Raw genomic sequence first — 144,179 nt, 5'->3', positions numbered from 1 at the left:
AGACAGTAACCTGACTTTTTTAGAGGCACATCATCTGCTTTTACACTGGCCTACTTAGATGGCAATGCATTCCCCTGAGATACTCCTTCAGAAGCAATCAGGGCTGTGGAAAGAGTCTGTCAGTATTAGCTGCTTTGGGACACATTATGAGTTTTATGGTACAGTAAAGGCCTTGTAGCAGAGCCTGCACCCTGATTGTCCATGGTCAGATTGTAGACTATATTTGTACTCTTAAGTGCCTGTCCAGTTTTTGTTCCATATTGTAAGTCAGGAGGGAGAATATGTCTGTTAGAAAACCTCAAAATAGGCAGAAGAAAGTATTTGGAACAAATTAATGTCAAAGGACATCTCTGACTAGTGCAATACAGCCACAGTGAGTATTCCACATAGCCCACTTCAGCCCAGAATAGCTACCTTGCTTCTGTGGGAGTTATGGAATTCAATTCTTTTCAGTGTGTTTCCTTCAACTATAATATTGATCCTAAACTAATTACCTATTACTAAAGGTGACTGTAAATCCAAAGTTATACATTTGGGAAGGGACTTAAATATGGTCAGGGAGTCATGCTTCATAATTGAGACTTAATTAGAAACAGAATAAGGATGTCACAGGTCCAAAAATTTAAATGCTCTGTCACTGTCAAAAGCCTTTAATAATGTAAATAAGAAAAATGAAGTTGTTTTAAATTAGAACAAAAAACAAACAAACAAACAATAAACCAAAACCAAAACATTAGAGTGAGATTTTATCAAAAGAAATTACAGTCTAAAGGGGAGACAGTAAAATTATCTTATTAGTTTTGGTTACTCTCAGTGACATGTGGGTTCCAGACTAGGTATTTCAAATTGATAGGTAATATAGACTGATGAGAAAGGAAGAGTAATGTCTGGTTGTACATACAGCTTTCTCACAGGTCCTATGTAGTTTTTGTTGTGTTTTATTACAAAATAAGTATAAAGTACATGATGCTGTCCACTATGCCAGGAGCAAAATACCCAGGAAAAGATAGCAGGACACAGTTAAAGACCCAAAAAATCTACAGTCACAGCTCAGCATAGAACTGTGCCCAGCTCTCCTCACAGAACAAACTAAAGTCAACTAAAATAAAAAAAATTGTCTAGTTGTACTAGACTTTGTTTTATAAAACTATGTCTGCCCTCTTAGAGGCATTCTAAAGAAGTGACAGACTGACTAGTTCAGTAGTGCTTCTCTAGTAAAAAAGTGGTGAGGGGCAAATTTATTGCATACAGGGAATTAAGAAGCCGTGTTGATGAGCTCTCTATGTATGTACCGGCTTCATGGGGAAGGATGAAGTGGTAATAGAAATGCTGGTGTGTGATATTCAGTGCTCAATTAAAGGAGCACTCCTTTGCTTTTACCTTGGCAAGACACCTCTTGCCTACCAGACCCATATACCTGTGATGTGAGGTTTTGAGTTCTAACTGCAACGTTATGGTTCACCAGAGGTTCTTGTGCAGCAGTGCAGAAGAGATTTTTGGTAGAGCTGGACCAATGAGGCCCTTTAACAGGACCTCTCAGAGGAGCACTTCTCTCCAGGTGGTCAGGCTGAAGGTGTGCACTGAGAGCAGCTGAAAGAGGCACAATGCACACTAAGCAGAAATTACCGTGAAACCATTGAAGCCACTATGTTTGACCAAGCCTTTTCAGTTAGATTAATTTATAGCAATTCCCTGCAATAACTGAAAACTAATTTGAAGATGAATAGGTGTAATGATTAATAGCACTATTGCAGGCACTTTGAACTAAAATAAAACAAAATTAAAAGGAGGCAATGATGATTCATAAGGTGTGTTAGATGCTACATGAGACTCAGGAAAGACATGGGTAAATGATATGGAAGCTCACTCTGGACAGTTCCAGCTGGGAGAGGTCTGAAGTCATGTTGCTGCCTGGCTCTGAGGCTGAGGATCATTCTTGGAGCAGGTATCTTTAACACTGTTGGGATGATTGCAAGCTCCACAACGCTGGTTGTGTGAGACTTAAATCTACGGTGACTCACAGTGCATCTGACCAGTGTACGGGAGGAAACGGGGTGCCTAGGATTGTCTTTTCTCTAGCACCCTGCCCTGAGCAGCTGGATTTCTGTTCTCAGGCTTTTTGTGGGTTAAAAAAAAAAAAGGCTAATCCGTATTAATGAAGCCAGTAAAACCTTTCTGTATTTTTGCTAGCAGCAAGTTGTTTTGGAGCTTTCTGGCTTCTGTGTCATCAATCATCAAAGCAACTCTGTTTAGTCTGCTTCCGGACCTTTTCTTGAACTATCCATCAGGGAGGCTTTGGAAGTAGAAAGGCAGTGATTCTTTACAGAAGAACTGAAAATGGAGCAATAGGAAAAGCCAAGCCAACTTCTTTGTTTGATTTCTTTTGTGAAATGCGACAAAAGAAAGAGAGAGAAAGATATTGAGCAATTTAGACTAAGAGAGCAAATAGTCTGACACACTGCACATTTTCAATACTTTTCAGTGGAAAAGAGGCTCTTTGCTGCTACCCTTTTTTATATCCCTCTATTCTTTGATATCAGTTTGGAATGCTTGTGTTTATCCCTATTGACCATAATGCACAGTGTGAAATCAGCTAAGGAATATAAAATAAACTGCACTTTATGAACTGAATTTTTTCTGTCTTGTCTCTTGTTCCTGGCAGGTCTGTTGATTATGTTTCTTGTTTCCCTTCATCTCCAGATTTCTAGAATCTCCCAGGTTTCTTCTCTCTGTGCCGGATCTTAGAGAAGTTGGAGATATATGTAGCATAGAAGAACAATGTTGCATAGATAAACTTCCCAGTTAGAAAATGAGAAAAAGAGGGGTCCAGAAAAGAGGTGAATTTATAGAGACTTGTGTTCCAGTCTCTGCTTTGTTGGCCACTTCTTGGATCACACACATTTAGCTTACCTGCATCTGACTGTTATGAAAATAAAGATGAAAAATTCATCTTTACTTTTCATAGATCTTCTGAGGTTAAACAAGAGCTTGTGGCATTTAGTACTTTGAGAACAGGAGTTAAATAAGTACTTTGGATAGGTGTATTAATCAGGTACCTCTGATTGCATCTCCTGGACAATCTGTCTCACCAGATCTCATCACTACTCTGATATCAAGCAGCTTTTAGCAACCATCACAATAAATACAAGCACTACACAACTGTTTTCTTTGAGACGTTTTTGAGAAACAGACAATATAACCTGGCTTTGAGGTCAAAATGTAGTACCTTATTGTCCACAAAAATTAGATGGGCCTGACACAGGTCTTCATATTGCAACAATAAATATCAACGTTCTGCAACTCACAGATCCAAATGGAAGAAAATGACACCACCTTATATTTTAATCAGGTGGGTGGATGGAAAATGTATTAGTGAGCTCCGTGGACTATTACAGGCATAAGGTACCACTGATTGCACCTATTTATTGTGGTGTGCTCGCCATGGCCATGGGTGTCTACACAACTAGTTCCAAGCAAAGTAGACTGGAGAACAATTCCCTGTAATTATTACAGAAAGGTCAATTGCCTTCAAAAATCACTCGTCTTACTTTCATCCAGCAGGGTTTCTATTTAACCACAACCACCAGTATTTTCCCAAACTTCGTGTTATCAGGTGGGTTTAGTGCTATATTCAATTTGGTGAGCTCTGCATGTTTTGTTTACCTTTTAAAAATAGTCTTGTAATTTCTTTTCATTTGCATCGTGTTGTACATAAGTACAGATGCAGCATACACAATGCACTGTAATTAACAGAGAAAGTTTGAGGAAGGCTGAATACATTTTTATTACCTGAATCCAGCCTGACTGGCTCTGGAGGAAAATTTGGGTAGAGCTGTGCCCTTTGGGAAAAACTTTTCTTTCATTAGCTTGATTGGTCACTGAAGGTCATTTTTTATTCCAACGAAATACAGCTGCAGGTGCCTTTTATCTGTGTATAAGTAAGAAGCTTGTTAATGCTGAAAATTCCTGAGTGACTGCTTTGTGTGTTCAGTGTTTCTCTTTGATACCTAAAGCAATGGTAAATAGTTGTTTATGTCCAATGCTTATGAACAGGACAGGATGTCTGCTCTCATTGAATATATCCAACATAAATTTCCATGCTGAAAATGTCTCTTTTGCATCTCTTTCCATGAAAGAAAGAGCCACCTAACCAAACTCATGAGCTAAACCTTGCCTTTTCAGAAGCCTTGTTATGTAACAGTAGTCCCTGTCCTATATTTTCCAGGCTTCTCATAAAAATCAAGGCACTCCATTTTGAACTGCTGGCTAAATATTATAGTGGAATTTTTGAGAAATATGCTGAAGTCTTCAGATTCAACTACTGGAAATAGTAACTTCACCTGTAGCTACTTTAATGCCCCTTTATCTTTAACACTGAAAAATTTATAGCACTAACATTTTCCAAAGAGTTTCGCAAAGAGTGTGCAAGATATTCACAGATATAAAAAATTTCACTTCTTTCTCTTTTGAAAGATCTACCTAGCGCTATTCTGGCTAGTAATTCCACAGGGAACTCCTGCTTTGCAGAATTGTCCATTACAGGTCTTGAGCAGATAGAGAAACATAATAGAATTGTGATTGTTATGCAGCAATGCAGGAACACCTATACTATATCGAAACATAAAGATCACATAATCTTAAATGCATTCTTCAGTGTATAGACTGGTTAAAATATTTTCCAGTCTATCAGATACACCCTATAACTAGAAATAAGTTTGCTGCACCCACTATTGTGAAGATAGATCAGTCACGCCATGTTCTGAATATCTTTAGGAGATATTTGCAAAAATGAAAATGCAGTGAATTCATATGACATTTCAAAACTGTAATAACTAGATAACTGGCACTGCTGTGTGTGCAGCTTTAGATTATTCAAATGAATAGGAAAATGTTATTTTATGTGGACTAAGACTTATTATTTCTATAAACAAACACTGGTAATTTTTATTTCCTGCACTTTATAGATTCATAAACTGGGATTATATTCTGTAGTCAGTAAAGATATCACTTCATAAATTTTGTTGTAGAAGTTAAGGAAAAAGATGTTAGTAGTATTTGAAGGAAATGTTTTCGTAACAAAATTTGAAATTTTTTTCACTGAAAACCCCTATAATTTAGGTTGTGTAAAAGCCTCAAAACTTTAACTTTTTATAGGAAAACCTAATTTTTGATAAAAATGAGAAGACACAAAGACTCTGTATTACACAGAGGACATCAGCCTGGATGTGGAAGACATTCTTAATGACTATGAGATTAATCATGAGGGAATTAAACTATATTTTTCAAGACATTCAGTTAAGCACAATGTCTGACAGGCTTTTGCTACTCTGATCATTATTCTTTGTAATTTAAATGAATAACTCTGAAAGAGATGGTTTTTTTCATCTTGAAAAGGAATAGACACATAGCAAATATGGAAGTGTTACAAAACAAAAATATGAGCAACTACTATTTTGCTTCAGTGACTTGAAGGGAATTTGCAAAATATTTTCAAATACTGGTTCATTACTCAATGTGATTGATTCTATATCTTTCTTAGGGATAAAAGGAAAATTCTAGTTGAGAGGATTCTGTATCAGTACATGAAATCAGTTAATAATGGGTTTTTTGATTTAAACACACTATAACTTTCCTAACTGTACATGAATAAATGAGCAAAGGAAGGAGGGAACACTGTTTCACAGCCTTCCAAATTAACCTGATCAGATCACATGAGCTACTGTACCATGTACTCCAGCCCTTCTTGCCCACTCGACTGACTCTAGATGAAGCAGCAGCTCTTATGTGTTTAGTTTTGACTATGCTTTGAGTTCTGCCATTGCTTCAATGGCAATCCAGTGTGCTCCTGGCATTCCGCTTGTCCATAACCAGATTCCTGAACTATGGCCTAAGCTTATGTCATAAGAAACAGCATGTGGGCAAACACACAAAACCCAAAATTGTTCTCTCTGAGCTGTGTGAGACCCATTTGGCCTCTTTGGTTCTAACTAAAACCAATAAAGACATCACCTCAGCACCAGCTATATCTTTATGCCTAGGAAGGTAATTGAAAATGTCTTGACAAGTTGAACTTCATCAGCTGAAAACACTGCCTCCTCAAATATGAGTCTACTTGAAGAAATGGCTGTTTAAATGTCACTTTCAAATGAAAGACACTTTCCCTGTGTACTTTCAAGTCATAAGGGACAGCAATATGTCAACTGCTGTTTATTTCATTTAGTGTTGCAGTGACAATGCAGCCAGGAAAGGAGAGTGCTGATTCATTTTTCTTCCTGTGCATTGTGAAAAGAGTTTTGTATTTTGCTGCAGTTGGATGCAACAGCATGAACCCTTCCAAGAGCCAGACTGTCTAAGGACTTAATTCAAGCTACAGAATATTTCTTAGGTGCAGAGGAATTACCTTACAGCTTTGAAAGTGTAGGGGTAATCCTCCATACTGAAAAACGTTGAAAGGCAACTACAGATAGTAATGCAATAGAGGAATGGAACCTTTAAAGTATTAGTTAAAAATCCTGTGTTTTTCAAATAAAATACAGACACATGATATAAACGTGTCTTGTAACAATAACTCAAATGCCTTCTACCGCCACAAATAACAAAAGAACTTTCCACAATCAAATGGAGCAGGATTAATTTGCTATTCGCTGGAATTCATGCAAAAATATAAAAAACAGTGTAAAAATTTGCAACACTACGCCCCAGTTTGAAAGAAGAACCTAAAGTAAGTGATTAATCTGTACTTCATGTCAATTTGTGGAATGGCCCACAGTTTTTTTATAAGTTTCCATAAAATTTCTGAATTCTTATTTTGGGTTTATGGCTAAATGTGTCAGGCTTAATTCTATTCAAAATCTAACTAGCTACAGATCTGTAATTAAATAAAAATAAGAATAATTTCTAATTATTATTTTTACTATTAAATGCAAAACAAAGATATCGGTGGCATTCAGGCTATAAAGGTTTCAAACTTTGAATACAACTCTGCCAAAGAACAGCCACGATTGCAGCAGGGTTAATGTTTTAGTCATATTTTGTTTAACTGATCATCTTACACTCTGATTACAAGAGATAATGGGAAATGTTGCTTCTTTTTGTGGAGGCTCCTTTGTAATTTAAAAAGACATAAAGGATTTTTCATCTATTTTATTGTAAGGACTTCTGGTAATTTCTTCAAGGAGAAATCAAATTAAATCTGCCCATAACAGGAATTCACAAAATTGTGATTCCAAAAGTATTGGGAGAGTGGACAGATCACTCCATGGTAGCTATATCAGATGCGCAGCATCAAAATCGTCTCAGAGTATAGAAGACTACCCTGTGACTGAAATGGTACCTGGAATAGAGACCCTCTGTGCGCTGACATTTTCAACATGTTCCAGCAGTTACCACCCATCCTAACTAAATGCTTTCCTTCGAGTATCTTTAACCCCACTGAACACTGTTAAGGTACAACAGGGCTGAGGGAAATCTCACATTTATCCTTTTTAGCCCATCAAAAAATTCTGAACGGGCCAGGACTGCACAGTGATATACTATGTCCTAAGGTATGTACAGGCTCTAAATTATATTTGGAGTGCAGATACCTTCAGGCAGCGAGGATGTCCCTCCTCTTGAACTGCATGGCCTGAAATCTCTGGGATCTTGATAATTGTTGCTAATTTTGTTTTATGTTACTGAATTTCTGGCTCTTAACTTAATTAGGATAAAGATTCATCCAAGAACCGTTTTTTACATATCTCTGCTATCTTACAGTACATTGCAAGGCATTCTTTTTCAATTCAAGTATTTCAATTTTTGTTTAAAATCCTTTATGATACTGTATTAAGCAAGGCTGAAATTCAAGAGAATTTTTGTTTGACTTTAAGTACATGACTACACCTCACTGATCTCAAGAGCTGAAATGGAGGTTCCTGATACACAGGGAACACAAATGCAGAAGACATACAGTGTAAATGAAGTCCAAACTTCAGAAGAAAATGAAACCATGAAACTAAAGAAAATAATTGAATAAGAGCGGAATTGAGTCACCAATATTTACACATGTGATCTAACCACATTTTGCATAGCATCAGTGTGGCAAAGTGCTGCATAAGCCAAATTTTACTTATACAAAGGGCAGAGCATAACATTGAAAATTTCAATATTCACCTTTCACATGTAAAAGGTGATTCTAACACTAATCTAAGAAAAAACCTTTTGTGAAATAACTTCTTTTTATATAGTTGATAGATTTTGGTTGGATGTTAAAATTTCATAGAAGAAATTTTACCTATTATCTAATGTTACCTATTATCTAACACCTATTTCATCTTTCTACTCCAAGGCAGCATCAGCTATACCTGCTTTTCTCTTGATGCCTTCTGAGCCCAGTCTTAGTGGCCTACAATGACAGAGCTACCACACTTCACCCAGTCAGTGTTTCAGGGATTCACTTCCCTTTACCATTTAGAAAGTCTTTCATAATGACTAACTTGGACTTTCCTCAGTGCAATTTAAATCCATTACTTCTTGTTTATCCATGAAGAACAGATTATTACCAGCTTCTTGCAAGAGCTTTTAAAGCATTTGAAGTCTGCTCATCAAGTCTTCCCTTTTCAGAACCAAACACTCTGTGTTTAGGAGACTGAAATGGATTAGTACTAAAATCAACCATCAAAATTAATAATCCACTGAAAGCCTAGAAAGTTGTTTATAAAGCTACCTCATATCATAAAAAGGACGGATTACAAGCTATTTAAAATAAAGTCTTTTGATGTTTTCCTGGCATGAGAGTCTGTCAGGCATGTTCAGAAGAAATGTCTTTATCATGGAGAATTTTTTTACTCTTTAAGCTTAATTTTCTTTTAAAACACATCTAGTCTGAACAGAAAAGAGAAACTATATGCAGCCTTGCCTTAAGAGTGAACTTTATAATATTATTAGCTCAGGCAGTATCACATTGAGGTCAAGACCCTTGTTGTGCATGATTTGGGATATGAGGTTTAGCATCTTGTACTGCAGGTGAATATCCTAAGCTTTTGGTGATGCTGATGAGGAGGGCCTTAATGCAGGTCCCAAGTGAAGAGGGATCCTGAAAAGATGCAATCAGACCATCACAGAGAAAAATTGCAAAAATCTGAGGTTTGGCTTTTTTACGGGTTTAAGGAGTGAGTAGCTGCACATAACAAGAATTTCTTGCTTTCTTTACTGAAAAGCTTGATTTGTTACAAGAGAGATTTCATTTAATCTGAGATTTCAACAAAAAAATACACCCAAATTGTAAAAACAACGAAATAACCATAATATTGACTTGTTTTTCTGAAGACTAGACTCATGGCTCCATTCTGTGATAAGAAATTTCATTAAATGGTCAGAATTTGCTGAAACACTAAATTAAAGCATTTCTGCCAGATTATGAATCACTCATAGCAATGGAATCAAGAGGCATTAAAGGAGATGCAGGTAGTGAGCTTTTTGTGCTTGCTAAATCTCTTCTCCTGCTGCTGCTATGATGCTGCCCTAAAACAATCATATTTCCTTCTTTTCCTTGTTTTCTTCTTAGTCGTCTTTTACAACTCTATTTTCAGACAGATCTTTTTAACTAACACTGATGCTAAAGAATAGAATCCACATCCTCCAGAAGAGAAACTTGGCAGAGGTTTTTTTTGACAGAGGAGCTCAAAAATAAACACTTTTGTGTGAATGACTCATGGATTTACAGTAGTCCCAACTTTTGATTTTATTTTAGTTTCTGCTGCATTCAGGACAAGGTTATGGTGCTCCGAGATCTTGTGTGCAGCAGCCTTGATCCATGTGTAGGCAAACGAGAATTGATGGCTTGTGCATCTCCTGGGCAGACGTAGACTTTGCAAGACATTTAATTGCTGACTGATTCAGCCCATGGAAAAATCTCTGAATCCACTGTATCTTTTGCTGATTCTCATTGGATATTTTGTCAAAACAAGAGGGATAAAATCTGTAAGACAGAAATAATGACTTCATGTTGAATAAGCTTCCAAACTCAGAGAATAGATGTGTAAAAAGGCAGGCAGCTTCTGTTTTGCTGAATCTGCGGCAATATAGGAATTACACTACACCATGCATGGCATTAAAAAGGTTACAAAAATTAGCAGTGGAACACAATATTCTGGGCCGCTCAATATCTTAATTTTCATAGTGTAGCCAGAAAAAGGACAGCTTTATGTGTTAACTGAAAGTATTTCAGAATTTGCTGAGAAGCCCAGGAGTCTACTTGCAGGAGGAAATTCTGAGTTTGAGTGCTTAATTAGTTTACCTCAGGACTGAATTAGATACTATAGTAGGTGTTTGTAACAATTTCTTTTTCAAGAATTACCAAGATTGTGATAAATTAGAAAAAAAGTTCCTGAATAAGTTTTTCATACAATCACAACTTGTTGTTTTCAATCATCCTGTGCATTTTTGCTTGCATAGTGGTAACTTGTAGATGTATGTTAGGTCAGTGGATGATAGTACTCTTATTTGCATGTCACTCAAGGACAGCTGAGATATCATAATTCAAGAATTAACTATATCAAGCACACAGTTATTTTTTTGTTAAAAGCTAATGAGGAATTTTGAAAAATAATAGAGGTGATTTAGATCTTCTCACTGCTTGCATTACGAGAAAGTGAGGTGTTTAAGTACAGCAATTCCTGCTTCAGTGCTTGAAGGTGAATAAACATTTCACAGCCAGCCATATTCACAGGCATTTTTTAAGAATTAAATTTCTGCTTCTCTGCTGAAATCATCCTTCTTGGAAGGACAAGATTTTTGAGTCATCCTTTAGTTGTGACAATAATTTAGTTGCTTTGCCTGTGATTGTTTTCTTTCCTATCTTACATTATATAACGAAACTCTGCTGCAAACCAAACAGTATTTTCCAGACTAAAACAAACCACTACAAGAAGTGGAGTCATTTATTGATACATTTTTTACTCTACTCTGGATCCCAATGAGAATTAATCTCTGTATCAGAATGACTTTATGATTTAGATTCCACAATTCAAGGTGGAAAAATCTTCTTTGCATTTTGAAAGATATAACATATCCTTAATTTTTCTAATTCATTTGTGATGTCAATTACAGTGTGCATATAGACATAAATAGAAAGACACATATGAAAAAATCTTGGCACTAAATCAATGTGCCATCTGCATTGTAAACGGAAGCGTATGTTAAAAACAGCGCCACAACACCACAACAGTCTTTTATCAGAGTCACAGGGAATATGAACAAGAGACAAGACATAAAGGAGAAGTTTCACCTGTCATTTGCCATGACAGAAAAATGGAGCCATGATTTTTCATGAGGTGCTTTTACAAGGTAGACTGTCTGCTCTAAAATCTGACTCTTCAGCAAGAGCAAAATCTTTGTCATTACAAATCACTACTTTAAAACAGCTGGTCTGGTATTATACTCAGCCTCCAGCAATGACCTGTGCTGGACTGGAAAACTAAACAAACAACCTTGTAGCCTTGTCAATTCTGCAGCATGCTACACAAAAGTCCATGAAGACTTTTTTCCCTGCAAGGACCTTGCAGGTGATGCACTGCTGCTGGTTTCTGCTGTTACCCTACTGCATCAAATCTGAGCACCTTTTTATCAATTCCTTTGCCCAAATTCTTATGAGAACCTAACCAACCTATTTTATGGGTGGTTTTCACATATAATTGCTTTTTCTTCCTCTGAAGACAGATTTGTTTGCAGGTTGAAACACTTGTTTTGCATGGGTTTTTTGACTAATAAGACATCTGACTTGCCTCAGGTTCTGGATATTTTTGTCTTCATTTTATTATAAGAAAGTCAGATATTGAATGAATGGATACTGCACACTTGAAATCATCTTTTTAATCTTTGTTGTGTTGTTTCATGGGAATGAGAGACAAAGAGAGGAAATACTGGAGTTCAAAACTGACTAAAGAGCCTGATGCAAAAGCAATCAAAATAAAACAGAGCAGTTCACATTGACTGTGATGGAATTTGGCTCTGCAATATTTTAGGCTACTTTCTATACATGTTTACACACATTTTTAAGAGCTGTGTGTTTGTCCCTGAGTGTTTGTCTTTGAATGCTGAATGAATTGTACTACACAAAGTCATTGCAATTTGATTTGATGAGAAAAAACAACACAGCATCTAAGATTCCATTTAGGAGTCTTTTTTTTAACTGCATATCTTGCTATTAGCCATAAGTGGAAGGCTTCAAAAGTATCATAGACAGGGGGTTTCTATTCTTCCTCAAAGTGCCCTTCTTTTCTTAGCTGGTGGGAAAAGTAAGTTGAGTGCTTGTGTCCTCCATTCAAAGTATAGTCTGAGTGAATAAAATGGAATCTTGCAATAACAGAGTGAAGTTTTCTTTTTTCCTTTTCTCCATTGGTTAAAAAAAGCTAGTGCAAAGCTCAAGCCTCTGTAGATGTCTCTGCAATTGAAGTAAGAGTTGTTGAGTGCAGCTCTGCACTTGACATTGGAACAGTAATAATAACACCCAGTGGAAGAGCAGACTGTAGCCATCGGCTGTCATCCTTTCTCAGAGATTTTGTCACAAATGGCATGACTTGCTTTTAAAGAGTTCTTTTCTTCCAATGAAACTCCATTTCTCTGAAGTACACAAGATGCATTGTGTAAGTGCATTGATCAACCTTCCAACTATAGAACAGATGTATCACTTCTAAATGAGGACCAGAGATCAAAAAGAATAAAGGTTATACATTCCTTTTCAGACTCAATTTATAGTAAGGTCCCCACTGAAAATGCTGTGCCATGTTGTGCTTTCTTTTTCCCAAAATAAAACACTAATATAATGAGTGAAGGCTTTCCAAAGTAATTTTTTTTGTTGTACAACCTCTTTGTCTTATGGAAAATAAGAGGCTTTATATGGATAGACTTACGTGCATTAAGATAAATTATTTGTTGGGTGTTACCCTCTATATTCTGACTCTTATTGAATAGAAGAAACTACTAAGGCCTAGAAAAAGAAATTGTCTTATTTAAACAAAATTCTTCAGTGATTTATGGGCCTTGGCTCTGACTGGGAGCTGTCATCACTAAAAGTACTTGTGTTAAAAAGAGGCAAAGTAAACTGCTGGGTCTGATCAAAGACTTTTAAGGTAATAAAAAGGTTCCTGGGTAGATTGCCAAATTCCCAGAAATGAATTTTGGTTAGATCTTCCAAGGGTGAGAAAATGGAAAAGAGGTAAGAAAATGATAGTGACTTCTGTGTTTGCAGATATAGAGTAGAAATTAAGCACAAAGAGAAAAGGACTTACCGTGTTTTTATGTTTTGTTTTCTCTAAAGATCTTTGAGTACCAATCACAGAGAACACCAGCCGTTCTCTACAGTTGTGACTTGAGACTTCACCCAACAGGATATGTGTGTATCATTGTGTTATACAGACCTCCTATTAAAAATAGAACATCTGCTGAGAAAAACTGCAGAGAAACCTGGAATAAGTTCTTGAAGTGGTCATGGTTTATTTTATGTGGGATTTTTACATCACACACTGAGAAAAATATAAAATTTTTGAGGGACTTCTACATAGTTTCTTTTCCCTCTGCATGTACATGTCTTTGAATACTTAATGAAAGCAACAGAAGCACACTCCTCTGCATCTAAGATCTTGTTCTTTGTATTTAAGCAACGAATTAAATGGATTAACTGCCCTGTCCTTTGGCCCCCACAAAACGATGGATGTTGAAAAACTTTGGTAAACGAACAGAATATCAAAGCTAGATCTCATAAAATCAGAATTAAGAGTGAAAGAGGATTAGAATGTAGAGTTGTTTCTCAATTGTGCTCTTTACTCCCACCTCTACCCCAGCTACACGATTTCTATTTTTTGCCTTGTCCAATGTTCCAGAAAATGATCATGTTTCAAAGTCATAAATGGATATCTCCATTTGCTCTTTCTCAAGCTTGCCTGAACCTTTTTGGCATCCTCCCTCCATTTTCTTTCTGTGGGGAGCATGTGCAAAGTTTGTTCAAAATTGTATTGCAACATAACTAGATGTAAATGTAGATGTAGATGTTTCATGTAAAATAAGCTGAATAAATAGTATTCTTTTACAACATCTCAGGGAAGATTGCTTTTTGCAGACCTTGTTTTCAGAAGTCTTGGTTTTAACTTCTGTTAAATGGAAGAAAATGCACTCTTACAAGATGCAACAACTGTGTAGAAACCTGTCAAAAGTTGCTGAAAACATATGGCAGTGTCTGCAGAAACTTTGAAATGAGAAGTCTGGGTGCAAAATACTGCAACGGTTCCAAGTTACCAGTGATAATGCTTTAAATATTTAAAGTATTGTGACAAATTCAAAGCTGCATGTAAATATTTTATGAATGCTGTGGCTTAACAGGATTGTTGTGGTGTTTACTTCATGCATCTACAGAGCACGTTTGTCAGGAAATTGGCTCTGTAAACAGTGTATATTACAATCCTTATACTCATTTCTTAGAAACACTTCAGGATATTGCAGCTCCATTAATCTATACATGAACTTGTGACATTCTTGCAGGCTGACTCACTTGGTTTAGCCAGGATCAGGAAACAAAACAGAGAACAGAAAACTTGCATTAAAATAAGAGGAGAAGACTTCAGGAAAAGAAAAGGCTGAAGTGCGAGTTTGTGGATGTAGAGTGGAACCCAGACTCAGAGACAGGCAAGAACTGAAACTTGGGAATTATTTAATGTAATGTAGACATTTACAGTGTCAGTATTTGTAGGTAAAATGGTTGCCCTTGGCTGCATTTCTTTCCACATAATCAATGGAGAGTTACAGGCAGAAAAATCACTAATCCTAGATTTCTCCTTTTATTTGAAATTATGTCCTAATAACAGAAAGTTCCTCGATAAAATATCTCAGACATAAACAATTTGGATATTCACATCTCAATAACTGAATATCATCACAGTTATAGTTTTATAGAGATGTCTTTTGCTCTATCTTCTTCCTATCATTAAGCTTAAACCCTATTTTGTTTCAAAGACATTTTTTAGATTGCTGAATCTGCCATTTCTCACAATTCTCAAAGGAAAGATCCTCAGATACTAATTATGGTCAGGCCTGCTGAGTGATTAAGGCTTGTAATCAGGCACTTGGAATAAGATTAAGCAAATTGCAGATTTCTTGCTGGGAGAGGTGAATACGTCAGAAGCAACACATCATGATTCAGAGTAACAAATAAGAAAGACACCAAATGAACAACTTGCTCTGCAGCTATGACAAGTATTTAACTATTTCATTTCCAACTGACCCCATGCATATATCTGCACTAATTCATTAAGTAAATTAATAATTTAAATCGGAAGCTATTGCTGGGTATCATCTGGTCCAGCCCCCTCTCAAAGACATGCCAACTTGGAGTAGGCTGTTTAGGGCCTTGATCAGTTTTATTTTTAATATTTCTAGGGAAGAAGATTCCACATCCTCTCAGGGAACCTGTTGTAATATTTTAACACCCTTATGGGGAAAAAAAAATGTCCTTATGTCTAATCAGAGTTTTCCTTTTAGCAGCTTTGTTGTTGTCTTCCATCAAGCCACTATTGATGTCACCTGTGTCAGCCTGTCCTCTAATCCTTGTCCATAACCTAGGATCTTGTGTCTCCTAAGTTCCCAGACAAATCTCCTTGAATTCAACCAGCTGCATTGCCCAAAATGCATCTTCTCCTCTTTTCTGATGAGCTCCTACTTATTCAATGCAGCACTCCTGATGTACAGGTTACCCCACCACATCTGTTCCTTCCAAATGAGCCCATGGATCTACAGCTGTACATGGACTTCTCATTCTTGCCGTTCTTTTCCTTTCCTGTGTGGCTACAGGTACTTGAGGGAGTTCCCAGGGCAGCTGCTTTCATGGTGGAAGCATGAGAATCTGCTCCCTCCTGCCATTCCTCAGGCCTTTCCCTGACCTCAGCCCATGCATCCCTTCTCATGAGGCTTTGGTCAGCGCTCTGCACTGAACATGGTTCATGAGAACCTCTCTGCTAGATTAGTGAGCTTGTTAGCAGGGATGGCTCTTGTGTCACTTCAACAGACAGATCCACTCTCTCCAGCTGGACTTACCTTAGTTAAAAAGATATAATTTATGAAGCCTCACACAAGATTTTTTGAAGTGACATGAAAAATGGAAGGTGGAGAGTGAGGGAAAGGAAGGACTAGCAATGTGAGACATGAACATCTGTTAACACATGGATGGATCTTATTTTCTTGAAATGGTTATTTGAGTCATTTGAGGAGATGTTTATGTAAGGAAACATCACTTAGTACAAGGATGTAGTGGTGTCCAATACCTTGATGAGATACATTTCGTGTTACTCTGTTTTACATCTATCTTTTCATGGTTCAATTTTTTCCATCATTTCTTCACATAGAGTTGTAGACAAACTAAATATAAACCTAATGGGATTTGAAAACTCTCAGGTATGTCTTCTGATTCAAAATGAGATCCCTGCAAGAGCTGACAGTGTTTTGTGACTGCTATGTTGAAATAGATCAATATACAAGCTTCCTCCTTTTGTCAAGTACCCAAACATCTGATGACAAAGATTACTCCTGTGGAAACAAGTTGTTTTATCCTCCAGGTTGTCAGTATACAGAACAACTGATCAGAACTACATTTATTTTTATTTCTGCTTCATGATCCTTATGTTTTTTATGAAACTAACAAATGTCATCACCAAATTAGGCAAAATAAGTCTAGCTGTGCCTGCATCTCCTTTCTTCTACATGGAGATCCATCTCATTGAAATTGTGATGTGTCTGTGACAGTTAGGGAGAAAACAACAGCCTACTGAAAATGTGTTCCTCCTCCTAGGGAGAGTAGACCTCTCCTCCACAGGAACTGCAATTTCTTCTCTCTCTGTTAACTTTGGGAATGAATCGTCAGCAAATGCTGGTACTGGAATTTGGACAGACTGACTGCAATGTTTTATAAAGTCTGACAGATATTTGATATTACAGAAATGTAGTGTGATTATTATATGACTTCAGGCAACCAAGGGTTTGTATCTCTATATCTCATGAGACAGTTGTTTTCCTGTTCACTTCTTAAAAGCAGCATGACAAAAATGCCAGCACAGGAATGTGAAGACCACTCCATGAAGTAGCAAACCAATCCCATTTAGCTTTGCTTTACTCCAAAGCAAGGCAATATCTTTCTGGTTTTGCTGCCTTTGAGCAGGTGTCTAGTAATTCTAGCTCAAAACCAGAAGGTACAAAAAAGTCCCCTTTCACTTGGCAGACATATATGACTCTTAATGCTTTCCACAAAAAGTCACAACCCAAAATGATATGTCTTATTATATAGTAAGACTTTTAACTGGAACATGGTCCCTAGACATTTGCTTGAATGCCATGAAATAAATGAGATGATAGGAAAAGATACATCAATATTTCTCTCTCTTGGAAAATGAAACCAACCCTCAAGATCCCAGACTGGTAATACCTGCAGAAAGTGGTAGCATTTAAGCAGTCTTAAACTCTAGAAATGTTTTGAGATTTTTTTTTTCTGTCTTCACCAACAACTTTTTGCCAACTTTTTTTTCTTCTCTCCTTTTATTTTTCTCTGACTGAATTTTTCTTCTGCTTTTTCATTTTGTTCAGAATAGATAGATCTAGATACACAAAAGCCAGAAGAAATCAATAGGAGTTGAAGAGAGATGTAAGTGCTGAGACCAGAGTAAATAAAACTTAAGGCTGATATCCAAAAATCTTTCAGAACAGGTAGTCTAATGGAAATACTATCTCATAATTTCTATCCATCTCATCTTTTATTCTGAATCTGTTGCACACTGTGAAAACCTTAAGGTAGGGATCATGAAACTTAGACTTTCTCTCCAGCATAATAGACCTGGAATTTGAGTGTGTCCTTTAAATGTTACTAGAGGACAAGAAATTTTGTTATCCACTTCCATTATGGTTCTTTCAGTTTAGAAAATAATAACATGAGGAATTGGGGAAAAAAAATTCAAATTTTCTACCAAAAATACATTTAACTGCAGAGGGAGGTTGATGTATTCTGTTTTTTGATATGACTTATTCTAGGCTTTTACTTGTGTAAATTAAGAACAAAATGGCTACAAAAATGCATTGGGGTTTTTTGGTGTTTGTTTTTTGGGTGGTTTTTATTTTTTTCCTGCTGTTTTTTCAAATGTCTGCCTAATTGAGCACAGCTGTGCAGTGGCACAAAACTAACCAGGAAATGAGCATTTTGATAATTTCACATTTCTAAAGCACCTCTTAAACATCTCGTGTGAGAATAGCAGCTACAGTACCTTTAGAGATCAGAAATATTGAACCAGATTTATCATACTGAGCTGTCTCCTGAAGGCACTTAAAAAACCCATACACTTTCAAGACAAATTCATAAAGGTTTCCTCAGCTGTAACTGTCTTGTAACATAAACAAAATGTGTGCAGAATAGAAACAAACTTTTTCAGGCTGCTCCAAGAATGAATTATTGTCTTTTCACTAGTCTACTGCCAATAAAGGTTTCATATTCTTTGCTTCATAACAATCTTCTCTGTGTCAGTTTGCCATTTTGGGCTGTGGCCAGTGGAAAAGTATATAGGTCTATGAAATACTCTGAAGTAATTAATTACATGTTACTTTTTATGAACTTCCTGTTTGTGACTTCAGGCGTGATCTTTGCATGTCAAAGGGCTGATTTCTCCCTGAACCATATCCTCAGATATAATATAGTCTGACTAAGTGCACAAGTTCATTGAGTCATTCCTTTCTATTAAAAAAAAAATGATTTAGAAATTGTTTTTCTTTCTAATTCAGATTCAAATCCAGAAAGAAGGACATCAGTTCTGGAGTGTGAGTTTTTTAAAGAGTGTCAGAAATCTCACCCAAAGAGGTTGTATGGCCCAATCAAGCTTTATTCAAGCTTTATTTTTTGATTCTTGACTGAACCCTAGCCCTAACCTGACCCTTACCTGACTGATGAAAAAAAAATATAATCTTGCCTTTAAATTCAATCTTGATTTGAACAGACTCCTCCAAACATCTTGATCCACTCCATCCTAAATTTGTAGGTCAGTAGGGATTCTCTCATGCCACTAATGTTCCAGAACACTGGCAAAGAATACAAGCCATCAAATACAAAGACCCCTCTTCATATTTTCACTGGGGATGAACTGCACCCTTTATGGTTCTCTTTCCTCGAGCATAGTCAGAGGTTACTTGTAGTGAATTTTGAATGTATTCAGGCTTCCTTACACTGACTTCTGTGGAGATTTAAATCACAGTATGCCTTTCACTAACCTATTATACTTACATCTATCTTATTTACTTCAATTGAAGTTGTACCAATAAAAATTGGCTCTCTGGACTGATTTTGAGAGTTATAGAGAGAAATCAGAGTTCCTTTAGCTACTCACTGACACAAGCATTGCTCTGGGTAGCAATGCAGTAAATGTACTGCTGCCTTATTAGTCTGTGTATTCCAAAACAAATAGAGCTCCAGAATCTGAATATGTTTTTCAGTGCATATCATCTAAGAAGCAAGAAAAATGTCACTGGTGTGGAAAACAATGTTCTTTCAGTACAGCGTGTTTTAGCTTACATTGTGGTATGCCAAACGACACTTGATTTTTAAATAGGTTTTGTGCTTTGTTTTATTTCTGGTTCAGTGGCCTGAATAAGATATTTTTTTTCTTTTATTTTGATTACAAAGAGTACATTGCCATTATATAAAGGCTTGGATTTTGAAGTCTTTCAGTTATTTGAACATGATTGTCATGACTCTATCTGTAACACTAATTTAAAGTAGTATTGAGAGTCTGGAGAGGACTATAATTATCACCTTCCTGGGGTGGCTTGGAAACAGTCATTTATGATTTCACTCGAAAGTAAAAATCCTGAGCTAAAAGTAACCTGTTAATGTAAAGTAGACTCTTACAATAATTTTTCCCATGTAAGACACAGAGTGTTAGGAGTGCTGTGACAGTGATTTAAAAATGTTTTCTTTTTCTATTATCATTATCCCTCCTTTTTATTCCTTTAATTTTTCCTCAGTCTTATTTCTGAGACTCAAAATGAACAAGTTAAGAAATAAAACAATGGAGGAATTTAAATTTTTAAAAAATTCTTTGCTAATGTGGATATTTCTCAAGGAAAACAAGTTTTCTTTTTTCTAATGAAATTTATTTTCCTATGAAAAAATTGCTCTTCCATATTGTGTTAGCTAAGGATAAAAATATTTTAAACTTTCATTACTTTTACAACTTCAAAATTAGGATTCTATTTTTTAGTTAATAAAACAAAATTCTAAACCAATGCATCTATATTTGGCCCAATGACCCTTCAAACTCCCTGAGACTTTTAGGGTATTCATGATGACCATATTTAGACTCATTTTAGATTGAACTCGGCAATACTTTTCCCTGTTGCCTAACCTTGTCAGCAGCATTTATTGCCTGAGTAGCAACTCACAGAACCTTTCTCTGGATATTTCAATTTTAATTAACAAATTTAATTAATCTACACTGATCAAATCTTGTGTGTGGGATACCTTAAAAATGTGTTGCCTGGACCTGAGAGAGGTCCCCTTCAGAGAGATTATGGGGCCAGGCAAACAACTGCAGCTATGGAAGGGTCTCAGTATGTCTCAAGGCCAAAATCAAATTAATTATTAACTTTTTAATACAGTTTGCTTTTCTGCTATGAATAGCTTATAATGCAGACTCTCAGTCATATCCCATGATGCTCATACAGTTTAGGGAATAGGAAACATAGCTGTCCAAGATTTTGATTTGGATTTTTTGGGGGGGGGTTATGCACTTTTTTTAAAAAATTTTAAACAGCATTTTCCCCTCAAATATGCCCCTTCTTCATCTACTGCACATTGATCTGAGTGCTACAATAAAGGTTTCTCACACTTTAAACTTTCTAGCTTGTTGTACACTGCAGTGGCTGCCAGAATGAAAAAAAGGAGTGGGTTATAAAATGAAATTTAAAAGTGTTTTTTTTTAATTTTGGAAAATGAAATAGGAAGTTGGGGGTTGCAAGATATTTCTCAGAGCAGAAAATTCAGAGTAAGAAATTATTTTTAATTATTAGAGGGTTTATTCTTATGGTTGTGAAATAATGAAGTCAAAGGAAGGGTAGCAGTCAAATTAATACAGCTTAACATTAGTATAGCACTTCAAAGCTCTTAGAAAAATAAATTACTTGAGTTCAGAGTATAACTCTCAAGAAATTATTTCCTCAGCATGTACAGCATTTTCTTTCTACTCTGCCTGTTCATAGACAACTTTTAGTGATCCTAATGCATTTATTTCTCCTGTTCTTGTAAAAATTTTTGTAATAATAGTACAAAAAATATATCTTTATATCAGGTTATCAGGTACCCTGTATCAGAAATCAGTGATGTTGATCGTGGAGTGGTGCCTCTTCCTTATGACTGATAGCCATAGGCAGACTTTGAAAAAATCATTAGTTTCAAATCCATGATGAAAAGAATTCCAAATAAGGCCGGATGGGGGGAGGTAGTTTTTTTGTTGGTTTGGTTTTTGGTTTTGGGTTTTTTTTTTTGTGGTTTGTTTGTTTGTTGGTGTTCTCTTGTGGTTGTTGTTGTTGTTTGGTTTTGGTTTTTGGGGGGTTTTTGTTGGGTTTTTGGGTTGGGTTTTTTTTGAGAAGGTTTTAGTTCTGCTTTATGTGTTTTCCATCTCATTCTCTTTCCCTTGTTTGTGAGTTGTGATTCTGATTTGTGTACCACTAAATGACCTGGAGACATGGGCTTTTTTGTCAATTCACGCTGAGTTATTTGATGGCATTTTGGATAGACGGTGCCAGATTAGTGCACAGAGAAATTAATTTGCTCTTATGGCAGTAGGCATTCTGCCTGGACTCCCAGACAACCACATTTCCACACCCACACTCTCTTCTTTCTGGTTCAGTCTGAGATATCATCCATATTATTTTACTGACATGACTAGAGCACTTCTCTGATTTTCTTTTCTAATGTCAGCTAGAAAATCTGCTAACAGCCTGATAAAAACTGCAGCTTTGTGGCTCTCCCAGGCCAGCCTGCCATCAGGACTGAAGGAGCAGCACACAATCACAGTCTCTCCAGAGCAGTTGTGGTGATGCAGCAGAATGGATGCCTGAGCAGTGAAATGCCTTCATTAGGACTCCTTGAGCTTGGAGGGAATTTGCAGGCTCAGCACAAACTCCATAAAATCAGAAGTGGAACAGGGAAGGGGTAAGAGAGGTAAAAAAAAGCTAGCTGCAGAACTTGCAAATCTAAGTGATGAATGAGTCCTTGCAATAATTCTTATAGATCTGAGTGAATGGCCTCTCTGGTGCTGCAAATGTGACAGGATAGCTGACAAACAGAGAAATTAATCACAGGGAAGACAATGTTTATGGAGATCTGTACTAAGAAGCAAAGTCAATAATTATTTAGGTGATTCTTTTGGGCTCACCTGCCTTTAAGTCGTGCTAGTTTCAGTTTGCCCTCCTAATGTAAAAAAGAAGGGAAATGCCAGGATTGGTATTACTGATTAAATGATTGGCCAAGGTCATACAAAGACTGAAAAGCAAATACATCACTGGAAACATCAGATGTCTGGATTTTGCCACACAAGTTAAACCATCGAGCTAGTCAGTAAAGAGTATGGCTGCTAAACTAAACCCAACACTGTTCTTCTTTAAATAGTTTTAATGTTTGGAGGGCATCAGAGTCAGCAATTTATGACACAGAGGTTTTAATAACACTATTGAGTTTGTCTGGCCAGGCAGCAGGGGGATTACATGGGTGGCTTCTGAAAAGCTGCCAGAAGCAAACCAAATGTCCAGAAGAGTCAATGCCAGCCAGGTCCGGGATGGATCTGCCACTGTGCAGAGTGCAGAGATCCACCTGCAGCCCATGGAGGAGACCCACAATGGAGCAGGTGGGTGCCTGAAACGAGGCTGTGATCATGTGGGAGGCCCACACTGGAGCAGGGTCCTGGCAGGGACTTGAGGCCCAAGGACAGAGGAGCCCACATTGGAGCAAGTTTCCTGGTAGGACTTGTGACCCCATGGGAGACCCACGCTGGAGCAGCCTGTGCCTGAAGAACTGCACCTTGTGGAAGAGTGATCCATATTGGAGCAGTTTGTGGAGAACTATAGCTAGTGGGATTGACTCACATTGAAGAAGTTTGTGGATAACTGTCTCCCATGGGAGGGACCCCATGTCAGAAATGAGGAAAGACTCCTCTCCCTGAGCAGCAGCAGGAAGAACGTGCAATGAACTGACCAAAACCCTGCTTCCCTGTCTTCCTGCCCTGTGGCAGGGGGGGAGATAGAGCTGGGAAGGAGGGAGGGGTGATGGGAAGGTGTTTTTAATATTTATTTTACTTCTCATTATCTTCCTCTGATTTTGCTAGATATATATTAAATTAATATCCCCGAGTCTGATCTGTTTTGCTGGTGATGGTATTTGGTGGGTGATCTCTCTTGGTCCTTATCTCAACCCATGAACCTTTCTCTATATTTTCTCTTCCCTGCTCAGCTGCAGAGGGAAATGAGCGTTTGTGGGTACCTGGCATCCAGCCAGGGTCATCTCATTTCTCGCTCCTTATAGAAGAGACTGTGAAAACCCCAAGATGGAGCAAAGCAAACCTGAGCATTGGTCAGAGTTACATGAAGGAGCAGCAGGAGGTATCATGGTGTTAATTCCATTAAGTAAATGGAATGTGGGTATAACAGGGAAATGTGAAGAAGATATTATAGACTAGGTTTGCTTAAGGATAGATGATAGGTGATAGATGATGATAGATGAATCAGTAATTTAAGGCACTGCTGTGTAAAGTTTAACCCTTAGATATGGTTTATAAATAAGGCTAAGGCTGAGAATTCACAGAATGTCTTCCAATGAAAGACATTCTTCTCTTTTTTTTGAAGACTAGGGTAATAAAAGTTAGTCTCTTAAAAATGCACTTGATTTTGTCTTTGATTTCTGACAAAATGCAAAAAATCCAGTCAGAACAGTAGTAACATTTACAGTCAAAACTACCTAATTTTTATAGAGTAGTAATAGTTAAGAGCACAGTTAAAATTTTTAGACACACGAAATTCCTGATTCCTTTGAGCATGCAACCCCTATCCCTTTTACTCATATTACATTCACCCGACCACTGCTCTCCTGGGCTCTGAGACTAATGCAGCCAGTGTCATCTACCCTCAGAAGCAGGAGGAGGACAAAGGGGAGAGGATTTCTGGGGAGTTGTCAATATCCTGTGTTGTCTGGGAAGAGCATGATATAGACAGTGAGGATTGCTTCCTCCCCACTCCAGCTCTGATATTTTTGTACAGTGGCACACACTGTGCTCTTCTCTGCACTGGTCCTCAGATGGTGTTACAGACGAATTTACTGGTATGAGTTAGACACTTGTTCTTTATTCTCCTTGTTACGCTTAAAACCCATTTAACATTAACAATATTCAGAGGTTTCAATCTTTTAATGATTAATAATTGATAACTGCTTAATTATTTACCATGCCAGGGCCTCTGAATTCTTACTGTTCCCATACTTGCAAGGACTATGCTCTCATCCTATGCCTACACTCCTCTACAAGAAGTCATTATTCTAAGGCCACAGTTGCTTCTTTGTGCACTGAATAACTGCTGCTAGTTACCACTGATTAGTTACAAAAATATATCAGAACAGTTATAGCAGTGGACAACCATTGCAGCACACAATCATAAAAAGCTAAACTAAAGTTAAAAAAAATAGGTATCAGTTGCCTAGTAGTTAGAAAATTGCTGTTAGCTAAACAAGCTGAAAAAAAGATCCAGCCAGGCCAAGACAAATCAAGCCTGGCAAGTCCTACTTCTGAGACATTGCAGCATTAATATAAAGCCTTTGGCCTGTCACAAGCCATGGTCATGGTGTTATTTGGATCACAAGGCTACACCTGATCATGTAGGTAAACACACAGACACAAACATATCCACATACCTTAACTTCATGTATTTTCTGCGTTTGCACTTCAAATCCAGGTAGTACATGAAGCTTTCTCTTATTCCATATTGCCAAACTGCACCCAGCAAATAAAATCCAAGGATGTTCATCAACTCAGGATTTTCAGAGAAAATTATAGAAACTTGGGGTGGTCACACACATTCAGATTGCTATGGCAAAAAAAAAAAAAAAAAAAAAAAAAAAAAAAAAAAAAAAAAAAAAAAAAAGAAAGGATAAACCCATGTTTGGATTTGTGGGTCTCTAGGAGGAACTGTGTTAACTGACCTGCAAACCTTAAATCAGCTGCAAATCTTAACTTATTTGAGATGTTTTTATCAAATGATCTTCTATCATTTTTCCCCCACAAAAATAAAGTGGTTATTTTCTGGTACATCTAAAATAAAACTGTGAGTCTGATAGTAATGAGGTGGAATAGATATGTAATTATATTTTTAAGAGGAAAAGATTAAACCTCATCCTGAATTTTTAATGTCTATGGATTACACTGTATATAGCAAAAAATGATCATAATTGGGGCCTATCATAAACCTATTTTTATGGTATATGAAAAAGGAATATTTCTTTCTGGAAAGAAACATTTCCAATTAGTTAAACTGGAGATGAAAGGTCCCATTAGATAGAAGAGGATGGGGAGGATTTGCAGTCTTCAACCAATGGCAAGAAAAAAAATAATTATCTGCCAAAATCATCTTAAAAAACTCCAAGAGGTAATGTATTTTCTGGACTGAAAAGACAGTTTATTGTCCATTTTTATTGTCCATTTTTTATTGTCAATTGTCTAGTTTTTATTCTCCATTTAAGATGCGATTTTTTCCACCCATCTTAATTTTTATCTGAAGAAATACAAATATAAACCTGATCGTCCTCAGTTTTTCTGGCAAGGTTTAAGGAATGAATACCAAATATTTGAGCATCTCAACTGAAGTTACAAGTTGGGCTGATAAATGTAATATCAATTATGCAATATAGTTGGAGTCTTGCATTATCTTTCCAATACAAGATAATGTTTTCATTTAAGAAGTAGAAGGGCCTATAATCAGCATATAAATGGATTCAAAACTTGCTGTCAGTTTCTAAAATATAGTTAGTTGCAGGAGAGGAACCTCAATGAGATGAGTGTGTTTCTTTTGGGGTATATTAGATTTAGATTTAATTTCAAAATCAGCAACCTTGAAGAAGTAGTATAGGTATAAACTAAGTGTATAAATTACAGAGATATTTATGGACATAGTAAATAATCATGAATAATAGTCTGTTTGGTTGTCTGAACTCAAATGTTATGTGACAACAAAATACAAAGTCATGCAGAGAAGCATAATCTTTAACTATGGGAAAGAATCATAAAGTTTGAAAAAAAAAAAAAAAAGGTGTAAAGCATTTGAAGTGAGGGGGTTGATAGTCCACCAGCTAATCAAAAAGCTTAATGATGAATTGCAGTCAGTGAACTGAATGCTCTAAGGAACATCACATAAAGAGGAAATTATATCACCATCCCACGGTGTGTGTAGTTCTGACGTATAGGGCAAAAGTAGGGCTGGTAAATTAGAGAAAGAAGAAGGAAAAAAGCTGAAGGATTATAGTGGAGGAAACATGTATCTTAGAGACACTCTTCAGGTACTTCATGGACTTAACATATCAAAGGAAAGGGAAAGGGATGACTTCCTCCAAACATTTTAGTGCCTTGAAGTCTAGGAAGTGGAAATCCAATAACAGAGACGCCTTCCACCTGACTGGCAGAGAATGTGGTAAGATTTAATGGCAGGAACCAGGGAGGCACAGCAAAAATAAAAAGCACATTTCTAACAGTAAAGATAATGAATCCTCAAACCTGCACACTGGACGTGCATTATCCTACCCAAAGACTCAGACCAGCTCATAAGTAATATTCTGTAAATCTTCAGAAGTAACAGAAATATTAATCCATTTAACAAAAGTTTTCTTTTCAAAGTGTTTATAAATCACCAAAGGTAAATTGCTGCAAAGAAAAGATTAGAAATGCAAATAACTGTTTTGAAACAACCTTAGATTTTTTTGTTCATAGAAACTACATAAACCTAAGTGTCCTGTATTCTTTTTTGACAAAGAATCTTTACATATTTGAATGTTATTCCTGAAAGCTGGCCATGGACTTGAACAAAATATTGTTTCCATTATTTTACTTTCAATATCTTGTAACAATCTGCCTTGTGGTTAATAGCAGCTGCCTTCTATTTTGTGATTAGCAATTAGTCCCACCCAGTGAGACAAATAAATGATTATTTAGTACCATTAACAAAAGCAGTTCCACCAAGTGACAGTATTTGGTGGCAGGAAGAATGAAGCAGCTAAAATCATAACTGTGATGGAGGTAAATTAATTAAAAATATGTCACACATCTGCATTGAGATGACTGAAATCAGTGGGAAAGTCTCTGTTTTAGAGTGGATGTAGGACTAATCTAGCAAAGGTATTCAAAACTGGACTCTTACAGTGGGAGGCTGAACATTATGAACAAAACAAAACCCAAACCTTTGTTGAGAAAGCTATAAATGCTAAATGTACTTGTATAAATATGTAAGTATGAACTGTGGAGTCATGGATTTTATCCATGCATAAGTCTTCAAAATTGTATCCAAGGGTACTGCATATTTAAATAGAAGTAGATTGGAATAAGTTTTGAACCCATCATTTTTCCTAAAATAAATAACCCACTTCTCAAGTCTTAAGCATGGTAACAGCTCTGATCTGTGAGTCTTTCCTTGAACAAATGGGAAAAATTTTCATGTTACATCTCTGAATTCTTTTTTTTTTTCCAGCTGACAATGATTTAACTTAGAGGAAGTGTATGAATTCCAAAAGCTGGCTTTGGGAAGAAGATAATTTCTTCTCTTAGAATAAATTATGTTTTATTCTTTATCCCTTTCCAAATTCCAGTAACAGACACATTTCAGATGTTTCTCAGTTTTGGCCAGAAGCATGCAAAATCTCTTTATAGAGAGGTGACAGGCCAGTCCTTCACATTTGGGCAGTAACTCTGCCTTCTTTTTTTATGACACACAATCTGATTTTCAAATAAGGACATGACTTGCCTACAGACATCTCCTACTAGACCTAGTGATTCACTGATCATTCAATATCTTTACTATTCACTGAATTAAAGAACGAAGAATAGACTTAGGACTAAAAGCTACAAAGTTTATGAATTCTCTTGTCTGATGACATCCTGTTTAGTTGGGGCTTTGTCTTTTGTTGTTGTTGTTGTTGTTTTGTTTTGTTTTTTTAAATTTTGGAGACTGTGTATGCATGTACATATGCGTATGGTGGTGGAGTATTTTTCTATTTATATCTATAAATAACATTTTAGAAATGTTTTTTAAATGTAGTATTGCAGGAAGTTTATAATTTAAACAATAAGATTTGCTCAGTATCTGGTAGAAGCATCCTATACCTTGTCTTGCCTACAATCTTGTAACAGCATGATTAATATATTTCTACACTTTTCAAAGCCATGGGAAACACCCTTCATATTTAAGAAATAGACCTTTAAAAGATGGAATTATGAAGCTAACAATAAACTCAAATTATGATGATGAGTAGAAGAATTAGACATTAAGTCCTATGCCTAGAATAAGGAAAGCCAATATGCCAGAGAAAGAATTCTGTTTACATATGAAACATGAAGCATTGTAGTTAAAAAAATAATCAGTAGCACATAAAATTGTTTGAAATGTTGGATAATCAATTTAACTTCATGATACATTGCATGACCTTAAAGAGAAATTTGTTTGAACAAGAAAAGTAACATAGGACTTTTCTATGATTACACAGAAATTTTGTATCTATGATCATTTAAATACAATCAGGTAAGGTTGCAATATTGCTTTTTTTCTATTTATATATTGCAGTGACCTTTGCTGAAGTAATATTGATCCATTGGAAATAAATATAAAAAGAAATTGGAGGTGATTCGGATGCCAACTAGACAGATATAAGTATTATGAAAACCATTAAATGTAGATTAAGCAATAAAAAGGTTGAACCCAGCCAGTACGATTAAAATAAATTAGTTTTAAATAGATAAGGATATGAGAAAAAAAGTTTTTATTTGCTGCTTTAACTAAAGGCAGAGAGAATTGAACCACAATTGAATAGGAGAGGCCCTTGCACTTCTTGCAATAATGAACTGTAAAATTTTTCCGGTGTCAGACTGTTTCCTGTTCTTAGTTTGTCTACATCAATTCAAGATGCTTACAAACAAACAAATAAACAGAAACAACCAAAAAACCCATGTAATAAAACAGCAAAGCATGTAATAGTGAATATGGTCTAGACTGAACCTCAAAGGCTCCAGATCTTCTGACTGAAATCAACAAAAAATTCTAACTGGACTCAATGCAGTGGATCTTGTAAGTAAAATGGAGAATGGCAGCCCTCTTGGCCACAGCAACCATGGAAGAAACTGAGTTTAAAATCTATTAACAGAAGGAAAAGTGCCAGCAAAACCTCAAATCTGGACATGAGGAGAGATGACTTCAGATTGCTCAGGGAATTTTTAAGTAAGGTCCCCTGGGAAAAGGTTTTTGCAGGTGGTGGAGTTCATCAGTGCTAATCACTTTTTAAACATCACCTCCTAAAGACACAGGAGTAAGGAATTCCCAAATGTCAGAAGACAAGCAGGCAATGCAGGAGGTCGACTTGGCTGAACAGGGGTCTTTTCTTGGAAATGAGGCAAAAAAGGCAGGTGTATGCCCAGCGGAAGAAAGATCAGGAGACAGAAGAATACAGACATGCTGTTTACCTCTGTAGGGAGAAAATACATAGGTCCAAAAATCTATTAGAGTTGAAGCTGGCCACAACTGTGGGGAACAATAAAAATAGTATTTTCAAATATGTTCATAGCAGTAGGCAGTGTAAAAATAACATGAGCCTGTTACAGGACTTGAGGAAGGTCACCTCACACGCAGGGACAGACACAAGGCAGAGGAGTTCAATGCATTCTTTGCCTCCATCTTCATCATGGATGATGGACCACAGGACTCCCAGTGCCCTGAGCTAGAGGACCATGACTGCAAGAATGATTTACTTCAGTTGATTATGAAACTGTGCAGGAACTGCTGCTCCAGCTGTATCCCTACAAATTTATGGGGCCTGATGGCATTCATCCAAGAACCCTTCAAGTGCTGGCTGACGTCATCACAAAGCCTGACTTGATGATTTTTGAGTCATCTTGGGAATCCAGAGAAGTCCTAGCTGACTGGAAGCTGGCAAATACTGTCCTAATTTTCAAGAAGGGCAAGAAGGAGGACCCCAGAAACTACAGGCCTGTCAATCTCACTTCAGTGCCTGGTAAAATTATGGAAATTTTTCTGAGAGGTGTTGAAAAACACCTGAAAGGGAATGCAGTCATTGGTCACAGCCAGCACAGCTTCAAGTCCTGCTTGTTGAAACTGATTTCCTATTATGGCAGTGTAACCCACCTAGTGGATCAAGGGAAGCCAGCTGATGTAATCTTTTTGGATGCCAGCAAAGCTTCCTGCACTGTCTCTCACAGTGTCCTTCTGGACAAGATGTCCAGCACACAGCTCAATAACCATGTTACATGATCAGGGAGCAACTGGCTCATGGGTTGAGCACAAAGTGTTACAAATGGAAAGACATCAGACCAGTGACCTGTCACTAGTGGGATTCCACAGGGCTCTGTCTGATGCCATGAGCTCTTCAGCATCTTCATAAATGACTTGAATGCAGGACTGGGAGGGATACTAAGCAAGTTTGCAGATGATTCAAAACTGTTGACTCTCCCAAAGACAGAGAGGTCCTGCAGAGTGACCTTAACAAATCAGAAGGCTGGGCAATCACCAATTGTAAAAAGTTCAACAAAGCAAAATGCTGAATTCTGCACCTGTGATGGGAAAACCCTGGATGCAAGTACAGACTGGGGAATGAGATGCTGGAAAGCAGTGACACAGAAAGGGACCTGATGGTCCTGGTTGATGGCAAGTTGAACATGAGTCAACAGGTAGTCAGCGGGACCAGCCCTGTCCTGGGGGCATCAGGCCCAGCATCATCAGCTGGGCAAGGGAGGGGATTGTCCTCTGCTCTGCACCAGGGCAGCCTCACCTCCAGTGCTGAGGGCAGGTTTGGGTGCCACAATATAAGAAAGAAATTAAACTACTAGAGAACATCCAAAGGAGGCCAATGAAGATGGTGAAGGACCTAGAGGGGATGCCATATGAGGGGGAGCTGAGATCCCTTGGTCTGTTCAGCTTGGGGAAGGGCAAGGGGAGATCTCATGGCTGTCTACAGGTTCCCCATAAGGGGAAGAAGAGAAGCAAACACTCATCTCTTTCCTATGGTGACCAGTAATGACAGGACCAGAGGGAATGGCCTGAAATTGTGTCAGAGGAGGTTTAGGTTGGATATTTGAAAACATTTTTTCACCCAGAGGGTGGTGAGGCCCTGGAACAGGCTCCCCAGGGCAGTGGTCCCAGCACCAAGCTTGACAGAGTTCAAAAAGCATTTGGACAATGCTCTCAAGGTACGTGGTGTGACTCTTGTCCTATGCAGGGCCAAGAGTCGGGCTATTGATGATTCACGTGGGTCTCTTCAAAATCACCTTATTCTGAGATTCTCTGAAATGCTTGTCCCTACCAGCTCAGGAACTTAATGCACTTGCTGTACTCGTCCAGACACATTTTCCACCAAGGAGGTATATACACATGTTAAAAAGAAGACTTGGTTCAAACAGTAAATGTTTGGATATTTCTGCATGTTTTTAATATACTACCCTGACACATTCTTCACTAAGATATCTTAAAATAGAAAAGATAGCTTCCTTCAACTACAGATACTAGCATTTATACTCTATTGCTTGGGTTCCACTAGCACTGATGTAATTCCTTAAATGTCTGTAACTTAGCATTAATTTCAGGCTAAATTTCTGGAAGTTTTCAATAGGCATATGCCAGTCAAGACAAATTGGGGTGATGGTGCTCCCTTAGTGAGCAGCTTTCTGAGTAAATTTATTCATAGTAAGAGATAATGTCTGGACCAAGGTCAGGAAATCTACATCTCCACAGGAATAGCTGTGTGCAGACAGTTGAGGAAATAATTATATCTGAAATTTAAAAAAAAATCAAATGGACTGAGGGCAATAATTATTTCAATTCTTTAACCCAAGAGAATTATTGCAGGCCCAGATAATGCTGGAAACTCATTAAAGGCCTAAAGGATTTCAATCCCATCTGAATTTCTGTTGGAAAATAACAACAGTGATGTTTTGGCAAATATGCCCCAGAGTTCACGAGTCTGTACGTACTAAATCCAAGATTATGACAACTATGTGAGCATAAAGGTAAAAACTGCCAATAAACCAAACAGAAGTGTGGGTTCCAACCAGCAGGGCCTGCCTAAGCAGTCAAAGGAGAGCATGGAGTTGAAACATGGATTCAGTGGGCACGGATCATATCATGACTTCATTACACTTATGTGCACACACAAAGCATTTAATGCATAAGGATTCCTGAATGCTTATGAAAGGCAGAGATTTCCTTGTCAGTTTGCACAGGGGCCAGGAGTTGCGGTCACCAGGATTCAAAATGAGACCACAAGGGCTTTGCAGGGCTCCCTGCACTTCTGAGGAAGAGCCTTCTTGTGCTGCTTGTGCTCTCTTGCAAGCCAACAAAGAAAACCTCAAAACAAAGCCTAGGAGGATTTGGTTTTGAAACATTTTTAGAGCAGTAATTATAAAGAAACTGACATGCAGCCAGTAAAAGTACAGCTCTAATTTGTAAGGGAAGTAATCAGTACAAATTAAGAGCAGATAAAAAGAAATTACCATCATAAGAGAGAAGGCAGAAATGAAGAAATGAAAATTCCTGGAATGTCTCCAGCAGAGTTTGGTTCTCATGTTACTTTACTTATTAGAGACAATTAGAAGAGATTTGTCTACTGCTAAGAGTCCCTTAGATTAGATTAGAAGACTAAAAAGTTTTAATGTGTTGGCCTTTTTCTGCCCTTGGGGAAAAAATCCAAACCCATTGGAATGTTAATGAGGAGTAGAATCTCCAAATGGTTTAAAATTAGTTTTTTGTTTTCTGTCCACTCCGCCCTACTTTTCCCTCTTAATTTCTCCAGTATGTTTCCATCTCTACCTGTACAATTTTACCTGGGAGACTGGCAGAAAGTCTGTGAGAAATTATGAATTCTTGTGAGAAGTTATGATCTGCTTGAGTTCTGATAATATTTATACCTCTGTTTGCAACAGAAGATGGATGTAGGTAGTTTGCAAAGGAAGTAGAAATAAGGCCCTTTTAACAGCAACTAAATCATGCTGAATGCCATGTTACGCCATTATCATTAAATATTCTCAAAAGCTGTAATCTGCAATGACAAAGAGGGAAAATGGACCATTCACTTGAAGAATGAAGAATTAAAGCAGACTTGACTTTTTTTGACAATGATTTCTTGACAGTCTGTTAAATTAGCTACAGCAGATCAGTATCAAAGATATAGACAGCTGTCTTGCATTTGCTTCACCTAATAAAATTTCCCTCAGGAACTGAAGAGACCAAGGGTTTGTGAGCACCCAGGCATGAGCCATGGCAGAAAATGTTGCTAAAGGGCAAGTTACCAGACTTCAGTTATCCTTTATCTTGAGAGTTGAAGCCAGGAGTCTGCAACTGGGGGAATGTAGAGTTTATGGAAAAACTGAGTCCAAGAATCGTCAGAATTAAATGAAAGGTCTTCCTAATGTAGCAAGAACACCTTGAAACTAATATGAGCTCAGATTAACAACCAGCAGTATAACAGAGCCAGGTCTGGAGTTATGAGCTGTAGATATTCAATGCCAGCAGAGACCAAGAAAGGGAATTCTTCATCAGCTGTTAATTGTGCATGCAGAGGCATTAGTGGGGAACGAATCACTGCAGTAGCTTAGCCAGGACAAAAAGAAGGCATGGCAAGGGCTTCCTTCTGCATCAGCACAATTATGACGTCCCCTTGCAATGTTACTAAATTTAAGCATGGACAATAAGGAGAGACAATAGATCTCTGGTGTTGTATTAAAAGCAACAATGAAGTCTTGTCTTGTCTCACTCCAAGGCATTTTGCGTTTCTTTTGCAATATCTTAGAGGGTGTTTTCTTTTAATATCAGGCTAATCTGGAAAATATGTTCACATTTTAACAGTGATCTGTTATCTTAATATAGTGAAAAATTGTCAGACACCAAGACTCCTGGTCTTGCTGCAGGGATAGCTTCACCAGTAGAGTTTAGTGTTCCAGCAGGGAGCTGTCTGTCTGACCCCAGCCCAGTCCTCAGAGCTGCCCAGCACTGCTCATCCTGCCCTGACTGAGGCTTCCTGTACTCTGCAGGCTCCAGAGTTCAGCCAGACATCAGGCTTTACTGAATCACACAACATCCAGAGGGAAAGACCTTTCTCTGTGCATCCAGGATATTTTTCAACAAAACCTGGGTTATATAGGCAAAACATAACCATTTTGTATTTAACTACAGATAATCCAGGCTCAGACTTGGCCGTCTTCCTCAAAGCATAAATTCCATCCAACTAATTTACTAAAGCTTTTTGAAATAACATGGACTGACATCACCATGTCTGTCCTTAAGGAGTTTGGCGAGATCAGGATTTCAGCAGAAGAATAAGAAATAGCTTTACATTCTTTCTCTTCATCCCACAAGCTGCAGGGATTATTTTTCTCTTCTGAAAGCATGCAGTAGCTTTGCTCAGTTTGCCTATAACAAAAGGTGGTTTTTTTTTCCTCTTCTATCTGTTTTTTGTTGGTTGGTGGGTTTGGTTCTTTATAGACACAACAAAGCAACACTGAGAGACTTGTATAGAGCACAAAAACAAAAGGAAGCTATATATTTTTTGGAATTTATTACATCTTCTGGTTTACCATGTCTGCCTTAATCCGTTCCTTCAGAGAGCATTTTGAGAGCTGTCTGTGCTACTGATGAGACTCATGCATCTCTTCTGGCTTACAATCTGAAATACTAGCAAAATTCTTATAAAATGACTTTGTCGACGTATGCTATCAACATACTCATAGAAGGGACAGATAAAATATGAGGTAGGAAAAACCAAAATTGGTATTTTCAGATGAAGGGCTGAGTCCTGGTTCCTATCTTGTCTGTTGTCTCCTTGTTAGTTGGGGCAAAGGAACAGAGGAACTATCCTAAAATCTAGTTGCCAGAGCTATCCCAAATTGCAGCCTCCAGATGCATTATGCAGCAATACATCATACACATTTTCTAAGTCCTCCTCTAGGTCCAGTTTGGCAGCTGGGATATAATACCTTCATTTGCTTCTTCTCTTAGGAAAACTCTTTACAGCTACCATCACCTTTACCTGTCATTTAAAACTGAACAAGGTTTTATCTATGGCACAATTTACAACTTAGTTGCCAACATGTAAGGAAAGTTCAAAGATGGTGACAATCTTAAAGGATCAGGACTCTGATGATATTTGGAGTTTTAAATCCCTCTGTTGTTACTGCATATTCCTGAATCTTTGTGAATTTGAGAAGGAGATAATACCAACGTACTTTTCTCCCCTCTTTCACTGTTGTTTTTTAACAGCACAAAACCAGTAAAGAAATACTGAATATAACTACAAATAGATGAAGATACTGTTTTAGCTTCTACAGAGTTTACAGTGCATGTTGGATAACTATGCATATTTCTGTACGTAACTGATTATAATCTAATACAGCAAATATGTCTAGTTGCAGAACAAATCCTGCTGTCCTAATAACATACAGAGATATTAATAGAGTTTCCACTTGTGAAATTGCTTTTTCAAAAAGCATATGGTTCAATTTGGCTCAACAGCTTTTATTCCTCCAAGTGTTAGCAATTTGCTAAAAACATTATTATTAGTTATAATTTATTTATTATCTCCCTTAAAAATTCCTAACAATATTTTTTGAACTCTGCTATTACATCTGAAACACCACTGAGCCTAGCAATTGACAAAACTGTGTCATAATAAGGTGGATGTATGCTGCCTGTGGTTTTTAATATACCAGCAATGTCATTATTTTGTCTTATAACTTAAAGGGCAAATTAGCCTCTTTGCTAAATCACAAAGCACGTGTCCTTATGCAGACAATATATTTCATGCAAAAGTACATACAGAAATTATAATAAAAGAGTGTTCGAATTGCGCTATCTAATTGGAAAATGTTAGGAGCTGCCAGAATAAGCTGTCCAAGCTGAAAAATTATTTGGCAGGGAACATTCCTGTAGCCTGGTCTAATCTGATGCTTACACACCGGAAAGCAAATTATCATTTCTTTTCTTGAAGTTTTCTGCTCTTATTGTTCTGTACCCTGGACACTTTTCATGACCAAATACTTGAAGGCTGAATAATAATTTGGTTGGTTTTTTTTTTTTTTAATGGATGTATCTTGCATTTTGCTTGTGCTACTTGCCCAGGCTGATTCTTTTCCTTAGTGTTTGTTTTGTTTTGTTTCTTTTTTTCCTGGAGGGGGTTTGTTTGTTTGGGTTTTTTTCATTTGTTTCATTTTGGCTTTTGGGGTTTTTTATCAAAAACTTCCCACCTTAAAATGACAAAACCCACTAGAGATTTAATAATTGCTCAGACTAAAGAATAATTAACAGTACTAAGAACTGACTACTTTCTATGAGCTCTTTTCTATGTCTCTATGGACACGTAGTGTCCTGAGAAATTTTGCAGAGCCTGAATGCTGACTGAAACCAGCTTGCTTTCCCTCTAGAAACCCAACATCTGTGTGGGAATACTGCTAAGCTTTCTTTTGCTCAGCCATCCAGACTAGTTCAGAAGATCCCTGCACACAGACGTACAGTATGTGCCTCGTGGGGACCTCCTGACCTCTGGGAACCCAGAAGAAGGAGATGATCTACATGTCCAGGCAGTGGGATGCACAGCTGTGACAGAGCCAGATGTTAAATGTGGGGAATCAGGAATTCTGTGTTGAACTTTAGGCTTTCAGGGAAGCAGTTTGAGTATTACAGGCAGCAAATCATGTGCATATACCTGCTGTGAGTCTAACTATGATATAGGGCCATTATCAGAAACTTGGTAAAATCGTTAATAACGAAGCAGAAAAGCCACTAGCCTCTTGCGTCTCTGTTTTGTACCTCGTGTGTATTCAAAACAGTCAGGTTGTATTTGCATTATTGCAAAACTTGGAACTAGGATTCCTGATCCCTCCTAGCAGCCAGATCCCAAAGCACCTTCAGAAGACTGCAGCAAAAGGAGAAACTAACCTTGTCAGCCAAGAAGACTGAGGAGGCAGAAGGGAGCTGATCCTCACTGGAACAGCACCAAAACCTCTTCCTCAATGCCTCACAACCTTAAAGCTCTTGTTATAAAAAGGTAACATTTTACACATTTTGCAAATCAATCATAATTGCAGTCTGTGAAGAAAACAGAGCTGCTATGTGCTGAAACTGATCTCAGTGTGACTCCAAGCTGGGAAAGAACCTGCTGCAGCTGTTCCACTGCATTAGAGCCATCAGCTTCACTTCATTAGGAGAAGCATTCACCTTCCTATGAGATTCCTGCTGCATAACCTCCTGCCCTGCCACGGTAGGTTAAGTGTCACTTAACCCCTTGTGTTCCCAGCTGCACTCAAATGTAAGGAACAGAAAGCTGCAGGAGTAGCTAAAACACCTTCCTGGCAGTACTGGGTTTGGGGACAAGAAAACTACATTTTTATGTACAAATATTCATGCTGCCAATGTGTGCATCACTTTCTGTCAGAACGGCATCCTGTGGAGCACCGTGTGGTGCACCAGCAAACACGGGGCAGTCACTGTGGCAGAGACAATGTATTAAGAAAAGAAAGTGACAGTGTAAAAGAAAGAATAAATGTAATGTTTTTAGTCACCTCATAGCAGGATGACATAGCCGAATGCTCCTCTCAGGATAAAATGTTTTGTATTTTGTGAGGGGAACAGGAGAGTACGCAATAGCTCTTTATATTTAATTAGATAATTTAACTAGATATGATTTTCATCAGTCACATTTGATTTTCTTTATTGTAGAGAGGTTTAATAGCAATTTTCCTTTCCAACACAAATCTGAAAACATAGTCTGAGTATAGTATCATCATAAGGTATATGAATTGCTCTTAACTTTAAAACATTCTACTTGGGAATCTTCAAGAATTGCACTCAGAATATGTGTCCATAATTTTTCACAGAGCTGAGTTCTGATGTACTCCTCAGGACTGTTAAAAACCACAAATTGTGCCCTTAAGTGTCTGGAGACTGCATGAAAGTATGGCTGAATCACAACAAAGGTGAAATCCTATTATATGGAATTCAGTGGTGGGATGGGAGTTTTGTGGCTGTTTTTGGGGTGGTTTTTTGGTTTGGTTTGGTTTGGTTTGGTTTTTTTTAGCATTATCTGGTATCTTTCCTAAACTTTAATAGGTTAGAGTTTACAGACTGGTAGGACTGCCTTTACTCTCAATTACTTTATTGGTTTTAGGACCTTTGTGGGAAAAGACTAATATAATCAGGACCTGACTCTTATTTCACATTATGTAAGCTTTGCTAAGGCACAGTCTCCCGGACTCCCAAGTTACTCTGTTGAGGAAATGAGAGCTTTCAAAAGACACTTGAGTTTCCCTGGCATTTGGTTCATTCACTACTTTTGAACATGGACATGTTTCAACACAAAAACATATGGTTTTGTATCCCTTCCTTACAAAAGGACAGAGAAGGAAAGCTGTGGAGGAAATCAGATGATGGATTTCTTCAGGGTCTTTGATTTCTGAATATGTACCAAACACGTTAAATCTGAGACTAACAAAGGTAGATCCATGTCCTCCTTCTCCACAGGGCATTACTGGAGCTTTGCTCCCTTGCCCATAATCCCTTGTCTGGGATTGGGAGCCACACCTCACTACAACTCTTTGCTACTGTAAACACAGCAGGAAATCTTGCTCCTGTTGCCAAGATTTCCCTCTTGAGGAAAAGGGTGCCATTGGAAAAGGGAGTACTGTAAGCTGCAACAATGTGTGACACAATTACTGGGAGACAATGGGCCCAAGTGCAGACAGAACATGGAATTGATTTTCTCCAGGTGCATAATTTCTACAAAGCATATTCTTAACTACGTAGAAGGGTGAGGTAGTGGTCTGCCTACAGATCTCTTGTGGGGTGGTGAAAACAAATGTGTATCTTGGTTCATGATTTGGTAGGAAAAGCTAAAGGAAATGCTGACACTGGGAGAAAGAGAAGCACTTGCAAAGAATCTTATCTAATGGAAAATATTATTTATTTATTTATTTATTTATTTATTTATTTATTTAAGCTCTTGTTATTTTAGGTATTTTCCCAATGATCAAAAACTGCACACATTCTTAGGTCTGTGCTATCAGAAAGGAATATGCTTCCTTCTCACTCCTCACTGTCCACAAGAATGGACAGTGAGTGAAGGGGAAATCTGGTGGCTGTTGGCTCTGATTTCAGAGGAGAAAATGTAGGACAAATTCGTTACAGATTCTCTGAGCTCTGAGTCTGCTTCTGTTGCCAGTAAGCAGTCCAAGATCAGAAGCACAACCTAACCCAAACATGGGACATTTTTGTAGGATTTTCTAAGCGCTTTCTGTTCTTTTCATTTAATGATGTTATAAAAATCAAAACCACTTTCCATAATAAAGCAGTGTCTGGTAAGATGGAGCAAATCAGAAACCAGTAGATGTAGTCAAGCATGAACCTGGGAACGAAGACTACATTTTCATGCATGCTTTGATCTGGACCAGCAGGATAGAGATGCGCCATGTTAAATCCATATGCAAACCTGTTGTGGTATGCAGTAGATGGATTCCTTCTAAATCAATGCAAATTGCATATTCCTTTCCTTACGTAATGTCTTTTCACGCTTAACAGATGGTTTATTTAGTATCCAAGCTAGGGCATTCAGACAGCTGTGGTAATGCAGGTAGAGCGATTTTTTTTTCTAGACTCCAGAACATACAGAGCTCCAGAACAGTACTGACCAAAAATTCAGCAGCCTAAACACCAAATGATTTATTCTTTTGGGGCCAAACTGCACACTTATGTGGACACTGTGACTTAGACATCAGCAGCCTTTTCTCATGCAGATCCTAACAGCAGAATTTGTTATTAATGCTATTAATGTTTATATTCCCCTTCTTACACAATTTTTTTCCATGATCATGGCTAACGAAATAGACCACTCTTGACAGCAAAAATGCATGTGAACATGTTGGAAAACAGTGTATGCACTTTATACTACATGAGAGGATACAAAACAAGGTGACATTTTTGGAAACTGTATTTCAAAGGATGTGGGAATAACACAGACCATCTGTGTAGTCACTTCATTTGCTCTTAAAAACATGGAATTTACAAACAGGAAAAAGTTATCTGGCCCAGCATGTCTGCTTTTTTTGGTGTACCTTAATCCCGCTTTCCTGTCTTTTCACTCTATGACTTGACCCCTTTTGTGCTGAAGAAGGATATATGAGACTCTCTTGAACTCATTTTCACTTCTCAGCTGCAGTCTTCTCTTCTATTATTTATTTCATATATTCAGAGCTCTTTCAGTAAAACTCCTCCTTCTGAGTTTACTTGGTTTAGTTTATGTTTCCACCAGTTTTTGTCTTTTCAAAATGAGGAATATTGAAAGTTTAAAAGTTTAAAAGTTTATGTTTAAACCCCTGGAATATACCGAAGTTTACAGACATAAACTTTTCATACCAAGCAGTGCCATGATAGTTTTTTTTTTTGTTTTTTGTTTTTTTTTTTTTTTTTTTTTAATTAAAGCTAGTTACAGTGATAATGTGAAATCTTAACAAGATTTCAATTATTCCTTTTTCTAAAAGAGGGAAATAAAAAACTAGGAATAGAAAACTATGACATTTTTACAAATTCCAAGAATTTCCTGAATTACTGTGTATCAAATTCCTCTTGAGGAAATTTAGATTTCTAAAAATCATATGTGTAAGTCTGGGCTCCTGTGATGAGTTCCCTTGGCTAATGAACAGAACTGTTTATAGGACCCATTGCAGATATATTTCACTAAGGAAATTAACTGCCCTGTAGGTGCTTATGTGCCTCCATTGCTTGCTAAAGAAACCTGTGGATTCTTATGGAGAGTGTGACACCAAATTCTAGATGATTCAATTACAGCTAATGAATTCCACACCATGTGTCCACTGCTCCACAAAAAATATGAGGTAATTTGAAATAATAGGAATTCAGAGGCATAGGTTTTCATTGTGACTCCCAATTCATTACCTTATCCACTGGACCACTAAGCCAGAAAATGTCTGTGCTGTAAAAGCAACAGCAACTGAAGAAGCTTAATTTCAGTTTCATTAAGTATTGCTGAAAAAAATCAGGCATATTCTTTCTCTCTCCTGGGTAGCATGGGGGATTTAAAGCTGAAATCTGTAGCCACTGACTGAGAAATGTGGCTGACAAGACCAAACAGATCTTAAGTCGTAAATATTTTGAGGCCACCACAAAAAGAAGTCGTGTCAGAAAAGTATACTGCTGATTGACATGCTAAGATGCTGAGGTCTGTGTGGGATGAAGGGTTTTGCTAGGAATGTAAAACTCAGGGCAACGCATGACTTTCAGCAGAGGATGTGGAAGGCAGGAAAAGCAAGAAGACAGACCTTTCTCTACATGCTGATGTAGCTAGTGACCCAGGAACCAAAATTACATGGAAGGTAGTGAAAAGATAAGTGGTAATGGCATTAAACTGGAAAGAGGTAGGTTTAGATTAGACATTATGAAAAAAAAATTTACTGTGAGGGTGGTGGGGCACTAGGAAAGCTTGCCCAGAGAAGCTGTGGATGCCCCATTCCTGGAAGAGTACAAGGCCAGGTTAGATGGGACTTTGAGCAACCTAGTCTAGTACAATGTGTCACTGCCCATGGCAGGGCTTGGGACTAGATAATCTTTAAGATTACTTGTGACCCAAACCTTTCCGTGATTCCATGATTTTGTGATTTCCACTAGAAATCCAGTAGCTTTGTTTTTGCAAAGAATTTATAAATGTTCTTACTATGCTTCCACAGAGTTATGGATGCATGGAATATCTTGTATCTCCACCATCCAAGGAGAATGTTTGGTTCATTTATATTGAGAGGTGGGAGGCTGGAGGTAGCTCGGTTGGTCAGATTGCTGCTGGGTTGCCTCAGTCAAACTGGCAAAACACCTCAGTAGGTCAGGATCCAGCTTTGTCTCAGTCTAATTCTTCTTTTTCAGTAGATTTCCCAGAGTTGCCTTTTTAGAAGAGATTTGTCCTCTCCCCCTGCTTGGCATTGTAGCCTAGAAAGGTCCTAGCATATCATTCTCAGGTGTGTGATCCAACTCTGCTCTGCAACATAGGTCCTGAATAGGCAGAAATTTAACAGTGCTGGAGAAATATTTCCAGAACTTTCTCAATATATATGTAAGTAATGTACTATAAAATATGCATTTTAATATTTGGTCTATTTACCACTTAGGCCAAGACACATTTAAATTAAAAAAAAAAATCAATTTAAACCCTTGTAGTTTGCCAAAATATCAGATTTATTTCATGTCCGAAGGTACAGATACCCTTGGGGAACTAGGTAAATGTACATAAATCAGTATGAGAGGCCATTATTGCAGAGAAAACAGTGGTGAGAAACACTCGGCATACAACTGGGACAGTACTTGGCAGATATATTTAATAACAATGCTCTCAGTAGAGAAACATAAGTCTTAGGCTATTGGCCCTGCACACTATATCTCACATAAGTGAAATGTTTTTAAACCAGATTTCTGTTTTATCGGACTGTAAAGTTTATTCAAACTGAGCACGCTTCTTTTCCATCCTTGTGACTAGCTGTAGGTACATATGCCAGCACAGTCTCGGAGGCCAATATTTAATGTGCCATTTTGATACTTTTATAGAGAGGAGAAACTATATGTAATTTACATGAATTCATAGTTTCTACTGCAAGCTGTAAAATAAAAATATTCTGGGTTTGATTTTTTTATGGGTATGTTTGCCAGATTGTAGCAAGGCATATGTGCTGTGGAGGAAAAGAAAATCACAGCTTGGAAAAAGTCAGCATCTGAGTGGGTTTTATTCCCCCCTCAAAAGTAAACAGTTTTCACAATTAACCCCATTGCTCTGTTTATACATCAACTAAAATGTGGAGAGTACACACAGTTGTTCTCATTAATTTGTGATAAGCAATAGTGACTTGAAAAAATTACACTATGGTTTATGCATTACCAGGTCTTGAATTCAATGGGAAACATATGCAGAAACAGATTTTCAGTCTTTCTCTCTGACAAAAGAGGTGGGAAGCCATGGAATAAACACATTCAGAATTATCTGTTATATTGGACTTCCCTCCTCTCTTTCTTGGTGTCCCTTGACAATACAGACCCATAAAAGAGATCACACTTCTAAGTTGTCTCTTCCACTTGATAGTAATGAGCAAATATGCTGCAAGGTGGAAAAAATGTACACAAGATATTTCACTACTACCTCACGGATATAGAAACAAATGAGCCCTCACAGCATATCTTGACAGTCAATGTGCTGTAATAGCCAAGGATTTGCAAACATTAATGACTTTTGTAGGAAATGCCCTGCCTGCAACCTTTCATCAAATATGTATGGCTTTAGGTTTCATGTAATGCAATGAGCATAAGCATATGCTTATTCTTTAACAGGGCATACTGGTTTTTTTGGTGGTTTTTTTTTTTTTTTTTTTTTTTTTTTTTTTATTTTTTTTATTTCAGAAAAAGGAAGAAATATATCACTTGTCTGCTCCAATTAGGTGATTTTAAAGTATTGTAATTGACAGCTATTGTCTCTTAACGAAGTGACCCTGATGCAATAAAAACATGTGACTAATAAGGTAACCTACAGGTAATAAGCTGCATTCTGGATATGTATTGTTGCGTATCTAAAGCTAGATGCTCTTTCAGCCTTTATTTTATTGCTCGATATGAGATAATTTTCAAAAATAAGACTCTGATGTATTCAGTGGTCATGAAAATCAGACCAGTAATTTGTTAGCTGAGGTGCTCTGAAGCTTAGACCAGGCTGCATGTTTCTAAACAATGAGATTGATGGAAAAATTATAAAAGCCACCTGGAAAATCTAAAGTAGGAAGACAGAATTTTTATCTAGATATGTGTTGTTACTGCCACAAACCTGAATCTAGTCATCTCCAGAACTTCATCACTTGATTTTTATTAACTCCACAGAGGTGAGGCTTATTTATCAATAAATAACTATTTGCTGGCTAATTCCCCTGTACCATTCTTCAATATATATACCTTACAGAGTGTTACCCTCTGCAAAGCTGTAATTTGCCACATACAGTATCTGAGAAACCATCCAGCTTTTCCTTTTAGGTTAGTTGAGTCTGAATAGAAATAGTCATGGAGTGAAAACTGTGGATAAAGTGTGTTTTTGCCCAAGTGTACGCTGGCCTGTCAAGCACTGTCCTTGACTGTGCTCTTCAACTCATGCCTGCTAATAAAACCTGTCCTTGGTGCAGGTAAAGTGTGTGTACAATCCTCCAGGGAATTGCTTTCCAAGGTTTGTACCCTTGGATCTGCTCAGCGTCTGCTGGTGTGAGTGACAAAACTGGCTTTGACTGTAATAAGATGGTATCAGAACTGAAGTTGGAGCATTAAATGATGAAAAGAGAGAGGTGTATATGGACAACAATAGTTGAGCGACAAGTAGGAGAGTCTTTTCCTTTCTGCCTTCTCTCACCTCAAGCAATTCGGCCAAAATTCTGAGCCAGCATGAGGCTCTAGCATGAGCCAGACTGCTCACCCTGCACAGATCTCACACCTAAGTAAGCTCGAGTGAAGTAGAAATGAAGATCAGGTCAATAATATTTTTAGTTAAACACTAACAGTTAAGAGATCCATTGTGAATTAAATTCTCCAGAAACACAGAGGTAAAGACAGCATTGGCTGCAATGATGAAGAGAGTTTTCCATCAAAAAAAATTTCATTCTGAAATATATTTCTCATAAGAGCAATTTCTGAAGGAATAGAGGATTTTCATTGTTTCCAGTTAAGCTTAGGCAAAAGGCACAATGAAGCTACTCCGGTCCCTGGAAAAGTACCAAAGACCACACAAAAGCAAAAAAAATGAATGGCATGTTTTTAAAACAGGCTCCAAGAAGATGTAAATGTATAGAAGAGTTACTGGAAAAAGGAAAAGCAACTAAGAGTTTCAGGCACCATCTCTGACAAGACCTCTAAGGGGAATCTAAAACCAAAGCTTGGGTAAGGACTCTTTCAGGATTAAAAGATAGACTTTGATAAAACAGTTAGAAGTTGTTGATGTATTTGTCAGCACAGACCCTTAAAGTAGGTTAATAGTGCTCTGGCGCACTGCACAAAATTGCAAATGCAAAAGACCTCAAGAGGGCGGAGGCTGAAGGATCTGGGCAGTTCCGAGATGGCATCCAGAAAATCCTATCCACAGAGCTTCATGCACAAACCCAACATCTGGAAAACAATGCAAAATTACATTTCTTAGCTGGAGAGAGAGAATGGTAAAGTCAAGACAAAGACATTAGCTCTGGCATTGTTACCTTTGGAATAACCCACAGCAGAAGCAGGCAGTGTTGCAGGGAGTGGTGATTGATGTCTCGGCATTAAACAACTCACGCACTTTAAATTGCAGGTCCTACAAGGTAGAACAGTTCACAAACTGGGGCCCTAACATTATATGAAAAACAATGGGTAACAAAAAGGGAAACCAATTCACCCTAAAAAAATGAACAAACACATAATGTATCTGATTTTTTTTCTTTTTTGTTTTCTATACCCCAGACAAAAATGTAACATTTGAACAGAGATTTTTGGAAGAGATTATTATTATTATTATTATTATTATTATTATTATTATTATTATTATTATTTTAAGATATGCATTTCAGTGTTTGGGCAGGGTATAAAAACTGAAAGATAGAACATCAATACCAATACAGTAAAAACCTCATTTGAGTCCAGATGAAATCTGGATAATGATTTCTAGATATAAAGTTGAATGTCAGACACAACAGAAAACACCTGAAGTGACTAGTCAGAGATCTCAGGGACAGTGCATTCTGAAACCTTAATATCATTGTAAGGGGTTTTTCTTGGAACTAGTTAACATCTAGTGGAGAAAAACAGGTTTTAATGGAAAATAGTGGAAAATACCACATGAAACTTAGGTGGAGGTAAAAGAAACGTAAGAGAAAGTCCAGAGGTATTTTAAGTTGTCCTTAGAGAAACATTAGGAAAACTTTTATTTCATATGCAAAATTGTAGGCCAAGTTAAGAGGAAAAGCACATTTAGGTAGTGAATTTGGAGTAGATTAATTTATTTTGCCTGTGACAAATTTTTCTGGGCAATGATTCTAGGTTTTTACATGACGTTACTTAAAAATAAAACAACTTCAAAACCTAATGTATGCTTATTTACAGCATATTAACTTTTTCCAAAATTACAGTCTTTACATAATAGTGAAAATTTTTCAGTGGATTCAAGCAGTTTGCAATGAAGTACTGATTCTTAATATTGCAGCTTCATAAAATGGTTTTTGAATCAGATTCTAATAAAATTCAGTTAAAATATGTGCCCAGATGGCAGATACCTCTGGTACTGAACTGCAGTCCAAAGAAGTGCTGCACTGCTAGACACTGATAGCAGAATTATCAGGAGCTTCTGACAGGAAAGGAAAAAGCAAAATATGAAGCAAGTAAATGCAATGTGATGTCTCAAGTGCTGCTTAGTTCCAGAAAATAATGCAATGCTTATCAAGCATAGCAAATACAGCTTACAAACAGCAGAGATGTTGCAAGACATGACTCAGGCACATTTTAGGTTGACTCTCCTAGCAGAAACAAGTAATGGATCGACTTGCAAATCTCAGACAGTAAGAATATAAATGCCATTACATATGTCATTTGCCCAGGAGTGTCTGAGACGGCAAAAATGGGTAGAGATGGTCAACCATCCGAAGTAGGATAACACATTCACTGCTTTCTGATGACAGAGGTGCCTGTATTTCAGGGTAGATGCACTTGGCAACTCTTTCCTCAGGGTCTAACCAAACACCTTTAGGCAATGTTATCATATTAATCACAAATATTTAAAATACTGTGTGGGACTAACAGTATTAATCCTTAAAAGTGGCCCATGTCACAGAATGAGATGCAATAAGGAAAAAGACTTTCCATAAAAAGTTTCTACTAGCAGCTTTGCTAGTAGAGGTACATTGTAGGCCCTTGCTTCAGCCATTTGAATTTCACTCTTTCTGACTTTTAATTTAAATAAACCCAGTCATCTGCTGCCCTCTTGTTTACAGCAAGACCTCACTAAGTGTTCAGATAATGCCTCAGTAAGGTTCCTTCTGTTAAATGTACTCTATATATGCATGGGTAGCTCTCCTTCAAGTTCCCCAATTTAATTTGCTCCACACTACAGTGATTCAATCTGATCACCATTTAGATACAGTGCTTGTCAGTGTAACATTGACAGTATTTCCACATTTGTCAGAATTCCTACAAATCTACTCACATAATGCCTCACACATTTACTGAGGCTGCCTTTTCAGTATGACTTGATTTACACTACCTTTGGGAATGCTTGAAAAAATTATAAACTCTACACATTTTTTCTGTAATTTAGACTGGATTTGTGGAGTGTTGCTCTTAGCTGATTTATCTTAATTCCTAGAGTGTTTGGAAATTTGAGGATCCCACATCTTTGTTACAGTGAAACTGTTATTCTTACTTTATGAAAGCTGTGAAGAATCATTTGCACAACAGCTAGAATCGTTCATGTGTTTACATTTGATCTGCTACTTTATTGGTAAAAAATTAGTTGTATATTAGTATTCATAACTCATAGGACTGCCCATCATTTCTGATAAAAATATAGAATAGATTCTGGTGGAACCATTAATTTGACCTTCACACTTGGTTTCTTCAAGGATTTGCTGTATCTCAGCCTGTCACTAAAGCAGCATGTGTGGATTTTGGAAGTGGATTTGCTTCACCTGTTCTGTAATCTTCATTGGTCCTGTAGCATATCCAGTCCACAAAACACTGCTGCAATATTTATACAGCTCTCCAAGTCCCTTGAATGTATTTTCTGCAACTGTGCATGCAATTATGAAGTTCAAAGAGTGTGCTAGTCTCACTAAAGAAATTAGTTATTTTAAGCTGTGACAAGTGATGTCCTTTTGGTAATTTTGTGTTCTCAATAAATTACATGTGACATAGGAAATATATGGCTATACTCTCATTCCTCCTGCAGGATATGATCACAGAGACAAAACACTGTTAAGCAACATGTTTTATGTATGCTTTTTGGAGAAGCTACAATGATCTTATATTTGAATCCCAGGTATGATGCATGAGTGGGAGGGGAACCAAATCAAGGTAAAACTCAACAGCTGTGCCTCTGTCAACTCAGAACAACTGAATCAGGAAAAATGGAAATGTTATGATCTGGGAAAGATGGCACATATGGTAACCACATGGTTAAAGACCATGAGGTGACATGTTTTATCAGTGTTTCCTAGGCAGCTTTTAGAAAGAGTTTTTTTCTCCTTTTGAACACCTCATGGTTCTTTCACCCTCATTGGGGTTGAGAAGTACAATTCAGTGACTGAATGGAGACCTTGTCAAATTAAGAGTTGTCCATTCAGGAAGAATTTCCAAGATCTAAAATTTTTTCAGGAAGTCAAAACCTGAAATTTCAAGCTGGGACAATTTAAATGTATTTTTACAGATAAGCATTACAAAATATTGAGAGGTTTGTTTTTTTTAGGTTGGGGAGGGGGTAGTTGGTATTCTTTTGATTATTATTATTTTTTGTGGGTTTCTTTGGTTTTGTTTTTGTTTGGGGATTTTTACATTTTAAAATAATATATATTCTGGGACAGCTACCCAAGTTACTTATATCAAACTTCAAGAGTTTAAAAATCTATAAGTATCAAAACTGGAGCAAATTTAACAATTTTTGGTTTAATTTTTTAAATTTTTTTTAATATATCTTCTCAGTACAGTCTCAGATGATAAACAGAAAACCATGAATAAATAAATCATAAAGAAATAGGTCATCCAAAGCATTGCAAAATTAACATAACCCCCTACCTTGAACAAATTAGCAAAGCAATTGAAATCCTGAGGAATCCTAAGGCTCCTGGATCCAGTAGACACATTTAGTTTTGCATAGATGAATCATACTTAAATATGGAGTTAATTACACAAATTCTTCAGCGACATATGGAAAGCCAAATGGTAATTATAGTTCATTACTATCTACATCAGTAAAGGCAAAAATTCAGATTTGGCAGTTACCTCTCACATCAGCATGCGTGATGTCTGGCAGCCTGAGCAAACATAAGATCTCACCATTGGCTGCACAACTCCGTCAGATGTAAACTAACTAAGTGTTGTGCGAGGCACAAATAAAGTACAGCTGGTGGCCTATTTGTAGTTAGCAGTCGCAGGGCAAACAGCACTGGACTCTTAAAACTGTCCTCAGTATATGAGGGGAACCCTTGAATGATGTCAGAAGTATTGGAGTCTGGCTATTTTTACCTAATCCATAATTCCAGTCCAGTCCCCAATCTAAATCATAAATGACATTCATGTGACCAAATGCAGAACTCTGTGGTGTATAATCAGTCAACACAGAACTGTCAGAGCAGTTCCAGAGGAGGGTCACAAAATTGAAAAGAGGACCAAAGCAGCTCCCTTACAAAAGCTGAGAAATGTGGAGATGTTCATTCTGAAGAAGAAAGGAGGTTGAGTGGAGACTTCACAGCAACTTTCCAGTATCTGAAGGAGGCCTACCAGGGAGCTGTAGTGATAGGACAAGGAGGAATGGGTACAACTGAAAGACGTTAAATTTAGGCTGGATATTAGGAAAAGATTCTTTACTGTGAGGGTGGTTGGGCACTGGAACAGGTTGTCCAGGGATACTGTGAATACCTCAACCCTAGTGATGCTCAAGGCCAGGTTGGATCAACCTTTGAGCATCTAAAGCAGGTTTAGTAGGAGGTGTCCCTGCCTATGGCAGAGGGCTATTAGGTATAGATGGCCTTTAAGGTTCCCCTCAACCCTTAATATTCTATGATTCCATAAATATATTTATTGGGGGATAGAGCGATGTCTACCTAAAGTGCTCTGATATAATTTTGTCAATAATCTTTCAGCTTCACTAACTGACTGCACTTAGTAGACAAAATGTTACTATTAAAGGAACATAAAATGTGCTTTTGTGATATGTATCTTTGGTCATCATACATGTGTTTTTGTGTGCTTCTCTTGTTACCTGTGACATGAAACAGAGTTGTGTGACAGTTCAACAGCTGTGCCCTGTTAATGGGATCTGAACGTGAGACCTCAGTTCTGGAACACAGATGTATTTGTAGTTGTTTGGAAACCTGATGAACTTAAATGTTGCAACAGAAAAGCATTGGGTATGATCAGCTACGTGCCGAGGAGTACTTTGAAAAGATCATACAAGGAGAATCATGCTATTAGCAAAAGTAGTGAATTTGGGGAACAAAAGCACACAAAACCATGGCGACAGAAGTGCAAATCAAGGCTGCACATACTAAACTGCAAGAGGAATCAACAAGTAAATTTGGCAGCATACTAATGCAAGCTATCAACTCATTTTGTCTATTGACAATAAACTATCGAAAGATGCTTATTCATCCAGTAGCTAACAGATGACATGAACAGTGCTTGCACATCTTTTGGATAGATTTAGAAACAAATCAGAATCAGACTTTAGGCTGGATTAAACATTTTAAAAACATCTTGCTGTTGAGGTGCATACAGCACATTTGCTATCAATAATGTATATGCATCCCAGGCAAATTGCACCTGTAGTTTCTTGTATTTCCTGTTGCATATTAGATGATATAATAATTTAGAGATTATGGTTGTTCAGGAAAACCCACTCTACCAATGCCATGATGTGACAGTCATACACCTAGAGCACCAAAATGCCAAAGTCATTGCTGCATGATCCACTAAGAAACAGAAGCCAGAAGTAAAGGGAACATGCGAAGACTTCTGCTTTAGAACACTGCCATAGGAAAAAATAATAAAAAATGGGAATAAGTACCTGGGAAATGTCAGCAGGTAGACCTCATCAGCAAAAATAAGACAAATTTGAAGTAACTGTTACTGAAAATCCAAATCAATAAAGAGTGGTGAAACTTCTTTTTCAGCTGGTAAGGAGCTCAAAGGAAACCAACCTCAGTAGCTTTTTGTGTGCTTTTCCTGTGTTTGCATGCTAACTTCTCAGAAAGCTGAAGGACTAATACAGTACAAATGATGCCTTGAGAGGCTACTTGGAACAGAGGCTAGACAGTGTTAAAGGAAGGAATAAAGTAGGCATTTATCAAAAAGGCTTCTCAAGAATACATCTTAGGCAGTACAAGAGCCTGGCCAAGGCTACACCCAAGATGGACAAAGGGTTACATGTTTTCAAATTTTTATAAGTTTTGGTTCATTTACATTTTGGGATTAATTGTCCAATTACAGCTTCAGGTTATGAAGTCCCATCCTCCCAGCTTGCTCTCCTCAATTTGCTGTTTTTTATACTTCTTGGGCCTGAAGCTGCAATGATGTCCTTGGTTCTCAGGCTGGAAAAGGTTTGTTTTGTCTAACTGAACTGTGAAGAGAACTTGCTAATGCTTTAGATGAAGTTCAGAGTTGCATACTAATGCAGTACAGAATCTGGAAACAATGATAGCTAAAATTTAAGGCATCAAAACAACACTGTGCACAGATTAATCACCATTAGGACAATACAAGGTGAAGGGATTCAGTGATTGTATGTCAGATTACAGACAAAATGATCATTATCTTATAAAGGTTTTAACTTTCCCCAACTCACCCCTTTTGTGCACAGACTGAGTCACTTTATGCCCTTCTTTGAAAGCTTTGGGATCACCAGTGAAATTCCCACTGCAGGCTGCATAAAGTCATATGTGCCCTTAACTGCATTTAAGTTTCAGTCCAAATAAATAATCTTCCAAAACACATTAGATGCTATAACACATTTTGACCTGTTTCAATGAGCTTATATGAGATTTCCTGTTGCATATATCATGCAACCTTTGATGACTGCATATTTTTTCATTAACACAAAATCACAAAAATGATATGTCAGTTGGTTTACAAGGTTTTTAGAGGGATGGACTGCACAAAGTATCAGCTGTCCCTTTCAAGAGAAAATAAGGACAATGTTAAAAACAGGCAAAGATTTAATCAATTTCAGAGGTCCCAGTGTCCTCTGATTACATATGTAGCCAAAGAGGAAGAGATTCTTTTTTATTAATTGGAAATTTTTAGTCATATATTAAAGTCAGAGTTGCCCCACTGCCACTAATTGCATCTTATAATATAAATGACAAGTTTGAGTTTCAATAAATTCTATTTTTCCAGGGAGGTGGGCATATATTTGGAAAAGTTCTGACATATTCTGTTTGGCTTTTGGGTTCACATCACATCTTAGAAAAATATATTTTTCTACATGTGGAAGTTCTGTGTTACAGATGGTTATTAATAACATATCACTAATCTCTGGAGTTCAAGAAATATTTCAACCCAGAATATCCACTTTGCCCTTCAAAAGCCACATTTTCTCTCAATAGTAAACATCAAAATAGCAGCATAATTGAATGAAATGCAAAGGAATTATTTATGTAATGGAGACATCTTGTTCTCATAAATTATTGAATAAGAAATAGCTGACAACCTGTTGAATTTTCCTAGGGCTGTGCTGATCAACTCGATATTTGATTTCTGAAAGCAGAAGCATCAGGGTAAAAATGATAAGAGAACCTGGCTTGCATACTAATAAAGAAACTTCAGTGAAACCAATATTTAAAAGTTATAAATTAGGTCAAACTAGACTCAGTTTTGTTGTTGACATTCATTTTTCTCAGTGTTTTAGACATAAAACTGCAGGATGTTTTTTTCCCAAAGTGGTAGTAAAAAACCTAACCCCCCAAAAATGAGAACTGCTGAAAGCCAGCCTTTTTCTCTACTTTTGGTGGTTAAAGATGCCAAACGATTACGCTGGCCTCCATGTGATGGTTTCCCTTTCACTTCTATTTCTCCTGAATTTCATCAACAGAAATGCTGTCTGTAGGTTATCACAGTACTGCCTTTGAGGCCAAAACAATGATCTGATAAAAAGTTCCAGCCTAAGCAAAACCAAATGCAGCTCTCAAAATACATGAACATTGGGACATCACCATTTGGAACTGTTCAAAAAAATTTAAACCACTACATAAAACTTCAAATTTTATGACTAGAACATTGTGACTTCAGGCCAGTTAATTTCTGTTGGCAAAAATAAATTGGGACTGTGTGATACTGACCGCTCTTTTCAACAGTTATTTGTTCTTTCTGGACATCTATCTGCTACTCCGTGTTTCTATGTATTACTGTAAGAGGAAATGTACTTATCTTTTCAAGAGAAGTAATATACAAAGGTGAATGCTATCTGTGCTTTAAGGGTTGCAGAGGTGAGAAAACAGGAGAATAAATGTCTTATCCTATCGTTCCCCTTAAAGTTGGAGCTGGGTGGCAATGTTTTGGCTGAAGATTTGTTACAGTGGACACAATCCCAGCACAGTGATGGTGGACTGGAGGGAACAAAGGCTGATGAAGATGATGGATTTCCCAGGGGCTTCTATTTGAGAAAATCCCTATGATTAATAACAAAAGCTTACAGCCTAGCTTCCACTATGAACAATCACTTGCTATTAGATGATAGTGAAAAGGCAGAATACTTTTTTCCCATCCAGGCATTTTCAATAGGTAGCATTTGTTTCTTACAGCTCTGAACTTTGCTACTCACTGTGATACACTCTATCAGCAGATTTTGAAAACCACATGGTGCCCAAAGAAGATGTAGAGGCTCAGGAGGATGCAGCTTATTGTCTTGTATCTCTCAAACAGAATGCCTGGGAGAATGGGAAAAGTATTGATGCAGAATGGCACCAGAAAGCTCATTTTTGCTTGTCAAGAAAGGCAATAATCCCTTGGTCATGAACCTGTATAAAAGGGGGCTTTTATTACAGGTACTTTAGCATTTCTTAGAGGTGTTTGATCTGGACTCCTGTCATGTACAAAACCAAAGTTCTGTGAGCAAGTTACTCTCAGCAGACGTTTTTTGACTCTTCAATTTTCTCTCTTTACAGACCTGATGACCTTTTAATAGCCATAAGTGGTCTGAGGCACCTTAAGGGGAAAACTAGAAGATATATTTCTAGTTGTTGGTAAAATGTCCTCCTTTTTTTTTTTTTTTGGCTACATGTAGTATCTTGCTGAACTTTTAATGTTTCTGGATGGTCTGTCTGCAAGAAATAAAATGAATGGCCAAGGCATGACTCACTATCATTTTTCTGAACAAAATTTTGGTATACCATTTCTGCACAGAGAAACACAAATGAATAAAACATTTGCACATGCTACTTACAACCTTACATTGGATTTACCACTGAATAATTTTGCAAAGGGGTGATAGAGTAAACACTGGGGCATTTCAAACTGAATAACTAATTGCCCATGCTGCACAAGCTTTCCTGTACTGTGCATAAAAATATATAGCTTATATATATATAGGACAAAAGGACTCAAAGACACTCAGGGGTTTTTTTTCATTACTTTATTACATTATAACTGTATTACTACATTATAACTGTATTACTTTCTCATCAGCAAATGAAAAAAGTAAATATTAAAAGCTTTAAATATACACATTTTTATAAAGCAAGATAAACAATTAATTGAATGAATCACAGTCCTGCATGTAATGCAGCCGCAGTGGGGTAAAGAGAAATAAAATTCTTCTGCATCAACAAAGGGGAATCCTCACTTTCCTGTGCCCTGGCTCTTCTCTGCATTGCTGTCTGTGTGAGAGTGTGTAACACTGGCAGGTATCTAGAATATATAATGAACATTAGAAATGTGGGCAACAGACGCCTTTACTGAGTGGTAAGCACAGCATTGCTGAGGAAATAGCTTCATTCATTGGGAGCTTTTCACTTGGATCAAAGACAACAAAGAGAGGGACTGTAAAGCCTGACAGATAGCAAGCACAGAAGCATTAAAAAAATTACGTATATGAGAAATTTATTGAGAAACGATAATGTCAGTAGCTGCCTTTTGTGTTTAACAAAAAATCCCATTGTTGTGCAAGCTAGAAAATATTTGAAAATTGATGAAGTTGTATTTTGTTTCTGTCCTTCTGCCTATTAATGGAAACTAAACTAAGGAAAGGCATGAGATAATTGGAACTCCTAGTGCTAAACTGAGTGAAATCTGGGCCAGATCTCAAACACAAAATGAAACAAGTCAGTTTCTGTGCCTGAATGCTGAACAGGAGCAAAATGGGACCCTGAAGGGAAAAATGGAGCAGCTCAATAACTTACTATTACAATCTGAGTCTTACAGAAAGTAAATAGCATCCTGACATTGAGGTCATAGCAGGGGACAAAAATGCTACAAGGATCAAGCCAGGCATGCTAAATCAGAGTTCACAAATTAGCAAGGACCTGTGTGGACTGTGGTTTGCAAGACAAGTCAAGGCAATGCCAACATTTGAAAAACAGGCTGCACTATCTCACCTTGGATTTTGCAGAAAATCTTGTCAAGAAGGAAACTCTGTTGAGGAAGTCTCAGGTAAAAGCAATTGTAAAAAGGTTTGGCATCTTCTCAAGAGGTGAGTTGGTCCTTACGGAACCCAGGACAGCAAGACAAGCATTGTTGTCTTAGATTCACACACCCTCTTTGCTGACCTGGAAAATAATTGAGCATCTGTGTAGGCCAGATTCTTTGGAGTTCTGAGTAACAAGCAGAATTACCTAGAGTCTTTGATAATGTTGATAAAAACGACACTCAGTCCTCTGCTCCTCTCCAGGTTCATGCTGTTCTCCAGAACAAGGATCCTACTTGACCTAGACCAAATGATTTTTAGTTTCATGGATCAAAATGGACATCTTGAAGGATGTAGCTGAGCTACTGTAGTTTTCCTAAAGAATTTGTATGCTCTTTACTTTAGTGATAATTTCCTTACTTTCTTGAGTCTTTACCACCTAAGAATGCAATAAAATAGTAAGTATAGCATTTAGCCATTCAAAAAACGCTTTGCTACAGTGATGAATGGAAAAACTTGCACAACATTTACTGCTGCTGAACTAAGCCCAGCATCAGGAGTGATTTAATCACATTGATTAAAAAGATAGATTAATTGATAGACTAAAAGAATGTTTTATTTGGTGATTTGTGCCATGGACCTAAAGGAAAAATACCTATAAGTTCATTATTTCATGATTTTCTATAACTCTTGCTTTTGATAATTTAATTCTCTCCTATGAATGAAAAGAGAGCAATAAAATTGCCCTAATATATATATTTGCATTATCAACTCCATATTTAAGTTTGCATAGAAAATTCGTATGTTACATTGACTCCTAAAGAAACATGAACTGTCGTATGTATATAAAAGATAAACAATTTGTAGAATATTTTTTTACTATATTAGCAATAAATGGTTACTGGCACTTTTCCAATCCTTTATAGTTGCTTTGTTTAATTGTAAGTCAGGGCTGGTATAAAATATAGCAAGATAGTGCAGTGAAGATATAGCATGTCAGTTTTCAATTAATATTCTTATGAAATATGAATTAGCATGGTTAGAAACTTACTTGAAATCTAATTAACTTGCCATAGCTATCTTGTTAGGTGCCTGCAATACTAAAATATTTTTACAAGGTTAACATATTAATAGTATTATGATTATGCATTTCTGTTCATTTAATTATATTGCTAAACTTATTTTGTCCTTAGATGAGCATTAAGCTTCAATTCAAAGAGCTGTCTTTTAGCAAATCATTGAATTGCTGACATAAAAAAATCCAATTTAATTACAAGCTCATTATTAAACACTTTTATACTTAATTTTGTATTTTACTCTCATGGTACTTAGAGATACTTAAATATTTTTTAGACTTTTTTAAAGGAGGCAAATGGTTGTGTGAGGAAAGACATTTGGTAAGCATTTTGTCTTTGAGGGAAGACTCAGAAATTTGCTGATCTAGTTCCACATTTTGTGGCAATCAAGTCTGAAGCTACAGGTGGGGTGAATTTCTCATTATTAAAGAGAGGCTCCTACTCCAGTAAAGCACAGGCATAGCATGTCTTGTTCCTGGAAATCTTTTCCTGTAGACTTTGTAGGAATCAAAAGAGCATATTTGCACTGTGCTTGTCAGACAGCTGAAATTCTTTTTAAGACGTGAAACATGTTCTTATGTGAACATCTGGGGCCTTCATATGAGACATGTGACTCTAAAATAGTCAAGTTCATATGTACCATCATAACGAAATTATCTTCAGGAGTTAAGTTAAATGAGCAAGAGCTGTGTAATAAGGTGATTGTTGCTTCCTCTTCCTCCCACTGTGAGACTGATTACAAGGAGTACTTTGCTGTCTTACTGAAATTCAACAGAGTTTGTGTAGCCCCAAGGTTAGAAATGTTAGACCTCATGAACCAAAAATTGACCGTTTGACCTTTTCTTGGACTTCCAGTGATAGAACTATCCTTACATTCAAAGAGGTGCCTCACAGTAGAGGTGATCCTAATATTTTTGTGATTAGTTGTTTTAGGGACATCCTGCAAATGTTACTGCAAATAAAAGTGTGGTCTAGAACCCATATTCCATAGTTATTAACTGTATTCAATCAACAAGAAAAAAGCCTAGAAGACTTTATCTTTTGTGTGTTGACAAAGCTGTGTTTGTTTTTCCTCAAGAGAAGATGTTCTATTACTTTGTAATAGATAAACATGGTCCTCTGACTTACGTACCTGCTTGGATTTCAGTGCACCTATACCAATTTGAATTATGGATCATTTATTACTAATTTTTCAGATATCTGCTCTCTATCACATTTCTGCCCCAAATTGCACCTCCAAAATTTACACTTCCAAATGTATTCCCAGGAAGTGTTAACTTGTGACTATGTAGATAAAAAAGAAATTAATGAACAGGAATATTTTTCTGTAATTTTATTTGTTGCATGCTCACTTTTAGGTTTTCAGTAAGAAAACATAAGGGTTTTCTAGTTTAATGAGACATTATTATTTAAACTGTCCCAAAGTAACTGTTAAATAAAAATAACCATCTACAGCTGAATGACTTTTCCATTAGAAAAGGATATATTTTCTGAAATTTCTCTTGATGGTTACTTTCTGCTTTTAATAGTAATCTCAAGCATTTCTGTATCTTCCAGGAAAAATTATAAACACATAAACAATAGCATTCTTCTCAAATTTTATTTTAAGGGCCTGCACAGAAAATTGTTGCAGCTATGTGCTTCTGTATAAGTAACTGTGAGTTGGGAGAAACAAGATAAAAGTAAGCTCATAAACTGTAAATCTTCAGTATTACTGCACAGTAAAATTGCTATACATAATTCTTGTGCAGTTTATCTGGTAAACCTGATTAAGATATACTGCAAAATGAAATGGCTGCTGCCTAAAAAGTTATGGGATTATATGGGCACACATGACCTAAATTCCTCTGTAGCACTGATTTACACATGGAAATAAATGGGTGCTGGTTAACTCTGCCATAGTTCTGTGCAGACACATCATATGAGTGAATGTTTCAGTTAATATTCTTGCTCACAGTCATGCCTGACATATGAGTACAGATGCTAATTTCACTAGGAGAAAGGCTTGACCTTTTGCAAAGTAGGCTTGGCCCTAAACCAACTAAATTTTAATGTAGGCCATGGATGAAGGTCTGTACAACAGTTATAACTGATCACTGGATCCTCCCTGTCTTCCAAACACCATGGTTTGTCATTTCGATACAGTAGTGACATGCTGATCATATTGATGACTCTAGGAATATTATTTTAGCAGACATAGATAGATCTTTTCTCCTACACAAAGACTGTCAGCTCTAAGGATTTCTCATTCTGCTTTTCAGAATGGGGGAACAGAAAGTAGACATACCCCAGTAACTAGAATACACACATGAGATTTCATGCTTTCCTTCCACAGTGGTAAACAAAAGTCATAAAGAAGATGACTGAGTACATGAACAGGGGAGATAGAATAGAAACATCCTCAAGTATAAAAAAATCTTAGTCCAAGATGATCGATTCAGTCCCAAAAGTGGAGTTTACTTCACACAATCCAGTATTACGTACCAAGATTTCACTATTTCAACAGGTTCTTCACCTGAAAAGGGAGGCACGGGGTGGAGGCATCTCAGAATATGAGAGAACATATGGAGGCTACAATAGAGAATCAAGTCAGGATATTTAAATTACCCTGTGTACTCAGTGAGCCATGAGGTAGCTTAGATTTCTGCTCAGATCAGCAAAATCCAATTTCCTCTAACTCTGTTCAATCTACCAATGTGTTAAGAGTTGATCTTTGAGCTTCTACCTCAGATGAGCAGAGCTAACTAGATGTGTTGCAATCTGTGTGTGCTCTGAGCTGGATCTACATGTTTCATTGCAATTCCTGTAAGATGTTAACAATTAAATAAGTAAGACTTCTGGATGCACAGATACGTTCCCAGTCCATAGGTGAGCTAGGATTCCATTAAGTATAAGCAGTCTGTAAAGATATTTTTCAAATGTGCTCATATCTGTTCCTATTTAGAACCAAACATGCTTCTAACAAAAGAATTTTAAAAATGCATTTAGTCTTTCTTAGACAGGCCTAAGAAATTTGATACTCATTATATGCAAAGAATGAATATGTGTATCCTAAAGAGTAAATGGTGACCATGCCTCTTCTGAGCATAAATTTTCTAGTGACAATACTAAAGACATTTCATTGTCTCTTCCTTAATTAAGAGGACCTAACATTCGTAAGTGATATGATATTTACTTTCCCACATTTCTTTAGTCAGTTTTATGTTTGACTCATAGTACATGTCAAGTTTCTCAGTCTTTTATTTCTTCTTTTTTAAATCCACAAGCCAAACTAGACATCTTTATTTTACTATTTCTCTGAAGACTATCAGGTGACCAAAGACCTTCAGACTCCAGTAAGTGCTTACGTTTATGATAAATAGATTTTCAGCTTTTTTTTTTTTTCCAAAAGAGAAAGAAAGTATTACTTTTTCATAAATATTATGTATTTAAGAAAGCAAAATGTAGTCACTTTGTGAGCAGTTTTTATATGTTCTCCTTTTGTTCCAAACTGGATTTATGCTGTTTTTTGAAATATGATCTTAAAATGAAATTCGTAAATTAAAGAAAAAACAATAGAAATTTTTCCATATCTCAGGTCCCTTTACTCTAAGAATAAGAAAAGAAAATTATTAATTAGTGAGTAAATTGTCCTCCGCTCGCTCAAGAAAGTAATTCTTTAAAGCAGCCTAACCTAAGGATAGAAGCATACATGCTGCTTGGTTGGAATGAAGTGGTAAAATCCTTACCTTAAAGACGTTCTGAGCTTACATCTATTTTCAGTGTAAGGTAGAATCTATCCTTCCTGTGCTGATGGGTAGCATTTACTCATGAAATCCATTTAATTTCATTAAGGCTGATGCTGAAAGTAACTGGTCCCAGTTAGGCACATGAGGGTGTGTGTGATCCAAATGCACATGACAGTGATGATCCATAAGGCAGCCTGCCTGTCTCTCTGGAATTTGTCTCCTACTTTCAATTTTTGAATATTCTCAAAATATGTTCCCTTAGCAATCATAACTGCCAAAATTTACGAGTAAAAAATGAAGAGTATGCATAGGTACTAGTCCTTTTGGGTAAGCAATAATCTTTGTAATTATTTATTACGTAATTGCTGTGCAGAGAGCTATTAATCTAAAAAGCAATTGGAAAAGGAAAAAAATTATTAAAGAAGGCTGGTGCTTAAAAAGACATGTTAATCACATAAACACAACATGTCACAGCACAGGAAAAGATTGAGAAACACAATAGGTGTTCATCCTTTTTCAGCTGCAAATTCTTTACTGACCTCTGCACAAGATGGGAGCAAACAGAAATCCAATCACATTGCTGAGAGGACTGTAAAGGAATATTTCAAGCTGGTAAAGGCAAAATCAAAAAGGCCAAATGCATAAATAGAGGCATTTAGCAAGCCACGCCAGGAATAACAAGCACTGCTCTAGAAGTGTATTTACAGTGTAAGGTAAGAATTCTGAAGCAAGTGTTGGCCTATTCCCTCTTGTGAAATGAAGAAGCTAATTGCAGTTGATACTGAAAACAACAAAATGGCAGACTTTTTTTAGAAAATCTTCCCTAAAAATGTCAGTTTATGGTTAGAGGATTAGTGCAGCTGGTATTAGAGGAAAATGAGCAAGACTTTCAATAGAGCGGGGAAGACAAATTTAGAGATTATTTGGATAGTTAGAGGTTTGTCAAATCTCTGAGTACAACCCCTTCCCACTGGGAAAAAAACCCAACTTGGTGCTGCTCCTGGAACCCCCCAGCCAGCCCTGCTCTCCACTGTAGAATCACTGGAATATGAGAACTGCTGGAGGAAGAGCCAACTTCAAACTAACAAACAAACCTAATCAAACAAACAAATGCAAAATCCAAATGCAGTTGCAAACAAAGGAAATGTTTTCCTTTGGCATGGAAAGCAGAGTAGCATGAGAATTTCAGGTTAGTCACATTTCAATTCTTTTCACAGCAAAAACCTGAAGCAGAGTGATGACCTGTAAACTTGGAAAATAACAAATAGGTAAATAAGAACTAGGATCGATTTTTCATGAATAATCATATCAAATAATAGACTTTTCCTCTTCATCAGATCTTGCTGATGAGAAATAAGTAGATTTCCTGGGGCTTCTTGCCATCAGTAGGGCTTTGATGCCACCTTGACACACCAGGACAACAGCAGCCAGGATAGCAAAGCCTCTGAAATTTGTGCAACACAGGTTAGACAATCATATGCAAGAAAGCAATCTATCAATTCTCTATGAAAATAAAGACTTTTTTCAGATAGGACTCTGCAGAATCAAACTGCATCCACTTCTATTCAATATTTCCATTAATGAAGTGCACGATGTAACAGAAAATTATCTTGTTAAATTTTTAAATTTCAAACAAACATCAGACCAGGCAATAAGCCTATTGGAGGACAGATTAGACTGCCAAAGAATAATTCTTGATATACTCAAGAAATAGTCTGAAAATCAATCAAAAAGTGTGACATTAACATCAGTTTCACAATAAAGGACATGGGAACAACCAGTTAAAGACAATTTCTAAAAATCATCTAGATTTAGAAGAGAGCACAGTCTGACTAAAGAAGGTAATGATCTTATAAAAAAGAAGTTTATCTACAAAACCTCACAAATCTTAGGTTTTAATTTTACTTTGGGAAGTCTTCAGTTAGAGAGGCATGAAGTTTTGGGGAAATCATTCCCAAAAAAGATGTTCACTAGTTAGGACAAGATCCCAAGGGGCCAATAAGAATGCTCTGATATAAAAAAAAGATGATACCTACAGAAAGTACTCTTATTTATTTGAAAGATGTCAAGAATGAAGAATAGAATGAAGATTTTTTTTTTAAGTGTATAAAGAACTAATACTAAGAAGAAGGCAACATCTCTTTTCAACAACACTTGTAAACAGAACAAAAAACAGTGGATTTAAAGTGTAACATAAAGCAGAAATCCAGACAGTAGAAAGCACCACTGCAATGGGATAGTGAGGAACTGGTATGGATCGATGGAGGACTAGAGGAGTTTTGTTGTTGAAATTCTTTTGAGAACTAGTTAGACAGTAAGGAATGACCCAGATATCGGCTGTCCTATGAGCAGATAAAATGGTGGTTGCCTTGAGCTTGATTTGTATTTCTCTGTGATTTCACCCCAAGAACATTCCATATTTCACATTCACCCCAGCTGGTCCAAGGTACAAGGAAAACTAAAAATTCAAAAACTTTTTGTTTGGACTCAAAGCAGCACCAGGTATAAACCAAAGACTTATTCCTAGATGTTGTCCTAAAAATGTCCCCTGTAATCACAGTTTGTCTTAGTGAGAACAGCAAAATAACCTGGGACTCATTAGGTTAACTAGGACTCAGATGACCAAGTAATTAAATCTCCCCACTACATACAGGTGTGAATTACCCAAGCCCATATGTGTGCATATTCATACATTAGAAACATATTGATACCTACATACTTATATGCATGTGTATAGACATCCTATACATACAATAATATATTTTGTGTGTGTATAGTAATATCTTAAATGTGTTTATATATACCAAGGCAGACATACATAAAATTGCAGTCAGTTTTGTCCAATGTAAAACTGAGAGCACTTAAACTGTCTTTAGTGCTTATAAAGGTTACATAAAGAGCACTGTTTTTGACTTAAGAAACTGTATTTTCTGTATAAAAAATCCCACTCCCCTTCCCCCATTCAGCAGTAAAATTATCTCAAGCAGGGCAAACATGAACAGTTTATAATCCAACTTGTCATTTGAACATTTTTTATTAATAGTATAATAAACCTTTTTGGCATTTTTTAATGGTTTTAAGACAGATGTCGTTGGTATTTCCCTTTTAATAAGAAAATTTGATGGAAAATCACAGGTTCCTGTTCCACATGTAAATTAACCTTACAAAAACTCAAAGATAAATTCACTCTGTGGCCTGTCAAAACTGCAAATGACAGTAGTTCTTTTGCTTCTTCAAAAGATGAAACCCAATTTCCTAAAAAAATTATTTTTTTATCACTAAGCAAGCACTTTAGTATATTCATTATTGTTCTAGCAAGTATAAAGTCTTTCTTTTTTCATGTTCAGTACACAATACCCACGTTTAGTGAGACTAGTGCATCTGTCTTTGCAATCTATACAAAGCATCTATATATCTGTCAAGCTCAACTTTCTAATAATTTAAAATTTTCTGAGCTTCATTTTCTCATCATGCACCTTCATGATAGTTGACTTACTGATCTACTTGTCATTGAAGAATTCAGACTTAATGCACATACAGAAAACTTAATTTTTTTTTTTTTTTTGCTATAAAACTGCATTGTCCAAAAAAAATTGTCACTTCTTTCAGTCAAATGTACAAGAAAAGGACACTCATATGTTATATAGGCATTTTAAACCAAGAAGGAAATAATGGAAACAAGGAGGAATGCACATTCCTTTTGTGTAGCTTAGGAGAATTATTCATTGATTCTGTGTGATTTATGTGGAAATGCACCCAAAATCAAACAGAAAGTGTCAATTTACAATTTTTGCCAAGAGAAATAGTAAGTGATAGAACATTTATTTTCCACATTATTGAATGTTTTCTCAGACACAAATATCAGGAACAGAAGTATTTGGAAAAATGTTGGGACGTTTCATTTTAAGTCAGCTAAAGATCATTTATGACGCTGTGTGTCCTATGTAATTTAGTGATACAGATTCAGCCATACCCTCTAAGCACCATAAACAAACTCTTAAACCAGAAGAGAAACCACATTTTTGTATGGAAGACATATTCAAGGAAAAGCTCATTGTAGAAGGGAAAGAGGGATCAATGCAACACAGAAGTGAACGTTTATGTTGATAAACACTAAATTCAGACTAAATCAAAATTAAATTTTGTTTTTCAAATAAAAATGTAAAGTATTGAAGTGTCATTGAAGTTTATATAATTTTAGAAAACTTCTGTACATAAATTTACTAGCAAGATTCCCATGGAAAATTTGAATTTCACAGTAATTGAATTATATTTAGGAAGAAAAATATTCCAATCAATTGTTCAATAATTTTGAAGGGAAAAAACCCGACAGCAGGATCTGCTTAATTTAAACATAAAATTGTCTTAACAATAAAAATAAGACAATAAATGAAGAGAACTCTGAAATCCAAAATCTACAGTTAAAAAGAAATGAAATTCAAACCTGAGAGCTGCCCAAAGTGAAGGCTATTTAAAATTATCAGAGAATTGGATCTGAAGTGGAAGTTTCCATTTCTAACAAAGGGAAATAGTAAACCAGCTGTACTGAGCATCAGAGTCACTGATTGCAACAGATTCAATCCTGACTCACTCTGCTGCAAATGAGAGGGAGAGGAAATGCTTAATTCCATACAAACCTGGTTGCTGTAGAGGAATTGTGAAGAGAATTACTCCTGTATTTTCACTAAATGCATCTGTGAACGATCTCCTGAGGTTTAGTTGGAAATTGCCCAGTTATGGCAGTTACAACATCGTCTGTCTCCAGCTTGGCAGATATCAACATCTGCATGCCCAGATAAATGATCAGTGAGGAGGTAAAGCTGACCCAGGAATTTTACAAATACAAGGACAATCTGAGGCATGCTGACATTCTGCAGTTTCGGTGACCTGTGATGTGATATGAAAAGCAGTCATATCCCTCTGTAAACTAGGCCACTGTTTTGAGTCAGCATTTTTCAGGCAACTTTCATATCTGCTTCTAGCTAGAAATCAAGTTTCAAATGACAATTTTACAAGTGAAGTTTTGCAAGTGGACTGATAAGACCTATAGATTTTCAGTGAAATAATCAGAATAGTTAATAATTTAATAAAAATGACACAGAAAATCTCATCTGAAGGAAATTAGTTGTGAGAGGAACATACAATAAAAATTATTAAATTTGGTTTATTATAAGTAAAAGAGAGCCCTGTTGACTTAATTCTCATTTTCTGCTTTGAAATATTAATAGACTATCTTCACTGAATCAGCCTTAAACCTACATCTTGACCATTTCTTAGACAATAAATTGTTATTTCCCTCCACAAACTATAAACAGGAAATAAAATGGAACTTTTGTCTTTATTTTTTGCAGTGAGTCATCAGACAAATTCAATTTTGAAAATATAAAGTGTACAAAAACGGGAAGGGAAAATAGGGAGGTTTCAGGCAACCTTTAAGGGAGAAACAGTATTTGTATATGTGTACGCGTGCGGGTGTGGGTGTGTGGATGTGTGTGTGCACACTTTTCTCTCTGTGTTCAGGTAAATGTAAAAGGGAAACTTCAAAAGTTTAAGGACAGACAAACTGTCTGAAAATGTATGTCTGCCGTTTGTGCAGGGTGACCTGTGCAACCCCTAGTGGAAAACCAATTGAAACTCACAAATGTGGAGTATGCTTTGGCCCCAGAGCAATTCTAAGCTGATACATTTACTGCACAGAATGGCTATTAATTTCCGTGCCTGAAGCTGAATCCTTCTGTGTGGAAACCAAACAACTGTGATAAGATTATGTAGTAATGTCATTACCTCATGATGAAGACTGTAAAGCGGAAAATAAATTTACCAGAAGAACTGAGACCGTTAGAGGCAGAAATTAATTATCTAAGTTGGAATTTGACTAGGACGTGAGAACCTAATTGGTATTAATTCATTAACGACAATAAACAGTTAAAATGTACTTCTCATTTAAAGGCTTCCATTTCTAGAAAAGCCAAGGTTTCAAAAGCTTGGTAGAGAATTTATTTCTTATTTTACCAGAGAGATAAGAGCCATATGCTGAATCAGCAAAGTAATCTTGAAAGTAAACTCTGTAAGGTAGCTGTGTCACCAGGCTGAACCTGCCTCAAGACAGTTTGCCTCTTGAATTTAGTGGAAGGGCTTAATTCCACAGCAGGACTTATTCCTCTCATTTTATTTTTGGATCCTTTATTTTGTCACTACATACGGGGCCATTCAGTTCCTCGTGTAAATAAGCAAGATGTGGATCAGAAGTTGGTATTCTTAACTTTTATTATGAAGGAAAACAGCTCCAGCTTTTTGAAAATGGACCTTTCCAGCTTTTGAAAACTTCGGTACAGTGGGAGATGACAAACAGAGATTATTAAATTGATCCTCTCTACTGTGAAACTCCTTTTTAAACAAGAGTTATGTTGTGTTGACCATATTACCCTTAAATTTTTTTAAGATCTAGTAAGGCAGATCTAGTCTTCACATCTTGTGATAACTGTCAGGCAAGCTGAAAGAACTATGCTAAAATGGTGTGAGACACGGCAAGATGAGATCCAGCAAAATAAATCAATATATACTGACAAGCCTTCAACAATCAGACATTTTTAAGTTCAACATCATTTTTATTTCAGCTCTTCTCTAGACCCTGGAGACTGAAATTTTCTCACCTTTTACAGAACCACAGAACCACAAGACAGTTGAGGTTGACAGGGAGTGCTGGGTATTGCCTAGTCCAAGATATCCTCTGTGGAGGGTGTCTTCCTAGCTCCAGACTTCCCCTGGTGCCAGGGGCCTGGGATTCCTGAGGACCAGTCTTAGTGGCAAAGTTTCAGGCAAAGAAAACATTAAGTATCTCAGCCTTTCCCCTGCACCATGTGACCAGGGCCCCAAACCCATTCAGCAGCAGGCACACCTTTCCCTTTGTTTTCCATCTTCTGTTGATGTAAAAGCCCCTCTGGTAGCCCTACATGTTCCTCACGACACTCAGCTGGACTTTAGGTTTGCTGAACCCACCACTGAGAGCACTAATAATCTGAACATGCTCCTGTTGTCTGCATCAATGGCCAATTTCACACGGAGCAAAGGACCGTGAAAGGGAGAAGGCAAAAAACCTTGGGATTCACATTACCTTTCAAGGGAGTGAACCTTTTGCCCACATGGATGAGGAAGGTCTCCTTCCATCTGAGGGGAACACTGTTGCTCTTGCATATGGCACAAGTTCATAGTCCCAGCCTTTCCTGTAAAGAAAAATCAATAAGTATGCACTTAATTGTGTTCTGATCTACTTCATGCATGTACTGGCATACAGGTACAATATATAATACATACATAACCTGTGGGACAGGTTGCCATAAGACTTTGAGCCTGAATTTATTTTGAAGGTTTTCACATTACAAACAAAACTGAAAGATATTAAGACTCCTTTTCATTTATCTGAAACAGTAAAGTGCCTGCTTTCAGGGGAAAAAAAGTTCAATCACATCTCAAATGAGCTAATTTAATTTCAGGCTTTATTTCCCAAGCTGGTAGTATTTTTGCAGAAATTCAGTTCTTGATTAATATGCATCATTAATCATTTAAATAAAAGTGGACCCCATAAATTCAAAGAACAAATAATGCCACTTGACTGCTAATCCAGCAAGGTAATTAGAAGACTTCAGACATGCCAGTTGACAGACTATGATGAATAAAAATGAATAAACCTTGTTGTAGGATTTTTCAATAATAAATTCCACTACATTCTGCCTGCTTTGGTCTTGTGTATGTGTATGTATGTATATATATATATACACGTATATATACTTAAATTCAGATGAAGGTAATCTTAGTATAAGACAAGACTTGGGTCTTACAATTATGGTTTGAAGAAGGTGAGACATTTAAAAAACAACAAGACAACATCAGTGCACCTCTGGCTCTTCTACTCATCAGTGAACACTTCTGCACTGGATCTTTCACTCTGAGGTGCCTTTTCCAGAAAGTGTGCCTGTAAGTTCTATTCAAACCTTATGATGATATGCTACTGGGTAGAGTCACCAAATCAGTACAATGCAAAATGAAAAGTACAGAAATATTAAGATTTTGAGACAGCTGAACAGGTTTATTGCATGTCACATGTCCCAATCTGAATAGATACATTTGCTTTAGGAGCATATCTCTCCATGTTCAAGTCACTCATATTTAATTTCATCTTTTGATCATAATTGTGATAGATATTGTGCATCACAAGAGCTCAGTTATGATGTAAGTCCTAAATTTGGAGGGCTGGATCAATGAACTGATTGTACATCCCTTAGTATGTACAGATGACTCAAAGGTGAATATCAACAGCAAAAAACATTAAGGAAAGTTAGGACAGAACTTCCAGACTTAATGAAGGTTATTACTTTCAGTTTGTTTCTTGAATGAGATGTCTCTAAATTAAATAGGTTGCTCATTAAGCTCAATCCATTTTAATTAGAAAGTACCAAAAGTCCCTGACCTCATACAAAAACAATACCTATTTGTGGAACAGCTTTTAATAAAATATTAAGAACCAAAGTTAATGCAGAGGTCACTAGTAGCTATGTCTGTACCTTCATACACTTGTGTTTATCACTCCCTCAACTGGTTCTATGTTCTCATTTTCAGCTTTGATAATTGGGATATAAATCTGGAGAGTAGTAAGAGTAGAGTAAAATGTAACAAAGTGGTGTGTTCACTTGTTGGACTATATCTCAACATTGTATTTTCCTGTTGTCTACTGACAGATGTGTTGTGTTCTCAGACAAAATCAAAATAGCTAGCAAATCAAAATAGCTAGGATCAAAAATAGCTAGCACAATAAAGTCTGTTTTTTAAAAGCTTTTTTGTACTAGATTTGTGATATTTAAGTAATTTAATTTTCTTTTTCAAAAATGTGGTTTGAATACAATGATATCTTTCACTAAGATTCTTTTCGTCAGTAGGGAAAACTTGCAGTGCCAAAATAGATACTCTAAGAGACAGAATGAGGGTTTTTTTTATGGATTATACATAAACTTAATCTTTTAGTCTCTAATTAGAATTTACTAGAAGTGTTAGACTGGAAGGGGAAGGGGAGCTCATTAACCAACTTTACCTGTTTCCTTGTGAGGAAAATGGAACTGACAATATTTTGCCTGGGATCAATTAAACATATGCCTAAGAAAACAGGTGGAGCGCTTTATTCTCTAGCTAATAGACCTTAGTATGAAATGTAGCATCAAGACTACTGGTCCTGGAGATGTGTGAGGTTTGCTGTTGCCAAAAAGCAACTTGCTAGTCCGTCCCTTCTGCAGAAGTACTGATGAGTGGTTCTGAACAAGACTGTCAGCTTCCAAAACCTTGGAATCTGTTCACTTGCTATGAACCAGGAAACTATGACAAATCTACAATCCAAATTAAGATTCATGTACTGTGAGGCAGGGAGGGAACTTGGTCTCAGTTTACTTAATATCACATAATTATAGCTATTATTGTTCTATTCACGGAATGTAAAACTGCTCAAGTTTGGCTCCAGTGCTGTGGAGAGATCTGAGCACAATATTAACACAGGAAAAAAGTAATTGATTTCTTGTAACTCCAAAGATTGGACTTAAGACAATTGTACACTTTGCCTGTGGGCATAAACTGCTGAAAATTCAACTTCTCTAGTTCTGCCAGGAAAAGATGCACTTTGTTTTTCTCTTCTGCAAAGTGCTATATGCCCCAGGCTATCAACCACTGTAACAACGTTTTTTTTAAACTTTTCCAAAAATGGTATTGTTTGGAAGATTGGAACAATAAACTAGTGGGCAAAGTAAGTTTGGATTGAAGAGAGTTGGGCCAGGAAAGGAACAAAAATAATATGCCTAAAACTAAAGAAAGTGAGCGAAATGAACGTAGAAAATAGTGGCCATTCCTGAAATCCTTACTCCTTTTTTTCCTCTGAAAATAAAAATTCCTTCAAGGATGAATATTGAAAAGTATTTCAGGATTGGCCTTGACATGAGAAAGTGAAGTTACATGTGTATGTGACTGAATGCTTTCTTTTAGAGAAAAAAAGGCCAGAAGTGAGTCTCTTGAATAAAAACCATCATTTTGAAAAGGACTAAGCAGCTAAGAGTTCCCTTTGAAACGTGTATTTCAATGTTCCTGAACAGCTGTAGTGAAACTCATGTTTGTGTTGTCTAATAATTTCATCATCAAAGACTCATGAAACTGACAAAAATGAAATCAAATAAATTCAAATAGCTCCATCACTTAAATGAAATTTTTGAAATTGAGCAGAGAAAAAAATTGAGCAAATTTATTAATCCTGTGAAATTTCATCCAATTTTTCCAAGACTTTGTGGGCTGAAGATTGCTGAGTCCATCCCTTACTACTGCCAGAAACACAAGGAAGTCACATGTGCATGGCCTTTCTTATGGAATTTCTCAAAGTTGGAACATGTACTTTGAAATTTCAATAAAACTTTTGTTTTTTCAGTCTTGGTAAGATTCACAGTTTTGATTCAAGTGTGGGTGGAAAAATGAACAAGAATCTATACAATGAATGTGCATTTCACTGAATCTGGCCTCTTAGGGAAAACAAGTAACGTCCTTTTGCCAACAAAGTTCTACTGAAACACAGATGTGCAGATATATCAGGAAAGGTAAACTGTGGGAACACTTTCCATTTTCTTGGAAAAGGCAATAAAGAGAGACCACATGCAATATCTCTTACTTCAGACTCAAAAAACTGGTAAACCCAATCTGGTTGTGGGATTCTTTTTCCTCTTTTCCCTGGTATATGATCTGCTTTTATGAAGCTTATTACCTTTCCCTACAATATAAGCTTTGCAGTGTTTTCCTTATTCTTTTTTTTTTTTTTTTTGCCTTTTTTTTTTTTTTTTTTTGCATTTTTAAGAATATGACTTCCAGTAACCATCACTAATACTGGGATTTTCCCCAGTACTTGTCAGTCTTTTGAATACTCCATTACTTGCTAATCTAGATAAATTGGACTCAGCTTTACAGTAGGTCAGGCCTCAACATCTGTTTACATACTGTTTAAGACAATTGTTTACTTATTGAAACTCTGACAGGATGAAGACCAACAGAAGTTCAAACTTCTTTTCAAAAAGATGTTTGAGGGTAATTCAAACAAAATAGTCTCCCAGAGCATTTTTCTTAGATAATCAATGTTTGGGTTTAGTTGTTTGGTTTTTTGGGTAGGGTGTGTTTTATTTTGTGTAGTCTGTTAGTCTTTTTTATTGTTGAATACCATTTTCAGGTGTATTTGATCTGAAGTAATAAGGACTTTTCTTCCAGATCTTAATTAAATTAGAAGTTAGTACATGCAGGAGTAGTGTCTAATTGACTGCAACAGAATCTTCAGCCAGAATTGTCACATCATCCTGGCTCAGTCACCTCACCTGAAAAGTCCATGGCTTGTAATTAAGTTATAGGTTTTCTTTTCTTATAAGGACATCTCTAGTAGGGAGAAGACAGATTTTATTGCTCTGTTAACCAATTCTGTATCACTCTTTCAAAAAAAAAAAAAAAAAAGGGAATTTGAGGTGAATGGTCCTTTGCAACTATCTACCAAATCAGCCTTTCCCAACAATTTTCTTTTATTTGATCATTAGGTTTGAATATCCGATTATCTGATTCAACATATTTTGTAAAAAAAAAAAAAAAAAAAAAAAAAAAAAAAAAACCAAAAAAAAAACACTCCTCAGAAAGCATTTTTTCTCTTCAACTGCTTTTCCTCACACTAGCCTTCCTGACAAAGATTTGATGTCTCTCACTCTCTAGGTCCTTCATCTCTCTGAAGGCTGCTTTTTAATTAAAGACTTAGTTTGGTTTGGATCATTTATTATTATTTGTTTAAATGTTATTGTTTGCACTTTGAATTGATTGCCCCTGTACAATCTGATCATTTTCTGTGGCACTGAGTGAATTTTTTCTGCTATTGCCTCAGGACATTGCTGCAAATATAGTGGTGCATTTGATAAAGATTCTCATGATAAAAAAAAAATATTACAACAAAGGATTAATTAATTTTTCCTAAAGCTCAATGGCATCAAGATAAGAAAATGCCTCCCTTTTTCCCATTTCCAATTTTCATTTGGTTAGAAAATATGTTTCTATTTATTTGGACTAATATGAAAGGCACATTGTCATACAGACAACTGCAGCACTCAACAGAACAAATGTGTCTTTGTCACAAGCATTTCTTTGTAGCTACCCTTCTAGCCATTAACAACAGACTTAAACCAAATGGTACTATTTTAGTCCCAGTGCAATTTTCTTGTTCCTGCAAGAAATACCTTTTACTGTTCAGTTTAAAGTAAATTGACATTTCAAGCCATTCTCTGTTGTAAATTTCTTTCCTTTCATAGGTTTTTTATGAAGATTTTTCATTGAGTTTTCAAAGCAAGAAAGTTCTTTGTTTCTTTTGTATTGCATCCAGTTTTGCTGATGCTATTGTTTCAATTCTATAGAAAAAAGAGAAGTATATATAGTAAAAAGAAGATATAAATATTCCATTCTTAGCCAAAAGAAGATGAGCAGTAAGGTCCAGGAACAGACATATTTGAGGATCTGTAGAGAACTTTGCTGTACTCAGACCAAAATAGTCAGTGACTTCTTATACCTCTAATGATTGTGCCTGACTCTTATTTGTGCGGTGTTCTTTTGAACTTTGGTGCTCATTTAAGCCCCCACTTTGTGAGCTTTTAGCACATTGTGATGGGATGTGGTTTATTCAGAACTTCCTCAGCTCATGAAACGATTTTGGATGAAAACCTGCTCCCTTCTGCCAAAAGCCTTCCATTCTGATATCAAATAGGACAAAACTTCCCCATCCATTTTCTACATAGTCATTGCTGTTCCATTACCTAATGGATATTATCAAAAGAGTTACAGAGCTGCTGTTGTTACCACAATATCACAGAAATATAGATTTTCAGCAAGAAAAGAAGCAGTGAGTCACTTCTTGGCCACATTATATTATGGTGTCGTGCACAACACTATATTTCCTATTGCTTTATCTAGTCTGGTTTTAGGCATCTTGCACTGCTATTTCCTTGGGGAGATAATTCCAAAGTCTATTACATTTCATTGTTAGCAAGCTTTTGCCTTGTATGCAGTTCGAATGTTCTTACACTGGATCATCCTGGACTACTCCCTGCACCAAGTAAGTTTTAAAGTCAATGAATTCCAGATCTCTTAGGGGATTTTTAATAACCTGTGGGGTTTGAGGCTTGGGAGTTTTTGTTTGTTTGTTTGTTTTGGGGAGGGCATCTTTTTAAGACAATGGAAGAAAGCAAAAAAATTACAATAATTTTTAAACTTACATATGTAAATTGTTTTGAATAGTCACTGAAGTACTAGGTCAAAATTTGGATATGGAAGAAGTGAATTTTACAAATTTTAGTTAATTCTTTACTTCTAGCTAGTGGCTGACTTAGAGAATGTTTTCTTTTCTGAAAGAAAAGCTGGATTTGGCCTGAATTTGCATTTGCTCACTTGGTGTGAGCAAGCAATATAGTTATATATCTTCTCAATTTGGAGCACTTAATCACTTTTATACATTAAGTCTACATCTTCATCACAGTGATTTTTAGGCTGTCCTAAGCATTAATTTTGTGCACGGAAATCAGACAGTTTTGCCCCCAGATCTGCCAGAGCAGTACACATGCTCAGCATTTCCTAGAGGTTCCACAAAGCACAGTAGTTCACGGGGAGTCTTCACAGACCTTCTTCAGTTCCTTTGTGCCACTTGTGGCTGCAATTCACATTTCTTTTGCCACCTTGTCTTACAACCCGTTTGGTAGCCCCTTCTAAGCAATTTGTATTCCTTTTATTCTAAGACTGAACAACTTTCATATCTTGGCTCTGAAAAGACTCTGTTTACTGCTGAAACCTTCACATGACCTTGCTGTTTGCTGTCTGACACATCACAGCAAATAACACACGACATGAGACTGCGGCACCTACGGACCATTTTAAAAGACAACCTGAAGGCCTGGAAAGGATTGAGCAAGGAATGATTTTCTCAGACAGTCTATAGATATCTCTTAACCTGGATATTCAAAGGTTTGTTTGGCTCCTTTTAGCCAAAGGGATCTCTATAATTGTGGGGAGAGGCAGTGACAATTGCCTTCAACCGGGATCTTCCCCTTGGGACTTTCTCTCACGTACAAACCACCCAGATTGTTCCATCTTTGTGTTGCAAGCTGGGCAGTATTTTGGTATCCTCTGTGGACACTCCAAGTAAACATTAAATTTGACTGAACATAGCTGATGTTACTTTCATCGAAGTATTTCTAAAATTGGATGCAGTAGATGTTTGTTTTAAGGCAGGTTTATGAATGCATAGTTCAGACTAAAAGCTATTATCAGCAAGGAATGAAATAATCAATATTTGAATCCCACCTGTATACTACTTTTGAATGTTATATCTATACTCACACATGAGGATAAATCTAGTAATTCTCTTCCTCTCTTGCTTATTGCAGGAGTACATAGCAGCAAAGTGTAAAAATGCTCCCTTATTTCTCCAGGGAGCATAAAGAGAATCAATGGATTACCCCTTTGGCAGCTTTGCCCATGCTAAAGCAAACCCAGAAGAAGCAAGCCCTGATTCCTGCTGCCATCACGGCCACTGGGGAGTTGCTGGGGCCAGGGAGAAAGCACTGTTGGGTGATGGGCTGGGGCAGCCTTGACTGGGTGGACTGGACCATCTAGTGCTATTTCCTCTTGTATCCAAAATATTTCCAGGACTAAGCTATACTTTTCAGGCACAGATAATTGCCTGAACCTTAGCTAACAGCCAGCAGCAGCTGAAATCACACTGCTATCTGGCAATTACCTCTACATGTGTTAAGTGTGTGAAGTCCAGCAGACTTCTGACCTTTTGTACCTCTGTGTTCTGCAGTAGTTTCTTTGGGAAGGCTGAGGAATACAAACCACAAAAAGGTAATATCTTTCTGATGCCCTGAAGCTACAATGAAAAGAAAGTGAAACAATTTTTAAAGTCATTAGTGAAGTGATACAGTAATTAAATTCTAATTAACCAAAGAGACAGTTGTTTCTTACTTTTGTGTGCAGACTTTTGCTGTTGCCCCTAGTTCTGAATGTTTCAGTAATGCCACCTCCATATCAATCCACGTTTTTGAAAATCTTATTACTGGCAAAAATTTGGGGGGCTCCTGAGGGAAAACAGCAATTAGTGTCTGAGACAGTGACACTAAAATGGTTCAGAAGGAATCTGATAATACAGGGCTAATTTTAGCATTTAATAATATTCAAAATTTTTATCCATCAAATTATGCTCCTACTTTCCATCTGACACAGCTGGGTGTGATACCATGATACAGCTGAATTTCTGGGTGGTGAGAAAGTTAGACTGTCCTGTGTGAGCTCCTGCACCTGGGAGTGAGATCTCCACACTGTAGTTTGGCAGTGCGATAGAGATGCCCCTTTTCTAGATGTGATTATTTGCATCACGTGGAAATTCCTGTGAAATTTACAACAGTCCTTTCAAATTGCAAAAGATTGGAGTGAGAGATTGCTTTTAGGCTGGAATGTCTCACAAGAAACTCTCTAGGACGCAATTTCTGAAGAGGAAGACAAGGCAAAGAAGCAAACAAGATGAAGATCTTTTATTCCCTTCAAAGCCCATCAATTTACTAAGACATATTCCTTATACACCTATAAACGTAACGTGATTAATATGAAGAACTGACATTCTGACTTCTAAAACTGTGTAAAAAAATGAGGGATTCTCTAGTTTTAGGCAATCTGCCTAACTCTGTTGAGAACTTAGATTGGCAAAGCTATGATCAAAATATACCATATCAAAATTTGCATCTCTGAAAGGGTTCTGCACTGCAAAAAGAATGAAAATAATGATTTAATATTCGTTTATTTTCAATACCTCTCACATATGACTTCATGCTTAATCTTTTCTTTAATTACACATTACACATTTAAGATTTAGGGCAAGTTGTTGAAAATCAATAAGGTTATAAATGTAGAATTGGTAATTACTGCATGACTTGTGCAATACTTTATTTGCATAATTAATTTGCTGGCAACTTGCATTTTAATTAACCTAGAATGAGTGCTTCAGTGAAATTGTAATTTACTGTAATAAATTGAAAAGTTGTCAAATCTTGCACTTAGTCATGCAGCTATGAATTTCATTGTCTATTCAGAAAGATTAAGAATTATGCAATTAAGAAGATGAATTTAATTCATGATTCTCAGTGTATTATATAAAACTTTGTTTTTTCCTGGTAAATTGCATTTAAAACATGGTAATGATCAGAAACACTGACAAATTAATACGTTTTGCTGACCGTATTTTCCTCTATAGTAGTCTAGATAAAGATCTCATAAAACAGAATTACCAGGAAAAAGCTGATTAAGAGGTAGTCACTTTAACATCTTCCCAGATGCTCCAAGCTGGCAATAAAAATATGAGCATAGGAAACAGAATCTTGTCTTTGTACTGGTTAAACTGTGAATATGAAATGTTTTCTTATTTTTATTAGGCAAGCAAAAAGATTAATGCCAGCCTAGGAAGATAGCTCTGGTAAACTCAGTATCAAGATTTTCCAAAACTATGGAATGCTTATATGGAGTTAATCAACACAAGTGCACTTAGTTCTTAAAGTAAGAATAAACTTCCATTTGATTTTTACTGACCTGCTTATGCTGTAGCAGTTTATATGTAAAATCAAAAATGCAAAATTCCCTTTCTCAGCTATCTCCTGCTGACAGTCATAAATATATTAATGAATTTTCTGCAAACTTTAATTTGATACCAATGTCCATATTCTTGGAAAGAATTCTTTAATGGTTTTCCTCCCAAATTTGCATTATAATGTTGTTCCAAATACATTTTTATTGCTCATCTTGAAAACACCAAAAAGGCTATGTTATTTAATTATTGTTATCTGTGCCCTGACATAATCAGTTCTTTCTGAAAATCCATAAAAACACAATGGCTTTTAAAATGGCAATCACAGTAAAAGTGTGTCATCTCACTTATAGCATCCAGAGCTTGTGAATATAATGACATAAATATATGGGTAAAATAATTTAAAGAAAGAAGTAGCTTTGTAACCCATAAGATAGGAGATTTTTGTCATTGGCACAAGGACAGAAAAATATCATTTTATATCATTGCCAGGGGTTGGGGAAAGGGACTCTTTTCTGTCCCTTCTGGGAAGAAAGGTATTTCTTTTTCCAGTCAGTGAAAAGATGTCTGTGGTTGGGTCGGTTAGGCTCTGCAATAAGCATGTTTGCATGTGAATAATTTTCTCTTTTTTTATACTTTTTTAATCAATATTGTTATTGTTAGTATTCATTTTTGTATCTCATTGCTGTTCCCAGAAAATTGTTCTCATTTCAAGCAGTAATTTTCACCCTTTTGTGCCTCTAGTTCTCAACTCCATCCCCAGAAGAGGGAGGTGAATTAGGGGAACAAGTGAGCATTATCTGGTTTGGGAGAGTCTTGTGGAGGGGAGCGGAAGAGGGAACTGCATTTGTGATTATCACACCTAAACCATGACACCATCCATTTCAACCTATTCCAGTGTGGTGGCTGAGATTTAGACAGAAAATATAATTCAGATTTTCCAAGGCATTTCTATGTCGGTGTATATGCCACAATATTTAACACAATTTGTCTGCTGCACTCTTTAGGCAGCATGCTGTCTGGCACCACAGCCCCTCTAGACAGAAGGTGCTGACAAATTAAAAAAGAAAGCAACAAGCATTGGATCTTCTGTTTATATTGCTTTTCTCAGAAAAGCAGGAGAGCCAATTCAACAGAGATTTGGTTGCCACTGTGCAAATATAGCTCCTGACCTGAGGGGTAGACTGGAATTTTATAGCTTTAGCATCTCAGTAAGTTTAAATACAGCACAATCTTTAAAAAGAAAAAATTTCCAGAAGATACCTTATATTTTCTGCTCAGGTGCATGTCACTTACATTGTTTTATAAGCAGACATAGTGCATGTCAATTTAACCTAGTAAATTTGAGGCAGAACTTTTCAGAAAGGAAAAAAAGTAAGCATTTCCTTACTGGTTTTCCTTCCTATCATCAAGAGAAATGCTGCTTGAAGCATCAGAGGTAAGAGAGTTCTTAATGTCAAGCTGGCTTACTATGGGACTGTATATTTGACTGGCACACATTGTGCTGAGGGTGAGGGAGAATATTAAGTTTTTATGCAGTAAGCATCATAAAGTTCTATTTCCTTCTACCGTACCAGATTTTAACAAAATGCTATAGTGCATGAAAGTGTCATTAACCTCCTGTCTCCAGATTTAAATCCTTATGCTGCAAATGGAAATGCTAACTAAATTTATTTTCCCAATGAGATACAGTGACTATAATGTGGCACTTGATATATTTACTGACTTCAATATTAGCCTTGATTATATGAGATAAAAAATAGGAGCAATAGAGACAAATAAAAATAAAAACATAGTTAGGTACTATATTTACTTTGGAAAAAACTCTCATTTCTGTTCCAAGATTCAGGCTTCTGCAATCAAGTTTTCATCAATACCTGAACAAGTTAATTGAAAACTGTCTTTGATATCTCTGTGGTTGCTATGAGTGGAAGGGTGGCATGCACTTGGCAAATCTACATACATTTTAAATGAGAAAAGGGGGTAAAGTAGATCAAAACTGGGGCTCAGACACATAGCCACAATTAGTACGAATCAACCATTTAGACTCTCCATGCTGAGAGTCTAAAGGAGCTATGCATGAACTGCTCTCAGACTCCAAAAATGTTTAAAACCATATGGCCTAAATTTCTGCCCAGTGAAAAGAGTAGGCTGTGACATTACTTATATGTGTATATAAAGCCTGCTGGGTTAATGAACGTAATATTATAGCTCAAGGTACCACAATGTGACTGTACTGGAGCCTCCCATGTTGCACTTTCACATACTGTTAAAAAAAGCTTAAACATTTAGCCTGGCTTTTTTCAGCAATAGCTGCAAAAGAAAACTGTGCTGTATAAGCACATAATCTGTTTTCCTAATGTGCCTTGTGACACCTCTTGTAATGGAGATAGTAAATTCTCAGTACCAGTTCAGCCCCTTGCACCTCTGAGAATCATGCAAGAGTATATATTCACGTGAGAAAACCATCCATTTCTCTCAGTTCTGCAGAAATCCTTCAGATGACATTGTCTTCTGACAACATAGGCTGGACATGGATCATTGTAGTGATGAGGGGGGGTGTCTAAAGTGCATTCTCTAACAACGTAGTTTCTCTTAACATATGACATCATATTTGCATTTTAATTTGAGTGAAACTAGATTTCTTATTTCTTTCGAAGTTTTCTACAGCAAGAACCCCTTCTATTGTCTCTGTAACATCTCTTTCTTAACTTCTCCCTACTCATTTCTTAAATGTTCAATATTTTTATTATATTTCCGTTCCTCACTTTCCTGTTACTTGACACTGATCAGTTTGTAAAATGGAATTTCAGAAAAAGATGGACTCATTGTTCTTCTATTTTAAAACAGTACTCTCTAGAATTACTTTAGTATTTATCTATATACAGCTATTACCTTTTGGCTACACTCAGTGATTATAGTGGAATTAGGCTGCATTGAAGCAATGGTAATTTCTATCTTTACTGACCAGGCTTTTAGTAAAAGAAGCTTAAATATTTGAACATAAAATATTTTACCGTTTTAGCAGATATGTATAGATTTATGTAGGAAATATGAAAAATTATTGAGAATAAAAAATATTCACAATATTCAGATGCCTTCTGATTCAAAAAGGAAAAAGTCTAGATGAACATGATGGAAATAAACATTGGAAGAAGAGTTTTCTCCACTATGTAGTATGATTGGGACCCTACAGTGTGGACAACTCTTCTAGCAGAATCTTTCCAGATTAATTGAATTTTTGCTCAGTAGTGTCACTAGCCCTGGCTATTACAGCTGTGAGAAACAGATCCATTTGAACTAATAGCTCATTTTCAGATGGAAAGCTTTTGTGCTTTTCAGATATATGCCTAAGCGAACATATTGCATAAGCAAAAATTGAAACCGAAAAGCTAAATCTTCTGGACCATCACCTCATTCTGGAGTGAAATCAATTTCTTTAACCTGTGAAAGCACAATTAATTACCACATGAAAGCCTCTAAGCACATGCTTGCAAAATCTAGTAAAGAGTTCACATTAAAAGTGCTTCTTTCCTGAGTGACAATCTTCCCCTTGGTATCCTCAGTACTAAAGGTAGTGCTCAGGCACAACTACAAATTTAGTAGGAATTAAAACTGAAAATTTTTCATAGTAAGTAAATTAATGAATCCTTGTTTGGGGGTAAAACTGCTTGTCAGCTGTGGAATGAGATAGATCTCACCTGGATTTTAGGGGGTTTTTGAGTTACTAAACCACAGCCAAAAACTTCCCATGGGACTGAGCATGTCAGAAACTTGTATGTGATAATATGAATTGTTTGAGGATTAGAAAAGAAATCTGAAACCAAAAATACTTGAAACAAAGAACTATTAAACTCCATACTTATCAATGTTTCAAATCTATGTAAAAATCTCTTAAAAGTTAAGGAACTGTTCTGTACATTAGAAGTCAGGGTTTTGCTCAGAGCCAATTTCTGCACATCTGTCAAAAAGTAAAGTCAGTTTGGAACAGCAACATCTGGCACATAGTTTGACATAAAATTTTCTGACTTATTGGATGAATTATTAATTTTTATTAGAGAGAGATTGCTTGTTTCAGTGGTTGCTGTCCAGTTTCAATTGCTTCTTAAAATAAGCAGATAATATCTTCTTGGAAAACAGAAAAGCTTAGTATATTTTGGTTTGCAAGTACTGCACTTAAGAATTTGGATCATTGTATGTTTGCTTCTTTCATGAAATTTTCTTCATATGAAAGACAATGAACAGCAATTTTCATTGCTATTCAGATAACTTTTCTGTTTTCAGGGCTTCAGTTCTTTCAACAATGTTACTGGTAGTCTAAAACCTCAAGATCTCAGAATGGGAGGAATCTTGGACAATCTTTTGATGCTGCAGCTGTATCTGTGTGCTCTCTCCTCCATCCGTGCCTCAGAGTGGTCACTGTTAATGTATCCATGTATCACTTCCTGCACCAGAGAGAGGCCAGAACATGGCATGGCCTAGAGCAGACTTTGGAGAAGTTTCTGGACTTCTAAAAATTATTCCAGCATTGCAGCAGCTCTTGAATAGTCCACAGTAAAACATAAAAGATCACTGAATATTCCAGAAATTGAAATCAAAAGAAGGTGGCTACTTATTTGTACACATCTTGTATTTGATGTGTATTTGATTAGTTTTTCGTGATTTTTTTGTGTGATTTGATTTTTTTTTTTTTAATTACAGCAGTTTAGGGAAGGTTTAACTTAAATAAGGAAGCACTTAGTAAGATTCATTATCTCCAAAGAATAGGATCTTAATAGGCAAGGTGACATTTTTTTCCTTTTAACTAATAACCTTGCCAATACCTTTCATTAACCTCTGTTGCTTTGAATCATGCTCAAGATAAACAGCAACAAATTACATCAGGTTAAACATCATACATAGCAAATTCTTCGGCTATAATCCTCGATACACATGAATCCATTGCATTCCATAATTTTAAAATGCAATATTTTAGGATATTTTCCTTGGAATAAAAGGTTACATTTATGAGCAACCAAATCATTTGAACACCACCAGAGGAATTAACTTAGTTAATCTACAGCTGCCTCTTTATAAAACATCAACTGCTGTGAACAAAGAGTAAATAATAAGAGCTTTCTATTTCAGATGTCTATGCAGTGTGTGAGACTGGAATATTTATAGAGTTTTAAGATGTGTTAAATAAAAAGTCATTAAGAAGAAATTTGTTTCATTTTGAAGAGTATCTTTACCTATATCCTTTGGCACATGAACGTTGTTACAAGTTGAGAGGCAGTTCCTTATAAATAAGGGAAATGTTCTTTGTTTTCAAATAATTTTTATTAACTCACAGCAGTACACCCTTTTCCATTATGTGAAAATCATAATGGTGGGTAGTTTTCATGCACAGCACATTCAACATAGTTATCGAAAAGGGCACGTTGACCAAATTTGGGCACCCTATGGATGTTTAGAAGGAAAACATGCAGACCAGTCACCACATAATACAGACCAGCCTGTGTACTCTTGTACTCAAGCTTCCTGAAGAGCTTGGTTGGTGAGTTTCTGGCAGTGAAGGATCTGGACTTTACAAGATGTGCAAGCTCAAGGTGCTAGCCATGACCTTCCTTGCCCAGAGTAAAGGATTTATTATCTCTGGTGTTTCTGCAAGAGTAGATCAGGAGAGTAACTGGGAGTCTGAATAGCCATCCTCTTACTTTTGTCCCACAACAATTTTTCAAGAAATTAAATTTTAATGATACCTCATAAATTTCCCTCCTAAATATATGTTCTATGTCAGCCAGTCTATTAAAAAATCTCCCTCTGCTCAGTTTGCCCCTTGCTACAATTTAGAGATGCTTTGCCCATAAAACATAGAGCTCTTCTTATACAGTAACTTTGCAAAGCATCAGCTGACAAAACTAAAAAATTATGTTGCAAAGTTTTTAAGTTTAAGGTTAAAAACATGATGCAGCATACATTAAATACCTCAAAGTAACATGACTTGTTTCTTAGCATATTGTTGGCTTTTGTTTGAGAGTTACCAGGAGAACAGAAAACTTAGTTGTCTCAACAACCATAATGAGTAATGCTTCATTTTCTGACCCATCAAAAGGCAAAGGGCAATGTATAGAACTGAGTTTCTTTGGATGGTTAAAATGCCATTTTAGAGCAGGATATCATTATGTCTGTGGAGAATAGACATAATGATAAAGCAACCAAAAGGATAATGAATGGAGGTATCATCTCTCCTTGCCTCAGCTAGAGGATCACTGACAGAATGTTCAAAACAAGAAAAGTTGCATTTTTAATACCCAGAAAATGTAATGTCAGCCAGGTCACAATTCTGCCTTTAATTAGATGAAATGCTTTTAATTGAAAGCCACCTGCATATAGGTTAGCTACATATGCAGCCTGCTCAGTTCCCAGCAGGTAATCTATTCTGTGAAAAGTACATTTCAGTTAGAAAGAAAAGGCCCTACAATGCATCTATTGTGAAGTGTAGCTAATGTGTCATTCATGTACAATCATAAACAGCTTTAAAAGCACATTGATTCTGTTTATTTTCATTTGAACATACAGTTATTTCTTGAAATAACTGGGAAACAGCAATCAAGAGAAAGCAGTTGATTAGCAATTTAAAGCAAAGCAAAATGGAAACATTTTTCATATACTGTCAAGATTTATTCCAAGTGCCTCCCGTTAAAGGAGTATTGCTTACAGTAGCAGGCTGCAGTGATTCACTGCCTATTAATATGCATTGCTGAGTACAAGCAAAATCTATATTCAGTTACATAAGATTTCAATGTTTTATTGTTGATGGCCTTTGCTTTGAATATAAGCTTTTTGTCCCACATGACATCATAGCCCATTAAAACATGAAATTTCTTGGACCAATGTCAAAGACACACCCCAAGGTCAATGAAATTATTCAAACTTGAAGTCAGAAATAAGGGAGGGGAACAAAGCACTAAAGTGCTTGAGGTATTTTAAGGACTTGGACCATAGCATCTTCTCTGACTGATTAATTACTTTCCAGATTGCAGCTTCTCATTTGAAAATGAAAAATTTTCATTTCAAATAATTCTCATGTGTGTGGGGGGTGTGTGTGTTTATATATATTTACACCCATATGACATTAGACTAAAAAGGAAATATGTAAAAATGTAGTAATTTACAAGGCTCTGTCATAAGAAATCTCTGGGTGGCCATTGCAGAGTTTGATTTCTATTTATTGAACAAATGGCAATTTTTGAAAACTATGATTTTTTAAATTTAAGAGTTCTACATTATTTATAGAGGTCCTTATAACTAGAAAGATACTTCAAAATATAATAATTGCATAAAAATATTTTATTTTTGAAGTTATTGGTTATTTTTTTAGGAGAAGCCTCTAGTCAAACTATCTTTAAGATGTGTGCCAATCAGCTCTCCTGAGCCTCTTTAAAATCTAGGTTGTCTTTACCCAAAATCTAGTGTATACTGCAAAAAGTGACACTGAAGATGATTTAGGAAGCACCATTTTCAAATCATAACAGATAATTGCACTCTGAGGATAGTATGATATTTTCCATTTCATGAATGATATATGAAACTAAGGCTTTGCTATGTTTCTTGATTAAATAGTTTTCAGAGTAAATTGAAGATGCCTCAGTACACTGTCAGATAAATATCTTTTTACTATCCATATTTTATGTTGACAAATGCCTTTAAAACTATTCCTTGGAAGGCACTTCATTTCTATACTAATTGTAGCCATCTTTCTCTTTTGGATAGGATTACCATAGTTGGTCAAAGGATCCTCACATACAGATATTATATCAGCTAGAATCTAGGTCCTTCTTATTCTCATAAATATTTGTAATTCATAAAATGTAGAAACAGTTCCACCACACTTTCATGCTTGGAGCTGGCAGGATAGTTAAAGCTTCACTGTGCGGGACTGTATGTCCTAATGTGCTCTCTATCATCTGAGATGATAAAGTAGAATTATCTGTCCAGCCTCATGGTAGATGGTCAAGAAATCAGTGCCAGAAACATTAAGCATCAAAGAGATAAATATACTGGTGTATACCACCAGCTGTATCAAAGAAGAAGAAGAAAAAACAAGCAACCCAAACCCACCCACTCAGTCAAGTAATCCCCTCAAAACCATCAGTGAAATTATAAGTACTTATTCAGTGTATTTATGTAGAAATTATTTATAATACAAGTGAAGGGCAACAAATCATATTGTGTCAAATACCAAAGCTCACATTCCTTGGGGTTGTTGTGTGAGGTTAGAAACACACATCTCCCTTTCTAAAATTAAATAAATACTGAAACAAACAATGGTGGAATTTACTAGAACTAATCAACATGTTTGGAGCCTGGCTTGTGACAGATCTTGGCGTTCCCAGTTTTCTGAGAAGGCTTATAAATAGCTGGTCATATTCCCTCTGATCAAAATGAAGCCATGACAAAGCTGACAGTGTCTGCAACTGGCACTGAGATGTGATCCTGAGTGACCGACTGTAAAACTGTCTGTTTCTCTGTCAGATTTTGTGTGTTTTAGACTATGAAGGAAGTAGAGGAAGGTCATATTGTCAGATAGGTAGCATTAAGGTTTTGTGCTACAAAAGTGAGATATTGCACCAGAAAAGTATAAAATTGAAAGTGACAAAAATATGATTCCACTGAAGTTGTTTATGTGCTTATAGCAGCAAAGGGGTAACAAAACTTATTCTCCCTTCCTCCATGCGAGAGGAGCGATCATAATTTTTGCTGACACATGCTATTACTGGGATACCTTCTTGTGTTGATGTAAAGGTCATGTTTTTGAGAAGATATATTTATGTTCAAGAAAAAGGAGAAACCCTAGAAAAGGGTAAGCAGATGGTTTCACTCAGTGGAATCTAATGTGGGCTTAAAGCATCTGTTCTGAGAAAACAACTGCTGAAGAGAATGGGATTATATGGGATTTGGCCTGTTGCCATAGGTGGCACACTGATTTGGGTTGCTGCAAAACATAAATGTGATATCTTTGGAACACTGAGGATGCCTCTGGAAACTACAATCAGTGCAGTCTTCTGAAGATATTTTGGAAGAAGCTCTTGAAAAATCTGGAATTTAGGGAGATGAAGTCTCCACCAGTAAAAACAAATTTATTTGCTTTTCTCTTTTATAATTTTGTCTGATAAAATTTAACCCTAAACTTGGTCCATATTTTAAAGGCACTGAGTAGTGTGCTTCAGCTTGTGACTTTTTCTGTCCATAGGGTTGATTTCAGGCAACACTCAGTTCAGTAATTTGGCCTGTCACCCTCAGGCACATGAGGGCCCAGAACTAGGGAGTCAGCACCCTTTCAAGAAATTGGTCAGCCTAGCTTGAAATGGGGATTTCAGGTCATAGCTATATTTATGAAATGAGCAAGAACAGTAGAAGATCTAGACAGTGAAAAGGATTGGACTGGATGTCTTTGCTTACACAGCAGTGGTGTGAGATGAGGTAGAAGGAAATGTTCCCCTGACCACTCTGGGTGACATTAGGTGGGCTCCTGGAGTATCTTTACTTTATTCTGGAAATACAATTTGCGTGTTCTGCAATGTAAACCAAAATATGGTAAGTGGGGCACATGGGACATCTGCTTCAAAAATTAATTCCTAACCTGAATTAACACTGATGTAAATACATCCTCAGAGCACAGAACTGGCATTCAGGAAGGGTGGCATACCTTAAAGCAACCAGAACTACTTTCTTCTCATCCCCAAATCATACTATTGACTTCTCTGTCACAGTGGACAGGGTATCTGGAACAGAGAAAAAAGAGCTGTGACCTATTTCCCCTACTTCTGTTGATGCCCCATTCATGTATATTTGATCACAGTTCAACCAGCCTGGTTTAAAGTTTTCACATGAAAAGAAATTAAATCCTTTACTTTCTCTGTGTTCCATCAGGAGTAGTTTCAAGTACTGTGGGTGTTTGGTGACTGCAAGCCAAAAATCTAGAATTTAGGATCCTTTTAGTCAATGTAAATGTTCAGTAGCTTACAGGAGTAACTCAAGTGACTAAAATTGAATGTCTAATTGAGTAACCTTTGTATTTTTTAATGAATAATAGTACATGAACCCCAAGTTGTAATGATAACATACATGTAAAGAAGGGATTTTTAACCCTCTTTTCCAAATACAGACAGGCTTCTGACTGCTAACATTGCTTCAAACAGGTCAAAGGACAAAACTCAAAATTGAGACTGAGAAATAATAAGTGTGAAAAAAGTAAGCGGGAACATAAAATTTTAATGGTCTTATGATTTTAAACAGAACAAGTGGTACAAAGACAAGTTTGGTTCATTGATTGATGGGGAGGTAGTTTTTTTCCAGTATACCTGTTCACCCTGTTCCTTTCCTCAGCTGTATGGACACCTTATTATCTTCTTTTACAACAGCACCAAGTTTATAAATGGAACTTCCACTAAATTTTGCCACATCATCCTTTTTCAGCCCCACCAAATTATTAATTTCTGCATTGTGGTTCAGTCCTAAGGGAAACTTATAAAGAACCAGGAGGACAAATGCTCTGCTGGAATGCACTGCTTTTTAAGTATGTTGAATTTTGTTCTAAACAACTTGGCAGTGAGCTTATTTTCCGCTTCAGTGATCTTCTTTAATCACTTCTCCCATTTGTGTATCTAGTTTTTGAGGGGTTTTTTTCCCCCTTCTCCTTGTCTTTGTCTCCTTCAGCTTGTGGCAATGGTATAGAATGTTGATGAACAAGACTAGTCTGCAGCCAGATAATCATTTTGGCCACTGAACACTGACTGCATTTCTAAAGGAAATTTGCAGGCAGAACAAACCTTTAAAGTACAGCAAAATCATTTGATATGCACTCATTGCAGGTGCATCCACTGAAAACTGTTCAGACAAGGACTTGCTACAGCACTGATTGCACCAAAATTATATGCTATAAGCTTTCTCTATTTTAGTACTTTTGCCATATCAGCGGCACATTACAGTAATAAAACTGGCTTTAATGGACGTGTGAAATGGTACATTGGTGATATGCAATGCTGAACAATGAGCACTATTATTACCATATAATGTAAATCTTTGCCTAACTCGTCACTGGGCAAAAATTTTCAGCTGGAGTACATGCATATAACTCCTGGGAGATCAAGGGATCTCATGAGAGTGGGAGTTCAAACTTAGCAGGACTTAGGAAGAAGAATGACCCTTAGCTGGCATTTCCTTTTATTAAAAAGCACATGCAAGGATAAACATTTGAAGAGGCTGGGTCTTGTAATCCTTTTTGCATTTGAAGTATGATTTAGGTGAACAGCTGATTATTCAAATCTCTAACTACCAGCTTCTTCCCTGCAATCAAGTATTTAGCATTGTTATCTTGGATTCGTATTTTCAGCTCAAGTGTGGGTGTAAACTGAACACACAATGGAAAGGTGCCTGTACAAAAACTTAGCTCTGAAAGTGCCTGTCCTTGTTTAAGGGACAGGGAATATTATTTTATTCTGATTTGAAATTTTAGATATTGACATCTTAAATACTGAATCATACTGACAAAAATTTAGATGTTTTGTCAGTTCTAAGGTAGAATATTTTTCTTAGTAGAATTTCACTAGGTTTGTGGAAAAAGAAAAGAAGAAGGAACTTTACTTATGGCTTTACAGAAACTCATGAAAATTTTCATCACTGTTAGTTTTCCATTTTCCTAAATATTATTATTTTGTTTTGTTTGTGTTCACTGCCAAAACATGAAAGTTATTTTATAATAATAATTTCACTTTTCATTTCACAAGTAAAAACATCATTTTGTTTTAGTAATGTGTTACAATGGAAAGTCAATAGTAAGGAAGGAGATTGCCAATATGTTAAAGTGAGTGCAGACACAAATTTGACAGAGGTGATCTGTATTTTGCTTTCAACATCCTTGCACTAAGAATGAGGCACACAATGATTTGGAATTGGAATGTGCACCCAACAGAGGCTTCTAGCCTTTGGATCTTGCTGCTTGTTGGTTGGATCGTCACTTGCAACAAATAAATCAATACTATTCTTTCTTCTTCATCATCTTTCTAAATAGTTCAGGAGATTGCATTTCAATTATGAGTCCCTTCTAACTAGAGATAACCTTTGATTCCGTGAACAGATAGTCTTCTTCTGAACCTTAATGTTTCTGCTATTGTTTGCAGGTAAGGAAAGCCTGATGACAGTGTGCTGTATATGTATGACATATGTACTCATGCTAATTTTATAGTCACACCCATGTGGTGATGGGGACTCTGGAAGTATATTTCAAGACTTAGAGATAGTCTTGATCATCAGTTTGGACATAAACATGGAATACAGGTAAAATGTATTTATCATTTCTCACCCTTATGAAATGAAATTATGTTTGTGTTTAAGCAGGATCTGAAAGAAAATAAATACTGCTCATTTAATATGTTCAGAGCCATAACTGATTTTCCCAGGTTGGCAGCCTGTAGTAGCACTACACTAGAAAAGAAGTTCTTATTGGATAATATTAATAGTAGGCATAGGAAAATATGCCAGCCTTAGAATCATGAGGAAACACAAATATACATATGCTACTTTGTATTCCTCTTAGTTACAAAGTACTGATCAGGCAAAGGGGTGATCTGGGGAGCACAGGATTTTCCAGGAGGAAAGACACACGCAAAGGGTGCTAGGGACACAAAAAGGGAAGCTTACCCTGGAAGTCTGCTTGCTGAAGGAATTGTCAAGTGACATATACACACAATGAGCTGAATTTAAACTTAGATAAAAATGCTATGTGAAAGTTTGTTCTGTATTTGGAGTTCTGAAATCCAAGAACTGCTGAAAATAGCAGCAGCTTGCTGACACAGGAAAGAAACATTCGCTAGAGGAACATACCAAAAATTCTTCATAATTTAATGGTTTCCTTCCTGCATTCCTTCCTGCCTTCCTTCTTTCCCTCCTTCCCTCCTTCCTTCCCTCCTTCCTTCCCTCCTTCCTCTCTTCCTCCCTCCCATGTCTTTCAGTTTTAATACTCTCCATCAGTAAATATATCTCAAAAACATATTAACATTGGGTCCGAAACTTCCAACAAACTTAAAAAGTATCAGGAAAATGTCTCTTTCAGTCCAGTGATGAGTGTGCAGGGACACTCACACTCAAAATGTTCAGAAAATTCTCATGAACAGATGTGATGTTTCTAGCTTCTGAGGGAAATGAAATACCTGCCTGGGACTACAGAAATTGCAAGAGCTCCATGATAGTATCTACTGCAGTTGATTTTTATGGAATAAATCAAATCTAGTAGCTTCATAATTCTAACTTAAATATATGATTCTTCCATTTAGTCTCACTTTATGGCTATAAACTATTTTTTTCTTATTCTGAAGCTTCAATATGCCAGAAACCTGCTGTGTGACCTGATAGAGAAAGCTGGAGCAGATCTGTCTCCCAGATGCCATCAGAAGTGGGCATTTTCTTGTATGAGATAAAACCTCAGAGAGCTTGGCACTACCATTGAGAAATGACTGACTTATGAGCAAGCAGGATCCAAGTCCTGGAGTGTGTCTATTTGTTGCTGTTCTTAGTCAGGCTTGCCCTCTTTGAACTTATATGTATACATTGCCCCTTTCAGGCCACACACAAAGTTCTTTTCCTTAGGCATAATTCAATCAAATAAGTCACGTTCCTGTAGGAGCAGACAAAATCACGCTTCTTCTCTCACCCCTTTGCCACAGTATGTATCTCTTGCATCTCTCAGAGTCATCTTATAGTCGTTTAATGAACTAGTAAGAGCCTTTGGTCTTTTGTTGGCTGTGACTTAAGCTTTTATCAAATGGCTTTGTTTTGTCATTTGCTGGATTATGGATTCAGTGTATATTAGTACTAACAACAAATGGAATCTTACTTTTTTTAACCAGATAGTTTTATATGAGCTCTTGTTAACAGGTTCCTTTCCAAGACCAGTTTGTTTTTTATCACATTACAAGCTGCTATCTCAACAATCTTTCCAAAATTTCTAGTGTTCTTTGGTTGAAGCATTTTACACGCTGGCATAATTCCAAAATGGGAAATTGAAGTGTCTTTTTTGCATAGTGAATTGTATGCTTTCACAGTGCCTTGATTTCCTCTGATTTGCTGAGATTTTCTTCTTTTCTAAATCAGTCAACATGTTTTTGTCAGCTAGTCACTTTTAAATATTCCTTAGTCATCTAAATATATCCACTAAATATAGATGAGGCTAAGTCTGTCACTTATCTCTTTAGATTTGGCTAGAATATTCACACAAGTACTAGAAAACTTCAAGCATGTGTAAGCTTAATTCCACTTCTGGCAATTATGTTGTGGTGGCTAAGTGTGACAGATGACTGATAGATAGTGCTTTGTTTGGGGTGGTTTTTTTGTCTCTGGAAGTGCTTGCAAGTTGTGCTGTTAGTACTCGTTTGGTACAATGTGCTTTAGCATGTACTATGGCTCTTCTGCTTTTCTTGTTTCATAATTGGTATGGTGAAATATTTCCTTTCAGATTGAAGTTTTGATGGAATACAGACTGTAAAGTCTCTGAGGAGTGTGGTAGACAATTTCTGTTATCCTTCACTCACAAATTCACTGCTCAAATCACTCTTCTTGGTTCAACAAAGAATTTGTGAATTTTATTTTTGCTGTTGGATAGGCTTGGTCAATGGTGATTTTGTACACAGAGCAGCAGTGTTACAGTTTTCTTGAGCACTACTCTCTAAGCTGACAGGTCCCGGGTGAGGATGTGCTGTCACAGAACAGATACAGACTTTCTAGCTAAGCTATTGTCAGACTTCTTTTTCTCAGACCTTCTGAAAACTTTTAGTCTATGGCCTGGATAGTAACTCTGCTTGGGAAGGAAATGTGTTTTGCTTTCCTGAAAGCCCAAATTAATATGCCTCATTTAGTTTTCTATCACCAACATTAAACATAGTTTGCCTCTGTATTCCTCAGTATTGCAAAAAATGCTGGAAATAACTTTTTTTTGCCTCAGATCTGTAATATGCTTATTTTCTGTCTAGATATAAATGACAGCAGAATATAGCATTCAAATACAGTGGGTTTTTTTATAACATTCTATTATTTCCTTAGCATTGTTAAGACTCAATCCATTTCCAGTTTGGTATATTACAAATGTTTCAGGTTGTCCTGTCCCACACTGTGTAAATAGCTATTTCTGAGCCCTTTCTTTTCCATTCTTTCCGAAGACTCTTCTATAACTTTGAAAGTGTTGCTTCCACTATCAGTTCTCAGCAGTATTGCTAAGATGAAATGGGGTTGGGTTGCAGCCCTCCACGTGTAAGAAAAATTGTTCTCTTGCTTGATTGCTTTTACATTGGCCTCATTCTCTTGTACTTCATGTACTCATATTTCAGAAAGAAACCCGTTCCTTTCTTCACATAGATGGTGCATACAGACAGCATCATGTTGTGTTTTCTCTCTTGTTCTGTTTTGGTTTGCTGGGAAATGAGAACAAGACCAATCATGAAAAGGCTGAAACAGAGGTCACACGCAAGACAATGCAGGCTTCTATGTAAAATTTGAGATGCAGGCTTCCAATGAGTATTTTGGCCAAGTTGGAAACATCTTCCAAAAAGTATATAACTGATCTGAGGTAAATGACACATTGGGCTTTGCACACCTTTAGATCAAATGATATCTTAATCACTGTGCAAAACGGTATGTACCTGCTGACAACAACCCTCTTTTTCTCTACTGCCTTCAGCATACTGCTTGTATTCTACAGAACTCAGCTTGATAGTCAAAGCAAAAAGTTTTTTCCCTCACAAGCTGATTTTCCAGACCTTCTGGCCCCATGGAAAGAAATCCATACCATAGTTATCTTGAAAAAGTTACTACCATAAAGGGCAAAATACTGTGCAGAGGATAAGCCTTCCCTCTGCAATTCAGAAATGTCCACTGCACTAATACCCAAGTAGCCAGAGTGATTCACTTCAGCTGTTAGTGGAGCAGGGCAATCCAGGTGCTGAGAGCAAGGCTGTATGATTGCATCTCAACTTGCAGGCAAGAGAGCCTTTCAAATTCCTAGATGCACGTGCATTCCTAGTTACCCCCCAGCTGTTTTTTGGCATGCACATATAGGAATCTGCTGCCTGAAGAAAGAGATTCTACGAGCAGAAATTGTGCAGCTTGTGGTGTTCTCTAAGATGTTCTTGATTTTATGGGGCCTATCCTATGATCTACAAGGTATGCCACTGACTGGGACTCACAGAGCAGCCTAAATATACCTTCTCAAGGTTTTTGGATACAATCTACCCAAAGTATAGGACAAAATCCCTGAAACATGGGCTGATTTGGCCAAACCATGGTATCTGGGACATTTACAGATGACAGAAAACAAAAAATAACATTTTAAAACTATACTCAGAATTTATACTCTTCCCTGATGTACTCACAAGGGAATGAAAACAAGATATCTCACTGAGCTAGACAAAGCAAATATAATACAGGAGTTTCTTTGCCTGAAAAAAGTATACTTTTTCTCTATAGCAATTGGAGTTATTCAATTGTTGTAACAAAGCATTGGCTATAATACATGACTACAACTGATATTATTGGTTATGAGGGAATATTTCACTGAATATTTTTCAAGGTGAAAGTTTCTATGAAGATTTTCTTCTGAAAGAAGCAGTGACAATACCTCCCTTTTGTTATTCTCCTGTGGTTTTTTATACTTTACAATACACTTAACTCATCTTCTATTGCTGAAGAAGAGAAAAAATGCCTTCAGGAGTTTAATATAAATTGCTAGATGAATGCCCAGTTGAGCTAAAAACTTTATGAGTCTTTGAAATTTCTAGTTGGTTTTATAGTACAGAAATTTCTTTAAGTTTCCCTCATGATTTCTTTCAGATGGCATGATAAACTTTGGTGTGCAATGGTTCTTTCTGTTTTATTGAGTTTTTCCCTCACTTGAGCAGTCATCCAGAAATAAAAGCCTTCTACGTAAATAATCAAAATATTCAGTTGCTCGCATTCAGAAAGAGCATCATTCTTCTATGCAGTTATGCAATTATGGAGCATCTTGAATGATAGTCACTTAAAAAGGTTGTAACTTTTCCTGGTTTATTAGAAACAGCTGGCAGATATATCAGAGGCGTCAATGGAATTATTACTCTGAAGCAGATGTTAAACAGAATGGGGCAATAACAGCTGTTGCAATTAAAGGCATTGTGGGCGCATTTCTGCACATCTCTGGCTCAACATGACAATGATCCAACTAAAAACCACTTAGTAAAATGATATTTTCTTTTGTATATCCAAAAAAATTGATTTCACATTATCAGTGCAAAGAACGTGCTTTTTCTTATGGCTTGTGACATTTCTGAGGTAACTCAGACTTGAATGAGATATCAAGTGCCAGCTGATTTTTTTCACTTAAGGTTCCCATTAAATATCACCCACAAAATTAACTCCTAAATATATATACTACCTATTGTGGAGTGCTTTGGAGTGAGGACAGAAGAGTCTTGCTTAAGTAGAACATGAGGCTCTCTCAGCTCCTTGGGAGAGGAAGGTTCAGAGGAGGTAGGGTCACACAATTCCCAGGTGCATGGGAAAATTTCCTCATAGGTTACAACTGCTTCCTGAAGTGGACATGCCATTACATGACAACCTCCAATAAATTCACAGAAATTTCTTAATCCCTCCTACAGCACCAAGACAAGTGTTTTCTCATTATTCAGCAACATTTTAAAGTGATGGAGTTTTGTTAGACTGAGTCACAGTTAGAAAAGGAAGGTAGATGACAAGTTTTCTCTTCCAGAAGCTCTGCACTCTCTTGTAGAGAAGGAGTGCAGAGGAGAAGCTGAAAACATCTTGACTCAGATTGACCCACACAGACTCAAAAAATAGCTGCATATTTTAAGCCACTAACCAAATGCTTTATGGAAGGCCCCCAGACTGACAAGAAGACCACAAATTGGACATGAAAGAGGCAGAAATTAGGAAACTCTGATTCATAAATTCACAGCTATGTGGCCTTTCCCCTTAATTACTTAGAAGTCCTCCCCTAGCTGTGACTGAGATTTCAATTTACTTGTGTCCCAAATTATCCTCAACTGAGTGTGTCTCAGAGAGCTGCAGTTTGCAGATATTTAATTTAACCATATCAATGGTCGTGTCAGTCTACATCAGGTGAAAGAAGAATTGAGATGCTGAGAGAGATGTTCAGACCACTTGACTGCAACCAGAGGCATTCTCCTTGAGCTGAACACCCTCATGGAGAATGGCTCTATGAAAGAAACAACTGTACATAAAAGACTATTGGTTGGCAAGACAAATTACATGTATCCCTTCACTGGATGTGAAGCCCAGTCAAACTCTGAGAGTGACAGATTTTTGTTTCTCTTTTTTTTCTTCTTCCCCCCCCTCCCCCCCTTTGAAAATATTTTTTATATTTCTTTGGCCTCTGAATCAACTTGCTGGGAGGAAGTGAGATATGGAACAGAAGGGAAAGAAAAAAGATAGGGGTCAAAATACAAATTACTCTTTAAAATTAATTTTTTCTTTTTCGTTGACTAAGGTAGTAGAGAAATGATTGAAGCACTCAAACTTTCTTGCCTTCATCTGTAGAAACAAAGTTTGCTCTCAAATCTCTTAGACACAAACATGCTGTGGAAAGAAATGCGTCCAGAAACTGGAAAGAAACAGGCTTGGGAATATTTAGAGAAGCTGGATATAATCTAATCCACATAGAGAAAAGAAGTCAGAAGAGATTGCTCTAAGTGTTGCAGAGACAGCCACAAAACAATATTTAAAGTGACTGTGGAAAAACAGTGTGACTGGGGAAGGTCACTGGCAGCCTGGAAACAGGCTGAATTTTCACCTACCTTTAAGAAATAGCAGAAGGAAGACAAAGGTAATCAAACATGAGTTGGTCAGCACCTAGAAAGATCATAAAGTCCGTTCTCTGAGAATATATTCACAGGCACACGAGGAAAGGAAGGTTACTGGAAATGGCTAGTATAGCTCTAGAGAGGGCAACTCATGGCTGGCAAAGCTGATGAGTTCAGTGGGCTTCCTACATACTTTCTCTGTGACACACTTCAGACAGCTGCAGATAGTAGGCTTCGGTGAAAAATTAGAAGTTAAGGTCATTGTTGTGAGGTTGTGTTGCTCTTTGTCCAACTCCCAGAAATCCTTCTGTGGAATTTCTTTGGCTGATGTCTCCATTCAGACCGAGTGCTCCCTGCCCTTGTGCCTGAGGGCTGATGTGACTGTTTCAGACAGCTATTCTTTGGAGATATTAGGGTTAGCCACTTAAATGACTGTATTAGTTTATCCAATGCCAGGCAAGGAGTAAACAGTGAAGGGAAGATTAGTGTGCAACTCTGGTAGCCTGAAGGCATTCTGCCTTTGCTGGATTGGGGCACAATGTCTCTGTGAGAAGACAAAATTATATATACAGAGCATAAGAAATAAGCAGTAGATTACAAATTTCATGTGTCCTTGATCTTGATACTGAGTTTCACTGAACCATGATTTTCCAAATGTGTGATCAGTTCCTCGGTATTCTTCATAAGATAATGTAAAAATTCATTCCTTGTTAAAAAGTTAAAACAGATTACATATTTTTTTCAGTGTATTTGTAATCTTCCAGAAATATTAGAGTAGATTCCCACCCTCCAGAGGTTAGACAAAGACACTCTGTAGGTTTTGTGAGGATTGTGAAGTTCATAACAAACCATTTTGACTAGAAAACCATCTCTTTCAGTGATCTATTTATATTGAAAGAAGTGAACTGACTGAAATACTAAATAATATTGTGATCTATTGTGCAGGAATAGCTGTCACTTTTATTTATTTATTTATTGTTACTGTTGAAGGAATAGATAATGAGATGAAGATGATGAGATGAAAAGAGATAATGGGACGAAAAAAGAGTCAACTTTCATTTTCTTCCTTTCTTATTCCTCAGGTAATTTTGTGCTCAGTACTAGTGCATAATATTTACTGAATATGTGTTATTGTTACTGACACATATTTATTGGTTTTCTTCATAATTTGGACACAAGAGAGGGGAAAAAAAAATCATCTATAATTCATCTTGTGAATATGCCTGTAAACTTGGAGAAAAAAATTAAGGTTTGGTTTTTGGTTTGTTTGGGTTTTTTTTTTTTATCAGATGTTCTTACTTTAATTAATTATTTAAAAACCTTTTACTCTATGAGTAACACTCCTGACTTTTCTGTCACTACATGTACATACAACCCCATTGAATCTGAATGAAGTTTTTATTTTTTTCTTTTCTTCTGTCCTGGCTGTTTTTCACCTGCCCTGCACCTCACCAACTAAGTGCCAGCTATCAAGAGCCATCTTCTGGTTACTGTGTGAGGACTGTCACCTGCTGGTCCCTGACAGTGCTCTGGGATGAAGTGCCTCAGCCAGCAGGCTGCACTGCAAAGGCAGCTGGGACACATCTTGTGCCTCCTGCTTTGTGGCTGACACAAAGGTGGCTGTTTCCATGAATCTCATTTATCAAAAAAACAAAACCCAGAGTGTGCAATTTTTAAGACTTTGTCATTAGAAAAGAGCTTTTCCTGATTGAAAGCTGGCAACCTCACTTCTTTCTGATAACCTTCCAGTGTTACCTGACAGAGAGACAATCCTGCAATATAGTTCTGTGTCAGGGCATCCCCTATTGCTGGCACATGCTGGACAGCATTACCCAAGAAGTGCACCTTCTGTTATCTACTGGTCATGTCAGCAGTTATTAATGATATCATGAAATCTTCCCAAGTACATATAAATTTCTTCCCAAGTACATATAAATTGCTGCCATCAACTAACTTTTTGCTGTTATTGCCAACCATAAATTGTTTCCCTAGTTCACATAATTCATTACTTGCAGGCCACAACTGACCAGTAAAAAGGTGTATCTGGGTCATGTCTTTCGCAGATCATTATATATTAGAGAATACAGATATTTTTAGGAAAAGAAGTGCCCAGTTCTACTGCCATTTGACTCTGAAAATCAGCTTTTTCATCCATCACCAGTAATGTGTGCCCAAGCTCTGCCTTGAAACACTTCTCTGTGGGCAATGAACTGCACAGCAGGATAGATACCATCTAAAGGAAAAATAAGTCTATAAATCTACAATCTCATATACATGCCCAGAGCATGAATAAGAAATAGTATTTCTCCAAAAGGTGCTTTCTGCTCTTGCTTTTCCACATAAGATACATCTGACAATACTGAGTTTCCATCTTCATTTCAAGTGAACTGTATGTTCATGACCTATTTCTAACCCATGAGGAAGAAGTCCCATCTTTATCACCAGAACAGTCAAATCTAATTCAAGTTTCACGTATTACACTTTCAGCACCCTGCAGTTCCTGGCAAAGCAGCCTTCATATAGGAGAAGGTACATTTTCTTTTATACAGTTTTCTTCCCTTCAGATTGTAGTCTTTTTACTGGGAATACACAAGAAGGCCAATTACTGACAATTGCAGTACTGTCTTTGGCTATGCTAGCAAATCCTCGCAGTAGTAAATCTGTCCAGAGAATAGATGCACTTTGGTTTTATACCTGCTATCCTCATTGCAAGTCTATCTTACAAAATACATTTATTCTTGCAGATGTCTTTTCTTTCATCACAACTTTTGTTATTGGACCCTGGAAAGGAGATCTTCCCTGTTGTTGCTGTGCCAGCACATTAACTTGTTATTTAGAATGTATCAAATATACATCAAATATACATTATTTGTGAAATATTAGTGATACCAGAAGCATATTTTTTAGGACAATAAATGTAAAATAAATTGCGAAATGAGGGAAATTGTGTTTCTTGTCAAGGTAACACAACAGGGATGGGAAATAAAAGAGATATCTGCTGATTCCACAAGATTTGCTAGGGTTTTTTTTAATGTTCTTCAAGGTTATTATCAACTGATGTTGTAGTTACTAAAACAAATTTATCAGCTCAGCTGCAGTTTTATCAGACACCACAGCTATCCATATGTGTTGATCACTAATCACCCCAGAAATATTAAATGTTCCAATGATATATCTTCATAAATTAAAAAAAAAAATCTTACAGAGATCTGCCTAGAAAAGAAGCTCACTTCCAGATGTATAATTTAAACTCTGACTTAAATATCACCAAAATATAGATTTGTGTGTCTGCTCCAAAGGGCAACCTGATGTTGTCCTTTTTCTTACTTCTATTTCAGAGCCTTGTGATGGGCCACAAACCTGCTTTGGCTCTTACTCCCACAAAAGGCTGTGGCATCGTGCACAACCCAGGACAAATTGTCCTAATGGCAGGAGAAAGAGAAGGTCAGTGTAAACCTCAGAGGCTGGAGACACTGCTTTGGCATAAATCCCTGTAGTTATGTAATGAGGAAGATGTATCTAAAAGTAAACTACTTGCTCTCAAGAGTCTTCCAAGGATCATGCAGCTGCTTAATTATTAAGCACTATGAATACTCCCACTGATGTCAATAGGGCTATTTATAATGAAGAAATTCAAGAGTGTTCATGATTCTTCAGGATAAGGGTTATTACATTAAAATGATTGTGGGAAGAGTAATTTTGGGTACAATTATATTTATTTAGGTGTCCATCCTAAAATATTGTTATAGTTTCACAGGGTAATATATTCTTAAAAAGTAATTTTAACTCTGAATTTCCTCATCTATAACATTTGGGGTTTGGGGTTAGAGGCTCCTTCTAATGCATTTTGTCTTAAATTATTGATGTGCACTGTCAACCTTAGTTTCATCATCTACTGCGGTATCTCATCTGCATAATTATGCAAGTTAATGAAACTCATGAGAAGGTATTATGAACATTTAGACTAATTTATATGTGTCATATTCAGAGGAATATATTGTATGGAGACTTGAAAATTCCAGTAGAAGTTAAAATATCTTATTTATAAGGAGGATATTAGAGCAGCAGAATGAGATTAATGTAAAATTCACAACACTTTTTTATAATTTTTTAAGATACTGGTTAGAGTATTCAAAAGAACTGGTATTTTTATGTCCTATTCTGTGTACTATGTAGATATTTAAGCTTGAAAGATGGGCTCCGTAGTCTATCAGGATAACTAAACAGCATTATTAAAAATACATATATTTCACTTCCTTTTCTGAAAATACATTTTCTTTGTTATGGTTTCATGGGTGCTTTCTTTGAGCAAGATTCTCCTTGTTTCTTTTCTGTGTTTTTTTCCTCCTCTTAATTGGCAAAATAACATTTTCAGCAATTTGAACAGTTTCAGCCAATTCAAAAAAGCTTACATTTTTTGAAAAAAAAGTCATTCAACTTAATTTGATCTACAGCATTTATAACTAACAAATTTCTCCAGAAAGTATTCCTATGGAGTGCCAGTTGACTTCCACCTGCTCTGCAGTTTGTTGGTAGTTTGATACAGTAATACCCCAAGCTGAAACACTCCAGGGAGTACCTAAGGACATTCCCATCATGGGCATGGAATGGTTCCAACGTGCAATCTGCTCCAGGAGATGGGGCAGCCAACACAAACACATCTAAATGAGACTGGCAAAAGAACCGTACCTGTTGCAGACTTTCTCTTGGAAAAATGCCAAACAAGGGAGAAATACCTTATTTCTACAGGCTATAAGCTGCAGCCAGTACTACAATAGTAGAAAATCCCTATTAGACAGCTAGCTATTAACAACTGACAGCCTTTAAAAAGTTGGCTGCTGGTAGGTTTGGTTTTTTTTAGGTTTTTTTTTTTTTTAATAGGGTTGAATCACACCTGGAATGAAATCAAGTTTACCTGTAATTCACAACTCACAGTGGGTGCACTGCATTTTCTGCACAAATATGTATTATAGCAGCTTTGTTAATAACAATGGCATCTTATTTTGCAGAATGTTGCCATACTTTAAATGAATCCTTTCAGAAAAAGGACTCATTTCCTTTGTATTTGTACCCTGTGCCTCATAATGGCACTCCTCTATTATCTATCTGTAAGTCACTAAATAAATACAAATAGAATAAATCCTAAAAAAACAAGTATTCAACAAAGAGTATTAAACCCCAAGATATTTCTCTCTGTCATAGGGTATGAGTGGGATGGTAGCAAAATAAACATTTCTGAGAAGACTAGTGAAATGTTTCTCCAGTTCTCATAAATGAGTCATAAGAAGGAGGTGGTATACAACTGAGAAACAAAACCAGTTTGAAGGAAAATATGTCTTTTGGAGTTCTTCAGGAAGTACTGTATAATGTAATGGGGCCAAATGTAGCTTTAATTTAAACACACAATAATAAAATAAATGATCGAAAGGTCTCATTTTTTGCAAAGAAAGGACCCTGCAACTCGAGAGGCAGCAGTAATTATAAACTGAAATTATTGGATAAATTTTTGCTTTGAAATACAAAAGAGAGAAATATTTGAGTCACTAGAATGAATGTGAATCCCGTTGATTTCCATGAGACTGATATTATTGTCAGATACTTGTGTGTGAAATGAAAATTGACATAAAATTACATGGCAAGAAAAGAAGGGAATGTGGAAAGAGTTGATGTACCAAAACATTTTCTGCATCAATATAGATGTTGGAGTGATGGTCTGGAAGGTAGCAGGACAACCCTGAGAAGAGATTTCCCTGAATGCCTGAGATGTGACACTATTAAAGAGAAAAAGAGAAAAATAATAGAGAAGTCACAGAGGATGTTAGGCGACGCCCATCAATAATGTATAGGTCTTTAGAGTGTACTTTTCTTGACCATAATTCAGAATAATAGAACAGAAGACAATTAATATGTTACAAGTGCTTTGTAATTCCAATTTTGGGATAGCTTTTATCAGTGCACAGAAGCATGAATTATTCTCAACTGAATAAAGATTTTATACCCATTAATCACGCATTTCTAAAGGTATAGAAAGGGAAAAGACATAGAAACAAATAGAGGAGTTACAGATAAAAATACTGAGATAGATTTCTGTTGTTTTTATTGTGTTCATCTCGACTGAAGTAAAATTCTGTAAGTGTGCCTAACATGCATAACCATAGTTTTGTTAAATGTTAAAAGACAAGATTCAAAGTTGTGAGATAAATTCTGTTTGCTGTAATGTTATTATTCAAGCAGCTTCAGATAAAATTTGATAGATCTGTATTTAGGCACTCACTTTTGAGTAGGCATTTTCTACACTGAAGTTGAAGCAAAATACAAAGCAAAAAAGTGTTATAATGCATTTAATCTTAGTGACTTCCATTTCTGTTGAGAAAGTTCATTTGGTGACAAATGGAAGGGGAAGATAAAAACTTTTGGGGAATTTGCTGATAGGGATTTTTTTTATTTTCTGTGAATGGTGTAAGCAAAAAAAAAAGAAGTTTAATGTTACATTATCACTGTAACAGGTAAGTGGCAGTACTGCAAAAGTTTTTTTTCCCAACTCCTGAGAGAAATAACTATGGAAATACACTTAATGTAGGCTATTGCACTAACAAATAGGTATCAGTCAGGGCCTGTCCACGAGAAAACAAAGCTCTCTGCTCATCTTGGGCTGTTGCCTTTGAAGCAATTTGAAGTTCTTTTTTCCTCCTCAGACATCAGTCAGAAGGCTACCTACCTCTGCATGGATGTTTATCCAAACTTGCTCTGTTGAGGCATCGACCCTGTGCATTTACCTGCTGTCACTCAGCCTTCTAGGGGATGATGTGGCAAGAGATGATACACTGAAGCTGTTTCATTTTATTTCCATCTCTGAACAACATCTGCTTATATGAGTCCAGAGGCTTTTAGCTGTAAGTGATCATCTCCCTGTGATTGGCACTGGTGAGGCTGCGCCTCAATCCTGTGTTCAGTTCTGGGGCTCTCACTAAAAAAAGGATGTTGAGGTGCTGGAGTGTGCCCAGAAAAGAGAATGGAGCTGGTGAAGGGCATGAAGCACAAGTCCTTTGAGGAAGCTGAGGAGAAGCCTGGAGAAAAGGACACTCAGGGGAGACCTTATCACTCTTTACAACTACCTGAGAGGAGGTCGTAGCAATGAGGGGAATTGGTCTCCTCTCACAGGCAACAAGTAATGAGCAGAAGTGTTTTCAAATTGTGCCAGGGGATGTTTAGACTGGATGTTAGGAAAAATTTCTTCACTGAGAGGCTGATCAAGCATTGGAACAGGCTGAGCAGGAAAGTGGTTGAGTTACCATCCCTGGAGGTATTTAAGAGGTGTGGATGTGGACTTGGGGACACAGTTTAGTGGTGGACTTGGCAGTGAAGCGTTAGCAGTTGGACTCAATGATCTTAGAGGTTTCTTCCAAACTAAATATTTTTACGATTTTACAAAACTGAGTAATAATAATAATAATTAAAAAAAAAAAAAAATTAGAAGGTAGTATTTTATTTTACACAAAAATAAAGCTGAACTTCACATTTAATAGCATGATGCTAGGAGTCAGGCCTAGGTTTTTGCTACCAAAGTCCTCTTTGGAGATGTCTGAAGGACCACCCTGTCTCATTTCACAGACCCTGGAATAGCTTAATACCTGGCCAAAATTTACTCCCAGCTGTTCTGTTTGTTCAGGCCTCTATCCACATTAACTCTTCATCCACAGTCTTACTGTCTTTTTTAAGATCTGGAATACCTATCAGAGTTAATAATATACTTATGTCACACAGTGAAGATCAGACTCTCCTTTGATTGCTGGAGTCCAACTGGGGAAGTGGGCTTACAGTAACAATAAATAATTCCTTGTGCAGTGCCTTTGCATCTATCCCAAAAGGAGTGCCATTGCATTTATCCCAAGAGCAGAGCACAGTTACAGCTAGATGGTCAGCTAGTGAGGGCATCAAATCTACATTATAATGGAAAAAGTAACAGCCACGTTTGTTCAAAGTTAAATTCCAGGATATCTTAATGAATTTTGATTTAAACGTTATTGAAAAGTCATCCTCATCTAGCAGACAGCCTCCATAGGTCACACTATTATTTACTGAAGGTAGAAATGGTGATCAGTGCATGGCAATATAATGATGACAGTGTTGTAAAATGATGTAACATTTTATATCCATGAATATCAAGATGCTTTTGGATATTAGTTATTCATGCCTCTTGGCACCAAAATGCACATTGCTGAATTATTCACTTCCTAGACAGAAGTCTGTGGCGTCTACCTTCCCATGTCATTTACACTGGTAGTGAGTTTTGAAGTAAGACTTGTGTTCACCTGTTTTTACTCTGTTATTGTTCACATTGCAGAGCAGGTCTGGTGTATCCAAGCTAGATTGCACTGAGATGTCACTAAACCAGAGGAGGTGTTCCAGGAACACACTTACTCTGCTCCCATAACAGACAGACATGAGGTCCTTGGATCTACTGTACTAAAGCCACTCCCCAACACATGATTACACACGAACAAAGTATTTGTGCTGGGTCCTGAGAACCTTTTAGCCCACTAAGCAGAGCTCTGCAGACCCCTTCCAGCACATTGCACTGATTCCTCCTTCATACATTGCTCACACCGCTGACCCGACTCACCGGTCCCAACCCACTGCTGTGAAACTTCTTTGCCTCAGGAAGGACACAGCTTCCCTACATTTGATGCCAAAGAGAAGCGAGCTGTTACTTCTTATTTTTCTTTTTCTTTCTTCCTGCCATATTTTTCCATGAACATGCCACCAAAAAGACAAAATGAAGGAGAGGGAAACAGATCATATTTTTACTGTTTAAAATGCCATTTCCTCCATGTCACTTTTATTTCAAAACACGAGGTGTAAGGTTATAGAGAACATTGGTGTTTGTCTTGAATCTCTGCCTTTGTTTTGGATCAAAAACACAACACCCAGGCCAAACACAATACTAAACATTTACCATTGAGGTCACTGATCTGCAATTTGTTGCAGTGACAGATCCAATATTGTGCTTGGGGAACAGACTGGATGGCTGTTAATGCACTATTATAGGCACAGTTGGGAAATTGGCTGAGCACCAGGTAACTGGAAGAACTGGAGCTTATTGCACAAGTCCAAGAGTGTTTTAACTTGTGGCTTGATTGCTAACATGGGGAGAGCTTTTAAAATGTTAATTGATTTTTTTATAATAAATAACATAAACCATCTGTGGCTGTGAACTTAAATTTAACTTCTCTAATTAATTCTAATCCTTCTGCTACAAGAACTGTCTGTCACACATCAGTCTCTTCGTTCTATTTTTGGTTCAGTTTGTCACATCATTTAAAGCCTTGACCCCACCATAGCCAGGTTTTAATTACCAGGAAAATAGTTCTAGAAGTAACTGTATGGAGCATTAGGAGTTGAGTTCAGACCTATCCAGACAACATAGGAAGACTGACATATATTTTGTGTCTTACCAATGTGTTTGTGAAAAATAAGTTATTCCATCTATCTGTGGATTTTCTATGATAAATTTTTAAGCCATGATTTAAAATCCTGTTTTACTGTGGAAAGTTCTCCTCCTGGCCACGCGCTGTATTATGCGTCAGATCCTAGGAACTGTCAAGACGTTGACAAACAATGCAAAAAACAGATAAAAATTACTGGGAGGCATAGGGTGGGACAAATAAATACAAGGTGTAGAATAATCTACTGACAAGATGATAAATCATTTAGCTCTGGAATAGAAACAGACTAGCTGGAGGAGGAGGAATGTCAAGGGCAAGAAATCAAAGATAGGTTGTGAACAAAGCTGTTACTCTGCTCATTATCATATTACTACGTGTAGGCAAAGAATGTCTGTAGGGCTAATGGTTGCTCTGTGGAAAAGAGAACAAGTAAAACTTCAAGGGATACTTTTGGCGGAACTCCTTAACTACTTTATTAAGGACATAGTAATTGTTAGGCAGATAAAATGCTGTATGTTTAACATTAATGATAATTTGTAAAATAAATCTCACTGTATAGTATAGAAAAAGAATACTCTCTTCTTTCAAAAAAGGCATAAAGTTAGTGCGAATCTCTTGTATGAGTTATTACATATAGATTTATAATACTTATTATATAAAGTTGTTGAATTTATACTCAGTTTAAGGAGGATGTTATATTAGTCAAGACCTATGGAATATAAGTTTTGGAAATGCATGTACTGGAGATATTCCCATTTCATGTAACATGCAATTCAGTTTACAAAACCTCACACCGCATATCGACCCTCCCCACTTTTGGAGATGCTGACAAATATCTGTTCTGATGGAGCAAAAAGCAGTAGTGTGTCAAAGCTGCCACTGAATTCAATGTGACATTGCAGTTCCAAGCACAGTTTGAAGATCTGTGTTCGTATTGAAAATCATATGGAGATGTAGGAACAATGTAAAGTAGACTACAGAGTGAAAGAGCTGGATTGTGTGCTTTTAAGGAGTTGAGACTGCTGCAAATCCAAGAGGATCAAGAAGTGCTTCAAGCCCTGTTACAGGGGCTTTTTAATCTCATCTGATTTTTCAGCAATTGCAATTTTAATTAAGTGATCCCAAAATTCACAGGTACAAAGACCCCTCTAGAAATGATGTAAAGTGAGTAAGCAAACTGTAGACACAGAAATTGAGAAATTACTGCTACAGGCAAACAAATGCAATTGATAAGAGACTTTAATGAAATTGCACTAAAATGTGCTGTGGCAGCTCCATTCCTGAATGGTACTTCATTAACATAGAATAATTCAATCCAATCCATTTATGTGTCCAAAGTCTAAAATCTGCAGCATCTGAAACCAAACAGACTGGCAGGTTTGAATCTTGGTCAGATAAGCACACGATTTTCAAAAATTCCAGTTTCACATCAAGATGATGACGTGACCTCTCCTTATCTTATTCCTTTTTTTTTTTTTCCTTCTCTCATGACAAATGAAAGAAGGATTGATGTCTTTCTTCACACAATAATCAGTAACTTGTCTGGCAAGTGTGAAGCTGCTGGTTGAAGATTCTGGTCTGATTTAGGCAGAGCAGAGATTTGAGCCTGCATATTCCATAAAAATACATTATACACCAAAATAATTGGTGCTTCTGGGACCACAGTCATTATCCTTTTTCTTGAACAGAAATTCCTTTCCAGTCTCAAGAAACTTTCTCAGAGACAGTTTCATGCCTTTGGTTTATTGAGCTGATATTTCTAACAAAACAAAGGGCAGAAAATTAATTTCTAGCTAGTTCTGCTGTTGGAATGTTGTTTGTTTAAAAAGAGGTATGATTCAGACAAAAAGAAGTGTTCAATGCTCTATGGAAGACAGTCTTGAAGAGAGACACTGAAAGACTGTATAAAAAGAAATCATTTCAGTGATAATTAAAAGGTACTAGTTTTACAAGGTGCAAGGGGAGTTGGAGCTGTATTCAAATGGGAATTGTGTCATTGTCCTGCAAACTAACCGACAAAATGTTTGCTCAGATTGTAAAATTTCTATAGAGTCATCCACACCAACACCCTTGGGTGATTGTCAAGCATTTTAATTGTACAGGTAGAAATGAAAACCAAATGAAATCACCCCTCAATATGCAGCTGGGTTAATGAAATCAAAGGGCACTTTTTCCTTTTACAAGGGCTTTAAGAGCTGCATTAAGGATATGGTCCACATGCCAAATGTAAAATAAACTATTTGTGAATGGTTATTGTCTAAGCCACAGCTGATCCCAAGCGATTCTCACGAATAGCTTTTTCAACAGAAACAGATATTAAACATGATGGGAAACTGCAACAGAATCATGAAAACTTTACAATAAGTAAAATGAGACCAAAAAGAGAGCACTACATTCATAAACCTTATATGACAGCATGGAATATGCTGAGAATGATCTAGCATCTTTACGGCTGTTTAATTTAGAGGATAATAAACAAAGAAGTTTGAGGAGCCTTTAAAAGTTGTCTGGGGAAATAGTTTGAGAACAGTATGAAAGGGGAGACTCCTGTTTCTGTGCTTTCATAACAGTGTCGTCCCAAACTACAAAAACTGTAGACCTACATAAAGAGTTAGTGTTCCAAAAGCATTACACGGGAAAAGTTTTGCTCCCTTGTGTACTAAAGCATTATAAGAGAGTAAAATTAAATAACATGCACTAAATCTTTATGTCATGAAATTACTTGTATTTTCTCATAGAGAACAGCCAAGAGACATTTGGTTGATCAGTCCAAGCATATGTCTAATTTTGAACTCCACATAGCCCCCGCCCACAGCAATTTTGCAAAAGGATGATATTATCATCTTACTATGTAACAATAATAATGTGCCAGAGAAGGAACAAAGACACACTTTTTACAAACCTTGTCAGCATGTTCTGTGGCTGTCAGAAACCGAGGGAGAGTTCAGCACGGGGAGGACTCAGGAATTTTAACCATGGTTATGTGGAATGAATGAGGTAGTTTTCCAGCCAGCATTTTAATGATGCCATCCATATTTCTGGTGACTTTAAAATTAACCCAGACTTGGATTCTGGTAACTATTTCTTTTAATAGCTCAGCGTATATATGCACTTTACTAGCAAATGTAGATCATGGAGTCTGAAGAATGTAGGAGAAAACACACAGAAGATTTTCAACAGAGTAAGATGTCAGTATTTCAAACATCATCTGCAAGTGCTGTTTGGCAAACAACATGGGCTAGGTTATGTTAAGTATTTTGGGTTGCTTTATGTTATAGTCATATATATAAAAATATATCACAATCATGTGTTTTCTACCTAAGGCACAGACAAATAATGACTTGAGCACTTCTCCAGAGTATTTGCACAATTCTCAAGGAGTTATATTAAAACTAATCAGAAAAATACATACTTGTCCCTGAAGATATAAATATGCATTCTGATAATTAATAGATATGGAAAATAATTTATATAATTATAGAATCATAGAATAGTTAAGGTTGCAAGGGACCTCAAAGATGATAGAGTTCCAAACACCTTGGCATGGGCAGGGATGTAGCTTACTAAATCAGGTTGCTCAAGGCCCCATCCAAACTGTTCTTGAATGCTTCCAGGCACGGGGCATCCTCAACGTCTCCACTGGGCAGCCTGTTCCATTGCTGCTTCATTATACATATTATAGTCTGAGAATTTACAACATCAGCCCAAGCCCATGGTTTCCAGATTATGGTGCTTTCTCCTACTCTTAGAATTTAAGAATAGAGTAACAAGTGAGATAAAAAAGAACATATTTCCTGTCAGAATTGCTGATAAAAATATTAGGAATATGAAAGCAAGAAGGTGACAAACTAATTGCATCATAAAACCAAAAGAAATTTGACAAAGCTAAAAAGAAACCAGAAATTGATAGATATGTGTATACGAACATCTGTTTTGATCTTTGCATAAAAATAATAGCCACAGGCATCACCATGTCTGGCACTAGAATAATTCTTCCTATGTCATTCAGGATACGCATAGTCTGAAAAACATACAAAGGCTAGTCTGGAACTGTAAAAATTTAAAGTCTATCCCAGCACTTTTCTTTTTTTCCCCCCCCAGTGAAAGTATTGTTACACCAACAGAGGACATGGAAGCCACATCAGTCAACATAATGCATCCCTGATAGGCTCTGTTTGGTCACTTTTAAACTTTCAGCAGCCCAATAACCACCTCTGTGACATATACTAAGTCTGATGGGATTCATGATTAGAGTGGATGTTAAAATACCTAATAATAGATTTTAATAGTCCATCTGAAGGACTCTACTAATTCTGGAGGCTTCTTTCTGCTCAGATGGTGAATCCAATATGGCTTGCTTTTAAGGATGTGAGACTCTGAACAAATTGTGCAAAGTAGGAAACTCTATCTAACTTACAGATCGGCCATTTTCCAGAAAGGAATAAAATCCAAACCTGTCATATTCCCTCCTTTCTATTCTTCAAAAAGAGATTAGTGGGGACATTTATTTCAAAGGGGCCTTTCAAAGAAGTGGCATGTGCTATGGCTCCATCAACGGACAATTTAAACAACTTAGATTGCAAATTTTGTATTGGTCCATTCAGTGACTGTGAGTGTTGGCAGAAGTCATACTGGGGACGTTGCACATTCACAAAAAGGAAGGAAGTTGTGGACAAGATGTTCACAAATAGACAACTGCAGGGGAAGTAAGAGACTATAGAGATAATTCACAGAATTCACTGCAACCTGAAATAAATGCATAGAGATAATATTAGCCAGAAATAGCCATTCAGAGAAAAGTTATTTAAACAGCTTCTGTGCATGTATTCAACTTGATGCAGTAGAACAAGAGCACATATTGAATGTAATTAGCAGTCAGACATTCAGCCTGAGGAAAATGACTCTTGAAAACCCACTATTTCTGCTACAAGTATCCTAAAATTACAGGGCAGAAAATGTTGCTGCAAAATTACCGTAGAAAGCTTATGCCTTGTTTCAAATATTGTGTTGACTGAAAGCCATCTCTGTAAGAGTGATGTCATTAGCATGTTTCATCTTTAGTAAATAGTATTTTGCACGTACATTATTATATATTTTTCTGTAAAGCTCTTATGTTCTGTTTGTTCTTCCATGCTAAAGGGGGGGAAGCAAGTAGTGCCAAGGAGCTGACCATCACTGAGCATTTAGAATTTTTTCTGTGCAGCTCCCTGCCATCTGTATTCACCAGAACCAGAGCAGCATGCATAAATCTTGACATGGCCAGAGTGGGTGGGGAGCTGCAGGTTACAGAAACCTTCAGCCAGCCTCCCACTGGCAGTAGCCTTCTCTGAATTGATCCCAGTAATTGCCTGCCAGCCCTTCTGCCCCATCTTGCCAAAACATAGGGAAACAGATTTTCCCCTGGGGGCCCCAGTCAGTCCTCACAAGAAGGTAAGGATGAACAAGAGCTACTCATTTGGGTCCACTCCCTTGATCTTCTCCCTGGATTTAAGAGCAGAGGAGGGGAAAATGTAGAGAAATTGAAGTGATTCTGTTGATGCCACTTGTCTCTACGTCTGAGTAAGACAGATGGCAATCTCAGGGGTATCCCATAATGGATAGAGTGTGACATTTAGTTGGAGGCAGAACTTAATGGCTGGGTGAGAGCCTTTTTTTCTTAGGAAGTTCAGAGCAACAATATAGACACATCTACCTGCTAATGAAAAAGAGGACTTCAGAAATCAGATGGCAGACCCAAACCTAGGTTGTATATCTTTAAAAAATGAACCAACCAAACAAACAAACCCCACCAAAACAAACAAACAAAACCCAATAATCAATCAATGAAAACCAAACCTATCAGGTCTTGGCAATATTTCAGATCCTGCTCCAGTTTCTGGAAAAATATACTTGGCATAGTTAGCATTTCCCTCACCTGTTGACTTATTTGTCTGGGAACCATCTGTTCAAGTATGCATCTGCCACAGTTTTACTACCTTACAGAAAACCAAGACATAACAAGCTGAAGACATCAATGAAAAGGTGGAATTGAAGGCAGTGAGAGAGGTCTGATGGAGAGAGGTAAGGACACAGTATCAAAGACAATACCCGAAATGTACGGCAAACCCAAGCCAAATAGTAAAAACTGATGTTGTTGGTCATCTAAGTTCTGTTATTTAACTTTGCTGTTCCAAACCACTGAAATGTTTATCTCAAGTAATTCTGAGAGCTTAAAAATTTCAGTGAAAGAACATTTGCCATGTTCTCTAGCCTTTTTCTCCTTTTCTGCCTCTTTCACTGTGATGTGACTCATGTGCCTTTCAAAAGTTCCTCAAAGGGCTTAAAAAGACCCTAGTAAATGCTTAACACTTTTAAAAAAGTCATTTGTGGACACTGTGTACCTCCCTACTGCATGACTTCACATTTAATCACACAGATTTTTTACTTGATATTTAATTTTAGTAATTCATGGAGTTTTGCTCTTTGTTCTCCAACACTCACAGATCTAAGGAGCAAACACTGCCTTTAGAGAAGAACGGGATGTAACCATACAGTTCTGAGGATAAGTCATTGTGCTTTCTTTCACATCAGTAATTTAAATTCGCAAGTTTTCTTTAAATTCTCATGTAGCTAAGCATTCTAAAAACGATGCCTACATGTTAAACTACATTAAAACACACAATCATATGAGACTGTGTAAATATTTAGTTATGAATATTAAATTTCCTCAAGAACATTTTCCAACTGTTATATTTCCCAAAACATCTTAAGCAGTGGGGTTGAGCCTTTCTTTGAAACTATTTTTTTTTCCAAACATATATTGATGGAACATTGTAAAGTCAGTACTCATGATTTTTATAAAAGTTTATCCATTAATTTTCTAAAAGATTTTATTTTCTTTAAATACTTATCCAATTCACTAAGACTGAACAGATGACTGAAACAGAGCAGGAATTTCATGAGGAAAAATGGAAACAAATGCTTAAATTTAAGATTTTATCTATGCTACTGTGATTATGTTTCTACAAGGATCAAAAGAAGTTACAGCTGTATATAAGCCCTCTTCTAAGAAAAGTCTTCCAAAAAAGAAAATTCCCACCCTTGCTGTTACCGATGTTGCTGAGTTGGCAGTGGTAACAGTGAGAAAAGGCTTCAACAGCTTGCTTTATTTAAACTCCTGCATCAGTAAAACTTCCTCAGCATGTGATTGATAATTGTTCCCCAGCACTGTTGCAGAGCAGGACTGGTTACCAAGGGGATTAAAATTCCAGAAAGCCTCTGAAGAGTGTCTCTGAGGTCTTCTCCTCAGCCTCTTTACTGCAAAGCTGATTTTAAGTGATGGGATTTAAATTTAGCTTTTTTTAGACAATATTTCCTGGCATGATCAGCATCTAAGGCCTCACTGGAACCCCTTCAGAAAAGTGTCTGACTTCTATCCAAGGCATAATACAGCCACAATTTAGGAACGTACCTCAGTATAGCAGAGTTTGCTGGCTACAGCTGGAAGGAAAATAGTCACAGAGCAATAGATCACTTTTGTGGACTGAGCATGGGCCTGATTCAACCTTCCCAAATTGCTCCCACAGCTCTACATTCTGCCTCCAGTTTTTTGGGCCAAGTCATATTACCATTTTGTAACTAAGTCATTTCCTTAATGATAACCAGGGTCTATATGAGGAGGGGAGTGAAACTTAGTGATGAGTCAAACCAGATAGATTGTTGAACTTCTTTAAATTTCACTATGTCAAAGAAAATATATAAAAAGCAAATATTATTCTTAACTGGTTATGAATCATGTACCCTGTAGGACTGTCTGTTGACAGTCTGCTTAGACAGCCACGCTGGTAAATTAATCAGCCTGGAGACCATTTTTATTACTGCTTAATTTATGAGTGTAGGATAGGCAACTGCTTGGAAAAAAATTAACAAATAACTTGGTCAAGTGGTGACTCAGTTCTTTTCTGACGTTTGAAGTGGAGAAAATCGTGAGAAACTATTACATTTTTTCTCATGCTTATTAGATATTCAGCAGAAACACCTCAGTTGTAGGCTTTTCTCAAGCTATTTGATCAGAAGCAAGGAATGATTCACCACCACTGGAGCGTGATGGGTATGTTCAGGTGAAACCATTTGTACTCAGACAAAAGTCATTTTGTTGCTAACTGCATTTGGTTGCATATGTTCAGCCTACCCACACCACAAAGCCACTTAAAGAAATTAAAGCTGTACCATATCCAATGCAAAAATGGCATAATGCTCATCAGTTAACCCCACTCTCAACCTCAGTATGGTAAAGCAGAGCAGCTAATTACTTGACTCACGACTTGGCATGTATAATGTGAATTCATCCAAGTGTACCCAGACCAACCATGCAAAAGGGTCATGACAAAAAATTTTACTCATCTAATCTCTAGGTGAGCTGGGTCTGCAAGTCTCTTAATGTGGCAGAGTATCAGACAAACAAATTATACATGTCACTAAGATTTTGTTGCGCTCAGCTCTGCCAAAGGCAAGACATAAAAAGACAATTTGGTTGTGCATTTACACACATTTTTACTGCTTTATAGCAGCAATGGAATTTCAGAAAAGAAAAAGAAAGAAAAAAGGTAACAAATAAATAATATATGGGTTTGCATCAATACATCTAAAGTCATAGGGTGTGACGCTTTTGGAAGCATCTGCCTAAAGAAGAGTATGAAGATTTGAAATTATAGAGAAAAAAATAACATTCATCACAAATGCATAAAATGTTTTCTTTTTTTTTTTTTTCCCCCTGAAGGAAACATGGAGACTTAAAAGAAGGAATTATCAACAAGACACTATTACTGGCAATGTCAAACACATTTCCTCTTGGGCATTTTACTTGACACCTCTTAAAGTCAAATGCCAATATGAGACAGAAACCTCTATCCCTCCTGCACAGGAGACATATCTGAAGAAGTGATGAAGCCTGAAGCATTAAGTGAATAGAAACAGTGTCAGTTCTAACTATACTCTTCTGCACAGCATTATTAAAATAGCTGAAAAATATTGAGTACTGCAGATCTTACATTTCAAGAATAAAAATTTAAGTTGCTAAATTAAGAAGGACCTGCTGAATTTCATAAATGCAGGAATTATTAGGCCTGTGTCAAAATGATATTTGAAAGAAAACATTAAGATATGTAATGAGATTATCTGTGACATTTTAGCAAGCCAGGAAAGCTTAATCTCTTCTGCTAGACTAAGGTGTCATGGTCAACAACATCCCAGACACAGGGTCTTAAAATAGAAATGAAAAGCAAATGAAACTAGTGCTTAGTGACTTTACATGTTTTATATACTACTTGCTTTTTGTGAATGTGAGTGATCCCACTGCCAGCAGAAGTCCTTGCAAGAATGGGACACAGACAGTTTGACAGTCAACACCACAAGGAACTTTAATTCAACTCTAAAATAAGATATGCTACTTTTTTTTCTCCCTTGTATTTTAACTCACCTTTGAAACTTTTTTTGACTGTATTTTGGAAGTTCTCTGAAAGGAATCTGACTCTTTCTTGCTCAACAGAAGCTTGTGCGCCTCAAATAATTTCTTTTAAATTCATCTGGAAACAGTGCAGCTGCACACACATTAAGAGTTGTGTTTAGTTTACCTCCATCTTTTTATTTTTCAGTACATCTTTACGTAGGGAATAATTATGTGTTTAATAAGGTTTCATACCATCTCAATTAATCAAAACAGTGTTTTTTCCCTTGGAATCTGCACTTGTTTTCTTAATCCCAATGTGAAGTCTGGGGACTGGTATGACTGTTGTATCAAAAACATTTCTATGTCAAGAATCTCTACTATCTAACAGAACGGTGGGGTTTTTTCTTCAGAAAGATAAGATGATACAGAAGAGGCAGAAAAGTCTTCAAGAGGAAATGCTGAAATCAGTGGGGAAATGTAAGCTTGTAACTTAAAGTCAATATTTGTGGGATGGCAATGTGTCACTGATTCATATACCTTTCTTTTAAATAATCTGTCTTCCAAGTCAAAAGAAAGCAAGTAGAATATTTTAATCACAGACTCCAAGAATAATTAAGGTTCCTTTAAGCTTTTTTTGTATGTCCAGTTCTACAATCCTCTAATTATCTCAGTAGCTTTCCATTGGACCCATTCCTGTTTTCAACATCTTTCCTGAACTGGAGGGAGCAGAGAAGGAAACCACAGTCCTGGTGTAGCCTAACAAGTGTTGAGGAGGCTGAAATAAACACATCCTTTGATCCACTCTCTGTTCTCTTGCTAATGCAGTCAAGAATGGGTTTTGCTCAGACTGATGCCCTCCAGGACCCCGGGGCCATTCCAGCAGAGCTTCCCCAGGCATGCACACCCCCAGCCTGTTCATCTGCTTGGAATGAATCAGTACCATATTTATCTTTGCTATACACAATGCAGTTCTTTTTGACTCAATATTCCAGCTTACTGATTTTTGTTTGGATAATGTTTGTTCCTTCAAAAGTATCTGCCTTTTGGTTTAGCAGTTTTCATCTACCAGCTTGGAGAGAGTACGTTACATCCCATAATCTAGGTCTTTTATGAAAGATGCTACATAGCACTGGACAAAACATCATCCTCCAAGGAACTCTGCTTGTATCCAGGTGTCAATTCACCTTTGCCATGTTAATTACACCATTAAAGTTTTGAAATTTAGCAGCATTCCACTCACTGGTCCATCTCTCCAGCTCATATCTTACCATCTTGTCAAAAAGGATATTGTGGGAGAACATGTTAAATACCTTGCTATAAATCAAGGTTATGTCAAGCTTGTTAGTGTTGCCTCCCTGTTTGAGAGGAGCCAGGCAATCTTTTACCCATATTGAGGCTGTCTTGTCTGAGAAACCAGCAGCCATGCTGTCCCTGGATTAGTGTGCCCAGATGCTGAGCATTGTCTTACCTGCTTTACTGCAATTATGAAGCAAACAAAGCAAAGACAAAAAGAGAGAGAATCCTCACAAATATTTTTTCTTCCTTTCAAAAATGTGGTTCTGTAAGATATCCTGTTTTCCTATTGTTTAATTTTTCATTGAGCAGTCTCAGAGGCCTCAGGGGGTCAAGGCCCTGTCTTAGAAGAAAGCTGGAATGGGAGCTGTGAGAAAATTTTCACTTGCAAAGTGAAGTGGAGGATTTGGGCCTATTGCCAGTTCTATGTGGGTATGATGATTTCAAGGCAGTTTGCCATGTCTTTCTGTATAATTTTCTAGCAACAAAAATAGTTTTTGCATTAAAAAATGAAAAAGTGATGAAAAATAGCTTCTCCAACTCAAGAAAAGAACAAATAAGGCAACACTCAGAAAAGTAAATTTATCCTCACATACATTAAACCTCTAAATTGCCATCTATTTTTTTTTTTTTTTTTTTTTTGGCTGAGTTTCCTGAGCTGTGTTTTTCACTGCTGACTTGAGTACTCTTCAGATTTTGCTGTTACCATGATTTATGCTTATAGACCTTCAAACAAAAGAAGCAACCGTTAGGCCTTGCAGCATAAAGGCAGGTCCTGGGTTAGTCCATCCTGCAAATTGCTAGTATCTGCAGCTAAAACAGGCACTCGCGGCCAACATCAGGAATCAGTGTAGAAAATATTTTGTTTCTTTCCTTCCATCCTTTTTCCAAGAATCCCTTCCTATTCTCATGGTTTACAACTATTGCCCCATCTGAAAGACATGCTCTACATTTTTTTATGTAGGAAAATGCACGATATAAAGAACATGCACAGTACCACGTCACATTATCTTTCTAAGGCACAGAGCAGAATCCTTCAGTCTGTCTTATGTTTATATAAAACTTAAAAAATTGTTATAGTTTTCTCCCATCTGTCTTTTTTAATAGCCCATGGAACTGACTACAGTACTCCACATGATCAGATGTGTATGGTATGATGATCCCACATGGCACAGCTGAAGTAGGATCCGCATGTACCCTCCTTTCTTATTTCATGCGTCAACTTGCTTGAAACCTTGCAGAGAACAGTCACAACATGCTTGAAACTTTTACAGTCAATGGTACAAGACAGGTTATTTCCATTGCATCAGCACATCTTGGCAAATCCATACCTGAAGTCAAAATTTATCCTGATATAAAGAATCAAGTCTGCACACACAGCTTCATGTTAAAATCTAAAGTGAAATTTTGTTCACCTCTACATCTAAAAACAGCTTTTTGAAATTTAAGGTTTATCAAAAGTTGGTAATTCATTGTCACGGACAACAGTTACATCAGGGTGTCTATATTTTGTCTGCTCCTTGTAAGGGAGGGAGGATCAGATCCCTTTCAGTCATTCACATACTCAGAAAATGGTCAAAGAAAGACCAGTTGTGGTCATATGCTGTGATAATTCCAGACATCCACCTTTGCAGCATCTTCAGTTAAATGATGTTTTATTTACTCTGTCATTTTTCATGTTCAGACAAGAATTTTGGCCTATGGAATTTGCTCTTGAGTATTGCCCTAATTTCAGCACAGGCCTGCATGTGCCAAGGATACGGAATGAGGGGGAAAATATTCACAGAAAAAACCCAATTGTTTCCTAAATCTTTTAAAGTACTTTTTATTGTGAGGCACATCAGGTTTTCCATCTGTGCAGTTTGTGAGGTGTGATGGAAATGGCATCCCGAGCTTGGCAATCTGCTTCCAAAATGCAAACAGTACAAGCCACAAAATATTGCTACGTTGAATACTGTTTATTGCATTTGTTTTCACTGAGTGAAGAACGGATGTTGTCTTTGCTAGACTCTGATTTTAATAAGACACAAGAAAGTGAAATATCCTTGTTCATTACACAAAGACTACACAGGCAGAGGATCACAATAATAACTGCAGGCTCTAATTAAATTAAAAATCTGTGGCCAAAGATATGGAAACATTTGCAAGGATGAAAATTGGAATATTTCTCCCAGTTCTATCTTGCTTCAGAAGGTAGACTCAAGATCCTTGAGTTACAAAATAGCTAAAGACGGTTCACATAAAATTCCAGGTCATCTCTTGCAGGCTCCTTCTTCATAGCAAGGTTAATTTGGGAATTAGAAGTAGTGCTCAGATTCTAACCCTGTAAAATCCGTATTAAGAAAATCCCTTAATTGTGTGCACTGCTGGTTTTGAAAAAGGGAGCTCCTCTTGGAAAAGCAAATACAGCCCTGCCTCATGAAAATTCTATTGCTGCTGTTTACCAGTGTCTCCCCACAGACCTTTGTCCTTACCAGTGTGTGCTGGAAAATGGCACATATACTCTCTTACACAGGACTTTGAACCAACTCAATTTATACTAATAACCACAGAACATGTCCAAAAAATCTCAGCACTTGGAGTTAGGCAGTGTCCTTTGTGAGGCAGCTCTGTCCCTTGAGACCCAGGCTAAGGTGGGAGAAGGAGCTGAAGTTTTTATGTCACGTTTGGTTACACAGAGTGTGCCTGTGCCCAGATCCACACTCCTCATGCTCTTGCAAGCCGTGGCTGCTGCAGACAGTTCCTGTTCTTGTAAGGAGAAATTAAACCATTCTTTGTGTTTTTCAAAATACCGTTTTATTTCCTAAACTATGCTTGTTGAAGTGGTTTTTTCCAAGTTCTGGCTGGATTGTGTTCTTGTATATCCTTCCCTTGGGAAAGCCTGACATCCCCCTGTATGTATGGTCATTATTAAGCCTTGTCACAGTGTTTATTGTTCTGACTAGGTTAAAAAAAATCTTTATTTATCTGTCAACCGTATATTCCACATTTAAAGTGTTTTAGGCAGTAAAATAAGGCATTATTTTATTATTATTTACTACTCAAATATTCATGATCATTAAAAGCAATATATATCCAGTAATTTCCATTTCTTCAAATGCAGCAGGGTGCAAATGAGGATGGAGTCTGAGGATGTGTCCTTGATCTGCACCTGAGAATACCTAAGGCAGTCTTACACAGACTGACTGCACGTCTATTTTATAAATTGAAAAAGACTATTTTAAATGTCCTATTAGTTCTGAGTAAATATTTCCAGCATATTTTTTGTGCACTGAAGGGTCTGCTTCTGTTTATGCTTCCCAGAATAGCAGAAAAAATTAAGCCAAGATTTTTTCTTATTGCCTTTTATAAAACCACTGCTTCTTGGTCTACCTTGGTGTCTATTTAAATTGTAGTTTTGTGTGCACTGTAACAGTGTGGGTTTTTTCAACATACTTATATCCATTTTGTTACAAATTGCTCAGTGTTCAATGAATCCGTGATAGTTAAACACAGATAAAACCTCACAGATAGTGAGGAAGGTTCCAATCTTAAAAACATTGGCTCAAGGCTGTCTCTTTATTATGAACAGTATCTTGATGACACATAGGAAATGGAAATATCAATAGTCATCTCAGTTTAGATTGTTTAGATGTGTGTCAAAGACTAAAAGACCCAACACAGTCCCTGGTGATTACTGCCTCCTCTCACTTTGTAAAGACTTTATTCAAGTACCCTGAAGTCAGTGGGTGGTAGGGTGCTACAGGGTTTTTTGGGGGTTTTTTTTGTTTGTTTTTGTTTGTTTGTTTGTTTTATTTTATTTTGTTTTGTTTTTTTCCCAAATTAAGAAAAGGAAAACAGCTGGTGGAAAAAAAGGACAAAACAGTTTCCATCAAGTATACATAACCAGAGTCTTTTACTTCTATTTCTTATATTAAAAGAAATTAAAAGACCTTATTATAGGATGAAGAGACTGAGAAAAACTAGGGAAAAAAAAAAAAGACTGTGAGCAAGTAGCAAAATGGATAAAAATTTATAATAAAATGCAGGCTGCTTTCCTCCCAAAGCTATCTATTGCATGCTGTCTTTGACTAAATAAACTTAGTTCTTTTTTAATTTCTTAAAAACGTTCTCTGTTTAAGAAAAAAAGAGCTGAATATATGAAGGTAGGAATTAATTATCTTCCTGTAAGGTAAAATTGTTCTTGAAAACCACAACAGTAAAAACATTGTCTTTGAGAGGACTTTAAAAGAAATCATCAGTGGGCTTTCAAAAATGCTTGTCAAGATTAGAGTAGGATTCCATAGGGACAGTGTAATAGTTGATGATTAAGGTACTTATCACCAAATATGTATCACTTTTGCAAAAGGAAAATATATTCCTTGTGCCCTCTGATACAGCAGACCATTTCTGCAAACCAAGTATGAAAGCAAAGCTGTCAAAATAAATGCAACATTGTGTTCCAGGAGCACGTCTCTGAATTTACAGCTCAAGCAGTGCATCCACATTCAGGACATGCTGGACTTTTCAGCTCTCTAAAGAATGATACCAGAGCGCCCTCGATATAAAAGCTGCCCAGTTGCCCTTGGGAAATGCTCTCTGTGCAAATGAAGCAACAGGAAACCAGAAGATACCAGCAAGAGCTCTGGGAAGGATCAGGGGATCCAAATACTGTGGCCATCCCCAGCGTTGCCAGGTTTGGGCAAGGTAATAATTCCCCAGCTTCACAGTATAAATTTTCTGTGGGTTTTTGTGGGGGTTTTGGTGTGGGGTTTGTTGTTGTTGGGTTTTTTTGTTTGGTTGGCTTTTTGTTTTGGTTTTGTTTGTTTATTTCTTTTAATCCCTTTTCCCCAGGCTTGCGCATACAGGGCTGTAGAGAAACTACATTCATCAGCTGGTTCTAATGGATCTGGTGCAAATTTCTGTGTGAAACAACAGGTTCACAGGTAGACCACGTTCTACTCCCCTTACAGGGAGAATGACTTCCTAAAAAGAAGATAAGCAGGTGACCTTCAATATCTCTGCTAATTTCAGTTCTCTCTGTTTGCTGGATGGGCATTTCTATGGTACAGAATAACCTAGTCTAGTTTATTAAGTCCTGCTGTCATTCACAATGTTCAAGTTCACATCCTGTTACAAAGCAGAATTGATTGTACTGTTGCATTGGTGTCTTTTAAGAAGAATGCTATTAAATTTGGTAGGCTTACAGCTCAAAGACACTGCAGTGAACAAGAGAATCAGTTCCTCCATATCAGTATTCTGATTTAAATTATTCAGTTTGACAACAATTTAGACTGCTGCTGTGCTGAGTCCTCTGATCAATACTGTCTCGCTGCTCTCTTCTTCTACTCCCATCTTCTATTTTCATCTTTTGCTCTTAGTTTTCCACTTGGATTGTAAAGTCCTTGAATCACATCATTGCTTTGTTCTTTGTAAAGTGCCTAGAGCAATTCAATCCTGGTCTGTAACTAGTGTGCCCAAATGGTGTAATAAATGTGTCTCAATTACTACTGATGCTGCAGTTGTTATTGTATCCATGACCATACAGGTGATAAATGAATGGCAGTAAAGTTGTAAGTTTTCCTTTTTATCACACAATGCATCCCAGGCTTTTGCAGGAGGTGTTCTTGCTGCCACAGCCATAACTGCTGGAGAGATCCTGGCCCTGAGCAGAAGGGCAGTCCAAGTTTAACTGAGCCTGTGGAATTCCTACTGAGGCTGGCAGGAAGCTTTCTGGAAACCGGATGGTAATAAGGGAACTCCCTGATTAACTTGAATTTTCAGTAAAGGTATATCACCAAAATATAGAGGTATATCACCATCACTCTTCACTCACTTCAATTTTGCACCATCCTAAAGCAAAGAGAATACAGCCCAAGAAGGGTAAAAGGGCAGTTAAAAACCAAAGCTCTGTGCCACCAGCCCTTTTGCTTCCACCAAAGAAGGTTTCACTCAAATCCCTGTATTTATGCAAGTAATCACTATTATTTTCGCAAGTAATCACAAAACTTTATGAAATATAATGAACTACATTTTTTTCTGATTCATTATTAGTGGGAGGCATTTAAGATGAGTATATTTGCCTACATATAATCTTAACCAAAATTACATATTGTTTGAAGAAAAATTTTATCACATTGGATTAATGAAACAGTGGTACACACATGTCTACGTACACAATCTGTAACAAGATCTTTAGAAAAGTTCCTAAGGTCTTTCAGTACCAAAATCACTAACCCTCACACATCAAGTAACGCCCACATATCAACTGGGCTCTCCTCTCTGACCCAAACCTAACCAATCTCCTGTCCTTCCCAGTGTCCATCCTTTTGCTTCCCAGACTGGCTTGGTGCTAAATGTTTATTTTCTTTGCTTCAACAAAATAGCAGCAAGAGGTTCGGAAGGGAGGAGCTATGGACTCTTAACAGGAGTTGGACCCTAATGGTGGGTAGAGAAGGTAATGGATTTTCCTGAAAAAGTAAGAGGGAGGAGCAGCACCCTCTGCAGCATCTCAGTTTGAGCCTTCAGTGTTTGGTATAGTCTTGAAGGGGTCTGCCCTGGCCTCTCCTCACTGCTGAGGCAGTATCTGGGGTAAATGAAGTGTGGGTAGAAAGATTATTCAAGCTGAAATGCGTATGAGTCCTCTTGTGAGGTTGTCAAAAGTTTACTGGTAACTTTTTACTGACAAAGACAATACCTTGATGAGACAAATATCCTTTGGCTCTTGTGGCTCATTGTGGTTCACTTCAAAAGTAATCTCAAACAGCCACTCTGTCAGTCATCAAGTAATGAGGTCAGGTAAATTGGGGAAGCTGGAAAAGGGGATTTAGGTGGGAGAGAAAGAAAGAACTCACCAATTATCCATACCTTCCAAAATCCCTTTTTTCCTTGTTCACAGAATTAATACCCTGGAGACATCTGAAGTTATTCTAGTAGTATTTTGAGGGTTTGGCAACTTACAGTTAGGATCACTATGACCAGGGGATATCCTGGAAGAATAATTGCCTCATTGTACTAGTGGTTTTCACCTCTTCTTGATGTTTGACTGAAAGCTAAAGGTGAATATTAGTCAACACCTATATTCTTTGAGATGCTACACATTCAGTAGCTGTGCTTCAACAGTGGGTACACTTCTGTGTTCCTGTATTTTAGGCCTTCTAAGGAGAAGCACAGTCTGCCCTCTATTCCCTGACGAAATCCAGACAAGGTCCTTCACACAGGAAGCTCTTTTTTCATTATAAAATGTACAACAGCTACTAAATTTACCAAAATGGGTTCTTTTATCTCTAATATAAAATCAATTACTTCTTCATGCAGCAGAAGTCCATGGTGTTCCTGCAGATGGTTTTGTCACTGGAGTAGTGTCAAACCTCTATTGCCAAATGGCAAAGCCCACTTGTGAGTTAATGATGCATTTGGGCTTTTAATACTCGAGTGACAGAAGGAACTGTAATGAATCTCACTGAACAGGTTCATTTCAGGGAATGAACCTGATATTCAGTGGGTTGGAAAAAGTCACCTTCAAGGTTATCAAACTACCACGCTATATTTTGTTTCTGCCCCATGTTTTTTCTTACCTTAGCTCCTCAAGATGCAACTTCACTTCAGACTGTGTATCACTGAAGTGCTGCAGTCTATCAAAAGCTGAACAATGCATAGCATTAATTGTTTCCAGATTCTAGGTCAGAATATTAGTCTAAAAATACCCCTGTAGCAGAAGAGTCTTTAATGTAGTAAACATGGATGTGCAATAAATTGCAGAATACCATTTTTATTACTTATATTACAACTGCAGAAAGATTTAGGGAGAACCAAGGAACATATCCAGTTCTTTGATTCAGGCTGGTCAGTCTTACTTGTAGCTTCATGGAAAATATTTAGAAGCAATGAAAGAAACGTCATTGTTTTTCTGTACAATTCCCCCGCCTTTAAGTAATAAAATGCAATTTCAGGATGTATTTGCACAAATGTGTTTTTATTGGTTCCTGCAATCTATAATGTATTCAAGATATGGCAGCAGCAACCTGAAAAACTATTAGCATCTCTAAAGCAGTCTGTAACCAAGAGATTACTTCACAAAATTAAGATTTAACATGCAACTTCCCCAGAAATTAGTTGTGTTTGGGTCTGGCTCTTCTGTTGCTTTCTTCCTCTATTGATCCCTTCAGGCAGAAGGAAACAGTGAGTTATGTGATTAAAATATGTGCAAAACTGTAGGGAAATCCAGCACAGCTGCTAATGCCACCTGATTTGGTGCTGGAAATGCATTAATATAGGTGTTGGTCAGAGCTCCTGAGTGATTTTAATAGTCAGTTAAATAATTTCAGAAAGGTCCAAGGTAGTGCAAAAGCAACAGACAGTTCCATCCTTTAAACAAAGGGCAAAGATTAAATGATAAAGCAAGTAAATATTTGTCTTGTTTTTAAAAATATCATAGCTCACATACTGAAGGAATTTTTTTTTTAAGGCAGAATTATTTGTTGTTTGTGAAACACATACCAAGGTTTGATAGAATGTTTAAATATTTCAGTAATAGCAAGTCAAATTGAGCTGGTGATGTGCTTACAAAGGTTCTGAAAGCACAGGCAAGCACCTCAACACTAATTATTCAGCCTAAAACAAACCTGAAAGCTGTTTAATTATCCTTGTGTATTTTGATACAGAGACGGTGACATGGTCTGCAACAGGCGTGTATAGGTTTGTTTGCAAATTTGCCAGTGCATTTGAAAAATGTGTTTTTCTAACTCTATTGTTTTGAATTTGCAGACTTGTAACAGGAAAATTAAAAGAGAAACACAGCTGAAACCACCCAGTGTGTCTTGTTGGGATGAAAGTTCAACTAAGCTTCATTTCAAAACAGATTTATAAATTGCTACATATTTCTCTGAAAATTGAGCAAGTTTATAATCTTTTTCACATTTATTTTACAGTGAAACCAATACAGGGTGGGAAGTTGCTGTTGTTACAATGTGCACATGGCAGATTGCGTTGACAATTCAATCCTGTTGCACGTGATGCAAATTTTGCTCAGTTTCTTGTGACACAATGAAAGTACTCCCGAGATGAATATTGCCTTGCAATGGTACTACCTAGTTCAGAGTAGTTCTCTGTGGGGGAAACATGTGGGAACAACTCAGACATTACTGCACTCTGAGCAGCATACCAAATATTTTTCCTCCATTGGAATGAAAGATGGAGCATGGAGAGTTCTTGACAGCAATCAAATTATTTCTCTGTCAATGCCAAATGCAAGACATGTGAAAAGAATACCACAATTGAAGACATTTCAGAGTACTCAAAATTCCCTGTCCTTTCCTTTATGAATGTGCTATTATTTTGTTGAATGAGTACAAAGAGATTTATGGCTCACATCTTGCTTAATGGCCTCCATAGGATATTTTATTTCAAGGACATACAATCCTTTACAAAAAGTTAGAATTCTTCACATACCTCTTCTATACTGGGCCTAATTTGGCACTATTCATCAACAATCACTCTCCAGTGTTGTCCCAATGTTGATCTTAATACTCCCAGAGTATCTGTAAAGCCACAGGCAGACATTCATTTTCCAAACCGTTTGCCAGCGGAAAACACTACTGCTCCTTTGCTGTTTGGTTTTGACCTCTGACAAGGGTTATCCTCCCAGCATGGCCAGCAAAGAAGGGATCACAAGAGGAGTCTCCAATCTATTCCAGGCAAAACCAGTCTGGGTTGACTTACTTAAATAGAGTATTGAGCCAGAGCAGATGACATTGTCCAAGACCTATTTGGAAGCACTCCTACCGTGCTGTCTAGCAGCAGGACTGTGAGGGTGGTCCCTCCAGCTGGAGGACCGCAAGAGGCATTGGGCAGAAAGTCTTAGCCCCTCATCACTTGACATATATGGTCCACCAGGGTCCTCAGGAAGGCACAGAGGAGTATTGGCTAGGGGAAGGGATAGTCATAAAGTGCCCTGGTATGTCCACACCAAAGGCTATACCATTCTTCACATGTAGTAATCTCAGTTATCTTGATACTGAAATAATATCTTAAAAATCTAATTGTGCCTTCCCTTTCCAGCTGCCCCATGCTGTGATAGAAAAGACATGGACCATCCTGGGTTTTGTTTTTTGTTTTGCTTTCAAACACAGAGGTGGTTTGGACTTCCATGAATCATTACCAGATGAAGATTTTCAGACTTTTACAAGCAGTTTACAAGTCATTGCCTTGTGTGTTTGTGAATATTTACAGAAAAGGAGTAAGAGAAAAAGGAGTGAATAAATTGTTGATTGTGGGTTATGTTTTGGGGTTACTGATGGATGTTATTAAAATGGAGGGGATAACAGGTTATAAAAAATTATAATTGTAAAATGGAGTTACAAAATATATGCAAGTCAGTGAGATGAATATTTTTAACACATGAGGCACTTACATGATTTCTAGAACTCTGTTTGAAGAAAAATGGCACACAAGGGAAGGTCACTAGAAAAATATTCCTTTCCAGTACCCCCTAGACATTGGCTTTGTAGTTATGCTTACATTTGTTTTTTCAGATTGAGATCATATAACAGATATTTCCGAATAACAATAAATAAAAAAAAGACAATCATGTAGCAACCAACATCTGTGTATATAAATAATTTTTTCTTATAATTAACTTTTACAAAGCACCCCCAGCTTCTATTATTCACCAATTGCACTTTGCAAACACAGCTCTAGAGATAAAATTCATTTTATGCACCCTAGTACAAGCCATGTTTGTGACTGTACTGACTTTGTCTAAAAATGTTTGCTTCTCTCTTTTTTAAAAAATCAAAATGCTATCTGAGAGAAATTGCTAAAACAGAGTAACATAGCTATTACCTTCCTTTAAAATGCTGAGACAGAGAGAAAGGAAAAGTTTCTGTCTTTTCAGAAAGATTCATACACATTCATTTTGAGTTTTTTTTCCTTTTTTTCCCCCCTTACTATATTCTATCTCGAGTTAAAATTTGTTGTGTTACAAAGCTTATCTTTTTCATGTCAGCCTATGCTGTCTGCTGTATGCAAAATGCAGTCAGGTTCCAGATTGAAATGGAAGGGAGTTTTAAAAAACACAGCCAATTTACCTATTCTTTGAGGTTCGTAATAACATTAGAAATATAAATGCATCACAGCAAGAGTGATTTTGTTAAAAGACAATCATCAAATAAAGTATGGATTTTTAACAATCAAAGGATGAAAGTGCACTTAACCTTAGTAGCAGAGTGTGCATGTAATGACAAATTTCATCTCAAAGGGCTTGATCTTGCTGCTGCTGAAATCAATGGCAAAACTTCCACGTACTTTGGTGAAGAAAGGAACAGGTCACAAAAGTTACACACTGATTTAAGGCAAACCACTGTTATGTGCAGATTCAATACAGTCTAATTTTTTTCCTGTATCTTTAATATCCAGCAGATGCGTTGGGACATGACTAGAAAGCCTATTGCATTCCACACCTCAATTCCAATGCAATGTGTAAATTTGTCCAAATTTTTATTCCTTTGCACTCATTCCACGATAACTGACCCTTTCTTGTTTAGACACCAAGTCATAATTACAGTATACTGTCACTTTGGTAGAAAATGATAACAGAAATCACTGGAATACATAACAGCCTTATGATTGAGAGACAGTAGTGTTGATTGATGTTGGGGACCCTGACCCACGGCACTTCTGGGGCCAGAGCTGGGGTTTTGCACCAGACTCCAGCTTGGTTCCTGAAATGCAGTAGGAGCAGAAAGGTGAGACTGGTAGTAGTTCAGAAATAAGCAGGTAGTGTGCCTTTTGATCTTCTCCACCCTGTCTGAAAGCAGTTCTCTTCATTTCATGGGGCTGTTTGCTGGGAAAAGATTTCTAATCCAGATATCACTGTTTTCAGAGTTATAAGCTCCATTTTACAAGAGGCAAGTTAGCAACGGTTAGAAATTTTCCACTCTCAGACTGTACCCAAGGACTTGAAAGCCCTCCAGTACACTTTGTGTAATAACCTATATAGAGATAGAGGATTAAACATTTATTAATAGAAATGGAAATCAGAGTTCTGAAAACAGTTATCTGAGCTCAGTGCCTGATTGTCAGCTTGGGATTTTCTCCTAAGATGTTTACCAAGCAATTGGATGGAGGCAGACTCAAGCACACATTCCCCTGGCAGAATTGAGCACTTGCTTTAGATGTTTTTTATTCTCCTGTGTTTAAATAATAATTAAAATCAAGTGTAGCACATGCTAAATTTCCTCCTCTCATTCTATTCCCCACTTGTTGTGGTCAGTGGAATACATATGTGACTTTGTCACACTTCTCTGGGATACTAAATTCTATGTAGTGTAGATTCACCATATCTGATTTGGTTTTCCTGCCCAAAGAGGCTTTGTTTCATCTTGCATCTGGATCTTTGCTTGACTCTTCCTTATATTTTTGCAGCCCCAAACTTATTTATGCTAATTTGGATGGGTTTAACATATGATGGGAATAAATTATGGCTTGCTGCAATGTTTAGAAAATTTTAAAAAGACCTCTTTACCAACGCATTTACCTATTATTTTTTTCAGTTCATTGCCATTACACTTAAGTGAAAGTCATACGAAAATGTCACAATAGAGAATGAGATTTCTGAACTGTAGAACCCCACTGTACACATCTTTAAATTCATGAGGCTCCATGAGGGTCTTCAACAGTCATTTCATACATTTGTGTGTCCAGCCCTACTTTACATAATATTTATGTATTACTGATTGTGTACATGTGGAAAAGCTGAGATACAAAGACCCCTTTTCAGTTTTGCAGATAATTGTAATTTAATCTATCTTTTAAGCTGCGGTATTGTATGTCATTAATGTGATTGTTTTTGCACTACATCTGATGAGCATGCAGAGACACCTCGAACAGCTCATTATGTCTCACATGGGTCTCAGAAGCAGCACAAACTTCATGAGTAGTTTCATTCATCCTGGTTCTGAATGGGCAAATTACCCACACTGGGCTGCTTGATGTTCAGATACAGATTTACATATCCAGCCTTATCTGTGCCATGCTACCTCAAAAATTTCAGACTTTGCAGGTTCCAGTGTGAGCACAGATGGTATGAAAAGGTGGATATCTAGGCAAGTGGCTTTCCCTGTAATAAACAAAAAAGTACTTACAAGACAGTCCTCAAATTACATGTGTTCAGCCTCAGCAAACCAAGATACCGAGTCAGTTTCAAATAAAAACTCTGACAGAGTGTCTAATAACAAAAATTCAAATTGACAAATGGGGTTTTTAATGTTTCTGAAGAAGTCTTTACCTAGGACTTGCCTTGTATTTACCTGATTCAGTTTTCAAGTTTTTTTCATTTTGGATCTCCAGTAATACAAGGAAAATCATGCAAAAAAAGCCCTTAGAGATACAAAACTAGACCTTTCTAGTTTCCAGCCTGTTGACACTAGTTAAAGCAAAGTAAAACTTTTTCAGACATGAAAAATAGAGAGTTGAGAATGGAAGTCTACTTCTATAAAGCAGCCCTCTCCAAAAACATACTCACAACTCACCAGGGTGGACGTGAATTCATGAATAATCTGATTCCACCTTTCCACATCCACACACAAATTTGATTCCACCCCTCTCTGTACACTACCATACACACAGATTTTCTTCTGTACGTGTCTCATATTTATCCTGATTATTCGAATAAGTTCAAAATCACTATAGATGCTATTTTGATTTAATTTTTGTAGGCTGGAGTGCACAAAACCATTCTGTGTCTGTCTTGTGCAACTATCTTTTCTTAATGTCAGGTAAAAGATGGATGATGTGCTGAATGAATCCTATCTGGTCCTGAAAGAGATACTTAATGTTTCATCTTGTCTTATGATTACTGGCTGGAAAAAAACATAATTGATTTAAAACTCAAAGCCTTTCTATTTCTTAGCCGTGTTCTGGCACACATTAAGCAGACCTGCCATGCTAAGTTTATTTATTAGGAACTAAAGAAGAGAGTTTATATTTTTGAAGAGCCTTGTAGTTCAGTAAAAATAAAAGCATACCTGGCTTATTTCCAGGTCGAATTTCAACTAGGAATTTCCAGGTAGGAAACGAGGGGAGGTGGTAAGTTTTTCAGATTATATTTTAAGTCTCCTGGTTGAAAATGACACAGCAGCCTCACAGTATTTCAAAAAATTAGAACAGAGGTGAGGATCCAGGGGAAATAAAAAGCTGAGGGAACCCAGGATAATAGGCTGAGGTTAAATTGGACAGGACAAATAATCAGACTGGACTTGTAGTCCCTCCTGTTCTGGTGGAGGTAGAGTCTGTCCACAAATAAGACTATCAGAGTACTATTCTGTAAAGACATACAATGATCAAGGTCACAAATCAAAGGTAACATGAACAAAGTAATCATTTTTCAACACATTTAATACACAAAATAGAATAAATTTTATGAGTTCTGTGTTCACAAATTCAATCCAGAACAGAATTCCAATTTTTTTTCAGGGGAAGACTCATTCTAAAACATCAAAAAAACATAAACCCACATACTCTTACCCTATATTATAAACTTGCTAAATTATTTTTAAGCATTAAGATTTTTGTGGTAGCACATCTTTTTTCATATATTGTCCTGCAAGGTGCTGTTTTTTCATTCACTATGACCAACAGAAACATGATGTTTATAGATCAGCAGAAAAGAGTGTGTTCATAAAAAGGAGTGTGAAATCACTCAGTACTTACAGCACTTCATATTTTCAAAGGGTTGCACTCGCATGAATAGACAGATTGTAATTGACTCTAACTTTACTGAACACTAAATGATGAAGATTTATCCCTTTAACAGATAGAAAAAGAATTGGTGGGAGGCTGGGGGTGAGGATGCGGAATGAATTCCTTCATCCCCCCGGTAGAGGGACAACTAGAAGAGACCAGATGCAGACAAGAACCTACGTTCTTTCCATGGCTACAGTGTTTCAGTATGTTCATTCTTCTCTGTGAAAAAATAAAGAATAAGGGGGAAAGTGCCCATTTCCAGCCTTAGTAGCCTCACAGAAAGGACAGAACATTCATATCTCAATCCATAAATTCAGAGATACACTGAAACAAACCAAGTGAATTAATAGACCTCCTGATCATATATATAGGTGAATATATGCAGGTGAATCCACTTGCTCCTGAATACTCAGGTGGTTCAAAGAGAAAAGAGGGGCCACTGGCAGCTTGTGCTACTTCAGTGTATCTGCTGAATGAAATCCACACTTCTCCAAACCAGGGAAGATGGAGGTAAAATGCGGAATAACATGCAGAATAGAGGCAGGTAACATAGTGGTAAGGTAACTGTCAGTGACATCACTATTCCATCCCACAGGAATAAGTGCAGAAGAATGTTTTTGTGCACTTTAGCTCCATTCCATTAGGAACTGGTATTGTAACCACTGTTCTAGTTTGCAAGACAAATGCTGAAAGCCACTGCCCTTTCACAAGTGTCTTTGGGTGTTTTACATACCTCTGGGAAGAATTGGATGAAAAGAAAATACATTCCAACATGTACTGTATGCTTCTGAGCTCAGAGAAATCCAGTGTTTACTACCCCAAAACTTTTAGAGTGCTTCTCACAGGAGTAATGGTGTTTCTTCTGTAAGAAGCAGAATACACAGATGTGCTTTCTGTGATCTCTGACAATAGAACATGTTCAGGAATGTCTGGAAAAGGTATAGTGCTAGATGACATCATATTCATAGAAGCAAGGGATTGATACTTTCTGATAGGTAACATTTATTCAGTAGAAAGTTTGCCTACAGGTAGCTGTTGTGCAGAGATTGAGCATACCTGAGTTAGGAGACCACAGGTGTAACTCCCAGCAAAGTTACAGCCCTGTATGAGAGTTTCTTCTTGATGGCACATTCCTCATGTTCATGGGAAAGCCACTCTACCTAGGTGACATTAGATGACAAGTTCCCCAGTACTCATACACCTTGCTAAAGAAGAGTGAGATCCAAGGTCACATATTGAAATGTTATAGTTTGACAGTACCAGCAAGCGAAAAGGAATTGTGTCTTTCTCCTCTAATCAAATCTCATCTAATACCTGACAGCATTACAGTGACTGTTGCAACTTACTCCATGTTAAAGACATCTTTGCCTTCCTCCTTTTCTTCTCTACCACCCCCTGAATATGTAGACCCTCTCTTTTTCATGCAATTTTCCTATGCCTGAAATTCAAGCCTGTGGCTAATCTACAACACAGGCTTTCAAGTACAAATATTGTTTTTTCAAAAGTCTGTAAGAGGCATGTGTTATCTGGGAGAGCATTAAACAGCTGAGTGCTCTGAGGAGCTTCTAGTCTAGGCATCTTCCAAACTCTGCATATTAAGAAATTAAGTATTTTTGCTTTGGGCCATGTTTAATATCTTGAGTTTCTTGGGGAATAGGAGGGAAAGGTAAGGTGAAATATGTCTAGTGGAAATTTCACAGAGCTGAATCTTTATGCTCTGTATCATTTAAGGCCTTCAAGTGATTACACAAGGTTTAGAGGAGCTCTACATGCAGTCCTTCAGAACAAGATTTTCAGGTATTCTTAGCTTGGATTTTGATCTGTGTCAGATCTGATGAATAGACATGGATTCCCAAAGCTTGTCCTTTTGGCTTTTTTTTTCTTCTTCTTCTTTTCCAGAGATACCAGCTGCTTTAGTACATGATAGTACTTCCCCTAATAGCTTTTGTCTCTAGCTGAATGAGAATACACACTGTGTCCTGATGATCTGCAGGGTTTGCCAAGGCAAAAGCTGGGCTTTCACCTGCAGAGGATAGTCTTATCTCTTCTTTTCTGGGCCATTAAGTGATGGCCTCTGGCTGACATCAGATAAGTCCACACCACAGACTCCTCAGGCTCAGGCTTCCAGCATGGCTATCCATGTTCACCACTTAGCCCAGCCAGACTGATCTATATGGAAAGCAGAATGCCTCACAATACCCTACAGATAGTCCTGGAACATATTGTAAGAAATCGATGCCCTTGTATGATAAGGAAACTAAACTTGTGGTGCAATATAGCAAAAGCGAGGCAGAGGCTGCCTCTTGGGTACAGTATTTGACTATACAAATATTAGATTCCACCACACTCTTGTTAACCATAACCAAAATATTTTGACAGAAAAAAAAACTACAGTGATTTTTTTTCTGTTCTTTATGTAAAGTCGCTAATCTGAATTATGTTTTCTATTCAGTTGAAAGAGATCATGGTAACCAGATTTGAAATATATTGAGACTGATGAAAAGGGGGGGGGGCACTTTTTTCTCCTTTATTTGATTGAGTTTGATTATATAGACAGATCTTGGATGTGAATCAGACAAGTAATTTATGTGAACAAAGCTTGCAGCGTTCTGGTTACAAGCAAGCTGCTCACAAATAATCAAATACTGCCCGCACTTCACTATGCATATGTGTTAATCAATGCCACCCCCTATCCCATTGCATTGTAACAGACTTGCTTTCTCCAAAACAGTATAGTATCTGTCACAATGTGCCACAACACATAATAATGTTGTATCTGGACACTGAAATAAAGCCCAATGCCTTAGAGAAGACCTCAGCAATTTTGTATCTGCACACGGAAAAAATTCTCTATTGCCTTCTTTTTCTGTGCTGCTATCAAAGACAATTGATAAAACAACTATTGATAATCTATTGCTAGAACTTACTATTAACAGTAAAGTATTGATAGAAATGCTTCTTAAAAACAATCCCCAACAAAATTTCATCCTCCACCTTTGAAGTTTTCTTTCCTGTGTGCCTCACGGCAGGTGCCTAGTGAACTGTCTTCCTTTGTTCTCATGCTCACCTGGACACATAAATCCAAGGCACTACCCACTCTAACCCTGCCACTAGAATATTCTCTCTCCAGGTTACCAGTGCTGGTTTGCTGAATATCCTTGATATGGGGTGATCAGTAAGGCTTGACAGCCCTCAGCAGAATGGCTTAGAGAAATGAAAATTGTCAAGAGGATCAGTTCAGCTGTCATAACTGTCCAGGCTTCTCATGCCTAACTGAGCCTTACCTACAGCAACACTTCAGTCTTATCAAATTACTGTAGAAATACTCAGGTAAATATTTTCACTACTAGCTCCATAATGGCAACCCACAGGCAGATTTTTGGTTGTTTCAAAATCAAAGCCCTTTTAAGGATCCAAAAAGCCTCACTAGATAACTTGAGAGCTCTCTTTTAAGAGAACTGTCACTACAGGCACAAATACCTCCCGAACACTGGATAAGAGACTAAAACACCTCAGCATTTCCAGCAAAGCAGCTCTTTGCTTTTAGAAAGGACGTGCAAAGAAGGAAAATGTGAAAAACTCCAGAGTGCAGCCTCTACCTTGGGGAGTTTCGCATGTTGCAGGGAGTGAAACGGGTGAAGGACAGTAGAATCTGCAAGTCATCTGTAATGCAACTCATCCTGTCATGAGCTGACAGGAACACCTCCCAACTGTGGACACAGAGCCTGCTTGCAAATATTTAAGTAATAACAGAGCTATTTCCAAAGTCCATCTTATTTCCAGAAAGTCCCACCACATGTTTACTGCTTCAAACAGGGTGAAGTCTGAATTAGGTGCCAAAAAGTCATCTGAGCCTTCCCAGAAGAGATTTGGAATCTGATATATATAACCCTTTTATCTCCTTTGGAAATCATACTGCAATAATTATACAAATCTTTTCTTCTGTAGCTAGTAGATAGATTTCGATACATACTCTGTGATATATTCTGATCAGCTTATACAGGCTGATCCTCAATACACCTCATCAAATGTGAGTATTTCAGTCTGTAAATCTGCCCCTTAGATAACAGGCTTGACCAGAGGATCACTGAAAATATTGTGTCTGCCCCTGCAAAAAAATTAAAGAACCAATTAAATAATTGGCATATTTTTCAAATGATGCTGTTTAGTCACAAAGATTCAACTTTTTTTTTTTTTTTTTTTTTTTTTTTTTTTTTTTTTTTTTTTTTGGTCTAAAATGGTAATGTTGACAGTGATTTCCAAGAAGCAGAAGATGGACCCTTTTGGCAGCCCTACCCAGCTCATCTGTAACAGATCCTATGAGGCCAGCAAGAGCAAAAGCTGTGGATCTGGAGGAGCAAGAGGGTTGTTTTGTCAAGACCAGAGGTATCTATCTGGTTTTGGGTATTGAGGCAGGGAATTCTGTCAGTCTATTTTGCTCAATTGCTTCAATGACCAGAAATGCAAGGCAGTGGCAGAATGAAAACTAGTGTTTTCATTGTCTCTTCCCTCTCTTCTCAAAGACACTGGGCACACCTGCTCATTTGAACATACCAGGAATACCTTATTGTACTCTAAGCCTCTTCAAAGACTTGGCCTCTTACTGAGGGCAGTCTTAGGCCATTCCTTCCTCTTTGATCACACTTCTGTTCATTCAGTATCTCCAGATATCTGCATACCACATCAATACTGAGTCAGAGGGGCACAATCAGAAAACTTCCTCATGGATCAAAGCATTTCTCTTGACAAATACAAAATGACCATTCAATCCAAGGGACACTGACTCTTTAGGATCATTTTCATAAGCCAGGACAACAGAAAGTAAGGTTCCTAATACATTTAATATTACAGTAGTAATACTTAATTTTGTCACCCGTTTTTGTCAAAACATTTTTACTTTTCAGAAAGAAAATTATTAAAATGCCACTTGGAGCATATGAAATCTATGAAATCTGGAAATAAGAGATGGGAGTCAATACTGCATGTGTTGAGTGGGAATTAGCTTGCATTCAGGGTTGTTTTGAAAAAGTGCTGAGACTGAACTTATTTTCTACTTCAATAAACTTTATTGAACAGCAATATTGCTCTGTCTCAACAGGCTTGTTTAATGTTCAGGCCCATGCACTCCCTCTGCCCAGCTCCAATGGGTACTTTGCCTTATGTACACTTCTGCAACAGCTGTTTGTATGAGCAGAGTAGTTCAAGGGATAATAAGTTGCAAAGCAACATGGAGCATAATGCTAATATTTGGTGTCTGCATTGGTTTCTGCAATGCACAAGGAAAGCACTCAAGTTCCCTTTGAAATGTGTGTAAGTAATCACTTTTTTAGTGGAAAGAAACTGCAATGGTAAATGGTACCCTTTGTTGAGAACCCAAAAAGCACCAAAATCCAGAATCTAAGGCATGTGCACTCATTATCTATGAATTATCTGAGATTTTTACCCTCCTTAATCCTTGCAGAATTGTGCTTTTCAGATAATGGTTGCAAATGTCTCTTCAGATTTTATAGGGATATATATACAAACAGCACCATAAACAGAATAGAGCACAGCCTTGAGGCAAATAGAGCTTCTTACACTGAGCTGCAGGGTACTTCAGATGAAAGTAGTCATCTCCCAGTTATTATGTTAGTGCAAGATAAATATGAGTTAACAGAAGCATCCAGCTGCCAAGCTCAAAAACAAAAGAAAAAGACAATGTCATGTTATAGAGATTTTCCTGCTGCTTAATTCTCCTGTCTGCTCCTGTGCAAACACTCACCTTTTTAATGAGGAAATGGTTCGTAAAGCTGCAAAAATGAAAAATGAGATATATATTCAATTAGCTGCAGTACTGTTGGCATGACACTTCAGGTCAGCTGGAAAGCTTTGAAAAGCAAGACATTTGTAACTTAAACTAGAAAATCTGAATGCAAACTCAGCTGGCTTAACTGTGAAGCTTTTTGGCAAACCACCTGAAAACATAATTGAATGTAGCCCTCCTGGGAAGGAACCCTAATAAACTGGAGGACAACTTGTCTGCTAGCATTTTGATTTTGCCTTCACAGTGTTCAAGTCTTTGTGAGATTACAGAAATAAGTTTCACTTACAGGAATGATTACCCTATGCTGTTACAGGTAAAGGCCTGTTTTATCCTCTCCCTGCAGCTTACATCCCTCAAAGAAATGGCTTTCTATACATAGCCTGCTTTCCATGAGTTTATTTTCAAAGGTTGACCATCATTTTACAGGCACAAGCAACACCCGAACAATTTACTCTGGCATATTTTTGTGCTCACAACCCATACCAGGGTAACAAATGTGACGAGCTGCATGCAAACCCATCTGAGTGGATGCCATGCAGGCAGAAAACAGACACATTTTAGCTGCCAGCCTGGGCTGCACCTGCAGGAAAACTAGTTATGCCAGTGACATTATGTATCTACACAGGAATAAAAGGCTAGGGACACTGCTGTAGGGGAACTCTAAGGGAACACATGGTCTCAAATCACTACTCGTGACAATCTATGACCATAATAATCCCCCTGCAGTCAACATCCTTACAGACACCTTATAAATACTAATTTTTTTCAGCTGCTTGTTTGCCAAGTCCTACAGCATTTGTGCCAGCAACATCTAGTCAGAAAAATACTGCCACCTGTGATGTGATTCAGTGCAAATCCCATCTTTGCACAGATTTTCCCATTTAAGCTAGATAATTGCACCAACGCACTGAGTAAGACTCCTGATATTCTGTGGCATATTTTTAATTTGGCTTATCCCATTCCCCCCAACATAGCTACAATCTTCACCCCTCAAAACAATATGTACAACGTGGGATAATCCCCTTCCTGTGTTTAGTTATTCTTATAGCTCAGGAGATTATAACATGCCAGAGTGGCTGCACTTAGATCAGGCTATAAGAAGCACAAGTATAGGCAAGACCTGAAAGACACAGATCCTTTACTCTGGAATTTGTTTCCATGATCAGTTTCAATGAACCCTGCACAGCCACTCAGCTAGCAGAAAGCAAACTTCAAATTCAGCTTCTAGTTTGCATGTGGATTCATGTGTTGATATCCTGCCATAAGAGGTGGCCAGAATCAACTAGAATCCATACTTCTACTGGACAGGGTCTCAGAGTACAGCTCCTGGAAGACACTTAGTATCATTTCACCCAAGAAAGTCTCCAGCACCTTGATTTAAATTAAAAATCATAAGATTAAATAAATTCCTTGTTGCACAAAGTGGTGGTACACATTAATTTCTGGTGTAGCCTGTGACACGGCTTATCACATATATAATGATTATTTTTTTCAGTATATTACCGTATGTCAGAGTGACACAGGCACATTTAATTATGGTTCAGTGAGGACCAGCTTTTTAGGTCTCACAAAATCTTTTCTGGCACAAGCCCAGGCTAAGGAAAAAAAAACCATAGCAACTTTCATGGCTTCAGGGCAGCTGTAGGTCAGTGTGACCCCAGAAAATTGTGGTCACTGGCAAGTTAAACCAGGTTTAGTGAGAATAGTGCACCTAAAAACCTGAGACAAAGCATCACTGAGCAGCATGAGATGAGAATCAAGATTAATTTCCTTCTTCTCTTTTTCTTACCTTTTAGTATCCCTTAAACTATATCCAAGGCATTAATATCCTCTGAACTGCAGCAACCTTCACTTTTCTTTGTACGATTGAAATCCCTTACATATGCTCTGTTTTTTTCCACATTAGTTCTTATAACTCTTATGCAGAATTAATCTAGTAATTTCAGCATTTTGCCCTCTTTCATTTGTCCCAATTATGTTATGACCATGAACATTCCAGAAAAAACCAAAAACATCTGAAGTACCTCAGACAGGCTGGCACAATAGTCCCTGGAAGTGGTTTTAGATGCTACAGATTGGGGTCACATTTTCCTGCCATGGTACAACACTAAGAAAAACAAAGTCCCAGCTGGCCCAGAAAGTTGTGTTAGAGAACTGAAATTACCCTGTACTTTCCCAGGTAATGCTCTGGCTGCATCTGACAGTGACTGTTATATTCAGGCCTACTTTATGTACATTTCTTTCACAAACAGGGGCATCAGGACTGTATTCTATCTTGAGTACAAACAAAAAAGTCACAGCTATCCTTGCTTTGTTTTTCACCCAGTCCTATTCCATACCCAACTCTAGAATAGCATTTAATAGTGCTAGATTTCCTGCACTGACCATATTTACATTGTGTAATCAGGCTTTACTGAGTGTGCAACCAGAAATGCAGAACATTGCCTTCTACAAAAAACTGTACTTCTTGAGAAAGGTATTTTAAATACATTTAATGAGAAAGTTGAAAGACAAAGAAGCGGTTATTGGTAATGCTTCACTTAGTAAACTGCTCAGAATCAGATATCTGAAGGAACTGTCAAACAGGTTTATTTATTATTTAATAAGTCACTGTGAAGATTATAGTGATTGTTACTACTCAGGCCTGGAAGATGGAATGGCTGGAACAAATCAGTAACATGCAGCAAACTGTCATATACTATTTTCAAGAGAATGACAGAAGCCAGGAGAAAGGGAGCAGCAGCAGCATCTCAGAAGAAATGCTATCATGGAAGAAAATATGCTAAACAGCACTTAGCCAGCAATAAAAATGTGTAGTGACCAAACATAAGGCTGAAATCATTATTCAGAAATTCCCACTCAAAACACAAGATAAAGCTCTCACTCACTCACTTGATATTTCCAGAGTGAGCAACTGTTCAGGAGCACTCCTGATTTTGAGTATAAGGCAGCTCGGAAGCAGACCACAGATGGAATAGGTCGACTGTAGCACAGCTGCATTCTGCTGAAAACTCTGCAAACTCTTTGCAGAAATAAGTGGATCTGTGCCAGTTTGCAGCAGCTGAAGGCCTTTCTCTGCCATTTTATACATCTTGAACATTAAGATCAAAACAGATTTCATCATATGTTAAGGAAAAAGCATTGACAAATAATTTACTAATTTAAATTCATATTCAAAGGGAAGTAAAGATATGAAATCAACCTTTCATTTGGCAACTGGTCAGCCAGAGAAAAGCACAAGTAAGCCATTCAGTAGAAATGATAACAATCACACAATCGCTTCAGTGGAACTAAAAAATTGAACCAAACATAAATTAGTTCACTTTTTAGCAATATTCAAAGTGTTGCATCTGTGTCTGATGCAAATAAACCCCTCCAAGGTAACTAACTTTGTGTTAACCTGAAAATTTGTGTCTCTCTGTTGCAGTCATTTTCTATACAGTTGAAGGGAGCATTGTTCTGCTTCTGGTTTTTGGTTGGGTTTTTTGTTTGTTTGTTTGTTTGTTTTTGGGGGGTGTGTTTGTTTTTGGTTTTGTTTTTTACTTCAGTTCAAGAAAGCAGTAATTATTTTAAGTTTTTTCATAAGTATGAAAATTGAATCTCATTCCCCAGACTTTACTGAAGTCAGTGATGTTTAAGTAAATAAGGGAAGATTTACTGCTTTTAATGAAACAATATAAAAGCTGGTTGTCTCCTTCAAGTTTAGGTACCATGAAAAGTCACAGGCCAAAACACGAAGAGTTGTATGCTCTTTCCTGTGGGTAACAGGTTATCTAAATCCTATGTGTAAAAGTTAAGAAACTCCTGTTGTTGTTGTTGTTGTTGCTGTCTGTTTGTAAAAATGTATTCAGTTACTCCTGGGACACTGCAGAGTATTTTACCAAAAAAAATGTTGTGCTGTAGTATGACACCACAAACTACAGAGCCAGTGCTGTCTTCATTTCCATCCACTCTTCACGTTAAGAAAAATAACTGGTGAATTTTTCAGAGTAGCTTGCCAAAATGGTACTAGAGGGCAGGCAGTATTTTTGAACCAAGGAGAGGAAAGCAAATTCTAAAGCCAAAAATCTTCCTCTTAGGATGTTCTAAGTAGTGTCCCATTAGGCCTAGGCCAATTACAGTTTCAGATATTATTGCTTAGGAATTATAACTTCATACCACAAAATGTCTGTTCTATTACTCATAGAATAATGCATTGCATTTCTAAAAACAATTCTGGATCAATGGTCAATAAAGACCATCAAAGGATGCAAAGGTGTATAATCAAGCTTTTATCTTGCCTTAGCAACTTCTAGGCAATTAATATTTCATGACATATATAAAGAGGATTGTTTTTTTCTGAGTTTATGCCTAATGCAGAATTCTCTAAAGTGAAATATTTGCCAGTGGCAATCTCTTTCATACAATATTAGCATATCCAATTCTTCCCTTGTGGGATGTTTCAGCATATAATATTAATTCACAATTAGATAATGTACTCATTTTAGCAATCTCCTGTGTTCTCATTAATTAAAAACCTGGTACAATCACTTGTAGTCTATTCAATTTTACTTTGTTTGCTTTGACTTTTTTCTTTTCCTTTTTTCCCTCTATCTTGGTTCCTGAGTGATGCTATTTTTTAGTAGAAAACTTCTACCAATGCCTGTCCCATATTCAGTATTCAGCAGTTACTCCCATGTCTGTATCCAACAGCTTCAGGCAGGATGGTATTTTTTTTAATTTTGTATGGTTTACTTATCTATATTATTATAAATATAAATCTAATGTAACAATAATTTTGCTTTGCTGTAGGATTTGTTCTATTGTTTTGGGTTTTTTTTCACAATCCAAGGTTTGAAACTATTTCAATTTCCTTTCTTTCTTCTCAGAATGGGTCAGGAAATTTCTACAAAATTGCATTTTAGCTGAAATTCTCAGGTGAGTCGTTCAAAGTTGTTCAAACCTGCTCACCTCCCCCCTATACAAATAATTGTGAGTTTTTACTTAAATCTTCAATCAAATATTGGTCAAGGAAATGAAATAATCAAGTATAAGACATGAAATACTGGAGAATCATCCTTCAATAGATTTCACTACATGTTCAGTTCTCATGAAATAAGAAAGGAGACATTGTAATGAATTTTACAAACATAAAGTAGTAGGTGAACAAAGATATAAAACCTATGTCAGCTCTCACAGGTTACAAACTCCTATTTCATAGTTACTGCTGGCTAGGACAGAGATTCTGGTATGAACCTCCAAGGTTGAACAGAATTTTCTTTTAAAAAGATGAGAACATTTGGGAACATTTTACTAAAAGGTGGATTTTTCCCTTTTTGTGTAAGTTAATGCTAATAGCTCTATTCCTTTCTGTATTTAACAGCTGGCCTGCAGGATTTCTTTTGTGATATATCTTCTTGTCACAAGTTTTATGACCAAAGTTTATATCAGCAGTTAAAGGATGGAACAAACTACTTTAAAAATGAACTTCATTAGAATAAAATACAAGTTGTTTTAAAAGAAAGAAATTATCAGAGCAATATCTAAGTTACACTCTACCAAGCCAGAATGCCCCTTCAAAGCCAGAACAATGCCCCTTCAAAGCCAGCATCCCTTCAAAGAAAAGGTTATTTGCTAATTTTTTTTTTTTTGCTTGTTGTGACAGCTTTTTTTTTTTTTTTTTTTTTTTTAAGATGTTTTTGAAACCAGGTTCTGATGAAAGAATATCAAACAGGATGTTCCGATTAACTACAAAAGGAATCATGGAGTTTACATATTTATAACATACAGGTGACAGGTTGCCTTGTGTTTCAGAAAAAAAAAATGGGGTTAGAGCAAAACTTACAACAGGAGACAGAAAAAAAACACACTGGCAACAGTTATTTGTCAGCTAAAAGAAAACAAGGTGGGAGATCAGAAAAGAGGCAGATGGAGAATGAAAGAAAACCAAGGAATGTGGCAGTAGGTATTCTAAAAATAGTTGAGCCTGGAAATCCTAATACCCTGAGACCGTATGTTTCTGATAAAGCAGATGTGGCTCTAGAAGAGAGGAAGAAAATTAATATGTAGCTCGATTGAAGAGAAAACAGAAATATGCAGACTGAGGGTCCCACCAAAAATCAAGTTCATCTTAAAAAATTGCAATCTCAGGTAAATTAATGGGAAACACAGGCATCCAATGATCAGGTTAAAACCAGGGAAGCAGTAATAGCAGTATATACTTTGGAGAAATTGTGAACATCTCACTAGGAATGAATTTGCAGTGTAACATGATAGAGGGGGAACATAAAATCCAAGTACCAAATTCTGGCAGCTAATCACAAAGTAGAGAGAAAACAGTTCATTATCTACAATCTACATGGCTCTGCTACAGCTGTCTCTGGATTATTTCATTAATTGAGGGTAACTTATGGCCAAAAATACATATATGCTCTGAATGGGGAAATGGGGTAAAGTTAAAAAAAAAATACTCCACATTACTGGGTTAATTTGGGCTGTTTTATGGGACTGAGTGGGACATAGGTGAAAAGATTAAATAGATACAGTAAGGTTTGGTACAAACTGGCACAAACATTAGAAGCTAAAAAATGTCCTTGTAAGATGACAGGAGCAGAATCCAGACATCAAAATACTGTTTTGGAAAATTACCTGAATGCTGTACAGACAGCAACATAATTCTACTCAGAGTCCTCAATCTGCTTCTTATTTCAGTTCCACCCAAAACACTAAACTCTCCATGATCTCTCTTGGCAAGCAGTTCTTCCCCATCATCAGTGTTTTGGAGTTATCAAGAAAACCCCAACATACTTTTCCAAGGAAAGGAGGAGGTTTAGGGTGGAGGAGGACCATAGAAACAAATAAATATAAAGAGCTCAGTATTTATACTCATGAACACTGAATCAGGAAAGTATTTGCTGAGCCTCCCCAAGCTGCGTCCCACAGGAGGTGGCCCCACCTGTCTCTTCAAGAACTGCTCAGCTTTAGCCAGACACGTCTCTCAGAGTTTGAATGAGGCTGCAGAGAACCAGCTCACCATCAGCAGTTTTTCTGTGCCATCTGCATGTCTCAGCCTCTAGCCTAAAGTCCCAGGTTCCTGTTTGGACTGAAATGCAGCCCTGAAAAACAGCACGACCACACTGGACTGTGATAAACCGAAGGCACCTCAGTTCAGTATTATTTTCCTGGGATTCAGCTTTGCATAAGGCTCTGCTGCAGGCTGTCTCCCCCGGACTCCCTGGGCCGAGTGCAGCTCACCCGTAGCTGGCAGGGCACTGTGGGGAAGAGGAACTGAGGTAGTTTGGGCACAGTCACGGCTGCTCCATGGCAGTGTGGGCATCACCAGCTGTGCATGCAGTAGTCCACTGAACTGGCTTCCTGCAGACTGTACAGGAGGTGGAAGTAAGTCATTTGTGAGTAGATTACGGAAAAGCAAGACTGTAACTGACTGTGTTGTCTAATATACACAGCAGAAGACAGAGCTTCAGAAAAAAAAAAAATTGAAATCCGAAAAAAAACAACCCTAACACCACATTTTCAATATACAACACAATCTT

Source organism: Sylvia atricapilla, chromosome 1, assembly GCF_009819655.1.
Source record: "Sylvia atricapilla isolate bSylAtr1 chromosome 1, bSylAtr1.pri, whole genome shotgun sequence".
Taxonomy (NCBI): Eukaryota; Metazoa; Chordata; class Aves; order Passeriformes; family Sylviidae; genus Sylvia; species Sylvia atricapilla.
Note: the sequence above shows the minus strand (reverse complement) of the source record.